At 40.2% G+C, this 144,179-nt stretch overlaps 3 protein-coding genes across 5 annotated transcripts; 2 read left to right on the top strand and 1 right to left on the bottom strand.

Moving 5' to 3' along the window:
• Positions 1–13,076: 13,076 nt before the first annotated feature.
• OXCT1 (3-oxoacid CoA-transferase 1) lies at positions 13,077–98,978 on the bottom strand. The gene is given in 18 exon segments (XM_063179613.1): positions 13,077–16,844; positions 24,221–24,322; positions 26,354–26,434; positions 31,095–31,184; positions 45,735–45,810; positions 46,580–46,652; positions 49,642–49,690; positions 50,358–50,452; positions 50,827–50,938; positions 53,506–53,613; positions 69,203–69,263; positions 75,750–75,856; positions 77,551–77,700; positions 81,790–81,925; positions 93,562–93,652; positions 94,964–95,072; positions 98,533–98,867; positions 98,870–98,978. Coding segments are annotated over 18 exon segments (1,920 nt in total). The 3' UTR covers positions 13,077–16,808.
• A 13,961-nt stretch (positions 98,979–112,939) lies between these two features.
• RIMOC1 (RAB7A interacting MON1-CCZ1 complex subunit 1) lies at positions 112,940–116,421 on the top strand. 2 transcript variants are annotated; one of them, XM_063181526.1, is made up of 6 exons: positions 112,940–113,009; positions 113,321–113,421; positions 113,814–113,957; positions 114,350–114,481; positions 114,675–114,789; positions 115,989–116,421. In XM_063181526.1, exons 1-6 carry the CDS (start codon positions 112,940–112,942, stop codon positions 116,276–116,278), a joined length of 852 nt encoding a protein of 283 aa, XP_063037596.1. In that variant the 3' UTR covers positions 116,279–116,421. The 2 variants fall into 2 exon arrangements, with proteins under 2 accessions (XP_063037596.1, XP_063037597.1); XM_063181527.1 differs by lacking the exon at positions 112,940–113,009 and adding an exon at positions 113,149–113,170.
• On the top strand, positions 116,039–124,435 carry FBXO4 (F-box protein 4). 2 transcript variants are annotated; one of them, XM_063181525.1, is made up of 7 exons: positions 116,039–116,181; positions 116,951–117,186; positions 118,800–119,020; positions 119,921–119,996; positions 120,498–120,676; positions 121,549–121,724; positions 122,746–124,435. In XM_063181525.1, exons 2-7 carry the CDS (start codon positions 116,972–116,974, stop codon positions 122,833–122,835), a joined length of 957 nt encoding a protein of 318 aa, XP_063037595.1. In that variant the 5' UTR covers positions 116,039–116,181; positions 116,951–116,971; the 3' UTR covers positions 122,836–124,435. The 2 variants fall into 2 exon arrangements, with proteins under 2 accessions (XP_063037595.1, XP_063037594.1); XM_063181524.1 differs by lacking the exon at positions 116,039–116,181 and adding an exon at positions 116,673–116,837.
• The last annotated feature ends 19,744 nt before the right edge of the window (positions 124,436–144,179 follow it).

The following is a 144,179-nucleotide window of genomic DNA, read 5'->3' on the forward strand; positions in this document are numbered from 1 at the left end:
GCCCTGGGTTCAAAGCCTTTTGGTGCCCTTGGCAACTGTGGCAAGGGAAGGGTGCTGCAGCTGCCCTCAGAGCTGGCACCGGCTGGAGCCCGATCATCAGGAAAGGAGCATCTCTCCGGAGACCATTCCATTTTCATTCAAACTCAATATGAATGACCTTAAGAAATAGAAAGAATGCAAAAGATTCTAAAAGCTCATGATTTGTAATATTACAGGCTGTGTGACTTGGAAAGGCATCTCTGGAGGTCATCTTGTCTAAACCCCCTGCTCAAGCAGGTCACCCAGGGCAGGTTGCTCAGAGCAGGGTCCACTCGAGTGCTGAACCTCCTCAGGGATGGAGACTGCACATCTTCTCTGGGCTGCCCAAGGCATAAGGAAGGAGCTGACAGGCATGCTATCACCATCACAAGTATTTCAGTTTCAGCTTTTCCAACATGTGGCAATGTAGAAAGTAGTCTCTCTCTCAGCTCATGCTTAGCACAACTATAAAAGTTGGTTTCCACCAACTTCAGATGTGTCCAGTCAAATATATTTCCCACTAAACTAGTGAATCAGAGAAACATCTAGCTTGGAAAAGATCTTTAGGATCATCAAGTACAACCATAAGAGGCATGGATGAAAGACTACAAAGAACTAGAAAGTGCCTGCTGCTGTGAGCAATCCACAATTCCTCTGGTGTGAAGACATTTTCAGCAGCAATTGACACCTGTGCCAGAGCCCAGAGCAAGAAGGGAAGGCTGCCTTTTTCTGTGCAGGCTCTGCAGTGCCTGAGCACCTCATCCCGACCAGCTCAGATTCTGGTTGTAGATTTATTAGCAGAATATACAGACAACACCTTGTCTTTTTGTTCAAGCTTGCTCTTTCCAAATATTAATGCCCCTGTGAGTTATCTTACAATGAGACTTCAATGCCAGCAAACCCTTGCCATGATACCAAGCACAGAGAAGCAGCTAGCAAGCTGACCTGCACTGTAGGGTGCCTTTCCACACCAGGGGCCAGCAGGAGCACAGGCATTGCTCCATTCCATTGCCACTGCTGGCAGTGTCCTTGGTGGCTGCAGCGTCATTGTCCTCCCCAGTGACCCTGTGCCAGCAGTGGAATGAAGCCTGTGAGCTTCCCCACAGCACCCCACTGTCCCTGGTGCCACACAGAGCGCCCCATGGCGAACCACTGGCTGAGATTGCAGAGTTTGCTGCAGCAGCATTCTCCCAGACACTGGGAAAGGCATCTGACACTGCTCCCAGCAGGGGCCTGCCATGGTGCCCCATTCCCCCCAGTGAGCTCAGCCCTTGGGAGCAGCTGCTCGGATGGTGCAGTCCGGGAGGTTTGCAGCCTGGATGTGAGTGCACAGTCTGGGCATGGCCCTGGCAATGTGCGCTGTGCAGTAAAGGCAAACGCCCCAGATGATGAGTTTAGGTTAGTCTTTACTTCACTTTCCTCGGCTTTTTCAACTGCAGAGCAATGTTTGCAGGAAATACAGCAGGGCTTGACCCGTTCATCTCTCACCTCCGCTGGGACCGTTCCAAATCAGCCCTACTGCATCCACTCAGGGTCATCACTCCCCTTCGGGGTTCATTTATTTCACTAATAACACTGTCCAACTGCCTGGGTGCACCTGTGAGCCCCTTTAGGAGAACACCAGGCAGCAGCACCATCTCCTTGCAGTTTCACCACTCCTGGATGTGCAGGAGTATGCAACTCCTGATTTGAATAATAAAGCTGATGAGGTTTAGGTCTAAGTTTAAAGAGGGATCTTTTTTCTGTGTGACACAGAAGACAGCAGATGTCTTCTGCAAGGGACCCCTACAAGACCTGGAAATACCAATTTCCCTGGGGCAGCTCCTGCTGTTTTGGCTTGCCAAGCACTCCCTTACAGGGACTGGGGGATAGAGGCTGGTGGGGAGCAGTGAAATCTAAGGCACTTTGCCTCTCTTCACAGGCCACTGAGGCTGAGGCAAGGCAGCACCTCCATTAGACCACAATTCAGCCTCCAGCTGATGCCTTAAACTTTCCTGTGGTTTTACTTGCTCCCCTGATGTACCAGGATTATTTTCACTCCTTACCAGATGGGATGAAGAGTAAAAGTGGCAGGGGACAACACACAAAGAGACAAGGGACAGAAAGAATTTATGTCTCTTAATCTGAACATACCAGGACAATGCCTGGTACCTGGCCCTCAAGTTACTAGTGTACCTCTCCTGTTTCCCTCAGGGATGTTCTGTGGTATCCCTTTGAAGAAGGCTATTTGGATGTATAAAATATATCTGGATGTATTAAATATTAAAATTAAGGAAGCATTTGCCCAGTCCCTCCTCTCTTACACATCCACTAATTACAGGCTGACATCCAGAGCTGGGCTTGAGATCCTCTAGTATCTAAAACTTATGGTTTCAGTTTCCACATTTGCAAACCTGTTTCCACAAATCTGTGCAGTAACTCACCTTTGTGGATCTTTATGAGCCCATATTTCTGTGAAGAAAAATAAGAAAAAATTCTTTTTCTTATTGCTGCAGATATGTAACACTGCAACGTTTTCTTGGTTCTCTTACAAACACTTCTGAGCACGTGAAGGGAGTGAAATCACAGATAACCCTTCCAACTGCTGGCGTTTATGAACTGAAAACCAAGTAGTCAAAATCACCTATCACCCCAAAGACAAATGAAGACGACTGAGAATGTAAAGAAGAGGGGGTGAGCCTCCCTTAGCAAGTATTCAGAGAGAAGCAGCCAGTTACCTTCACCAGGTGCCTGGGATGTTGTACCCTGGGGTCAGGATCACTGCCCAGCTGTGGAGTCAGTGAGAGAAGAGCAGGTGAAATTCAGCAGTGAGAACTGCAAAGGAGTGAAACCAACACTGCAAAATTAGCCCTGTGCATCAGGAGATCACTTCAAGGTAGAAGGGAGCAGCTAAGAAAGCCATGAATATTCCATAAAACTTTGATTTGCTTCCATGAGTCATTGTTACAGTGGATGCCATCCCTACACGTCACCAGATGATGTTTTTGGTGCTTTGTCTGTAACTTGCATTACTGCAGGACAGTGCCTACCGCTATGAGGTGCTGAACCCCATATCCCTTCTCATGAGTAATCAGGAGAACAGTGTTTCCAGAGTTTTACATCCCGTGGTGCCCACCAGCACCCACATCCCCCCCAAACTCCATGCTTCCCCAAGTCTTAAGTTGGGCTACTTTGATCTTGTGAAAGTGCACTAAGCTTCATGAGGCAATCACAGCCCTGCTCATATTACGTCACTGATCCTGTGATAAAAAGGTTTCCTTTTACTCCAAAAACCACCCACAAATGAGGTATTCACAGGCGTCATTATCTGCCCAGCTGTGGACAGGTCTGCTCTCCATCCTGGTGATGGTTTCCAACAAAACAAGTCACTCTGTTTCTGTAAGCAGAGAGGCTGGCTTGTGAGGCTGGTTAATATGTCAAGAGGTGGAAAAACATGAGTTTGGTGAAGAAACCAACACCTGTGCACTCCAATGGTCTCCTCATGCATTTGGGGTGGCAGTGAATTCCCGAGCTCTATTCCATTAGTGTCAGGTGCTGATGCTGCTCCCAGGAAGGAAAAACTCAAGATGGCATATCAAGTGTGTAGGAAAAAGGCAAAACCTGCCTGTGGGGTGTTGATGCTGACCCTTTGGGTGTCTAAATACTACCCAAGGTGTTTAAACTGTTTCAGAGTGCTCAGCCAAGACCTCAAACCCCTGAACACATCACTTTTGGAAATGTTGCGCTGAGTAGGATGCACCCTTGAAGGAGAGTCCAGGCAAAGCAGGCAGGAGGGCAAGGGGCCAGCAGGGCCCAGGGAGTTTGTCTGTCCTACCGTCTCCTCCACTGTCCATCTGGAAAGCCCCTTTGTCCAAAACTAAGCTGCTCTTTAAGCTTCAAATCCTCAGCTACTGAATCATTACTTTCAAAAGCCAAAAGGCTGGCACTTTGTTAATGTGGAAAGAAACTTTTGAAAAGTGTTTGTTCCCCTAACTTGTAGGAGTTGCTCAAAACCTTGCCAGCACTGGGGATGGACAACTTCAGCATTTTTTCTCAGTTATCTTCATCTTGAAAACTGTTGTCTGGACAGCCTTGAAAACAACTTCCCAGAGAACATGTAAAAGCTGCTTATTTTATTTTGCAAATACATTGAAAACAAATGCTTCTGTTGCACTAAGAAGGAATATTTTTGTCTTTTTCTTTTTTAAGTGAATTTTTATTCTGAACTGTTTTATTTTGCATTTCATGGAAACAAAATGTTCTAAATAGTGGATTTGGAGTTAATATTTATCTCATTCTGTAAAGGAAATTTCGCACTTTGGGCTTCCTTTTCATTTTGCTGTGAAAACAAATAGCAACAATCTGTGGCTTTCCCAGGAAAAGGAGCATTGAATTTCAACCAGATCTGGTTAAAAAATCTCAATTGTTATAGTAGCAAGCATATGAACTGTGGAGTTTTCTCAGTATCTTTACAAACAGTGATTTCTTTTCCCCCCATTTTTCCTGAAATTAACAAAGATTAGTGAGTTAGCACAGGAGGCTAGGGAAGAGTCTAATTTGTTGCTTCTTAATGGTACAGATGTAAAACATTATCTAGATCCCTATTTACAGCTAATAGCAAGATAACATACCCGAGAGACAAATCATAGGCTCTGTAAAGTGCACGATAGCTCTGAAACACAGCACCCCACAGCATTCAGCGAATAACAAAGGCTTGCAAAGGCATTATTAAGTTTATTGTTAGAGAGTAATGATGATGTGAATGGACACAGGACTATAAATAATATAATTTCATGAAAGGCTGCCAAGAGAAAAAATTGAAACCAGCACCATTGTGGCACGAGGGCGGAAGTGAGCAGGGGTGAAGCCCTGCTGAGGGTGATGGAGGAGGGTCCTGGACCAGCTGCTCTGAAAGCTGCTGGGAGGGTGCTCAGCTCCTCCAGTGACCCTTACTTAAAGGGAAAAAACCAGTCTGAAATCCCATTTGTTTGCCTTCAGTTCTTGTTCCCAGGCTTTTGCCAGTGTTGCAGTTTCCCTGAGGGGGAACATTTCTTTTGCTGAAGTGTTGGCTGGAGTGGCGTGAGATGCCAGGGTGGAGGGGCCCCAGGCAAGCTGAGGTGGGTGGGTACCCAAAACCAGGCAGCACAGCTTCAGCAGCAAACCTTTCAGCTTTGATAAAAGGAAAAAATTGTGATTTTTTTTTGCATTTCCTGCTGAGAGCAGTCTCGTTTGCCAGACTAAAGCACTTTCCTCTCATGTTATCTTGTGGCAGAGCAGGAAAGCTGCCTTGCTGATAATTCAGGAACGCGTGCCTCTCCGCGTGTTCCATGCAGCACTTCTCCCTGGTCCTGCAATACTGTACACACAGCATGACAAATCCCAAGAAACAGTCATGTAATACCCTCATCTTTTTCTAGGGTTACTTGAGGACTTCCATTGTGAGCAACCTGGGAAACTGCCTTGAACAGCAGGATCCTGTAAGTCCCTTTAGCCACAAACGTCAGAGGAACAACCCCGTTGCAGGGCGTGGGTGGAGGTTGCACTGTCCCTTGTGCCTGCTCTCTTGGAGCAGGTTCACGCTCATCAAAAGAATGTTTGCATTGGAATACACCATTATTTGCCAGACTTACCACCCTGGGAGAGTCGCTGTATAATTAATTATGAAAAGGGCATTTAATAGGGGGAGGTGCAGATGGCCAAACCTGCTTTTTACTCAGTAACAGCTGACATGAAGGTTAAGGGAAAGGATGAGTTTCTAATGGTGCTGTCAGATGGCAGGAAAAATAGTAACTTTTCTGGTAAGAGGAAAACTATGACTATTGGCCAAAAGTTACTGTTTAAAACAAGTTTTACAAGACTTTTTCCAGCCATGGGCATAGACAAGGAACAAAGTTGCTGTTCTCCTGTGCATGGGAGAACAGCAACTGCTCCTCTCCAAAACTTGTTAATTTTAAAATGAGCTGATTTTTCTAGATAGTCTTATCTTTTCTTTTGTCTTTCATTGCACCAAGATCCTCTGGGGACTATTCCAGGGCCTGATTAAAAGCCAGAGTCCAAATTGAGCACACTCAGAGCACCCTTATCCCAAGCCCTGGCCCCCAGCAGATCCTTCCTTGCCTGGAGCTGCCCCAAGGGCAGCAGTGCTCACATTGGAACCCTGGCTCTGGCATCACACACATTTCCCATTTTGTAATCAGAGATATTTGCTTCCACCTGTCCAAGAGTAATCCATGGAAAGTAATACACATCTCCACTACTGAGGAGATGATCTACTATAGATCTTGCTCTGCCAGCACTTCATGAGCTTTGTCAGTTCTAACACTGTCCAAAATACAAATTGGTAAACCTTATGCTCTTCAGTCATCTAAAATGCTCTCAGACTCTGAAAGCTGAACTTTCACTTACTTGCTGTCTCACTCTTCCCTCATTTTAAGTGGCCACAGGATTTTCAGGCACTACAGCTTTTAATAAGATGCACAGTGGCTTTTCCAGGACAGGCAACAAGATGGTGACTTGGCCGAAGAGGTTTTAAATTATCCTTTAATGATCCTGTGGCATTTCTAGTCCCATGCCACTTAATATCACTGTAACATGTTTGCCTACCATCTTCTCCCCCTTTATCTTACACTCATACTTATGTGCACATGTTGAGGATTCTGTTAGGATCATGTGGAAGAAGAGGTATTTTTAAAAACTCTTGTTATAAGAAAAAATTTAATTTCTTTTCCCCACACAGGGAAAAGGGTGAAAAATACTGTATTTGTACATGACTGGGGGGAAAGAAAAACAGTGGAGGGACAACGTTTGTGGGAGAGACAACCCTGCCTGTGCTTTCTGGAGATGGTTCTTAGCTGCAGGGATTTTTTGTTTACTAGGGTTAGCAAATACCTCTGCAATCTTACTGTGAACACTCAAATAGCAATTCAAAAGAGCTCTCTTTTTGAATAATACCTTAGCCACAGCTCCATGTCATGCTTAAGGACCTCTAATGTTTTGTGATGCCTTAAAAATTAGTAACAGCAACAAAGCTGGCAGAAGGTGCTGGTGGGGGCTGGCTGGCATCCTGCCACCCAAAGCCTCACAGCTGAAGCAGCAATCAAACCCTGGGGCTCACACCACCCCAGCAAATCACACTTTGCAGAGGAATTAATGCTTATGCTAGACCACCAGCTTAACTCACCTAAGAGATCAGAGCAGCTTTCCTTCTCTGCAGTCCTCTGCAGCTTAGTGCCAGAAAACAGTTAAGAATTGACCTTTCCTCCTGTCATTTCAGTGCATTTGGGTGTTATCCCTCTGTGGATGAGGGATATTGTGAGTGCACCATTTCCAGCCGCAGCCCCACCACTCCCCGGGTAATTGCGCAGGACGCCGATCTCCTCCTGCTGTGACACACGTAACCACATTCCCCAGCAGGGGTGGCAGTGCTGATTTATTCAGCAAGCCCAGTTATCTTTTTTCATTTCCCACCTTAAAGATTCTGTGTAACTAGTGGGACTCCAGCTGTATTAATTTTTATTACTGGAGGCTTCACCTGCAGATAGTGGTGGTAATATTAGCACTTGCTTCCTCTTCTCTGGCCCCAGTAATTATGAAGATGAATGTCTGCTGCTGGGTTTGATTTGACAAAGTTCCCTTAAGCTGTTAACCACTGTGTGAATATACAAAATTTGGAGTGATGAGTGGCAAGAAATTCACAGGAAAGCCGTTCTCTTCCTACCCTCTTCATTCATTAGATTTTTACAGAACTTGTTACATTAAATCTAGTTGTATATGTATTGTTATTATTAGATTATTTCAGATTATATTATTATTAAATAATTTCTAGATTTTAGTGCAACCCTTCCTAATCACTTGAAAGCCAAGTACTTTAAATATTTACTGTGTACTCAAAGATGAAAGAATACACTGTGGATCAGTAATCCTGGGATCCTTAGGCCATATTCTCACTAAATTAATACACATTTAATAGTTCATGTTTAAGTAGCTAAAATTGCTCTGGGCAACCTCCACTTCCCCACACTTTCCCCATGCACCTGCCCCAGCTAAAGCATCATGCTGTGCATATTGTCTTGTACTAAAAACTGGGCTCCCTTTGGGGTAAAATTGTCAGGTACTGCCAAAATTTGTTATGTCAAAAGTGCTATTCTGTACACAGAAAGCCTTCAGATGTGTCCCTCTAATCCAGGGCTCAGCATCTCTGGGAGAAGATGTGAAATCTCTGCAAAGCAGGCTGAAGGGTCTGCCCATGTCACACGGCTCTGCACGGCCTCGAGCAGACTCGAAGAAGGGAATGGCAGCGTGGAGAGACCTGCATTGCACTGCACTTCCCAGCCTTCCCCTCCCACCTTCCCTGGGACTGCAGTGTGTCCTGCTTCCCATCTGCTGCTGGGTCCTCCTGGCCACACCCTGCTGCAGCCAAAAAGCCCTCTCAGGCCACGATGCCTGTTCTCTGACTTCCTCTGACCCTCAACTCTAAGCTCATGCTCCTCAAGGTGTTCCTGGAGGCCCACAGGTGCACACTTAAATCTGATTAAATTTGAAGATATATTTAAACAACACATGCACTTGTAGAGATCACCCCAAGGAGGATCCCACCCAAATCAAGAGCCAGGAAGCATGACCTTGGTGGGTGGGTTTGCTGCCCCAGGACCAGCAGTGCCATGATGTGGTGGTGCTGCTCCCTGGTCTCTCTACTCCTTTCAGCTCCACTGTGAAAACAGTCTGTTGCAAAGTTAAAATCCCCATGGAAAAAAGATCTCGCGTTGTTGCTTCCTCAGAGGGATTGTTTTGCAATAAGTCACACAGCTTGTTTTGAAGAGATATACTCAGGAGCAATTTGGATAATTAAGCCATGACCTCTCCGCTTTTGAAGTTATCAGTGATCACAGCCCTTTCCCAGTTTCTCTGTGACAGGTTACCTCCAGGTTTTTGTCATTACATTTGATGATGTTTTTCTCAGACTGGATGAGTTTTGCAACTCCACATCCTAAGTGGTCTGAGGCTTTCTCTGTAACTTTGTCCCACTGGTGTACCAGTGATGACTTTCCTGCACAACGGAGGAAAAGTACTTTGGAAACTATAAATTGGCTTTTGTGAAGCTGTGGTTTATTTTATATTGATCTGCAGCTTCTTCTTCTTGCTGCAGCAGTTAATATGTCCTAAAAACGCTGAACTGCTCTAATGAGAATATGGATATGGTGTTGCAGAATAATTTCACCATCCTTCAGTTTTATAGCTAGCAGATTTATGCAGTTGGCTTTTTTTATTTTTCTCCTTTTCCAGACCAAAGGTTGCCTGAAGAAGACAGGAATCTGAAAATGTTGGTATTAATCAATACAGCAGCAGAAAAATCCGCAATACCAGCCTGTAATCCTGAAGAAGTATTAGCACTACAATGAGAAGCATCCTCTGGTGGAACTGAGAGTTCCCATAGTGGTTCCACCATGCAGGACAGAAACTGAGTTTGTGCCATTTCAGTCCCAGATCTCAGCTCCTGCCTTCAGTTCCGAAGAAGTCCTGAGCCCTTCTCAGCCCCGTCCCCCACCACTGTATATGCACAGCCCATAGGACAAGCATCTATGATCTGAGAAGAGCCATGTCCAAGCCTGATGTCTTCCTTCTTGCCCCAGTGGGCACTGCAGTCAGGAAAATGCCCAGAGCTTTTCCTGGCTCTGTCAGGAAAATGCCCAATTCATCACCTTCATTGGAGTTTATTATTTTAATTTTTCAAACAGAGCAGTCATGTGATCTCCAAGTTGAAATAAAACTAGAGACAGAAAGAAGAACGTACCGTGCATCTGTGGTTTTTTCAGACAGGAGATGTGTGAGAGGCAGTTTAGAAACTGGCCAGAACACCAGAGGTGCTGGTGCTCAGCAGTGGCTCGCTAACACCATTCCCCAGCACCATCTCTGCCCGTGATGTCTGCTCTGCTATTCTGGTCTCAGTTCCCCTGCTGGCATGGCTCAGCAGAACACGGGCACACACACTACTACCTCCTCTCCTCCTCCTAAGAACAAGTCCTGGCAAGCAGGAAAACTGATGAAATTTGAGCAGTCTTCCTTGAGCAGAGGGAGCTACTTGTTTAGGATTAGTAGGGTGCCAGAAAGAGGAAAGCATGGGTGATGGGTTTGATTGCAACAAATGCAAGATGGAACTAAACAAAAATGAGAGGCAAGCCAGAGTGATTGATTAAAGTTTGTATTTTTAGGGATATTATTGGACATGACAGCCTTGCCTGCTATAGCATCACATAGCTTGTCTTGTTTTTTGGACAACTCTGAGCGACAGTGTTAATTGCTCATACAGCCAAATTTTCAAAATGGGTGGGGGAAATGTGATTTTCCAGGATATAGACATCGGATCCAATTCATAGTCTTTATGCACTCATTGCTTAAACAGATGAGATTGAATTTGTATTACATTAATGTATACTTTCTTAAGTGGTATGAATGTGTTGCTTCTGTGGCTTGCCTTTGCTTTTTGGGTGGTAACATGTAAGATTGCTTTTCATGTTGTTTTTTGTTCAGTTTTTGCAAATTAATTCTCCTCCTGGCTGCAGTTTTTGCTCTTCTTGAAACAGGTTTTTTCTGCATTTAGAGAAGTTTTCAGTTCCCTTTTCTACTAGTTTCCAGCTAGAGAACCAAAGGGAATATTAAGGAATTTATTCAAGTAATAAAAGTAATTAGCATGGGCATCTACAAACAAATTTGATTCATTTAGAGAAATCAAAAGGGAAAATCCCTCAGTGTACTGTACTAAGGTGCCATAGCAGTATATTGCTTGACCTGCCTGTTCCTTAAGAGACTTGCCAGTTTTGTTGCTTGCCCCGAATCACCTTGCAGGTAGGTGCCTACACCTACCTGCAGACAGAAAGGAGGGGCAGTGAGTTGCTTACACATTTGAAAGCACATGTTATTAAAAGAAGAGCCATCCTCTGAAGGACAGTTCAAGTCTTGCCACTGATGGGCGAATGCATATTGCATGAACATCTCCTGCTCCTTCTTGACTTCATTCACAGCCTTGTGCCTTTTGCCATCCTTTGTGCTAAAGACATTATTCCCTGGAGCAGCTCCCTCACCCAGCTCCCTGAGCAGCATGGCTGGTTAGGTGTTTTTCTGGGACAAGAAAGATGTACTTCGAATCCTACTTGTCAGGGTTAGGAGTTGAACCTTTGCAAAAACTCTCTCTGCCAAGTCAATACAGGGAAAGAAACATCACCACAATTTTTCAAAAGAGCTGGGGCTGTGCCAATTCTATGTTGAAAACAGCACAAGCCTACATTCAAGGTGAGACCCTTTAGCAGCCAGGTGGGTGGACACCAGCTTGTAGCCCTCACACAGGCACAGGTCTGAGAGAAGCATGATGATCTGCACTGCACCAAGGGCAGCATTTCTCACCAATGTAATAGCCCCAGGGGCAATGCCCAAAAGCACTACAGCAGCTGCAGTCTAATAATCTATCCAAGACTGACACAAATTAAACAGTTTTTCTCTGGATTACATGCTCAGGGGACAGTTTTAAGAACATGGAAATAAAAGTTCTATTTTTAGACTCTACTGCTCCCACAAATAAGTCATGTTCTGCTTGCTTCTGCAAGCCATTACACAGTAAAATACAATCAGTAGAAAGTATCATGGGAGGCAGATGGAGAATCCAATCACCTTGAAGGCAAGGATTTCTCCCCTGCCCTTACTTCTTCCAAATGTGTACAAAAACATGTGAACCAGACACAGCAAGTTTTCATAACACAAACACAATAGCTACTTTTATCTTTGCTGGAGCCTCAAAACCTGATGTTATGTAAATACCTTGAGAAAAGTAATTCCTTCCCCATCCTGTTGTTCTCTGAAATTCTTCTGTTTAAAGCTGCCAAACACACTGTGGAATGGGTATGTTAAGATCCCTAGTCTCCAGAAGCCGATGGCTATGTGCAAAAGGAGGGTTCTGCTCTCAGAAGAATACTGCTGTACAGCAAAGAAATTATGTCCTGGCCAAGTCCCCTCCCAATTCCTGGGATCCCCAGCCTCCTCACTGGTGGGGTGGGATAGGAGCTGAAAAGGCCTTGGCTCTGAGCAAGCACTGCTCAGGATAAGGGAGACATCCCTGAGTTACCAACCCTGTGTTCAGCACAAATGCAAAACCCAGCCCTATACCAGCTACTGTGAACAAAACTAACTCTACCCAAACCCAAACCAGCACAATAGGCAAAATGGAAGACATACAAGGTAGCACAAAACTTCCCAGATACGCCCGTAACTTTCTCCTCTTGTCAGAGGAAAACATAACCTTCCACATTTGTGTGAGTGAATTTCAGAGCTGCAAGATTGCTGTATTATCTCTGGGGGTTTGCCACTTACCTTCTAGCCCCCTTCACAGGGATGCTGGATTTTGACCACGCACATAAATTACTGAAGAGTTTCATTTCAGAGAAAAACATCAGGGTTTTTTTTTATGACTCAAAACATTTTTCTTCACATTTATCAACCTGCTTTCTGATGATACCGAAGAGAAAACGATTCTATGACACATTTATGCATGACCTTATGGCAGGTATGGAAGGATGACCCCACTACACACAGACATTTTCATCCCTTTGCAATCATCTACTTTATCATTCAGTAGGTGGTTAATGGAATTTGTCTTCATGTGTCATCTAGTACAATTTTCAGAGTGCAGCCACACGCTAACATCGATGATTAACATCTCAAATATGATCAGTTCTACAGCAGTTTTAATCAAAAGGTAAAAAATCTCTTCTCTAAGGACTACATATGCAGTCCATTATTTAACTTGATTGAAAAACAAGTCATTTTGAAAATGAATGTGATAATTATGTTTGAGATTGACCCAACAGAGACACCAGTGAGAAGAGAGAACATGCAGAATCCAGCTGTTAACTGATTTTTGAGCTTCATTATTTCTGTTTATCAAACCCATCCACATTCAGACAAGACCTTGAGGTTTTGCCATGGGCTGATGTGCGATATGCTGGTGTGAACACAAGCTAAACTTTTACTTCTCCCAAAAGCAGAACAGAACACCTCAAAAAATGGTAACAGACAAATTAATAAACAAAACCTGCAATTTTAAACCTTTATTATATTGATTGTTTTTGCACATAGGAAGGACTTTGATGTTTAGTTTGCAGAGTTTACAGCACAGCTATGTTTTCTACATTTTTCTTCCGTTTTTCACGGACAAAAAAATCAATAAAATATAAAGTGGAGTCCAATGTGATAACATAGTAGAATCATCATCTTCTTCAGGACAAAGAGTAACAACTGTCCTTGTTTGTGACATGCTGTCAAGCAGGGAATGATTTCAGTCCAAATAAACCTCAATCCCTGCAATGCCAACTATTGCAAATATTGCTCAGAGTATACCTTACCTATGAACCACACTTGTGCCCACAGAGAGGGAAATACTTAGGAGAGCTTTAATTTTTATTTTGCTTAATAAATGAATTTTAAAAGTGGATTCAAAGCTTGTTGCAATTATCTTGTGCGAACTCATGACATTTTCATAACAATACCAATATTTTAATACAATCTTTTGTCCTCAAGATACAAAAAATTCATGTGTGACATACATATCTTGTCTCCTGTTGCTACAGCATCATTGCTGTATATGGAGAGAGCCTGTTCTCCTTTTATCCCCAATTTTCAGCACCATGTGCTTTTGCTCTCTTGCATTAACACTGACACAAATAAGACGCAGAACTCAAATGTACAGCACGTATGACAGTCTTCAAGTACTCTTCCACACGATCAAGTGTGATCCCCAAGTTGAAGAGAAACAAATAACCTCTTGCACAGACCTTAGCTTCTTATTCCTCACAACATCCCTGTGAGGTAGGAAGAAAAACATCCCCTTTTCCAGCAACAGGAGACAAGGCAGAGAACACAGCTGCTCATTCCACAAGGCAGTTAGTGGAGAACCAGAAAAGCTGGAAATCAGGAGTTCTTGGGTCCTAGTTCTTTGATTCAGAAACCAAGGTGCTAAACTCCCAGACATTAACAGGTCATTAGTCTTTTTATAGCCATGTAAAAATGACAACAATAGCTTCTGTGCGTGTACCAGCAAAGCAAAGTTCTATGGCAGAAGCAGTGTACACTTGATCCTGCCCTCAGACACTTCTCCTGCACTTCATAGATGTGTAAATGTTCACTGGAATTAACTAATCAGTCCTACAACTAATGTAGCATAGGTAATTGCAATAGAGCAACATTTTCATTTATAGATTTCTTTAAGACTTGCCCATCTATTTAAATGTTTGTGTTCTTTGGTCTTTTTGGTTTTGTGGGGTTATTTTCCTCTGGATAAGTTAACAGTAAGTGCCCTCCCCTGTACAATAGTTTTTTATAATTCTTACTTACCCTAAAACCATCATCCATTTTGGGTACTCTATACAAGAGCTTCGAGTGAGGATGAACAAAACACCTTCAGGGACTACATCCATTCCCTCAGAGTAGCTCTTCAGAAGGCAAAGACAGGCAGCTTTTGCTGTGCACACCACCACAAGGGTCAGAACTGTCACTGACCCTTCCCACATGGATTAGGGAAGAGGCCTGTGGGCTGCTCTATTCAAAAGTGAAACTGTTTACAGTGAGCTAAAATAGTCAGGTTTTATTATATACAGATTTTTAATCTTCAAAACCTCTATGAGCAGAACTTGAGTCTACCTCCACAGAAGAAAAAATGGTCAAACTTAACTCGTGTGGAATAAGTGAGTAACACAGGCAATACATCTAAATAGCCTAAACAGAGAAAATGTGAAAATTAACATCCTGTGTTAAGATATCTTGGAGCACTATGATAAATGTAGTTTTAAGTCTTTCATGAAAATTACCTATCAACCAAATCACTTGTCTACATTAGTCATGAAATTAGCACAGGTCTTTGTACAACACACTTCTTTCCCACAGGCCCAGCATCAGGTCTTGCCTATAGATTCAGGCTACTCAATGGCCTACTACCCATCAGCAGCCACGAATTCAAGTCACAGTTTAGTATCATGGGAATACTTTTGTACTGGCATAATGGTGTTTACAAAGGCATTTTGTTCATTTCTTTCTGGGATGAAGCGTAGTTTGTTATGGTATTGACAAGAGATTATCAAAGAACTGTTTAGGGTAAGTGCAACTATACAATATAATACCTCCAATTGAAGCAGTTTTACTGCTGTGAAACCCATGTATGGATCAAGACCAATTTTGTAGCTGTTTCCATGAAAGAGAAGCAATTCATATTTTAGAATGGAAAAATGCTGTACGAAGGCTAGTACAAGAGTTAAATATTGCACAATTTAGCTTGCCCAAGATATGTGTTACATTCCTTCCATTACACACATTGACTATGATGAATCCCTTATTCACTTAGTATTAGAATGCTTTTCTATGTCATGTGCTAAACATGCTTATTACATGCATGATAGGCATTATATAAACTTCTTGTGTATCTACATTTTGTTTTTCAGTCACTTAATATGCTGCACTCCGGATGTCACACATTATGTCAGGAATTATTTTAACTGAAGTGTTTTACATGTTCCTATTTATATAAATGACAGAAATGACAGAAACCATTATATTGGAGAGAACATTGTATTTTAGTAAATGTTGATTTCCAGTCAATTCATTCTCTGTGTAACAAAGACATATTGTACTGATTTGGTATGTGAGATCCAAAGCTGTCATATTATCTGTTTGCAAAAGTAACAAAATCTAAAAATGATTTTGTAATTAACAGGGAAAATAAGGCCTTCATCAAAATGACTCTGAGATAATGTCTTTTCATTTTGATTGTCTCAAGACATGATGAAATCGGGTTCCAAACTCTTTAGATTTTTCTGGTGCCTTGAGTGACAAGTGGTGCATATTGCTTTTACCCTTAACCATCTGTATTCCCTTCAGAAGACTCATCGAAGTGTCCAAACCTTCTCTTCCCCTGTTTCTCTATGAGGCACTGGGAAGACAGACCTGACTGCAGAAACTATATTCAGTTGCCTTTGACTGGGAGGTGAGGAGAAGATTATATCTGGAGAACAAGAGCAGTTCATGTGGGATAATTGTGCAGCTACCAGTTGCCTGCATGAGGACAGACACTTTTTCATCTTCCTCCTTGATACTAGCCCCATTCTAGTTTGTATGACTGAAATATGAAGGGTCACAGTTGGACTTTGGGAGGTGTAGACCTCTCAGTACCAACAGACACACACTGTGGAAACAGCAGATATATTTAGGTCCCAATTATTTCCACTGGTTTAAACAATTTTGTTACAGACTGATGAAAAGGTTCAGGAAAAGGAATGTCCATACTCCCAATATCTCTCTACAGATACATATATTTGTTATAGACCACTCCAGAAAAGAAAGACCCACACCCTTAGAGGAGAATGGACGTGGTAAGTGCTATAGTTCCAGAGCAACAGATATCATCAAACGAAGAGGCAATCATAAGTTTTGCATGTTTTTTTTTTCTAATTCTGTGTAAAAACACCCTAGCATTTGGCAGAGAGACTACAAGGCATTTTTTTTTTCTTTTTTACAACAACCATTAACATTTCACTATAATATGAGTCAAAACTTAGAGAATATATTCACCATTCCATTAAAGCCGGTAATGTTATGAAAGCAGAATACAATTAAACATATAGTCAAGCCTGAGTTTAACTATCTGGAAACTACTTAGAGAGCCCTTAAAAAAAAAGAAAAAGAAAAAGAAAAAAAAAGTAACATTGCAAGACGGTCATCGATTTATTCCATTTGGAAACAAGCCTTCTTGCGAATTTAGCCCAGTCTGTAATTCGCAGTTAAATCTGCCTCATTGGTATTAGTTTTGGTGAAACCTAGCAAAAAGAACGGGAAAAAAACCAACAAAAGTTGTCATACAGGTAAGATCTAGCAGTACAACCCACCATTCACTTCCACCTGTATCTACTATTACCACTGAAGACTCAAAGCACTGTACTTATTTAACCTGCCATATTTGCAGTATATTAGAGATAAACACCACCACAACTAAATTTTCTGACGCAAGAATACAAGATATGTGTGGTGCCAGTACCCAGACTCTCCGCTTCATTTATTTTGAGATAGGTTATTGTGTAAGCATGCAAGCATATTAAACCTGGGCAGATGAACCTGTACTTGCCCCCTGCAGAGTCTTCTGTGCAGTAATGTCCATCTTTTGGAAGATGCATGTGAGCAGGGGATATGCAATGAAAGGTACACATACATAATAAACACTCTGCAAATATTGTATATGGATACATTTGATGGGATTGTTTGATGATGATATAATACAACATCAAATTCATATTTCCTATTTTTAAATGTCATTCTTCCATTCACATTCAATTTTATTTGCTCGATGATTATATAGTTAATTAATTCCAATTCTGCTTTTTTAAAAAAAAAACTTTCATTTTCCCATTCACAATAATTTTTGTGTAGGGACACATTTATGTACTCCATTATTTTAATTCATTTACTCACAAAATTCAATTAGAGATATTCTAAGATGTACAGCAGGCCAAAAATAAAACACAGTAAGCCTAAACAGGAAGGTAGATGAGGAAAGAAGGTGTAAATAGTAACAATACTTTCTATAGCAGCAGTGGTTAACATTTGCTTGAACTTTCACTCAGGTCTACACAAAACCTCTGAGGAATAAGTCTCCACAGAAGGTCCAAGCCTCTTTAATTACCTCCTGTTCCCCGCCTGATGCCCCAGGATGAAGATCAGAAATAACTGATGTGATCTTACTTTTTCAGGATGAAAAACAGTTCCGTGGATAATCTGGCCCCTAGTTGATAAATGTGCCCCATGGAAGCATCACCTACAGCATCCTCCTGCCTCCTTAACCCATCTTTTTCAGCTAAAAGTACTCAAGAAACTAACTCATGAAAGAATAATAGATAAGTGCCTTTTCAAGCATTAATGCCTCTTTCTTTTAGAGGTACAGGGATGTATTTTCTGTACCACTTAGATTTCTACGTGATCTTTCCTCCAGCCACCGTGTATCATCATTTATAACCTTATGAGACTAGCCACTGAGGAAAACTTAAGTTCATGAAGAATGTGTTTACTGTATCAAATGCTAATGAAATGTTTTCAGTGGATAGCAACAATTCTTTTTTTTTTTTCAAAGTTGTGTGTGAACTAGGATAATAAATAGATGTAATATGTACAATGCATCAGCATTCCTATATTAGTTCCAGAAATGCTTCAACATTTCAGAGTCCAAGTAACTATGTGCCCGCCTTTATTTGGGCCTACTTGTGCCACAGACAGGGACAGCTCCATTCAAGTAGCGCTAAACACTGGAGGATGAAGATAGAAGCATTAAAATCTGTATTCTGCAAACAACAGCAAAGGCAATTACTGTAGAGATTTCTATTTTTTCTGATGTTGTTGATTTCAGTACCATCAAAACATCAAGTGTTTTACATTTGATGAGCATATTCCATTAAATGTGGTGTCTGCACATCTGACGCTAACAGCTGTCATTTGTGCGCACCACTATCCACTTCAGACGGGTCTGATGTGCCATAATGTCTGCTCAGGATAAGGAAGGTGGCAAGAGCCCAGCACCACTCACAACTGGACCCAAACACAACTTTTGCTCTAACTAAAATGTGATTAAATAAGCAGAAAAATGCCAATGAAACAAAACAGATGGTTTGTGCTTGGAAAACAAGCAATCAAGTCTGAAATGTAGAAAGCATTTCAGGACTCCCTGAGTCCACCAGAGACGTCAATCCAGTATCACTGTGTGCTAGGAAGACAGCATTTAGTAAGGGCTGAAGGGGCTTAATGCAGACCATATTCACAGTGCATAGCTTCAGAATTGCTACTTTCTATGGTACCTCCTAAGCAACACAGTCTTAATATTCTTTCACTTAGAGGAAGAACACCTGATCTTGGAAGTTTCAAATGCTTTGCTAATGTTGGACAGGTAGGTGTTCCAGGAGGAGTCTGCCTGTGCAGTCCAGTATGTGGCCCCTCAACTGGTACGAAGACACATGGGCTCTGGGGCTTGTTGCAGTCCAAGCCTGTTAAATCTCTGATTTCCAATCCCAAAGTACCCTTTTCAGCTACACAAACAGCCCTATGCTTATTTCATTGAATTTCCATGAAGCAAGCACTCCTTCAGGTTCTGATTCTGAATAAGGCTGAATCCTGTTAAGTTCCAAGTTAGTGTTCAAAAATTTAAAACGAGCCCTTAAAAAACAAAAAGCAAAAAAAAAGAAGTGCCTATTTGTTAAATTAATAAAAGTTGCTTATCTCTTATTAACACCTATTTTTCATTTCAGAAAAATGCAAAACACAATTCTAACATCAAATATATATGTGTATATATATGATACAAAAATCTCTTAATGGTTTTCACAGCAGCGGTGATTGATCAGGAAAAAAACCCCCACAGCTTCCATGTAATAATCAACTCAATCTTGCAACAGCCTCAAAAGAAAATGTTACTCAAAGGAAAATGTACTTCCACAATATAAAATCTATATCCTGTATTATTTTTAACTCAGTGGTTGAACTTGGACAGACAATTCCTTTTTAAACATACACTAGACGTGGCAGATGCTTTTTCTATACACCACGTTAGCTTTGAACATTTTGAAAAAACAAGCTTCAAGATTAAGGGAAAAAAAAAAGTTGTGATGGGGATTTGTGATTTATCCTGATTATTTTTATAATTAAATACATCTGCAAAAGTATGTTCTGTCATGGTCTCATCAATGGTAAAAGGTAGTACAAGCCCAAATAGATTGCCTGCCAAGGTGGTCTATATGCTAAGGCTACAGCAGATCTTATTTAAGCATGCAAGATAAGCCAACATTTTGTCTTCACAGCACAGTAAAATTGAGAGCGAATTGTTTATTTTTTACATGATGCCAGTCTATAATGAAGATTGTTGACTCTAAATCATGTTTCCTTTGACATTTTGTTTTGCAAATGTTCTTTAGGAGATATTTTTCCAAGTAAGCAAGCAGGCTGTGAAATGGAACTGTGTAGTCAAATTTGTCTTGAATATGGCCATATAGACTATGAATTTCTCCTCTCCAAACAGGAGTAGTCTACATGGGCTAAGACAGTTACATATAAAGATATACCCATCTCTTAAAATCTCATTTCTAGTGAACTCAGAGAGACATTTGTTTTAGTTCAGATCATACATGGCATCTACTGAAAAAAAAGCTACTAGAAAAAGGGGTCAGTTCCTCATTTTCCCCTGATTAGCTCTGTTTCAAACTAGTAAAATATATGATCCTGCTTTTACTGTGGCAATACAGTATTACTAAAGCTCCTGTTACCGATATAAATAAACCCAAGATGTCTCATTCAGTGAACATAAATAATCACAAGCACAACCATTACTCTTGCAAGAAAGCCTGAGGCAGAGTTTTGAAATGTGAAAAAAAAAAAGGACCAAGGAGGCTGCATTCTGAGTAACTGCCAAACACTATCCTCAAATTCCTATTTTCTGAAATTCAAAACTAAGCAAAGAACCTATAGCTGTTTGCTATATATGTAATTCAGGCCATCAAGGGTCCAGTATTACACAACAGCAATCCAGTCTTGCTGTCAAAGATTTCCAGAGAAGATTTAGTAAGGATTTCAATGACAGCAGGACTGGGACACTGTGACCTGGAAACGTTCTTTACAGGATGTGGGGGCGGGGGAAAGGAAAGAAAGGGCTAGTGCACTTCCATGCCACAGGTTAATAAACAAATAATTGAGGTTCATGTCATGCGTTCAATCTGCAGTGCTGTAGGGACTGTGGGCACTTTTGTAAGGAGCCATAAGTAAATCACACCAACACCTGCACGTGCTCTGGCAGAGGTACATGCTTTGCAAACAAGCATTGCTTTGCAAGCATTTATGCAAGCTACTGCTTTCAAGGTAAGTACATGTAAATGTATAAACCAAGAAGCATCTACATTTTTCATGCCCACAGCTCGTGATTTCATGCATGACTGCAGCAGCCGAACAAAGCAGACTGTGCTGGAGTTTGCTTTCTGGAGAACCAGGAAATGATGCCTGTGAATTGTCCCTTCCTGACCTTAGAGAGACATCCCAGGGAGCCAGACAGTGAATTGTTCCAATACCTCTCATCAACTCCTAACTTCAGGCTACACTAAAGAGTTTAAGTTTTTATCACTTGTTTGAAACATTTCCAGGAAAGCACCAAAGAACGGTGGGTGGTGTTAATCTTTTCTTTGGACCTAATTGCCTTGCCCTGTCATACCTGCTGCAAAGCTTAATCTCATGGCCCAACAGTTTAATCTTATCACTTCTTTCTCTGAATTTTTTGCTTGCTTCTGATTTCACTGCATTGAGCACAGGCAGCTAGCCTTTACTTTGGGAAACACCACTTAATTGAATAGATATCTCTGGGTCATCTCAACCAAAAAAAACCCAAGTCTTTTCAAACAAGCAGGTTTGGAACAAGTAAGGAGTGTTTCCAGTGACTTCTGCAAACAGAAGTCCTTTGCTGTAGTTCACATCTATTTAAATGCTTACTAAAACTTGCACTTTCAAATTCATCATGGAGTTACTCCCCAAATAAAATCCAAAAGAACAAAGCAAAGTGACTGACTGTGATAGATAAAAACATATAAAGATCATTTTTATATTTTACTTCTGGATGCTAGCAGCTTGAGAGATCAGGCCAAGAAAAAGTAGTCCTGGCATTATCAAAGTTTTAAAAAATTGATAATTTTCTACTAGAGCAAAGTCAGAAGCTGATTGAATAATTTCATTTCCACACAGAACTGCTGTATATGTGTCCTGGGGTGACATTATGATGCTTGTATCCCCATCCATATGTTCTGTGCCTTTAAGACTGTCTCTGAAGACTGAAAGTTTTGTTTGGGTTTCTCTTATCAGGGACACAGATACGGGCAGTACATAGGGCTGTTTTCGCTCTTTTTGATTTTGGCTTTCCGCTTTGCTCCCTCTCTCTCTGCTCTCGCTTCTGCTTGCTTTTGCTTCTGCTTATTAGCTAGTTCTAGCTAAACAGTCCAAATACCTTCCTGGACTGTTTCTCCTCTCCTTCAACCATCTCGAACCTGCCCTGGACTGGGACCTGGGAACACCGAGAGTTTGCACCTTGTGGCTGCAGCAGCTGCCCCAGCGCCGGAGGAACTGAGAACAGAGCGACCACCTCCGAGAGAGACTTTTTGAATTTGTCATCTTTTTCAGAGCGGTGTCACCCGGTATTGTTCATGTTGTGTGCTGGAAAGTGCTTTGCCTGTCAAATAAACAGGTTCTTTGCACTTATCTCCGAGGAATCCTTCCCGAACCAGTTGGGGGGAGGGGCCGTGTGGGTTTGCTTTCTGGAGGGGCCCTCCTTTGGAGATTCTCTACCAAATTTGCCCTAAACCAGGACAAAATATTGATGCCCATCCTGGTGGCTCACGAGAGTGGAAAAACCCTGTTTTGACTGCATTTTGGTTGCTATTACTCTGTGTTTGTTTAAAGCAGCTAATAGCCATGTTTTTTGAATTCATAATGTCTACTGGGGTGAAGGTTTGCATGCATTTCTGGTCCCTAGGGGTTTTTGAGATTTTAATACCTCAATGGTCCCTAGGTTTATTTTCTTATCCACAAATAGCTTTGGTGTTGTCCCTAATACGTAGTTTTTATATCAGAGGGGCAGTGACCACAATAGCTATCCTGCTGGGCTTGGTGGCAATGATTTGTAAAAAGTTTATAAACATGCTGGGGTCTGCTCCAGGTATGAATGTTTCATGGCTATGGTTATGCGTCCAGTTTGTTAGAGGAGGAGCAGCAGGGAATGAGGTTTTTCAGCCTCTGCTTTCCTTCTTCTCCTATGAATCGTTTGCATCACTAGTGAAGGATGTTCAGTTTCCCCTCAACATTAAAGAAACCATCTTTCTGGTATTCAATCTGGTAACCTTCCTCTATACAGCCAGGTTGCCTCCACTTTAAATTAAGAAATAATAATGACTTCCCTAAAATATGACATGGAAAGCTAGGAACCTAGCATCGTTATGTTCAACAAAGTGATTCTGTAGCACCTTCCTGCACTCTGCAGTTGCCGGCTACGAGTCTTTAATCCAGCATCTTTTTCTCAGATAATTAAAGGTATTTTCAGCAGCTAACAGACCTTTATTTAAAATACCTAAGGAGAAACACACACAATCATATTTAGTTATCAGAAATACTCTCTTATGAACACAGGAAATAAATGAAATTTCACAGGTTCATTGCTCAGGAAGTTTCCTTACTACCAAGAATATGCTCAAAATCTTAATTAAAAAAAAAAACCCTTGCACATACTAAATGCTCTGCAGTCTATCAATTAGGTGCCATAGCCATGCAATGAAACTCTGCAAAAAGGAGTATTTTGCTTCATTACTAAATATTCCTGAACTGTTTTTACAGCACAATTTTTACACTGTCATACTTGCTGCCCCTGCCAAAGGAGGGTTGAATTTCCCCAAAAGACTTCAAAACACAGAAAAAAAGATGCTGTATTTTGAAAATTTGAAATGCTGATGTAGGGACAGGCCAAGAAGAAACTACATCATCAACCACACATGCATTCAGTTACACTCTGGAGTGCTACAGCTTTCCATGAATTATGTAGTTTTGTGTTTTCATTAAGAAAAACTTAAGAATGAATGTGAATGTCAAAAGGCAAGGGTTTTCTGGATTAATGCAGAGCATAAGTTCAATTTGTACAAGGCAGTCTTAGAGCAGTTCATTGATTGCCACTACTAAAACAGAGGGGAAAACTGTAGTCACTCCTGTCAAGAACACTCACAACTCCACCTAAAGATAGCATGGAAAGTCAGCTACAGAGAGTTAGGTAAACTAGCTTATACAGTGAAAAAATAAATATTTATCCATCTTTTAGAGATGAATCAATTCCCATCTTCAAAGCATAGAAATTTCCTTTCCACTTGTCTTTTTACTCTAATTTAAACTTTATCTAACTTTTTAAACTTTAATTTAACTTTATTTCTCCATCTCTCCTGGTTTTCCTAGCTTCTGATGCTTCCGACATCATCACACTATATTAGCTCCAAATTATCTTTCATTGTAAATCCCACACGTAATCTATTCAGTCCTCACATATAAAGAAGAAACTTACTTCAACTACAAGCCTTCATGTGACAAGTATATTTGTGGAGAATATTTGTTCTGACTCCAAACTGTACCGGTTTGTAAAATTACTTACTGCGAAGTCACAGCCAGTGCTCTTCTTGATATCATCTACTGTCAGTCCTTCCCAGATTTCAATGAGGGTCAATCCCTTCTTCTTGTCCACGTCAAACACTGCCTATTAAGTTTAAAAAGCACATAATTTGTTTATTATTATTATTAAAAGAGAAAATGAGGATGTAAATGGAGTAACACTGAACTAAATGGTGTGCTGAAGTAGACAGCATTCCTTCAGTAACATAAAATGTTACTTTTCACTTTCATAACTGACTAATACAGGTTTCTGCTACATTTATTTGTACTGAGAAAGAGAATCTAGAATGTGTTAGAATATCTAGAATCTAGTATGTATTCTAGATATTCTAGAAAAAGTGGGGGAAAAGTGCAACTGTACATCACTGCAGGAAATGTGGACCATGTCTGCTGCTCCAGTCTGAGAATGGGAGGTTCAAAGGAAAGGGCTGAGATGTTCTTTGCTGTAAGAATATGTCCACCAAGACACCACAAAAGAAACAGGGAAGAGAATGTTTTCCCAGTGTTTTATTTTATTTCATGGCCAGTAGAGAGATCATCTTTGGCTGACTATAAGTTTCTCCAACAGCTACTGCATACCCAATGCAAATGCTAGAATTTTTAGAAGCTAGCAATGAAAGAAAAGATGCCCTGCAGTATTTTTAAAAGAAAGTCTGAGAGGAAGAGGCTGAAGGAGCAAAGGCTGTTCTGTCTGATGTCTTTATAAGATATGCACTCCACCTCTGAGAGTTCCAAGTGCATCAAATAAAAATACCTGTAAAACAATATGCACTTTAATAGTGCCTACCAGAGGGACATGCACAGGTTGCAATCTAGTTGCCAGGGAAACCATAAGGTCTAAAGTAATTTTCCTTAAAAATAAAAGTTTAGTAGCAAATGACCAGCAAAGCTTCAACTTGAAATGAAAGTGAAGTCATACGCTTGTCACAGAAGTGTCTTGAAGCCTAGTGGTCCTTTGGGCACATGAAACTGCTTTTCATGGGACTGGAAAAAGACAGCTTCTTTAAGTCCTAAAAGAAACGCAGGGCATAAGGAACACTCCAGGATGCTAGTGTGGAAATGGAATTCGCAACACTATCCAAATGTTGTTGCACATTTATATTATTTCCTAATAAAGCCACAAGATCTAGTAATTGATAAATATTAGAGACATTTCTACTTGTTAATTTTCTATTAGTCCTTTTTCCCTCTCATTTTCTTTGTACCTTACATTTGTACGTGGCCAGTTGGTAGAAGAATAATTGAAAAAAAAGAAAACTTCCATATTTTAATAAATTTTCCTTTACTTCGTGAGGAAAAATCCTTTAGATGTAGCAATATCCCACCATGAGAAAGCAAATTCTTCATCAGCACCTTAGATGCATTGTACTTGACATGACAGATGGCTCACAGAGGGACTACTCTAAGTCCTTAAAAATGTAAACACCAAAAATAAAAGGAGTATGATTACAGCTAAAACCTTAAGTCACTTATCCTTTGCTGAAAAGATCTACTAATGTACTTTGAGCAGCAGCAGTATGAGATGCTCATATGTACTTCCACTTAGACTTTCCAGAATAAATTGCTTCACAAATGGAACCAAGTAAGGACAAAAGAACTAAAGCTCTGCTACAGCCACAGGTTTCTCTCAAACAGTATGCAGTATACATGAAAGAAGTTGCAAATTGTCCAACCTATGTGTGCTCCGCTGAAAAAAAAAAAAAAAAACAAACAAAACAAAAGGACAAAAACAAACTAAACAAAAACCTAACAAAAGCAAACAACAATGCACCTTTGCCTCCCAAGCTGTGATTACAGCTGTATTAGAAAACTGGCATGTCACAGCAAATTTTCAGAAATACTTTAGGGGAAAACAAGGAGATGAACACTTTTCATGCCTGTCACATGTGGCATCTTTGTTCTGAAGGCATCTTAGGGTACAGTTCAGTATGCCAGATGTCAAAACTTTAAAAGGAAAAATATGAGCCCCAAGACCTCTGTATCGGAACCCCAAGGCCATCTTTTCACTAAGGTGGCAACAGATACAGAATATATTCTTCAGTTTTGCTAAGCTTTGCTATTGTTACTAGGGATAGAGGAGGAAATTTTAAACAAGGAGTCAAGAAAAGTACTTTACCTTTTCTGTAATGATGCGGTCAACACATTGCTTCCCAGTAAGTGGTAAACTGCATTTTTCCAGGATTTTATGGACATTTCCCTGTGTTTAACAATACACATATACCAGTTTTTTAAAAAACTCAAATATGTTCATGAAAATCACAGCTGTCGCCATTCAGTGCTATTTAAATACTCAATGTGCTCAGAACACTCTTCAAATTCACTTCAATGGCTCACTAGTAAGAATCTTACTGTACCACTGAGTGGACTCCTGAGCTTAGAAGTCCTGCACACTGCTGCTTAATAATCTGCCCTTGCTGCTAAAATGAGATATATGGAACAAGAGATATATGGAACCTCATTGATGTGAGGACAAAAATTGGGGAACAACACTATGGGCAACATATTTCCCTGTCTTATCCTTTATCACAAATGGTATGTGCAGGATCAGCCACACACAGAGGAACTTCAGATCCCCAGAGTTCAAGTGAAGAGTCATGCTCTCAAAACAGTAAATCCAGTCTCTGGGAAAGTCCTTGGGTTTTTTTCCATTCTTCTTCTTCATTAAAAAAAAAAATAGTTAAAAAAATGTCTCTTGATCATACTAAGTTAATGTAGGCTGCAAGAGCCATGAATGGATACAAGGTAGACGGATCATTACTTTTCTGGTCAGTATTTGTAAGTGCTTTTCAGAAGTAGTAGCATTAAGTGCACACTTCTCTTATTACCCCATGCTTTTATCTTTTTCTCTAATTATCAATTTTCAGTTACGCATTTCAAAAGTCTCAGAGAATAACATGTCTCATTTAACCATTTAGAATCATCAGTTTACCTTAAGGTTTAATCAGGGGCCATCTCACAGCCAGTCTGACTCCTGGGTGATAACACAATGAGCAATCCATGTGCTTTTGAATTTATCTTTCTCTGTGAGGAACTGTTTCTTCATTCCAGTTACTTTCAATTGATCTACTTTTATATCCTGTCCATCTTGGGAATGTCCTTGTGGAATGTGCCTAAGAGCCAAGATGAATCTGTGCTATTTGTAATATCTTCATCAATATACCAGATACACTTTTCAGCCATGTGAAATGAAGTGTCTCTTTGTGGTACCTAACTGAGATTGAAAGGCATGGACTTATGGAGGTGACAGCCTGAATGGCTCCTGTGGCCCCGAGAACTGATACATTTGAGCTTCTCAACACTTGAGCTGAACATTGTTTTATCACCAGCTAGCCTTAAAGATGAAATGCATTTCCTGATCTTTTCAAAGGTTAGACTCAATGATCTTGTAGACCTTTTTCAACCTAAATGATTCTGTGACTTTTGGAATACATCCATCAGGGCACTGTAAGAAGAGCAAATTAAATGGAACTGCATAATTTTTACCATCTGAATTTATTCAGATTTATTCAGGATTTGTTCAGATAAAGGAAAAGACTATTGTGTAGATACATAAAACCTTAGGTGTTCCAGTCTGCTTTAAATAAAAAATTCTGTTGTTGAAGAACAAAAATGTCCTTAGTCTTCCACAACACGTTAAAATCAGAACTTTTCACAGAAAGGAATTTTCAATTCAGTGTTCTACATTTCAGTCATGCCCAAATCAAGTGCTTAAAACCAGTCTCCAATCTGTTTTTCTGAACAGAGTAGGCAACTCATTTCACAACATGGAACAATTACCAGCCCCTACATTACTGTGTTTTGCAAAACATGTCAATGATGGTATGGGGGTAAGGACTTGACTTCTAATTCTCTCAGGCAGCATTTAGCAAATTAGACATAAATGCATAGGGACTGTTTTGGCATTAACTAACAAGATTATATTATATTATTCTTTTCTTCATGGCTAGGAAAGAAGAGGTAATTTACAAAAAAAATGCATTAAGAAAAACTAATGAATTTGACAAAAGGCCCATTTGCCAAGTGTCTCTCACTGGCCTAAGCATATAGAGCAAAAATTGAAATATGCTTCTGCAAATATGCCCTCTTGGTTCCTGATAATGCTGTAATGCACAGATTTTCTGAGGCAGAGACTATTTCCAGGCAGTGGTATTTAATTGCCATTGATGAACTCAACCTCATAAAATAGTTTAATCCTTTCTATATAGACTTAATTCCTTGAGATTTTTGCATCATTCTGCTATCATCCACAACTTTATTAGCTGGCTGTGGAAAGTGGCAATTCTGCATCCACCTACTCCATTCCTTCATCATTTTGTGTACTTGTCTGTTACCCTTCCTCAACAGCACTTCTTAAGCTGATGATTCTTCCACAATGCTTACTTCATGTCGTCTCATCTATCTTCTGTACATTTTGGTTTTCATCACATGTAATTTAAAATGTAATTAACTTGGGACTGAGCATATTTGTTTTTATTTGTAACATACTTCATATCAGAGTTTTAAAAGAGCAAAATTCCTTGAGTATTTATTTGAGTGGTTAAACAGTTACTAGTTCCACCATCATCATTTAATGTAAATTATATTCTGCCTGTGCCGCAAGGACTCAGCCTATTTCTATGTTTAAAAACTGCAACAGGTCTACTGAAAGGAAAAGAGCTATTAAACTCTTCAAAAACTTACTTTAATGTTTAACAAGTCATCACTACTATCTAAAGAAAACAAACAACTAAACTTGGAAAGGATTAGAAGGTCCTTGACAAGATCATAAATCAGACAAAACTAGCACAAGAACTACCTCTTGCAGCACCTCTTGCACATGTCCAGTGAAGGCACTGCCCATAACCCATATCTTCCACCATATTTCCATTCATCAAATCTTGACTGCTGTTGATTTACAGGAAATTTTAATGTCTGATGGTAGAGTTCTTATTTATTTGGAGAAAAAAATTACAGAAACGTCCCTTTACTAAAGAGCTATCAGACACAAGAGACTGTCTCAGTACTTGCAAACTGTTCTTTCACTCAGTAGCACACTGGGCTTTGAGCAGGATGAAGGATTGTTCCTCTGATGCAGACATTCACATGTAGTAAGTCTGATAAAATATTGGGTGTAAAAAATTGAAAAGCCATGTGTAGAAAATCAGCTCTGGAAGATGGAGTCACCCCCAACAAAAGGTTTCTGACTTTCAGAACTGGCTTCATGGGTGCTATATTTATTTGACTATTAAAAAAAAAAGGGGGGGAAAAAAAGGGAAGAACACCTGAAAACTCTTAACAGCAGTTTTGATCTCTAAACACTAGATTTCTATAGGACACAATCCTCACACTTGAGCAAGCAAGAAGCATCAATATGAAGACCCCAGAAAGAGGCTAGGTAATAGGAAAAAGTGCCATTTTAAAATAACAATAAAATAAAAATATTGCATGTTGTTAATTTGGCAGTGCCTTTGCACAAAAGGCGAAGAAATGATTTATGAAAATCTGTAACTGCAGAAGTGCACACCAGGCACACCATGCACAAAAGTGGACAAAGTAGGTATACATACACCAAAACAAATAATTCTATGCCTGACCTGCTCATAACAGTGAACCTATCTCTGTTTTCTGTCTTTTCCTGTTTCAGTACTCCTACAGACAAAACAAAAACAACCCAGCAAATAATTTCTAAACACTGTTTTGGAAAAATATTTTAGCAATAGTACTTTTAGGAGAAAAACAGGTTTGATTATACTGAGTGTGGATTCTAAGCCTTAACTAAATTCCACAGTAAGTAGACATTTAGCATAAATATTTATTCAGATCACATGAATACCTAAAGTGTGTGTCTGAGCAAATGGATAACTCTCTATGTCACTACAGTTTTTGGGAGGCTGTGTGATAGTGATGCAAGCCATGAAGATGAATTCGTTTAATATTTTCATTTACTCATATATGCATATGAACATGACAACTATCAGGTTAAACTCAGCCCTGTTACTCAAAATGTGCTCCTTGAGATTACAGTTTAGTATAAATTGTGAAATTACAATATTTTTCAATATATATTTGTGTTTATTTTTAAGTGAAAATTATTTTTTAAAATCTCATTTAAAAAATACAAAACAGTTCATACATTTACTCTCATATTTACATATTTACTACAGTTTACCATGCAAATTCTGACAAGAGATATTACTTTGGAAAATACAAAATTAATTCTTGTTGCAGACATATAATAACTTTGGAATAATAGAAACACAATAATTTTTAAAAAAAATAAAGATTTTTCTCTTTCAGTATATTTTTCTCCTGTGTTAGAAGTTTCAAATGCAAAGTTTCCTATGATATTTTGGGGGGACTTCCATCTATTGCATATACCTATATCAATGCCCTCACAAAGAAGTCTCTAGATTAACCTCTTACAAATGATGTAAGGTAGCCTGCATCTCATCATGCCAAAAAAATATATTCTATTAAGCTGTCAGCACCAATTTGACTGGCAACTTCAAAGGTAAATATCTTTCCATCATAACCATGGGAAATCTCATTTTTCAAACTATTCTGAGGTAAAGAGTAGAGTAGCAGCTACTATAGTTTTGGCAATGGCTATCCCCTTTAAATTTGCATGAAGTAGCTAAAAAAAATGTGTGCAGCTTTTAAACTTGAAGTTAATATTTCATTTTTTCTCCCATGGTGAATGATTCACTTACTAGAGGAAAGGACCCATATTAACCTAGCCTCCAGTTGCATCACCATAATAACAGCAAAACTGTCAAATCCTCCCAAAGTAGCAGAATGGATATGTCCTTTTTTTCCTGTTTATTTTTTTGTCTTTTGTGCAGCACAAAACACTAATTTAGAAAGTGCCAGAGCCTTACCTTGGCTGAGTGCTCCATGGTGACAACCACTTTGGTCTGCGCACTGGATACCAGGTCCATTGCACCCCCCATTCCTTTCACCATCTTACCCTAAAATGAAATTTTTAATGGAAATGTAATATTATTTGTTGGTTTTGGCTTTTTTTTAAAGATAATATTGTGCCTGCAAGTGACAGCACAAGACAGTCAACATTTCCTGCATTGAAAGCCCACCTATTTCACAACCACAGTATTCAAACACCAACAGAGGGAAATGAGCTGTCTCATTCTTGGCTCTGTTTGATGCAAATAGAAGAGTGATGAGCAGAATAAGGAGAGCTACTGCCATGGCTCTTTCCATGGGGTGTAACCAAAATCTGAGTAGTATCATTGGCTTAGTGAAAGCACTGACACTGAGGAGCAATAAATTTAGTTCCAATGGTTTTGTCCCATGAAAGCAAAGAGTTCATCTATCTGTTGATGGAAATGCTACTGCTTCCTCAAAAGAAATCTCTACTTATGAAATGCAGCAACAAGAACAGCTGCACACTGCATATCCACCTCACAGTTTAGAAAGTCTCTTGCCACTTCAGAAACCCATGCTTTGTATCACTATATCAGCAGAAACCAATTGGGTTTGGTCTATTCCAGATGTCTGTAGAGGTCATTTCAGAGTATGGGTAAATACATAAATGTGGGTCAGTATTCACTTCTGTTTGTCCCTCAAAACATGGAATGCTTTCAGCCTCTGGACTCATTCTTCTCTTAAAGTGGGATACAACTGCACATGCTATCCCAGCAGGTGTTTTGTGGTGTGGTGTTCAGCTATCTCTATTTTTACTTCCTGTAATGCTATTGCATTCAATCCTGCCTACTTCCATTACCTTAAACTGGATGCATCTGATCTTGGAAGGTAAAGAGGTCCAGACCTGACACACTACTGACAGGAGATGATCAGAAGTACAAAGCTCTGTGAGTATGAGCAGAGCAATCACTTTTGAACAAGCTCTAGACCCCAATAACTAAAGATGGCAACAACCTCACATGCCAACCCAGAGCTGCCAAGGAGGAAAGAAAGGGGACTGCAAGAGGGGCTAGTAGGAAACATGACGTAAGGAGGGCAACAAGGATGGTGAAGGGCCTTGAGGGGAAGCCATATGAGGAATGGCTGAGATCAGGTCAGTCTGGAGAACAGGAGGGGACACCACATTGCACTTACAACTGTCTTTATAGAGGAAGAGGAGGAGCAGGCACTGATCTCTTCTCTGTGGTGACCTGTGACAGCATGCGAGGGAATGGCCTGAAGCTGTGTCAGGGGAGGATTAGGTTGGAGATCAGAAAAGGGCTTTCCACCTAGAGGGCAGTTTTCACCCAGGGCACTGGAGCAGACTCCCAAGGAAGTGGTCACAGCACCAAGCCTGGCAGGATTGAAGAAGTGTTTGGGCAATGCTCTCAGGCACATGGTGTGACTCCTGGGGAGGGTGCTGTGCAGGGCCAGGAGTTGGACTTTGATGATCCTCATGGATCCCTTCGAACTCATAATACTCTTATTCTGTGATTCTGTCAATTTTACAGATGAAAATTAATTAATTTCTGCCTCAAATGGTTTGCATTTTCTTTTGAGTGGTTAGATGGACAGTAATGTAACATTTATTGTTACAGATATAAAACCTAAAAGTTTATGATTAAATGCCTGGAAAACTTCCTAGTGCAAAGCTCTTCTCTTGTGCTTCCTTTTATCAGCTATGTGATCCAACACCTTACAAGTATCAGCACATAAGGTCCATGATAAAAAACATATGGAAGAGACTTGTCTCAATAAACTCCCAGGCCAGCTACTTGTTAGTCTCTAGATCATTATGGTCTCTTATGTAATGAAGGCAGTTGTATTGGTTTGGCACGGCCTGGTTTTTGGTAGCAGGGAGTCCACAAAGACAGTTCCTTGTGAGAAGCTGCTGCAAGTTTCCACCATGTCCAGCAGAGCCAAGCCCTGATGGCTCTGAAGCTGGCCAAAACTGGGCCAATGGGAGAGGTTGGTAACACCTCTATGATTACATATTTAAGAAGAAAATCAAAACAAAGTCATAAGGTTTCAGCTTCTAGTCAGAGAAGAGAAGGAGGTAAGAACACATGAGGGAAACAACTTCGAAAAGACCAAGGTCTTTGAAGAAGGAGGAGGTGCCAAGATTCCTCTGCAGGCCGTGATGAGACCATGGCAAAGCAGCTGTGCCTCTGCAGCCTGTGGGGATCCACAAGGGACACAGAGATCCACCTCCAGCCCATGGGGATCCATAAGGGATGCAGAGATCCACCCCCAGCCCATGGAGATCCATAAGGGATGCAGAAATCCACCCCCAGCCCATGGGGATCCGTAAGGGACACAGAGATCCACCCTCGGCCCATGGAGATCCATAAGGGATGCAGAGATCCACCCTCAGCCCATGGAGATCCATAAGGGATGCAGAGATCCACCCCCAGCCCATGGAGATCCGTAAGGGATGCAGAGATCCACCCCCAGCCCATGGAGATCCGTAAGGGATGCAGAGACCCAGCTGCGGCCTGTGGGGATCCATGGGGGATGCAGAGATCCACCCACAGCCTGTGGGGATCCATGGGGGATGCAGAGATCCACCCACAGCCTGTGGGGATCCATGGGGGATGCAGAGATCCACCCACAGCCTGTGGGGATCCATAAGGGACGCAGAGATCCAGCTGCAGCCCGTGGGGATCCATAAGGCATGCAGAGATCCACCCACAGCCCGTGGGGATCTATGGGGGATGCAGAGATCCACCCCTAGCCCTTGGGGGAGGTGCCCATGCAGGAGCAGGTGGATGCCTGGAGGAGGCTGTGATCCAACGGGAGATCCAGCAGAGAGAAAGGCTCCAGCTTCCAGGCCTTGGAGGACAGCACCCCCTGGAAGAGTGACCCATGCCACAGCAGTTTTGGGAGGAGTTTCTGCCCATGGGAGGGACTCACAGTGCAGCAGGTGTGGTTTGGCTGCTGTTTGTGGGAGTGAGCCCACGCTGGAGAAGTTCACAGAGAACTGCTCCCATGGGAGGGACTCCATGGCCTCACAGCAGAAGGATTCCTCTCCTGGAGCAGAGGAAGGAAGTCTTGGTGATGAACTGACCAAAATTCCCCTGCCCTGTATCCCTGCCAGTGGGAGGGAGGAAGGGGCTAGGGGAAAAGGTGTTTTAAGGGTTTATTTTGCTTCTCGTTATCCTCCCCTGATTCTGTTAGTAATAAATTTCACTTTGCAACTAAAGTTGAGCCTGTTTTGTCCTTGAAATATTTCTCCCAGTCCTTGTTTCACTCATGAAGCCTGTGATCATTTTTTTCCCTTTTCCCTCCTTTGCCTAGCTGTAGCAGGGGAAGGTGAACAAGCAGCTCTTGTGGGTGCCTGGTGCTGGGCCAGTGTCAAACCACAACAGCAGTATTTACACATACACACACAAATATTCCCATTTCCCTGCTGTTGGCATAGTGAAGAACAAATCACATCTCCCTAAATCTATAAACAAGCCCTTTGGCACTGTTCAGTCAGACTAATATATTTATCACATAAATTATCATTGCTACTAAATAGTTCTTTGCAAATAGAAATCTGGAAAGGATTTATCTCTGTCCTTAACTTCCTGACACTGTTCAGATCATTTTCCATCCTGCCTGGAAAAACACAGCTCTCACAGAGACTGGAGTGACCTCCAACCTGCCTGCCAGAAACTCCATGACAAGATAATGCAGGATATTTGAAGATTACATATTATCTCCACAGTAACTCAGAATATGCTTGCATTGAGGATCAGGCTATCAATACATCTATCCTGACAATGCCATTAGCTTATTTTCCAGGTCTTTTCGTTCTATTAACTACAAAAGACCTACAGTGACAAGTAAATACCTGAGGAACTAAGTGCTGATGAAGGTCAACAACAAATGTACTGCTGAAGAAACCGTCATACAGAACTGAGAGAAGAGACATTATCCCTTTGTGTGTGAAGAAAGAGGAAAATGCAAGCTGAAGAAAAGGACTTCAGGATTTTAAATTGCTTCATCTGCTCCTCCTCTTTAGGAAAACAAATTCACCACTACAGGGTGGTGCCTAGCAAAGCAAATCGATTCAGCATTCAGCATTAAATGCAACTAACCAAGTAATTACATGCTTTTATTCTGAGGAAGATCCAAAGCAGAAGAGACTTAGATTGCTCTCAGTGCACCTACCAAACCATCTGTCCTACATTACAGTCTGTCTTCAAGAACTGCTGAAACCAGGATGGGCATTGTATTTTTCCTTATCTCCTGTTAATGGGCCTATCAATGCCTTTCTGCATGACTCAGAGATAACTCCCTCTGGGAGCCATTTCTGTTTAGTGGACCCACCACATGACTCACAGAATGATACCAGCCCATTGTGAGATGCTCTGCCCAGGGGGGAGGAGCGAAGCATCCCCACCTGGATATAATCTGGGGTTTGGGACACAACAAGCAGTCTTTCCACTGGATTTTCAGAGGAAGACTACATCCTTCTACAGGATCACTGCTCCAGCAGAACCACATTTGCCACTCCAGGAGGACTGCAGCCACCAATCCAACTGGACTGGTGGCTGGTACAACACCCTGACCAAGAGAGTGTCAGGTTGTATTCTGACTCTATCAGTAGTTTTGCTTTTGTATTATTGCATGTATTTTGGTTTTGATTTCTTTTCCTTTTCCTAATAAATTGTATTTCTGACTTTCACTGCCTCTCACTGGTTTTGCTTTCAAACCAGAACACTACCATAATTTGCATTTTCCCCCATTTCTCCCCCACCACACTGGAAAAGGGGATACCCACACGCTAAATTTGAATTAAAATATTCAAGGCTAAAAAGTGGTTCCAAAAAGACACTTCACTCATTTTTGCCCTATCCTTCTCCCTCAATTAATTTATTTAAGATGATTTTTGTTAGTTTTTAATTACAATGGTGTTGCTAGCTTAAGAAACCATTCAGAAGGAAAGAATGCTGTCATACAGCACTGGTAATGTGAAGCACTTTTATAAAACCCATTTCATCACATAGAGCTTGAAGTAACAATAAAAGATTTTTGCATTAGCCATGCACTTCTGAGAGGTCCAGTGTTGGCAGTTATTTATACAGAGAGCTGGGTAGAGAACAGACACAAGCTGACAATTTCCTTGCAACTTCTCTGTTACAATACAAGTTGGGAATTCTCCTTTTCCCATTGTGCTTTCATCAGCAGTTTCCTCTAAGTCTCAGTCCAAATAACACTAGAGTGCAAGACATGGAAATTTTGGACCTGATACTTTGGGTTTTAATTGACATCATCGGTTGTCCTGCCTTCTTTGTGTAGACCTACATACATGTACACAGTATTAGTGAAATTTCTTATAATGACTACTTATTGCAAAATGAACTGTTTTGTTATTGTGGTAATGGGGCATGTTTAAGAAAAAGAGAGAAAGGTATGTACTTTCTCACCTATTGCATTTACATCCGAACATTATTTGAGTGGTCAAAATACAACATGAAAGAGTCTGAGGAATTAATTTAGCCTAATAGTAATTCCTAAACAGGAACCTTTGTGTTTGTTTCGTCACCTATGCCACCCAAGACAACCTGGCATTCCAGTGGAAACTTGTGAGTACTCCAATGTGGGCCAGACAATGAAGATATTTTTCAAGAGAATGTGAAATTTTGCCTGAATGGTATTTCAATCAAGTTAGAAAGGTGCTACAACAAGCAGGAAACAATTAATAAGAAAATTCAAGCAGATAAACAGCTGAAGAAGAGCTAGATGAGAAAAAAAGAGAAAAATTCAGGAGCCTTCTAATAGTCTTAAGGTCTTGAATCCACACTGGTGCCTTAAAACCTTCCTCTGCATTCCTGGGGGAAGGACTTTTCTTCTGTAACTGAATTTTATAACTGCTCCCAGCATTATATGAAAATATACACTTGAACTATTTGCTTAAGTTAAAATAATGTGATCTTTTGAGATAAACAGGTATTCCATCAACAGTACAGCAGAGCAGATGCTAATGATGAGTTCAAGAAACAATGAAAACTTGTTAAATGCCTCTTGAATAATTCCATTCAAAACTGAACATCAAAGCACAGGCAAGGTAAAAATGTACCCTTGCTTGGAAAGGAATCAAGCCACTTCCCTCCTAAGAGTCCTTGCCCATGTTTCCAACTGACCTAATACTGTATTAACAAATAACATTCAGTCTGAAATTTCTCTTTCCTTCCGTTAGATAAAAGAGTACACATACCTCACACTATGCTCAAAGTTAATGAAACTGCTGTTTCAAGAAGTCTTACAGAAGATAACAAGTGCTTCTAGTTTAAACTGCAAGCTTTCCACTTAAGCTCAATTTTCAGGCATCCCCCTGAAGACTGAACAAGATGCATAGGAGGAGAGAGCAAAGATGTCAGCATTGTCTCTCCTGGCCACAGACACAGACGAGGTGTCAGATATTAAAGGAAAAAAGCTATGGAAGGTGTCCTTATCAAAGGAAATTATTGTATCATGCCAGGGACAGACACTAAAATTCAGAGCAACTGGAACAGTACAAGATTCACAGAGAAAAGCAAAAGCTAAGGTAATGTAGTGGCTACATGGTACTGCCATCACAACCATCAACTGTGGTAATGATGCAGTCAAAAGGACAAACTGAAGGCCCCTTCAAAGATCTCTGCTCTGCCCCTCTCTGCAGTACTGCTAACACACATCAGTCACACAGGTCTCCCTGTCTGCACCGACACTGTCTGCCAGCACTGATGTGTCAGCATCAAACAGCACAGCAAAGGAGGTCATCAGATCCATACCTAACGATCTCATCAGTTGTGGGGTTACACACCTGGTTGGTTTGGGAAAGCACATATTAGCTCAAAATTTTGTTTTAGGAAAAAAATCCACAAAACAATCAGAAGGTAATATTAAAAAAATACAGACGCATAAATCTAATCTAGCTTCATAAAAATGTAGATGTCTCCTTTGCCCCTTGGTAACAGTCCTGTCCTGTATTTAACGGACAAGTATATTTGGAGTTGATTCTAAAATGAAAGTCACAACTCTTCCAGATCTCACTTTCCATTTTTCCAGTGAAAAAGACTGGATGAAGATTGTATGAAAAAAAGATGGATAAAGCTCAAGCATTCTGAACTATATTTCCTTGTTCTATTTTACACTGATTTTATGTCCTTACATATGTCCCTCTTACAGAATTATTGTAATTATACTGTCAACTAGGACAGCTAGATTAGATCTTACTCTGAGGAAAAAAAAACAACAGTGGGAAGTCACTAACAGGATTTTTCATTCAGAAGAGTGGGTAATGCAACAACACTGCAATAAGTTGATACTGGCAGAATACAACAAAACAAAGCACACTCTACATGCACAACAGGGTAAATGTATTTTTTAAAAGATACTAAAAAAAACCTAGTTGTATGGTTTCACCATACAAGAAATAGACTGGTTTTGAAGAATGTTAATCAGGTATCTCCTGGCACACACACAAACACATAGTGAAAATTAAAATCAAAAAGTAAGTCCAATTTCTGAAAGAATGGAGTATAAGTTCTTGAATGACTTCTTTTTCTTGGCAAAATGTAATAATAACTCTACCCTAAAATTTAACATACACAAATACGTGCACTAATTATATTTTTATTTTCCATTATCAGAAAATTAGGGCTGCATGAAACACATGCAAAGAAAGTTGGGCAAATTTAATTCCTTTATTCTCCCCTAAACCCAAATTGGGTTTAGGGGAGAATAAAGGAATTCTTATTTCAACCATTGGTAACAGATTTGAATGACAGAGTAAAATTCAAATGAATACACTGAGAAGCTGCATCTCAGGAGCAATGCAAAACAGTCTGTGACACGCTTCATTGAAATGGATTTGCTTTACAGTGATGAATGTTATTTCAGAGTAATGGGACAATTAAGCTGTCCCTAGCACACATAGCATAGCATGCAATAATTAAATTTTACTGCCAACATAATACTAGTCTCACTTGAAAGTGATGGCTCCATATCATAGTAACAGTTCTCACCACTAACCCACAGATCAGAAGTCCTTTGACATATGCTTGTATTTTTGAGACAGGCAGAATTTCTTCAGCTGCTCTCATTATCCAGAAGGCAGAGCTGCCACTTCCCACACTGAAAATTTAGGAGTATGAATAAAATACCAATAGGGAGCTCCTACATTCCTTCTATGCAGTCTGAAGAGAAATAAGCATGAAGAAAATTGATAGAAAAAGCCATCAAAAATGTGGAAGAAGTAGAGCCAACATAATACACTCTGTTTCTCCTCTTTGGCTGCAAGCTTTTGCAATAGTGATAATTTTGTGTTGCAAAGGCTCTGCAGGGCTTTCAGGCACATGTTTGTTGGGAGATAAGCAGTAAACTGGTACATTACTGTAGGTGTAATTTCAAGATGTGTGTCTGTAAAAACCTAATACATCTTGATACTAAACCCATTTCAATGTCCTATTGAAAAGCAGATTTCCAAGAAGTCTCTGGCTAACTTAAAGTCCCATCCTTCTCCTCTGTTGAAATACTGATGTAGCCCTACTCATGTCCTAGACATCAGACAACTTAATAGTATTACTGAGAAAAACTTGGTATTAATACTAAAAGAAAACAGTCATTAAGCATATTTAATCTGCATATTTTCTATTCATACAGATTTTAGCCCATTTTTAGTACTTCACACATTTCATGGTTAATAGGTAAAATACTTGCAATGCTGTACATCTTGAAACAAAACACTGAGTTTAATGCATTCAATGCCACAGATATACCAGGACAACTAGGAGAGTAACTAGACAATGTGTTAGGATTCAAAATGAAAATATGCCCTATGCAAGGCATTCCTACCCAAGCCAAGTGATGAACAGGCTGCAGTATAGCTCCTCAGAGAAGACCTACAGTGCTCTCAGGCAGTCAGGGACGCAATCAGGGATAGGTGTTCTTTCTTCCAGCATTAAAAATGATAATTTTGTATAAGAAAAACTCTTGGTGTGGAGACCTGCATTTCCAGTTTTGCCACTACAAATAGCTAAAGGGAAAAACAAAACCAAAAAACCCTCATGCAGACACAGAGTTGCCCCTTTACCTTTACATTAAAAAACGTCTTTGCTAATGAGGTCTGAGTGTCCAAAACTGTGCAAAATATGTACTTTGAAGTTCCGTAGAAAAGCTACCAATAACATATAAAATCATATTCCTAATGTCTTAGGTTATACTAACCTCTACAGACTGTACATTAAAGGATTTATTATTGAATTTGAATGGGTTTCCTCATTTCTTCTTTTCAGATAATCTTCGAGAAAGCTTAGAATTTTTTCTAATTTTATTTAATTCTTAATGTTTTAATCCTTTAGGCTTGGTTACTCCAAATTAGAGCATTAAAATCTCAGGCTGATGAATCTAAAATTTAAGGATTTTTTTCTTAAAGAATGGTACAGATTTATGTATCCAAACTTCACCCCCTGCACAAATTACATCACTCTCTTCTTCTCTTAGTGTTAGCAAACTGCACTACCTTAGCAATCTAAAAATTAATTTTGAATTTTCCAGTTGAAGACTATATAAAGCTAAAGTTTATTTTCCTGATTTGTATTGTTTATAGACAATAGGGATGCTAAATAGTGTCAGGTCCTGTATCATCTCTGAGGCTGCCTGTTAATTTCTGGACACTAGGCTTTGAGCCTGCTGTCTTAGGAAAAGGCCAGCTTCTTCTGCACCTTTGGACGTATTCTGTCTGCCCTTGTGAATTTACACAAGTCCAGTCTATTAACCATTCCTCATTCCTCTTTGATGGTGGGTACTAAGTGCTATATCTACACATCTTCCAAATACCTCCAGGGATGCTGACTCCACCACTTCCCTGGACAATCTGGTCCAATGCTTGACAACCTTTTTGGTGAGGAAAGCATTCCTAATATTCACTCTAAACCTGCCCCGAAAAACCTTGAGGCTGTTTTGTCTTGTACTATCAGTTGCTGGGAGAAGGGGCTGACCCTACCTAGCTATATCCTCCTTTCAGGGAATTGTAGAGAGCAGTCAGATGTTCCCTGAGCCTCTTTTTCTCCAGGCTAAACACTCCCAGCTCCTTCAGCTACCCATCACAAGCCTTGTGCTCCAAACCTTTTACCAGCTTTGTTGCCCTTTTGTGGACATGCTCCAGCAAAGTCCTTCCAGAACTGGACAGCTTTCCAGCCACTCTGTCCCAGCCTGTGGCACTGCCTGGGGTTGTTGTGACCCAAGGGCAGGACCCAGCACTTGGCCTTGTTGAACCCCACACCATTGGCTTCAGTCCATCAACGCAGCCTGTCCAGATCCCTCTGCAGAGCCTTCCTGGCCTCTAGCAGATCAACACTCTCACTCTACTTGGTGTCACCTGCAAACTGACTAAGGGTGCACTCAATGCCCTCATCCAGATCATCAATAAAGATATTAATCAGGGCTGGCCCCTACACTGAGCCTTGAGGAACTCTAGCAGTGACCAGCCCCAGATGGACATAACTCCTTTCAGCACCACACTCTTGGCCCAGCCACCCACAGTTCTTTACCCAGCCAAGTGTCCCTCCATCCAAGCCCTGAGCAGCCAGTTTGTCCAGAATTATGTTGCCAGGTATTATGACAAAAGCTTTACTGAAGTCCAGGTAGACAACATACACAGCCTTTCCACCATTCACTAAGCTGGACACCCTGTCATGAAAGAAGATCAGGTTCTCAAGCAGGAACTGCCTTTCCCAAACCCATCTGCCTGATGCCCTGGTTGTCCTGTATGCCCTGCATGATGGCAGTCAGGATGATCTATTCCATAACCTTCCCTAACACTGACAGGGAAGGCCAGTGTTGCTAACCTTTGCTGACAGACCTGCAATTCCCTGGATCCTCCTTCTGGCCCTTCTGTAGACAGACATCACACCTACAAACCTCCAGTCACCTGGCACCTCCCAGGTTAACCAGGACTGCTGGAAAATGATGGAAAGTCTCAGCGAGCACATTCACCAGTTCCCTAACTACCTTGGGATGGCTCCCATCTGGTCCCATAGAATTGTGTGTATCCAAGTAGTGTGGCAGGTCGGTGACCAGCTCCCCCAAAGTGTGGAGGTTTTATACTGCTCCATGTCCTTTGTTTTCCAGCTCAGAGTGCTCAGTACCTGGGTAACAACTGCTCTGACCATAAAAGACTAAGGCAAAGAAGATATTAGGTACTTCAGCCTTTTCCGTGTCTTTTGTCACTATGTTTCCCCCTGCCTCCAAAGAAGGATGGACAACTTCCTTAGCCCACCTTTTGTTATCAATGTATTTATAGAAGCACTGTTTACTGTCTTCTATGGCAGTAGCCAAATTAAGTTGGACTTTGGCTCTTCTGATACTCTCCCTACATAACCTCATGAGATCCTTGTAGTCCTGCTGAGTGTGCTACGTTCTCATTAATGATTTACTGCATAGTTAGCTTTTTCCCCTGCAAGAAGTTTCTGCCTAGTGAAATATGATGTCATGGACATTTAATCCATTTTGTGCTTTCAGATTCAACAACTTCCAGCTGCAGGAACCCTCCACTATTGCTTCAATACTTTTTCTGCTGCTACAGTGCGTCAGCTGTATCAGTAGTCATATTAGGGTTGTTTAATGTTATGGGTTGTTCAGAAATGCATATTAAAAAGACAGAAGCCTTGGTGTCACAAGGGAACACGGCAGAAGTTCTGGTGTTTTGTTTTGACCTATTCTTAGCCTCTGATAACATGTCACAACAATAATCATAGTTACTTGTGTTCTCTTAGGAAGGATGGGGAAACAAAGCACTACTCTGTGCAAGCTGCCGCTGTAGTACTTTGTAGTAAACTTGGCCCTTGCAGAAGGGCAGCAGAAACTGTTTCATGAATGCTTCTGTTCTTAGGGTTTCAAGAAGACACTAGTTGAATGGAACAGAAATGAAGCAAGTACATGTAGGGATATGTGCAGTCAATCCCACAGCTTTTAAAACCACATGTGAGATGTGTGGCGGCACAATGCTGCTGCTCTGTAAATGCTGGGAAGCAGCCCTGCTGGCAGCAATTTCCAATATTAACTGAGACACACAGATAGGATACCAGTGTCCTGCACTTGTGTAATGAAAGGTGGCTCCATCCAGTAACAACCAGCAGCCATGGGTTATCTGCTGTGGCCTGACATACTCCACGATCACGACCTCCGTGTTTCTCTTCAAACTCTCTTGGCCAACTTCTCACAGACTCATTCTGCTCCCAGGGGATTAACAGAAATTTGCCTCCTTCTCCTTTCCCTCCTCAGAAACCCTCTTGTAAGTTGGAGAAATACCAAAGTGAGGAAGACGAAAAGCCATTAACTAGTAGTGCTTAATGGAATAAAATTACCAATAAATGCCAGTATTTAGGAAGTAACTTCTGCCTAAGCAAACAGCATTGCTTACTGCATGTGCTTAAAATATTCACACCCTCTTCTTCCTTTACTCAGGGGATTTTTCTCTCCATTAAAAGTCAGCAGATAAGAGCAAAAAAAAAAGCTATAATTACTGCAATGACACTTCCTCAGCTCAGTTCCTAATAGTAAGTGCATGTACACACACATGCACACACTAGGCCTCAAGTGTTATCAAGCTCTTATGGGACAGAAAGGTCTGCTTCATAATGGTACTTGTTCAAAACATACAGAGCTATTACTTGCCTCTGAAAAAATGGCAAATATCATCAATACAAGAATCCAAAACTATAGTGTATAAGAAGTATTTAACCAAAACAAAATGAAAAATGAAAAATGTTAGAACAAAATACAGCTTGAAGTTTCCTTACACTATGAGTTTTCAGCAAAGTCAATCTTTGTATCATCCCCACACAAATCTTGTGACTAAAAAAGGAACACATCTTGCCCATAATTAAATGTAATTGACTATAATATATCATCTTATTTACAGGAAAAGCAGGGAGACCTGTTTATCGATGGGCTGGTTAATCCCATTTTTAAAATCTGTACTGTAGAATAGCAGTAACACATCAATAAGTAGATTAAGAATCATCCATCCAACAGATCTCCATAAAAGTAACTGCTGCTTGGAAAGGCTCCTGGTTGGGTTTATGAAGTGTCATTGGCATATTTACTCTCAAGTAAATACAGCTCACTGCAGAGTAAATTTCCAAACAGCCAAAGATCAGCAAGAGTGGAAAATGACAACAGCAAAAGTCACGAGGATTCATCTGATGTATGCTGTAGTATGTAATAACAATGTACATCTCAAAGGTAACAAAAAGTCAAACAGTCTTGAAAGTTGCACTTTATACTTTCCCATTTTGAAAACATACCTGTTATTCATAAATTTGAGGTTGCACAGAACTGAGAGGCAATTTCATAGGTAAGATAAGCAATACCAGATATAAAAAATAATCTTTTTGATATATATGAATGCAAAACTAAAATCACTATCTTTTAGATAGTGATTTTAGGGACGAACATGTAAATCTGCACCATTTTGAGAAGGGTCACAATCAATCTTAGCTTCAATGTTTCAAGAAATGCATGTGTAAATGAATCTTGTTATCAGTACAAAATGCTGTCTTCATCTTTTGATAGTTCAGATTTTGAAGGGCCCATTTCAGCCTAGCCATAACCCTTCTCATTCCCCACAATTACTCACACAGATACCTGGATTTCTCCCACATCTGCTTGTATGGCTCCCATGTCAGACACCATCCCCTCTCAATAAAAGCACTTTGTGCCCCAGCCACTGCTCCATGACTTCCATGCTCAAAGGTCTGCTCACAGACTTCTGGGTTCAACTAATGCTTCTCCAAGAGACAAGGACATTCATTTGGGTTTTTGTCCACCTTTAATCATCTTTCAGTTTCCCAAGGCCCTTAACACTGCTCAGGCAGATAGAAATATGTTTCATTACTTTAAACAAGGCTAATAAGGAAGTTTGCCTCTAGACATCTCTGATACATACCGTATCTGAAAGTACCATATTGAAAGCTATTGAAAATATCAAACTTGTCAACAGTATGAAAGTCACTAATGTTTAATGCTAGAACATAAAGTTCAAAGAATGGCTTAATGTTATCCACTGCTTAAATAATGCTGGAATTAGCTTATATTTCTATCATTGAAACCTGAAGGTCTGTTTGGCTAAATACAGTATTATTGCTTTTTCCTTAATGTATTTGAAAGGGCAATGCTACAATCTTTTGACAGAAATACAGAAAAATAATGCAGGCTCTTTTTATAATTTTATAACGAACTACATCCTGGTTTACATTTTCCTCCGACTTACTGCTCCAGGAACAACCATACAAGAGTCATCACTCTCAAGAGAAGGCATCAGTCCTCAGCCAAAAAAAAGAGACATTTGAAAGGCATGGACATAAAAGGCAGAAAAAAGACTTGCATAAATAATGTTTTGCTTTTCACAATGCTCAAGCATAATTTTAGAAGGCTTACTTCTGATAATGGATTGCTTGGTGCCAGCAGTATGCAGGAAAAATACACATATCCTCTATTTTACTACTTTTAGCTTAACAACTCCCATTCTATTTCTGCCCTTTTCTCCTTTGCCTGGTTCTCAGCTACATTTTTGTTATACTAAACAGAGTACACTGCCAGTAGTTCAAAAACCTACTTACAGGAATCATCCAGTTGGCCAGGTCACCGTACTTAGACACCTGCATAGCTCCAAGCATCGTCAAATCAACATGGCCTCTGTCAACAGAAAGTGTGTAATTAGCATATCATGTTCAAGTAACAGCCCACAAATCTTAACAAGCTTTTGTTCATGCTCATTACATCGATTTTAAAATGGTGGCATATGACAAATGTAGCAACTGTTTGTCACACACGTAGCTGGGGTTTTTTTCCCCCCCTAGATGTATCACTGATGCAAATGTCTCTCTTTATGCTTACTGAGCCTCAGAAATGTTCCTACTTTTGTCTGGTTTGGTTAATTGCATGTGCAGTCAATCATCTCTGAACTCATACTTTTTAGTGCACTCCTTAACGTATTTACATGCATCCATTATCTTTTCAGAGCCATTAGGATTTAGTGTTTGTTTGCATCCAAACTCCTTTCCAAAAAACAAACAAAAAACAGGTGCAGACGTTGAATTTCCATTAAGGAGGTGGAATGAGGATCACAATTGCAAGCTGAGCAAAGAAAATATACTGAGTGCAAGTACAGATTAGATACTTGGAAATGACCAAAAAATAGTTGTTAAAATGTCACTACAAATGTGTTTATAGATGGCCAGGTGGTAGTAGGCACAAGCATCACCATGGTATCTATTAGTGCAGTGGTTTTTTATTTCCAATAGCTAGATTTAACCCTCTGTAAACCATAACTGATTAAGTCCATGATAATTTTACAGGTTGTTAAATGCTAACCACATTTGGAAGAAATACTTCTGAGTTCTGCCATTGATGCAGTTTATTCTTTTCCTGTTTCAAAAAGATCAGAGTTTGTGTTGTTACATACCCTCTTATCATTGCAAATGATTCATCACTAGAGAAATAGGAAGAACCTGGAAGAACAGTGACTGTCTCCTTACCTGTAAAAGAAACAAGATACAGTATGCATTTTGTTTCTTTGACAAATGAAGTCACAGCTACTTACCAAGAAATAAGAGTTTTTTACAAAATTCCTTTGGATTCAGTACAGCTACAGCCTGACTACACTTACAACATCCCATGTAAACCTAATCAATCCTACTGAATTGTGAAGCAATTTGTTAGAGTTTCTAATGATAGGCTTGCCTGCTGTTTGACCACCAGCAGGTCCAGGCAAGCATCAGGAACATCAGAATGTAGGAAATATCTATGGGTTTTAGCTTTCTGCTCCATTTACAGGAAAAGTAAGAAGTAACTGTCTTTTGAAACAGAGGAAGATAAAGCCTTCAGGACCCAGAGAGGCTGCAAAGAAAAGCAAGCAGATCAGATTGAACAGTTGCTAATGATGAAAAATACAAAAAAATAAATGACAGGTCTAGTCTATTCTTGCTTTCTTAAAGGGCACAAGAAAACGTGCTTCTGTGTTCTGTACTGTGCTCTGAACAATGCTTGATGCAAGCAATGGAGCACACCTGGAAGAGTCTTTATTTTGACTCTGTTCAGGGCCCTTTTCTTCCTCTTCTGCCTGCTCTTTGAATCAGTCTAAGCAACAAACATTTACAGAGGGTGCCTCTGATAAGGCAGAAGAAACACAGATGAAGATGAAATTATAAAAGAAGCACGGTAAACTTGAGAGAGGAAAAAAATATACAAACCAAAATATTTTAGCAAGATGTGACATACTGTAACAACAAAGGGGAAGGAGAATGATGCATCATTAAACAGTTTCCAGAAAACAGAAGAAAAAAGAAAATGAGATTAACTAAGAGAATGGGAAAAGGGAAAAAAACTGTGCATAGAACTTAAATAAGAGATCTAAGATACGTGCTTTACCTATTGAACTCATCTGAGGCATATTTTATGCCATTTGTATGGAAGTTAAATAGAATAGTATAGAATTAAGGTCATACAAGTGGTCTTTCACACTTCTCAAGAATTCACCATGCTAACACTCAGACCTGGTCAGACAGCTTGAATTATCTTTCCCTACAGGACACGCACCCAAAGCAGTGACAGAGAAAAAATGGTTTCCAAGCAGCAACATGGAGAGAGAAGCCCAGGATAAAGTGACAAGGTAATGATGAGAAGAACGACACACAGGCTTAGGACCACAGAATAATGTAAAAAGAGCACCACATTACCCACTTCTTAAAATGCTCTCAGGAGGTCAATACTTTAAAATATTTCTGCTATAATACAGTAGTATACCTTTCAGTTGCAGTCAAGATATCCTTCATGTGAGACATTAAAAAAATGAAACAAACAGAAAAACCCACAGTTTTTTCATCCAGTTAGTGAATGAGAACAAGATTAATTTCTATTTCTCTGCCATTCAGCTTCTGTTTTCTTCACATGGTAGATTGGTGGTAGGTCTGATGCTTGTCTATCCCATGTCCTGTTTACTGCAGCTTCAGAGGGACATATAAAGCTGCTTAACATCGAATTAACAATAGTACAATAATCTAATTTTCTTGTTGCATTCTGACCTGTTATGTTAGCTTCATGTCTTCCAGATTGACTCTTAAAAAATATTTATCAACTATAAATAACAATTCAAGACCATCTCAATTTCCATGTTAAAGCACAATTTTTTTCAGATAATTTATTAAGTTCTTGGATATTTTTTTCACTGTCACTCTGTTAATATGTTCATTTTTCATACACACCCATATTAAAACTTAAGTTCTAAAATGCATGCGTATAATTTCACTCATAGTATTTTTTTCTTATACATATTTTTATTCTTCCAGTGAATCCTCTGACATATTCCTTCCTGTAGTTCTTGAAACAATTACATATGTACTGGTGAAATGCTGGACTCAATTTCTTAAATGATTTTTTATTTCAAACCAGACAATGGCCTCAAATAACTCCACATTTAAAATATAGTAACAGAGGCAATTACCTAGTGCTATGATAAGCATCATTTAGCTGAGCCAAGCAGCAAATGTTTCACGTCAGTGAACAATTGCTGGATTGATATTAAATTAAAACCATTTTATGTCAGTGCTTTATCTCCTTTTGACTTTTCAGAGTTTAATTGTACTTGCTAACAGCCACTTAGAAAAGTACTCTCTGTATAAATACATATGTAGACACCCATACATGTATTTGTATGTATGCATGTGTATATTTGAATAAAAAAATGAAATGTGTATCTTTTCCACATGAAAAAACAAGTCTAAAATGTTAGGTCTATAATCAATACCATTAATATCAATGACAAAGTCACAAGGCCTATTTCTATTTGTCACAATGCAATATTTAAGTGTATTTTTACATGAAGACAGAAAATGTACATAAGCACAACTTTTCCATGAAAAAAACAGAAATCAGACGGGTGCACTAAATCATAAGAAACTTACATTTTTATATTGAATAGCATCTTCTGAGGTGAAATGCCCTAAAGCAGCTGGGCAACAACAGTATGTGAGAACTGCCATTCTCGGCTAAAAGTGGCAAAAGCAGCTGCCCACAGCAGTGCCCTTGGTGTGCCAGATGCCAGCTGCGCAGCTCTTTCCCACTGCCTTGGCTACCACTCCCTCTCTGAATGCAAATGGGTTATATTCCTGGCTGGGAATAAACCAAGCCATTATACACAGGATGTTTTAATACATGTCCCAAACATAAATCATTGAAAACCATTTTCTAGAAGACTCAAGGAAAAGCAGCAGGAAAACAAACCCATATTCATTTACAGGCTGCTCAAAACAATCTCACTTCTGAAAAGGATGATTTAACCATTTACTGATGGGCCTGGAAGACAGTTTCTCCTCAAAGAAGAAGATTATCGCTTAAAAAAAGACAAATGCATTAATATTTATTATCAAATAAAACAGGTCTCTAGGTTCAAATACTGTATCAAAAGAAAAAAATTAAATTAACATGGTTATTCTTTTTCCATTAATTAAATTTAATTAAAGTATTTACCTGCATTAATCAGATCTGGATCTACTTCATTTTCAAGTGGATAAGGACCCTGACAACAATACAGATGTATGTCAAGCATTATAATAAAATATCTCTAAAATACAATTAATAATTGCCATATTATTTCCAATGCTTATTACCAAAACCAGATCATGGCAGACATGCATTTTTTAATCTTATTAAATCAGAATTCTATTTTTTACCTGGAAAACATCCTGACATTACAAGCCACAGTTTATATCAAGTAACATATCAGGTCTTTAGGACTTATTGTTCAAGGATGTTAGAATTACAAAACAATCATGAAGTGAGAGGTTTGTTTGATTTGAGTTTCTTTTTGTTCTTAATCTAAGTGACACACATTTTTCAATAAAAGGTCATAACTGCAACTTCATAAAGTCATATGACAGTAAAAATAATATACACTTTAAGCTTTATTTAAAAATATGTTTGCTAAGGTTTACAATGCTTAGTCTTGCAAATTCCTGATGGTTTGAGTCCAGAAACTTAAGTACATCCTTAGCAAAGTAGCACCATAAGCATAAAATGAGCATTTCCTAGAAAACTTCTCTGCAGCAGAGTGAGAATTATATAATGATATAATATAGCATATATATTTTTAGCAATATCATAATCAAGTTGGAGGCGCACAGGAAATAAAACCCAGCCACAGCAAAATAAAAACACTATAATAACTGACCAAGATAAATCCTTACCAAACCCAGGACTCCATTTTCACTCTGTAAGTGAACAGTTATGTCTGGACTGATGAAGTTACTGGCCAACAGTGGGATACCAATACCCAGATTAGCTGAAAAAAGGCGGTTAAGGCAGAAACACTTATTGCAAACTAGTAAATTTTAAAAAATTACTTCTATACTATGAGTAGATTAGAACTGTTCCATTCACAAGCACTTTTGTTTTTACTTAAATACCTCATATTTGTGATTAATTATTTTGCCATTTGAACTGCCTAATTGCATTCTGTCAAATCCTCTATATGATAAAAATATCAATGTGCAACTTCTACATCAATTCGGTATTAATAAAATGAGAGCACCTCAGAGTCCGGTAAAGACAATGAGCACATTAATCAACCTGTTCTAAACAAACCAGATGGGTTTTTTATTCTAGTCAGCAATCACTTCAACCTATAGCACATCTATAGTGTGTGGATGAGGATACCATACATGCCATCCTCAAACTCCAATGCAGCCCGTTTGATGATCCTCTCCCTCACATTGTCTCCTTTTTTTTGCTTGGCTGTTGAGTCTTCAGGCTTTCGGATTGATAAGCGCTGCAAAGTAAGAAGTAATCATAAGTAAAGATTAGAATCCAGATTGTTGCTTCTCAAGACACAAAAGCTTGATTTGTGATTGCACTGAGATACTTGGTCTAAGAATAAAGTTATTTACTCATCTTCTACAAAAAAACCTGACCTTTTATTTTATGCATTCAAGCTTAGCTAAGCCAATGGAGTCATCAAAAATTGCCAGCGACAGCCTTAGAGCAAAATATTATTTCTTTCTCTGTATTGCCAAGCCTGATACATAGAGAAGGGGTGAAGAAGGCACCAAGCACTAGTGCAAATACTAGCAAGTCTCAGATTCATTACCCCAGAGATACCTAAATAGATTCGTAAAAAGTCAGCCAAAAATACAAATACTGCTCTCTTTCTGCATTCATTCAATTCAATGAGCTGTTCTAGATTTATAAGGATGAAACAGACAAATGCCATTCATCTGAAGATTCTGGGGAGCTAAGAATCAAAATTTTCAAACATAACTCTCTATAATCTTGCACACCCCATGAACTTGTTTCCTGGTATTTTCTCATCTTAAGTTAATGTTTTGTAAATCACATGCAGGTGAAAATGCCATGACATTTAAGAAGTTTGTAACATCTTTCTTTTAAATTATTGTCTACATAGATTATGTTCTTTGCACATCTCTCCTATGCATGTAAAATTCATCTGGGAAACATCATGTCCTGCACCCCCATATGTCTTTCTATCTTCTCCTACTTCAGGCTACAATTAACACATCAGAAAAAAATTATCCTGTTACCTTTCATCACCACAAAAGAATTTTTGCAGAGTCACTTTCTCCTTAGGCAGTCAGAAACAGTCTATATAAATCCTTTTGAATTTCCCATCACCTTCCTTTTTATGCCTTGGCTATTTTCCCTAGAATTGCTTAGCTTGTGGATTGATAAAGTAGGAACAATTACAGAGGGTTTCTATACAGCAAAGAGAAGGCTGGATAGAAATTATAGCTGGTGCTAGAGAAACCACTTCTAAGCTATATTAGGCAGGAACTGCTATTTAAAGCCAGTAAGAATTATGACAGACTAGCTTCTCTTTATTTCTTACATTCTTACATTCTTCATCTTCTCTCACCACTTACCATACCCACTGCTTTTCTGCGTACAGCCAGCCGATTTATTTACTCTTCTGTTAAATTTTATAAACCTGCCATTTCCTTCCTATAAAAGCAAGAGCTGCCACTGCCAGAATTACAAAATTGCATAATCAAAATTAATCTCTGTTACAATTTTGCTTGGCAGTTTATAGTAGCCTTCTCCCTCACCCCTGCCCCCTTTTTTTCCTGAAGCATATAGGGAAGGGGGCCAGATGATGAGGTAGGTATTCACCAGGTATTCAGTAGGTATTGACTAAATAGATATTCACTTACGCAGCCAAGATGTAGCAGAAGCAAAGTTTAATAAATGAAAAATTATTTCTGTCATAAAAGGTAAAAAGCTTTTCTGGGCGATAATGCAGCCATTCAGAAGAAGAAAACAAGCCATTAATTGCAATCTGACCCAACACAACCAGAAGGAAAAAAAAGGTTTGACACATCTGTTTGCAGTCAATTACTCAACAACATGCAAGATGCTTTTGCAGAATGAACAGACGAAATTAAAAAAAGAGCTTCTTAACCTTAGTATTCACAAAAGAGAATGCTCAGAGAAAAGGCCTTGTACAACTTCCTGGGACTTGTACTTTGATTTTAATAACAGAAGTTTAATTATTAAAATCCATTTCTGCACTTTTTTCCCACAGATTTTTTCTCCTTGTGTCATATATCTTCCCTTCTACCAGCTTATCTGATGAACAATTCCCACCTCCAGACTACAGAGACACAGAAGAAATACAGAATTTTCAGCTGCACATAAAAAGCATTGTCACATCACCAAAATGAATATAGGGACATAGCCTGAGTGTGACAAAGTCATAGAAACAACAAAGAACAATTACATAATCATAATTTTATTGGGTGTTTTCAGTGGTGGAGTATTATTGCAGCAATTTTAATAGCTATTGACATCTTTTATTCAGACCAGAAAGGTCACCAGTTAGAAAAGTCACTGATAAAAGAAAAGGGAACAAAGGTTTGCAAGACCTTTGCAACATAACATAATTCAATGTACAGCACAAAAGGGACTGAGGCTGGCCCTACATGCCCACATCAAAAGCTGTCCAGTGGAAAAGAAAGTCAGATCCTTGTCTAGGTGTTCCCCTTGTCATATCTACAGCAGGTGAACTGAGAGGGAAGGAGAATTTAGTAGCATTTTCCACTAGATTTTCAACTGCAGTAAAGTCATCCAGGGCTACAGGCAGCTGCCCTAAATTATTCGGGAACTGAACCAGAGAGTATGTAGTGAAAGAAAAAAGGCTCAATCCTCAGGCCCCCACCTAACTACTTAAGTACCTATCTAAGCTCCAGTTTTTAGCAAAACTTTATGGGTCTTTCTCACACTATTTTCTCAGTGTTAAGACTTGGTGGCTAGACTAAACACCACATACATTTTAAATACACTCCAAGCTGAAATATGTTGTGACTGAGAAGCTGAGCTACTTACTTCAATTCTCTTCTCAAACTTCTCTCCTTGTAACAGACGATCAACATAGATTTTGGGAACATGAATGTCTTCTGGGGCAAATGCTCCTATATCAACAATTTCTTCTACCTACAGAGTAAAAAAGAAAAGGGAAAAGATTTAGAAAAAATTATTCAATGAGAGGTTTTAATACCAATGAAGTTTTGAAATGAAACATTAAATTTACAGCAAATGATGTCAAGAAAACTAATGAATGGGACAAAATATATAGTCTTTAAAACAGATTAACTTATCTGCTTATCTGCTCTCTTCTTTCAAAGTATATTTCTTTACAAAAAATTGAAAGTAATTTATAATTTTACCAGCCCATTTGTATGGCCAACTTGAAGAAATAATACTGTGTATATCAGTTACATCAGAGTTGTTTGTAACTACAAAAAATTTCTGCCCAAACAGAGAAGACCAATATGCTACTAATAAAATACATAAATATAAGGCCGAAGTATTAATTTAGAGGATATAAACACAGAAGATGAAACAAAAGTTTTCCATAGTGTACTCAAAACTAAAATAGAAAACATTTGAACTGTAATAATGGGTTGCAAGAAAGAAGACAAAAGATGAAGATCTAGAAGTCTTTATATTAGTGAAACAGAGATTCAGTACAAAATGACACTCATCACCTGTAGTGTCACCTATCAGGAGCAGCCCAGATAATAGGGGTTTTCCTTCCTTCTAGGCCTGAATTGGGGGTGATCTAGTTAGAGACGCTGCTATGGACAGATACCTGCAGCTAAGACTCTCAGCCATGGCTGGTGCTTTCCCTAACAAGTCTGAGGTACACAGAGCACATTTCACTCTGCCACACAACAGACTCTAATGCTAGTGTTGTTTGCAGTTGCATCCAGCCACAGAGAAAACACGTCATGTTAAAGCAACAGTCAAAGATAACATACAACAATCTACTACAAAGGACATAACAACGTACTCAAAGATCAAAAGACAATTTCCAAACTGCTGTATCACCAGAGATTCATTAAACTCTTAGGAATGCCCAAAGCTTAATAACTCCAAAACAAGACCTGGGATATGGTAAGGGTAAATCTCTGAACAGCTGTCACCAGTGAAGCAACATTAAAGAGTTTAAAACTCAGTTTGACAACCTACTGGACAATATGATCAATACTAAAATCTATAGTACATCTGATAGAAAATTACCTTCCTACTGTGCCTTTAAATGTGACAATAAACAAACAAAGAAACCAAACAACCCACCCTAAAAGCAGGAGAGGGAAAAGAAAAATTAAAAACTAATGATCACAAAATCAGGTTCAGATGATCCCCAAAAAAAACCCTGGTTAAAGAGACAGAAAGGATGTGCTGTGAAATCTGCAAGGCAAACATTCTAAGCAAAAGGCAACAACAGCTACAGCAACACAAGCCTCAGTGCTCAAGGGGAATAGACCCACATCCAGAAAGCCATTACCCACAAGATAAGGAGAGCCAATCAAATCAGTATCTTGAAAATTCTGATTTAGGTATTCATGAAAAAATGCTAAAGTTTCATCCATCTCACTTGACGCTTCTAATTTTATACACTCATTTTAAGATTAATATGGAGACCATGTCAAACACAGGGTAAAATTAAAAAATCCTGAAGCACACAGCTGAAGCACATTGCACTTTTAGTGTAGTGACTACTGTCAGATCATCCTCAGAAGACAGGAGAGGCAGGAAACAAGACTTTCCAATGAAGCAATAGGCAAGCAGATGATCTGCTACCAGCAGAATTCCCAAATTCACCGTTTCTAATTATATTTATCTTCACTTATCAGATGGAAAACTAGGCCTAGGGAATACTAATCGCTCTGATTTTAACTTTCTCACAGAATAACTGCATTTATTTGCTGCAGCAGCTGAGATTAAAAAAACAAAATCTTGGCACAATTCAACTAACTCAAACAGAATTATACTGTCAGAAAACTTGACACACTGAATTTCTCCCCCCATAGAATACACCGAATAAATTATTCATCCAACAATAAATTATTGGATTTTGTTATCAGTCACGCCATTCTGCTAATTGGTTTGTATTTCATCTCTTGGGACACAGCAGTCAGCCTGATAGCTTTTCCTCTATTATTTCCAAACATTACCCTAAATGAACACAACACTGCAAACTGTATTTTGTCCTAGGGATTTCAGGTAAGCCTAAGGATCCCTGACAACTGGAACACCTTTCCATGTTCTACCACTATGTGGAATAAGCATCAAATGTAACTAAAATTAAATATGTTCAAATACCCCCACAGCAGTAAAGAGGAATTTTGAAAAGGGATTAAGAATTTGTATGTGATATATGAAAAATTAACTATCTTCCAGTTCTGCAAGTGAAATAATCAGCACGTTACACGGAAAAGGGAGAATTCAAGCAGAGGAAGTACAAACGCCATCTGAGTGCTCCAGCTCTCTCTCCCAGGGAACCGAATGATGAGGCACCATACATGGGCTGCCTGCCATCAGCACAGCCAGAGATGAAGCTGAGCCAGCTGAAGTGACACCAGGATATCTGATGGCTATGGGAATCAGCACCCTAGTGCCTCTGGCCACTGCAAGGCATTGCCCCAGTAACTTCCTAGAGAAGAATGATACTGCAAATTCAATAGGAAGGACCATCACTGGGCGTATTCACTTCTCTTTCAGGTTTCGTGTTCCTTTATGAGTCGGCTCTGTAACACCTCTGTAGATGAAGCCTCAAAGAGAAAGGCACGAGCACATCCATATTAATAATTCAAAGGATGCGTGTGAGTTTTTCTCCTGCTCTGCTCTCATCATACATATGCTTCTGTTCTTTCTTCTCTGTACTCACCCTGCCTCAGGCTTTATTTTGTAACATATAGAAGAATCTTTGTAAACATCAAAAATCATTATGTGTCCTCCCACCCAAGAGACACCAACTCTGGCAAAGCACAGAGAGGGAACTAATCAGGGCAGACCACCTCCTGTACTCTTTGTAATTAGAAAATCAAAATCCTCTGGTACTTTTTACATGGCCTTGATCACATGTGTTCATCTTAAATCTTCATCAATGAACAAAAAGACAAAAAATGTTTACATCTTTGTAAACATTTTGTAAAAAGGAACTACGAGAGACCATGAGGTCTGACTTCCCTCTTCTGGGAAGGCTCTGATGCCTGATCCAAAAATCATTTCATTGCTTCAAGAGTTTCACAGTACTGGAGATTTCTTCCTGGGGATAGTGTTCTTGCAAATCTTCTCTGATTGCTGACAGTGGAAGAAGGATGAATGAATTCAGTCCTTCCTAAACATTGGTTTATCTGTAAGTACACCCAGAACATAAAAGCTGTTTTCCACTATGATTCACAAGAGCCTTCTGCCGTCCTTTTTGTATCAGCATTCAGAGGCAGTGATCCTTTGCTTCACAATATCACTTCTTTCTGTAATTTACATCTACTTTTCTCTTGTAAAGCAATTTTAATTCCTTTTCCTTACAGAAATTCAGCTATTCTTCTAGCTTTATTCCAGAATTTCTGAAGGCTCACAGAAAGAAAAAGGGAACCTTGATAGATATGGAAGTAAGAAAAGTAAATAAAGTAAGAAAAATAAAAACTATGGTTCCTTACCGAAAGTTGATAAGGAAATAACAATGACAAACTATTATGCCAAAACACTCAAAAATAAAAAGAGCCTTTGTTTCTGGTATGTTCCTTTTATCTATTTCTGCAGTCCAATTATGTACTTTATGATATGTTAAATATTTTCAGCTGGCTTATTTTTAAATCTGTTTTCCTAAAACTAAGCTATAACCAAAAACTGCAATTTAATTCCTTATTACAGAAAAAAAATCAAAAACGTGTGCATGAAAGAAAAGAAGAGATGGGGAGAGAATCACAGCCTAACAAACCTATGCATTTTTAAGTAGCTTATTTTTATACTAACTTTATTAAATCTCTCTATCACTACCCTAATTATCCTAGTTCATTTCAGTTCTTCAAACTGAAATAATAATCATTCCTAGCAGAACATTAGTAAAACAAAACATTACAGTTGGTTAAATGTCCAAAATAACAAGAGGAATGAAATAAAATTTAGCCACTTAGATGCTCAAGACAAACTCATCAGTACACATCATCAGTTCACTACTGGAAGAGTCAAGATGTCAAAAATTCTTTGTAACATTTATAAAACCTTAAAATTAAAAAAAAAAAACATAATAAGAGCTATAAGAATAAATTTTATGTGTCTGCATTCAAGATCACAGAAACTGTGATCAACCAACCATTCATGATGGTTAATGACAAACAATAGGGGAAAAAGTTAATATTAATTGTTTAGACTGAATTTCACAAATAGCTTTGATATTTTAAAACTGTGAAATATACTCTGAAGACAGCCCACTCAAAATTAAGAACACACTATACAAACTTTCTTAACTACAGAAAAAAGCAAAGCAGATTACTACTAAGTTCTGCAAGTAGGCAGATGAAACAGATGATCTTCTGAGTCAAATTCTTTCCTTTTGCAAGATCAGACACACCGTGAAATTTCTACTGTCAAAATCCTATAGTAATGGAATGCTAGCCAGTCAATATCCATACTGAAAAAGAGACTTTTATAACTTTAAAATCAAGCAACTACCAAATAGTTGATCAACATTTTGATCAACAATTACCACATTATGGTCATATTAGACTTCAAACAGACGTTTTCATAAGCTTACTGAAGGGCAGGGAACAGTAAAAACCTGTAAAGTTCATATTTGTCAGAGAATCTTTCACACAATGAGCCTGGTCTGGGTCTCACTGAAGATGCACACTGAAGATCCGCTTAGCCAAATAGCCCTTCTTCTTAGCAACGAGATCTTAAAAGACTTGTGGTTATATTCTCCCAGCTGCCACCAATGTGTCAACCGCAGGATGTCCTCAGCCAGAGGCTGGACATAAATCACCTTCTTCATAGCTTCTGATGAGCCAGGAACTAATTGTTTTCATTAAACCCAAGAGACTCTATTGATGCATTTCTTAAATTTAACTATTATGTAAAACATTTCTTATTACCTATTGTAATTTCACTGTGTGCTCCCTTCTCTGTGCCATACAGAAATAGCACACAGCAGTTGTTTATTTGTCCGTTTCATGTTGTTGAAGATCTTATGTACCTTTATGTTTTCCTTCTTTCTAGTAGACTGTTATCCTCTGTAAACATCACAGAGAAAAACAGTGAGATCTGTAGCCAGTATGTTGTTATCTGATGATTAGGAAAGCAAAACCGACACAAATCTCCTACATTTGTCTTCTGGTTTTTCGTCATGTGGCTACAGATCCTCCTAAATCAGGAGCCCCTGCTAGAATATACTCAATTCGCATTTGTTTTCTCTGCTCTAAATCTCCTCAGTTACCACCTATACTTGTAGTTGCCTCAGGCTTAAGCTCCTCTCACACTTCTCTGCACCTGCTCCCTGTTTTCTTCAACGGCCCCTTCCCATTGCACGCATTTGACATCTTCCTCCATGCTGTACTGCTGACAGCAGAGAAGAAAACAGACAGCAGTAAATAACCAGCTCTAGATCCTCACACACAGCAACTCCAGGATATATACCACAAAGAAAAGAGGAAGCATACTTGATTATCTGCAAAGGCTATGTATTTGTAAAGCTGTGTGCATGCATGGAAGAATATGAAAATTTAGCCACAAGTCTCTGAAGAGGGTCTCCCACACACATAGCACTACACTTCGGAAATTTCTGAGCTAGTCACATATTAGCACAAAAAGGATACACAATAGTCTTAACTTTCAAGAACATGTTCAAAGTCTGAAGAAACTGACATTTCTCAAAAAAATTCTTCCATTAAATTGATGGGCTTGTTTGTTTGATGACTTGCACTAATATGTCTATATAATTCTGTATCCACTAAAAAGTCAAAATGAAGATAGCTGTTTTCTTACCTCCTTAAATTCACTCATTTGCATTTTAGTCTATTATTTTATGGTAAAATTACCTGAATTGAAAGCATGAGAGATTACTTTAAGATCCAGCAGTCCAGCAGGCCCAGCATTACCAATCAAACCAGGCTCCTACAGCAGGTACACCTAGGGAATGATTCTTTCCAAAACCCTGTGGTTGCTCTGATATAAGTCATCAGTAACCTCCTGCTGGCTGTGATCACATTTTGTGACTTTTCCTTTCTTGATGAAATGAGGTGATAAAGCACCCAATTTGTATTCAATACCTAGGTTCTTAACACAAAATAAAACATAACCATCCATGTGGAATATATACAAAATCGTCTCACATCTGGAGATAGAAATTTTGGAAAACTGTTTTTTTAGATTATGTATTATGTAATTATTTTTCAATCATAGAATTAAATAACGGGAGAAGAGCCAGAAGACAACAAACAAAACTCTCACGATCTGTGAATATGGTCTTCATTTGCTAAGGGCCAATCAATAGCAGAAGAACCTATTTAAGCCATACTCAGCTGAATAAGGGGACTGACCTCATCCCAAATACTTCCACTCCAGAACACAAAAGCTGCTAACAACAGTAACTGTACTGGAATATAATTTGCTATTTTTGCAAACAAAACATATGTTGCTTTAAATACATTATTGCTGTACTTTGTTACTTATTTTCAAATTGCTTTAGATTGACAGCCTTTGAACTTATTAAAAGGCAAAAATAAATAAATTACTTTTTTATTAAAATTAATCACATTTTACCTGTAATAATTGAACTCCCAAAAAATCCCAACCATAATCACAACAAAAGATTTTCTTACTCACATCTGAGAATTGCAAATGAAAAGAGACAAGAAGAGCTCTCATATCCTACACATTCCAAGAAATGTAACTTAAAGGTCAGGAGATAGATTTCAGCTTTACTTTCAAAAGTAAACTAAGTGGAATTTAAATACTGAAGTGAGAAGTAGAAAAGCATAATAAAATTAAGAAAAACCCCAGAGATTTCATTGCACTATCAAAGGTGGGTTTTGTACTTTAAAATCTATTTAAGCGCAATCAAACCCCACTCAGATTCAAGGAATATCTCTAACTAAGGATCAGACCAGAGCATGCTCAGCAGGAGATACACAGCAACGTAATACCAACATAAAACAATGCATTAGCAGCCGATTTGTAGCTAATTCTGTTGCTGCTTCTCTCTGGTAAGAAAAAGAAGCCCTGCAGGTATTTCAGTAAAGGTAACAAAAAGGTATCTTCATCCAAAAAAGGCATGTTCTATGCATGCATCTATAAGTTGTTCTTCTTTCAGATGTTCATTAGAGACAGTGGTGATTTTCAAAGAGTTCTGGAAGCTACTTGACATGCTACTGCTTTGTTTCTCAACAAGCAATTAGTGTGGTCAATTCCACCTTCAGAATGACAGCAGATATCCCAACCTCCCAAAATATTGAAGATAAACTTCTCCATAGTTTTGAGGAAGAAGTTAGTCAGGTACCTTTCAAGGGAAAAGTTTGAAAGAAAGAAAACAATTGATGTGGCTTAGACACTTTCAACAGACCACAGAAATATGGATATAAAGAGCATGTCAGTAACATATTCTAAGAAGAATTAAAGTTTTCTTGCACTTAATTGTTATCCTTCCTAAAAGGTGCCTGGAAAAGAGAGCAATAGACACATATGGAAATTTAAAAAGCCCTAAGAATAAAGTATTTATAAAAGCACTTTTTTATTATTTGAAGCTGGCAGAAACATTTAAATCAGTCCTTTAAACTATAAAAATGGAATTTTTTGCTTATCATAGCCTTACAAGAAAATTCAAATTTCACTAGAAATGGTGAAAAATTGTCTTGAGCACAAGTGCCCCTTATCCCACTGCTTATAGAGCCAATTGGATACATACCTTCCCCATTCTAATTGGGATTATTTCACAGAATCACCTGAGTCAGAAGGGACCCACAGGAATCATGGAATGAAACTCTTAAGTGAATGGCCCATATGGGGATCAAATCCACAACTCTTTGCCTTTCTCCACTTCTTTCAGCAACAAGAAGACTGATAAAGTACACTTGACTTATTCCAAAGGTTAACAAAAAGGAGGAGTGTGCTTGTTTCTCTGTAATGAAATCCAGGAACACACCTGTTCAAACATGGAGTTGCTTTAAGATTTGTTTAGTTATTGCTCACTCCAGATGAATCAGAAGTTGCAAACAAAGGATCTTAGTTTATATTCATGGGAATATAAATGGGACTGCATTTCTACACACCAGACACCTTGAATGCAAGTTCTCTATAACAGAACTTAATAATATTTTGGGCAGGAAACTAAAAAGATAAAACAGGAAGACTAGGAAACTGTTTAGGACACAGAAAAGGAAAACTACTCTGTTGTCCTTGTTCATTCGTTTACCATCGCCTGCAGTCATTATTTTACCATTGGCATGCAGAAAAATCAGTATGATTTAAGTCAAGCCAGTCTTCATATCGCAACCCATTACTTCTCTTTAAATATTCACTTTTTCACTGAGTAATTCCATAGCATTTGCAGGGGATGGATTCTTCAAGAGCTAAAAGGATGCTGCTAACATCTGATCTACTGATTCAATTACTCAAAAATTTTCACTCCAGCAATAGTTATGAGGCTGTAGCTTTTCAAATCTCCTATGTTGATCACCTGAAAAGATACATTTGCTTCATGTCAGAATGCAATTTTTTGGAAGATTTTCAGTTTGGATGTTAAATCTTTCTCATTCTACGCTAGAAATCTTCATCAGAGATATTAATAGCACAGAAAATAAATTAATGCTGTAAGACACCAGGATAGATGCCTGTAAATTCCTTGAATCATGCGTAGAACTCTCCCGCATTTTCAGTCCTATAATAACACATGATTTTAAATGCAATGACAGTTAAGTCATTGATTGATTCACACATCTTATACACAAAGCAGAGCTGAAAATTTAGAGCATTTTAAATTTAATTTTCAAATTCTCATGATAGAAGACGCGAGTACTGTTAGTGAAATATACTTCAAATGCACAGTCTATGAGGCTTTCTATAAAATGTTATGAAAAACCCTCTAAATTTAGCTTTAGAAGCAAACAGGCTTTCCATCAGTTTCTTCAGCACACTTACTTCTTGGCAATCTGCAGTATCTACTGATCAACTGCAAGCTTCCTTTTTCTTGTTCTTATTGAATGTCATATTTGTTCTTAACATATGTGACAAGGATAAAAGGATTTTTTTTCATTGAAGAATACATTCACATCTGCAATGAACTTATGAAGCTGAATGCTGAGAAAACTCATGATACACATTCAAAGAAGTATAATTTAGAAAGGAATAAAATATAAGAGACAGATAAAAGAAAAAAAACAAATTCAAATCTTCCAGCAATGTATTATAAGGAGGTAAAATTACCTGAACAGCAGTCAGCAACAATTTGATCTGCTATGAATTTTAACTACTTAATATTCACTACCTGAGCAACAAAGTGCCAAATCTGAAGCCATTTAATTAGATGTTTTATATATAAAAGAAAAGCAATTGTAGGGAAAAAAAAAAAAAACCCAACAACCAGGAAATAAAAGAATAACAGCTAAAAAACCAACATAAAACTCCATCCAAATAAAAAACATCCACAAACCCCACATTGCAAAATTAAATATCAAAGGAGTTTATTCCCATGAAATCATAGAACAGTCACAGAATACAATATGCTGCGTTGGAAAGCACCCATTAGGATCATCAAGTCAAACTCCTGGCCTGGCAGAAGACACTCCAATAATCACATCATGAATCAGAAACATGTTAGCTAAATGCGACAAGAACTACCATATGAACTACCTTCTAGCCCAGTACTACTTATATTCCAGTATTTTTCTAATAATTCAAAAAGGGTCTGTGCCACAGCTGTACAAGTGTTTTGTTGCTCTGTTCTGTTTTTAATAAGCACATGCACACACAGAAGCAAGGAACAAAATACATTGAAGAGAAATAAAAGCAACAGAAGAGTACTCAAGTCTGGGAGCAGGATTCTTTTTGGGAAACTGAAATTGTTGGGGCAATGGTGTGTAAATGTTTCTAGGAGCTGATTTTCCAAAACAATACTGGTGGTCCCTGAATTTCAACTCCAATCCTTTTCTGATTTGCTCTTTAACTTTCCATGACTGGCATCATTATGGCTGCCAAACTGGTTGTTAACATTGCTCAGAACTGTAGGAGAAACGGCATTAAGCTCTTCAGCCTTCATTGTAACCTGCACAGATAATTTTAGTCCCTTCATTGAATGGTGAATGAAATATTCTTGGTCTCCCAGTCAACTATGTATGTATTCTTAAAAAGATTTCTTGCTACTTTCAAGTATTCTTTATTTTGTATTGGGCTGGATATTTCTTAGAAGCTTAAGCTTTTTGGTTTGCTTTGGCTTTGTAATGCTTAGTCTCAGACATCTGAGCTTGGATCTCACTTTCTATATGTTTCTTTTCTGTGTTTGAGATTACAATGATTGTGATCAAGGTCAAACTCCTACTGCTCTTCCAATTCTTCCTCCACACTGGAAAATTTTATTCTCAAACTCATTAACACAGTCTTTCCCTAACTTCATTTCTTCTTTGCTATACCTCCCAGAAGGTTTCATCAATCCAAGTCTATGAAATCAGTCTTCCCAAGAGACATTCCTGATATCTTGCTATTTTCCCTTCTACACTTTAGAAGAATCATGAGCTTGTATTTCAAAGTTGCTCTCCCACAAATGTTCACTCAAATCTTTCAACTAAGATTCCTCTGGGAAAGGTTATTGTAATGTCTATACATTATATTTGGGTTATCTAAATTTAGACCCACAGGCATCCCTGACTCAGGATTTAGCCAAGGCCTAGTCATGTAAATACACTTATGCAGTCAAAAGCCCCGACTACCTACCTACATATTCAAGATAAAAAGCTTTATATATTTATTTTATATACACACACACACATATATATGCATGCACACACATATATATAATGTATTATAGGAGCATATTATGGCAACTAGAATTCTACGGTCACTAAAAGCAGTTGGTAATGTGGCAGGACTAAGAAGTTCAGCGTCCATCCTGTGACAAATGGGATTCTCAAAAAAAGCCTCTCTCCCACTGCACATCCATGGGACCCTCCCTCACAACCATTGCCTAAACACACACAGACTCATCATTGAGCAGTTAAATAATATCAACAAAAGCTCTAGCAACACAAAAGCTCAGTGGCTACAGCATTTGAACAGAACTTTAATTCTACATCTGTGTCTATTTATTTCTATTTAATTCTATTCTATGTCTATTCTGAACTGTGGTTTCACAGAAACACACACTAGTGTGTGAGGGCACCCTGTGCCCGTCCCAAAGCCGTCCTCTACCAGGCTTCACTTTTGAGTTCTATGGCTAGAGCATCCAGGTAACAAAAAGTTTCTATTAGATTACTGTTCCACTTTAAAGTGGTACTTACAGGTTTTTCATAGTAAACTGTCACTGCGCAAAAATCTTGAAGAGTTTTTCAGAAAAGAGCTGTGCATGTGAGGAAAATTTTGCCATTGTTACAAGCATTTTGAGGTATAGACATACACATAAAAAAAGGTTCATTTCAAGTTTCCTCAATAAAACCAAATGCCATGATTTAGCACAGATAACATGATACAAATAGCTTATTTCAGTCCGATTCTGTCCCTTAGTGCCATGCAGTTCATTGTACCTGAGAAAATGGTGCTCACTGATGTGGCTGTGTGGTTACTAGGCAACGAGAGATAAAATGCAGGGCCTAATGATTTTTATTTAATGCATTTTTATGAGAAAGTACACTCTCTTTTTTTCTCTCCCTTGATATTATTTGAGGTGTAAATGTTATTTACCCAAGGAGATATATTTAGCCATCTTCTGTGATCTGAACAAGAAAATTATCCAAACTGGATATTCAAACAGTCAGTCAATAAATATTTCTAAACATATTGACCATTACCACTACCAAACACTTTCATGGTGGCAGTGGCTGAGCTCTCAAACCACTTCACCAGTGAAAAATATTCACAGCAGAGAATAAAAAGAAAACAGATAGAGCTTGGGGTCATTTGGGACAGTTACAGACATTTATGTACTCTTTTCTGTGGCAGAAAGCAGGAGCCCAAGCCTATATCACCCTTTCCCATGTTATCATGACACCACATCTGGCAAGGTCACACTGTGCTTTCTACTGTGACTTGGGTAGCCCCAATTCCCTAAAAAAAGAGGTGTCATTACCAAAGTCCCAGTGGGGTTCTGGTCAGAGGCATCTCTACAGGGAGATACACATGTTAAGAAGCACTCTGTTATCACAGCCCTAACCCTAGGAGTCTAGGCACACATTCAAGAGGCCTTCCTGCAACTCCAAGCTGCCTCACAGTTCATTTCCCATCACAAAATTCTATGGCTCTGTTGAGGGTCCTGACAGCAGTGACACCTCCTCAATTCAGTTTCACCTTCATTCAACAGGGTTGGAAGTGCTACCACATCTTAAACATCACACAAGCTCTCAAGTTTTTTCACAGGCCATGCTCTTCATTTCAGTCTTTACAAGGGCTGGTGGCTTGTATGTAACTTCTGACCATTGAGTTTCTTTTGTATTGGCCAATTTCTCAACCCTCCCATCTTTGTTACAGGCACAGGAAAGTGTTTATAGCTCTGAAAAAAACAACCTGAATGCCTCAGGTTGAGCATGTGTGTGAGAGCTCAGGTTCAAACAAAGCTACAGGTCTAGCTGCATGCTTAACTTCTGCAAGTTCTGCAAGCTGAAGTGAGAAGCAATGAACTCCCTGCATCATTTCACTTTTATATATAAAGCCAAAATAACTGATGCTACCAACATTATTTAGCATTTGTCTCTGCAAAGGTTAACTTCCAAGTAACAGGAATCATGCAATACAGTGGAATTTTTTTTGACCTTTAATAATGGGTCACCTTCAAATTAAAGTAGAAATTCCACTGGACTTGGCACAGTTAGATTTTTACAGACAGTTATCTGTTCCTCATATAACCCATCCTTATTTTCTTGACAGCAGATTCTACTCCCTCTCACTTAGATAAACAAAAGAGATGCATGCAACAGTTAAAAAATTTTGTGCAGATCAGTAAGCACTTGTTGCATTTAATTAGAAGCTTACAATCAATGTACTTCTGATCCCAAAATGAGTACTGATTGGCTACTTCTGACCATTTCCCTATTCAAAATAAACAAGGCTGAAAGTTTAATCTGCCATTTTAAAAATCAGTAATTCTTCACTGCATGTCCCAAATATAACAGGTAACAGTCTGACTTCCTCCTTCTTCAGACACCATTATGTGCAGCCAATCTTGCTTCTCACAATACAGGAGAATTTTTAAGCAAACAATAGCTATCAGTCTGTGAGTCGGAGAAGTGGGGGGTTTTTATTTCTTATCTCCTTTTCTTTTATCCTTCACATCGACAGAATTTGTCTGCCTCTGAATTGTTACAATTATTAAGTGTCTGTCTGTACTTCAGATAAGAGTGTATAAAACACCACACAGACTAAAACTAGAGAAAAACAGCATTAAGAAAAAAAAGTCCTTCACTGTGTATGCATGTCAGATTTCACATCTCCCCAGGTTAACTTTGCAGGACATGTTAACAAATGTTATTTCCAGTTAACTTTCTGTTTTCAACAAGTTCATAGATACACTGAGATTGGATTTCCAGCAGTTTGTATTTCATTAGTATCTTACTATGCCAAATGCCATTCCATATTTGTATCAATGATCAGAAACTAAAGTAAATCTCAGCAAGTGGGAAACAATCCTGAAAACCCCAGTTAATCACTTTATCTTTGAAGACAAGCCTGACCTGCAGCTATTTTGATGAAAAGGAGCAGAGTTGGCTTCAAGTCTCTACTCCTAGGTACTAGAACTGTCTGCTTAAATTCAGTTAAATGTTCAATCAGTTACAGAAACAGAGCTGGGAACAAGCACCACAATCTGGAAATCCCTCCTGCCAAGACAGTATCTGAATTACTACTCCACACAAACCTTTTTCTTCTCCCTGTAAATGGGTTTGAGAATTTCAATCTTCAGCCTTGACCAACTTTAACTAAAATTTTTAGTTGCCTCAGTTCCCTATTGATGAGCTAAGACAACTTAAACTGCTCAATGCTGAGGATGTACTAGACACCATACAGAGATATTTCCTTTTCATTCCTTGGGTTTTAACTCTTACACCCAAACACAACATTCTGAATTCCACTTTGAAAGGGTGACATTTAGAAGTTAAGTCAAGGATGGTTCAAAATATTTGTCCTAAATCTGTGGTTTTGTATCTTCATCTAATTTGTCCACAAAAAGCAGAATTGCAAAGTAAAATTAATAATGCATCTTGCAAAAAGATTGACAGTTTTTTAAATGGTATTGAAAATGCAATAAGACTCACAGTGGACACAGTTCACAGCAGATCTACTAACAACTAATAAATGGAATTACAGCAAGAACGATGTCACATCAGCTGCTCACTGACAAGAAAATTCTACCCTATCATACATGGATAGAAGAGCAGAAAGAGAGAAAGAGATGGAATGTAGGTGGAAGGCTTTGATCCACTTAAATTCTTTAAATGCCAGACTGAGCAAGGTATAAAGGACAAGTGTCTAGAAGAAAAGATTCTTTATTTAATTTTTAGATAGAAAAATACTTGAAACCTTTCTTAAAAACAAAATATGAGAATGTTTTGCTGTATTGGCACTGTAAGTCGTGGCAAATATCATGGTATTTTTTGTGATACTTCTGTAAGGCACAAAGAAATAACTAAAGTTCCCAAATGTATTATCCAGAGATGCTTATATAACAAATATATTTTTCCAAATAACATCTTACAAACAAACAAACAACAAACAGACAAAACCCCGAGCCAACTCCCAAACAAAACAAACAAAAAACCCTGAAGAAATAACAGCTTCTTCCATAAACCATTTTCTAGAAACAGTCCAGAAGAGTTTGTCTTGATCTTACTGCCAAACTGCATTTAGCTTTTATTAGGCATATAAAAAAAACTTAACAGAGAGTGAAGAAAAAGCTAAGCGAGCAGTCTATCTTTTACATACTGCTATGCCTTAGCAACTCTCCAGGCACCAATATTTTTTCAGAATAGGCTGCTACATGTTTTTAAATATTCTCATTTCAGACAAAGAAAAAGGGCAAAAAGAATGGAAGAAACTTCTAAATCAGCTAGTTCATCCTCATTCTCAAGACACAGCCAAATCTCTGTATCTCATTATGGACTGATATTTATGCAATTTATTACATTTTAGAGACCACAACTGTGATAGCTCTGTGGTTTGCCTAATCTATGTTGTTATGTACTTGATTTTATTTTCAAGAAGTTTTGCATAAAGTCTTACATGAATCTTCTCAAACAGAGCCTAAGCCTACTCTTTTCCTCTTTCATCCATGAATTACTTTATTTAACAAATTTGAAGGCTCTTCTTTGTTTCCCTTTCAATGGCTGATCACAGCAAACACAAAGTCCTGCTCAGCATCAGTTGTACAGCAACAAAGAATTACTCACCAAAGCAGAGCACAGTGTCAGGAGAAGGCAATCCAAGGAGAGAGGTTAGACCAATGACCCTGATTTGAAATCCCCCAGCCTGTCTCCAGAATACCATATTAGGTAAAGGGGTATGTTGACTATACCAGTATAGGGCTTACTATGTTTCAATTCCCTACCTCCACTACAGTGGTTTTTGCAGCTTTGCACATAGGTTGGTTGAAGTTTCTTGCAGTTTTCCTGAAAAACAAAACAAAAGAAAAAAAGAAAATTAATAAATATTTAAGGCCATAATAGCACAATGAAAGACTTTTCAGAGATAAGCTACTAGAGGAATGTCTGTATTTTAAGCATCACAAAGCTTTTTGCCAAATAGATGAAAAACTAATAAAAAAAAGTGTAAGGGAGAAAAAAGTATTGAGGAATTTTGTAAGATGCATCTGAAATGAAATCATATTTTTCTACATTAGGAAGTATTTATTACAGCTCTTTTGACTTTTAATCAGCACACTGTTTAATTGAAATTGGGTATGTCAACTGATATCTTTATTTATTGGATCCAAAAGCAGCAGCAAGCTGGACTTTGTACAATGCCATTTTTTCACTGCACAAGGAATGAAATTAATCTCCACAGGGGACCAGTACCAGGCCTAACAATCTCTCAAGCAAGCTTTCCTAACTCAGACTAGGATTTCAGATAGCACTTTACCCAGTAGTAAATGTAATCCAATTTTCTTAATTAAAAACCAACAAACAAATAAAAAAAACACCCAAAACCCACAAAAAAAACCAATCAAACAAAGAAAAACACCAAAAAACCCAACAAGATAAAAAAACCCAAATCTCTGTCAGTTTTGGCACTCACTCTAAGACTCTGGCATTCACCCTAAGTACTCCCACAGAGCATTTCTGTATAAAGGAAAAAGAACCTCTAGAGAATAAAAGCAATACTTAACATGTATACCTGTGCAACTGTACCAAGATCCTAGGAGCACAGGGGAAACAAGTGATCTGTGTAAGCCGCTCCATGTGTTTTCAGAAAACAAACAAAGCAGCATGGCACATTTAATAATTAAGAAATACTATAAAGGCTTTAATGGTGTTCCACTGATAGCTTCACAGCATTTTTCTCTGTTAAAAAGCAGAATTTCTGAAAATTTTTCCTCAAAATCCATGAAACCAGGTTTCAAAACAAGACAAAACCTCCTTTCCCACATCGTTTTTCCACAGAAACATTTTTTCCCCCCTGACCATTCCTGTTTCACAGACTCACAGAATCATTTAAGCTGGGTAAAAGCCCTTAAGACGAAGGAGTCCAGCCTGCAGGAGCTCTCCCCCTGCCTCCCCCGGGGCCAGCGCCGTGCCCAGCGCCGCAGCCGCTCCGAGCCTCGGGGCGCTGCTGCCACCGCCTGGCTCGGGGGCAGCGCCGAGAGACGCGGCCAAGGCCCGGCACCGCCGGCATCCCAGCGCACATACCGACACCATCACAGCTATACCCGAAGACACCTATCTTGGGGAAAACCCCGTTTTATTGGCAATATATAGCAGCTGTGAAGCCTCTAACAAAGGGTCAACCCTGTCCTGGGGGCATCAGGCACAGCATCGCCAGCTGGGCAAGGGAGGGGATTGGCTCGCTCTGTGCTGCGGCAGCCTCAGCCTGAGTGATGGGGGCAGTTTTGGGTGCCGCAGTAAAAAAGATACTAAACTATTAGAGATTGTGCAAAGGGGGGTCACAAGGATGATGAAGGGCCTTGGTCTGCTCAGCCTGGGGGAGACTGAGGGGGCACCTCACTGCAGCTACATCTTCCTTGTGAGGGGACAAGGAGGGGCAGGCACTGATCTCTGCTCTGTGGTGACAGTGACAGGACCGAGGGAATGGCCTGAAGCTGAGTTAGGGAAGGTTTAAATTGGACATCTGAAAAAAGTTTTTCATCCAGAGAGCAGTGGTCACAGCACCAGCCTGACAGAGCTCAACAAGTGTTTGGACACCACTCCCAGGCACAGGATGTGACTCCTGGGGATGGTGCTGTGGAGGGCCAGGGGCTGGACTTTGATGATCCTTGTGGGTCCCTTCCAACTCAAGATTCTGTGATTCTATGAATATCTTCTGCCTATGGGTCTTTTTGGTGGCTATACACACCCAAAAGAAGTATGCAACAATAAGAAACAAAAGGAAAAAATCCCACAATGTGAATTTATACTCTTCTCTGAGAGACAAAAACAATACTAGTTAGTAGTGATTCAGGAAAAACTCCCCTAAACTAGGCAGAGTAGCAAATGAGAAGAAAAACAGAGATAGAAAACCTGAATTAAAATAGCTAAGAAATGGATACAGATGGGGGAAAGGAAGATGACAAAACAATTCAATATTTCATCCCAGGTAACTACTTTTCTGAGCCAAAGACTTTCTCTAGATTGTAGGGGCTACTCTTGCCAGTAAAAGAAACTGATACAAAATTATTTTTACATAGGGAGAAAACTACAAGAAAACATTTCATAACGTTAATTTGACATTAAGAAGAGCTAATGGTCTCTAATCTGATGTAATTTATAAAAGCTTCTGCCATTTAAACTGTTCTTGAGTTAGGTAAAGTTGTTTCAGAAGCAGCAATCTTTTACAGGATCAAGGGCTTTATTTCGAAAGAACATACCATCCAGAAGTTTTATGGGATCAAAGGCTCTTATATAAAGAGCACAGCATCCAGAAGAAAAAAAAACAAAACAGAAGCACTACACTACACTACACTTATTTTCCAACACAGAATAATGTTAACGAGTTAGCAGTAGGAAATTCAAAAACTAGCTAGACAAATTTGCATTTTTATTTTAAGAAAATTTTCTGGACATCTAGATTCAGCAACGTCTACAAAGTTCCATTGTTCCACTGGATTTCTAAGCTCGCCCAAAAGCATGACATCTTTTCTCCCAGAGGCAAAAGATAGCAAACTAGCTCATAGCAGACTAAACCAACTACATCCACTACATACCCGGCGATATGAAGATGCAGAGACACCTCAGGTATGAGCTGAATTTAGGTATTGCAGAACCAGTTGAAGCATGAAGAGATGACCTGACATGACTCTCACAGAAGAGGCTCTGACTCAGGTGATCCCTTCAACATTTCCACTTCTTTGTCAATAGTCTATTTTCATCACCAATAAGCCACATATTAGCTTGTAAAGCCGAGGTACATGGGGCCAGAACAACTAGCAGAATGGGACCAGGTGAAAAGGGAGGGGAGCCAAAGGAGTCAGACAAATCACTCTCCATGATATTTGAAAAGTCATGGCAGTTAGGTGAAGTACCAGGTAACTGGAAAGAGGGAAAGATGATTCCCATCTTTAAAAATTATATAAAAGAGGGCCCCAGGAACTACTGACCTTTCAGCCTCACCTCTGTGCCCAGGAAGATCATGGTGGATACTCCTAGAAGGGGTGCTAAGTGGCAGGGAGGACAGGGAGATGATTTAGGAGAGCCAGCAAAACTTCACTTCTGTTAGCCAAGTCCTGCCTAACCAATATAGTGGTCTTGTATGATGGAGTGACTACATCAGTGAATGGGAAGTGGTTATAGATGTAATTTATCTACACTTCTGTAAAGCCTTTGACATGGCTTTAGAGCCCCACAACATCATTGTATCTAATCTGGAGAAAGATGGATTCGACTGCATAGACTGTTTGGTAGATGAGGAATGGGTTTAACAGTCACACCCAGAGGTTAATGATCAATGGCTCAGAGACCCAGTGGACATCTGTGACAAGTGGTGTCCCTCAGGGGTCTCTACTGGGACCAGTGTTATTTGATACCTTCAATAATGACACACACAAAGCAATCTAGTGCATCCTCAGCAAATTAGCAGAAGACACCAAGCTGAGTGGTGCTGGTGACACTTCTGAAGAATGAGATACCATCTAGAGGCACCTGGACAAGCTGGAGAAGTGGCCCTTGGGAATCTGATGAGGTTTAACAAGGCCAAGTGCTGGTGCTGGGTAGTGCTGCACCTGGGTAGGAACAACCTCACTATCAGCCCAGGCTGGGCATGAGCAGCCCCAGAGCAGCCGTGCCCAGAAGGGCTTGGGGGTGCTGTGGGTGAGAGGCTGCACATGGCCCAGCCATGGCACTCCCAGCCCAGAGAGCCAAACGTGTCCTGGGCTGCACCCAGAGCCCCGTGGGCAGCAGGGCAGGGAGGGGATTCTGCCCCTCTGCTCTGCTCTGCTGAGACCCACCTGGAGCACTGCATCCAGAGCTGGGGTCCCAGCACAGGAGGGACAGGGACCGGCTGGAGCCAGTCCAGAGGCTACCAAGATGACCATAGGTCTCACACAAGGAAAGGCTGAGAGAATTTGAATTGTTAAGCCTGGAAAAGAGAAGGCTTCAGAGTGACCAAATTACAGCCTTCCAGTACCTGAAGGGAGTATTCAATATAGATGGACTTTTCACAAGGGCATGTAGTGACAAAACAAGGAAAATGGCTTCAAGGTGAACGAGTGGAGCTTTAGTTTTGATATGAGAGAGAAATTCTTTACTGAGGGTGGTGAGAAAATGAAACAGGTTGCCCAGAGAAGTTGCGGATGCCCCATCCCTAGAAGTGTTCAAAGCCAGGCTGGATGGACCTCTAAGCAACCCAACTCAGTGAACTGTCTTCCTGCCCACACTGGAGGCTGGAACTGGATGCTATTTAAGATCCCTTCCAAACCAGGCCATTCTGGGATTCTCTGACTATCCACAGAAGTACTCCCTGATGCTGTCCCAAATGAGCAAAGCCTCAAGAGAGGTTAAGACCTTTCTTAGACAAAAGCTAACCATTGTTCAGTGGTGCAGAATAGTTCACTCAGCATGAAGATGCCTGAAATGAAATCCACCACAACAAGCTGTATGGGACAAAAGATCTACGACGCATGAAGTAGAACTTTGAAAAAAACCAAACAGTTTTAAAAGCAGCTTTCTAAAAAGTTGGTGCCATTCTGAATTCCAGGAAAACAGCATAGCTTAATGTATGAGAATAGGAAAAAAATTAATGCCAGTCTGTGGTCCAAGTAAGTGTACCTTAAGTACACTTACACTTACATCCTCTAAATTTATAAAAGCTCTTAGCTTGACAGCGATTAACAGTTTGGCAGACACACCATGCTACTGGCTTCACACTGTCACAGGAAACAACTATGAATAGTACCACACTGCTGTGAAAGTGGTAGCAAACAGCAAGTTATAAGATGACCCTATGTTTCTCTGTTCTGTTATCAGATAATCTTGTCTTATCCAGAAACAGAATAGGTCACTGCTTATCATAAACACATTCCTTTGAGCTAACAATATTCTGTATGGAATAGGACACCAGATGATGATCAGTTTCCATCTTCAGTTTGTTACAGTGGAAGGGAGGAGTCAAGATTTTTAGGTCTTCACTCCAGATGGAAGGAGTATCTGTTATCAGCTGTATTGTGTGAATGTGGGAGACAACGAAGACTTCTGAAAGGAAAAGCAAGAAGGAAAGGGAGAGAGAACAAGAGAACATAAAGAAGAGGGGGAAAGGAGAACACAACCAGTCTTTCCATGGAAAATGAATGAACTTTTGAGAGGTATCTACTATGCATCAGTATGCATCAGTAGAAAGATACAGGATAAAAGCACACAGAGTAGTGGCTCATGATCAAAGACAAGGCCAAGGGGGGAGAGAGTTTCCTGTATTCAATGTACCAGGCCCTACAGAGAGCAGTTTAGCAGCCATCAAATTAATCTGTATACATACAAGAAAGTTCAGCTTTCAATCAGAAACCGTATTATCTTGCCAATGGGCAAGTCAAGATGCCAAGTGTTGGGCAAAATAAAAACTTAATTATAAGTTTTCAAGTATTTTAATTTAGTATTAATTATGTGGCTATATAAATATATATGTATAGATATACACATAAAGAAAAGCATTACTTTATGGGTGTTATTTTGTTCACATATTTTTCAGTTGTTTTTCCAACTCCTTGTTTGTTCCATACAGACTCTCAATCAGCATGTGCTTGTAATAATCTGCACACGGTAACTACAACACTCACCTTTTCATCTGATAGCCATAAGACAAACAAATAAAAACCAGGCATTAAACATAAGCAAACCTCTCCCCTGCTTTAGTCCAGGCCAAACCAGAACACAAACAGAGCAACCCATATAAAAGATTTTCCCAGTAGTGCAACATCAAACTTTTCATTGCAAAGATGTTTAAATTCATATGATGCCTTTCCCTACACCACTGGTGATGATGAAATAAACTTTAAACACAGCTTTCTTTAGACAGAAACAGGTTTCCCATCACTGACTGGCCAGTAAATTGACTCAGTTTCCTTCTCTTCTGTTGTGCATGAACCTGTACTTCTTGGGTAAGCCTTTAATTGCTCAAGAAAAAGGACCCAAACTAGCATGAATATTGAAAGAAAGAGAATGCCACTAAGTTTCTCAAAAATCAAACAATCATCATAATGACTTTGGTCTGCTGTGCCTCATTTTTAACTATGAATGCTTTACTTCACAGCTATGTTTGAATTCTCAAAAGTCATTAGAAAAAGCAATTACATTTTGGTGTTTTATAGCAGTGTAATTTGACAGTAGGGAAAGACAATATCAAAGAATATGAAATCAGTAAAACATTATTTTCCCATAACACAGGAGACAGGATTCTCCTTCTCATTCATACCTAAACTGTAAAATAATCTTTTCCCACCAGTAAACAAGTCATACCTGAAAATTATGTTTCCTGCACGATCAGCCTTCCATGCCTTCACAAGAGCAAAATCTCCTGTAATAGATTTCTCTAGAATAAAGTGACGGCCATCAAACTCCCTCACCTATAAAGAAAAGTCCAAAATTGAGATGTAGGTTTCTTCCAACAGATACCACATGTAATACTTATTTTAGGGGTTAATTTTGCAGACTATTATATTTCAGCTTCTTTTTGTACTCTGTACAGTTTTTACTGAAAAGCTGTATGATAACAGAGAAGCATGGAAACCCCAATTTTATCACAGGTATAAACCCCAGTTTTATCATAGTGTCTCTAGGGAAACATCATGAGAATCCATATTCCTCCTGCTCCATCTACTGGAATTAGACATGCTTTGTCCTGCACATCTACCAGCTAATCAAAAACTGAAATGCTAAAGCAGAATTATTGAAAAAGGCCAAAAGCACTGCCCACCACCAAATCCAAAATTAAGTCAATTCAAGAAAGACCTCTCAAATCATGTCATTTAACAGGCTGAGTTTCATTTGGTTTTCCCTGTATTAATGATCAATATTTGGAACAAATGACACTATGCCTGAAGCCAAAATATGGAAGAGGGACAGAGCTAGTCTTTCAGTCCTATATAGAGAGGTGAACAACCACCTCTCTTAACAATGTAGAAGGTAAGAATATACACAAATATTACTTGAGAGCTTTTTAAAGTTGCTGAAAGGGGAAGTATGAGGAAAGTGTATCAGATGTCAGTTTGCCAATACCATACTAGGCAAACTGAGCCTTTATAAAATGATACTTCTGTGCAAAATGGATGTGGAGAATGGAATCAACAAATCACACTAGTCATGTTTTTAGCACTCCATCATTATTAGACTGAGTAAGGGAGATTTTCCCACAAATGTCAAAAGCAAAACAAAATAAGAAAAATGTTATTAAAATTATAAGCTGTTTATTGAACAAAACATTCTTTCAAGTGGTGAAACATCATAATGATGTATGCAGTAAAAAAGTTAAGGGAATATAAAATATTAAGACAACGTATAGATACTGCAAATAGTCATGTATAAAATACATGAAAGCCACAGGTTAGAGTGGAATTACCTTTACCCCAGAAAAGCTCTTGAGGTGAAATTTAATGTTGTATGCAGCCTAATTGGAACACACAATATTAGCCCCACCCATTTCTTCAAGAAACATTATAGCACTGAGACATCCCTTCTCCAAATTCTACATCCAACTTCAAAATGAAACCCTTGCTTCTACCTTGAAAGCCACAGTCTTTTTACTTCTTTGCAATTTTAAAAACTGAGACTAAATTGAATTTCAAATGTTGGGAAATGAATTTCCTGAAATTTGTGTCAACTGAGCTCTTGCCATTTAACATGAGAATGCCCTATTTCTTCTAAGGCTGAAGCTCCATGTGCAGCTGCAGGGCTGCTTACTGCATAGTGCAGTATTTAAGGAGCACCTGCCCCATGAACAGGTTTTACTTTGAACTTACTTTGAATACACAGCAAACCTGGTAAAAGAACAGTCACATGAAGAGTAACTCAGCAAGGCAGACTTCCACTTGGACCAGGTCTTGATGCTAAATCACTCTAGAACTGTAAAAACGTCTTTAACACATCACAGAGGAGAGCAGTAAGCAATGGAAGCAAAGCTGATGTCTCCAGTACCACAGACATGCAGTTAAATGAATACAGTAAAGTTAAACTTCTTCTTAAACACCTGTTTATCTTGTAAATATGTTAGAAATTATTTTTTCAATGGTGAAGGCTTCCTAATGGTGATCAGACCTCTTACCTCTCTTGGCTGGCTGGCAATGGCAATGGTCCCGTCTGTGTTGTACTTGATGGGTGCACCCCCTTCCTGCACCAGCGTCCCATAACCAGTACTGGTGTAAAATGCTGGGATTCCTGCTCCTCCTGCTCTAATACGTTCAGCAAGTGTACCCTATGGGAAAACACATTTAAGAAATCATCATTTGGGAACAACAAATAAAACTTTGATGAATGGCTTGCATTAACTTTATTTTATATCCTGTTCATTCCTTCTGCACACAGTAGACAGGTGTGATCATCTATTTCTTCCTCACATTTTAGCTTTCCCATGTGGGACTAGTACTGGATATGGAAAGAAATACTTGACACACAGTCATGAACTGCTCAAGATGACACTGTCATAAAACCACCTCCCAAATGCCAGGGCCCAGCACTTGGCTATGTCTCCTCTCCTTCAGTTTGTTTACCAACCAGTTATTATTTGTTTCCAGACCAATTATTCTTGAGAATAGTACAGAGTTATTTTTCTCTTTCTCACACAGCTACATATCCTAGAAGGTTTTTCTTCTCTAACAGATGTACATTTTTCAACATTCTAAGAAAAACTTCAGAGCCCACTCCTAGTCAAAACAGCCAAGCATGGCAGATTGAGAAAGAAAGAGGGAGTCCAGTAATTTGGGTTGCCCGTGCCAAGAATACCAAAAAGCTAACAGAGCAGTTTTTATACTCTCTTTAACCACCCTGCCTGCACTCTTCTCTATGTCCAGCTATAGTACAGAATGCTAACAGCAAAAACTCCTCATTTGCCTTAATTATGAACTTATGGCCAAAGATGTGTATTTGCAGTTCATTAATGTCACTTCCCAGATTTTTTTTTATATTCTCTTGGATTCAAAGCAAGACAAAAACATCATGATCAATTACCCAGTTTAACAGCCTCTACAGGCTGTTAATAAATAATAGTAAATAAATAGAAATAAATAGATTTTATTTTCCCCAGTAATCCTGCAAGAAGCACAGTGGCCTCTGGTTAGCTTTCAAAATGGTGGCAAGAGGCATATGCAAACCATGCAATGATACAGTCCTGTGTTCTAAGAAGCCTTATCATTTCATGATCTCACCATGATGTCTTCCTTACTGTGCAAGAATAATACAAAAATCTCCCATTTTGCCTAAGCCTATACCATACTATTTTAAGAAAGACTATTTTTCTTGACACAATTGACACAAATATTTCAAATCCCCACATCTCCTAGCAAGCAATTAATTCACCTTACTCTTTCCCCTTATATACTGTAGACCCATTAATTCCATGCTGGATCTACATAACTTATCTGTAGTCACAGAGCCAGCTGCATGTCTAAGGAGTTCATGGTCACCTAGGTAAAAGTGCTGAACATTAAACAGGAAGGAAAAAATGCACTGTGAGATTTGTGACGTTTGAAACATCAGACATGACAAGTGTCTATTTTCAGGTCTGCTGACTGGGTATAAAAGGAACTGTTCCACTCATGTCTGTAATTCTAAGAAACATTCTCTCACAACATCCTCATAAGCAAGCTCAGGTAGAGCAGACTAGATGAGAGGACAGTGAGGTGAATTGAGAACTGGCTGAATGGCAATCCCAGAACATTACAATCAGAGGCACAGGATATAGTTGGAGGCCTGTTACTGGTGGTGCCCCCGGGGGTCAATACAGGGCCCAGTATCGTTTAACATTTCATCAATGGCTTGGAGGAAGGGCAGATGCCTCCTCAGCACGTTTGCTGATGACACAAAGCTGGGAGGGGTGGCCAATACCCCAGAGAGCTCTGCAGCCCTTCAGAGGGACCTTGGCAGGCTGGAGAGATGGGCAGAGAAAAACGATCTGAAATTCAGTAGAGGAATATCCAGGGTCCTGCACCTGAGCGGGAATGATCCCATGCACTGTACAGGCCAGGGGCTGGCCTGCTGGGAAGCATCTCAGAGAAGGAGGACCTGGGAGTCCTGGTGTCCATGAGCCAGCAGTGTGTCCTTGGGGCCAAGGCTAGTGGTGTACTGAGGTGCATCAGGAAAAGCATCTTCAACAGGAGATGGGAGCTTCATTGTGGGAGCTGACTCTGCCCCTCTACTGAGCCCTGGTGAGGCCGTGTCTGAACTGCTGTGTCCAGTTCTGGGCTCCTCAGGACAAGAGAGAAATGAACTCCTGGAGATGATCCTGGAGTGAAGAGTAACAAAGATGCTTAAGGGAATGGAGCATCCCTCTTATGAGAAAAGGCTGAGGGAGTTGGGTCTGTTCAGCCTTGGGCAGAGGTGACTGAGAAGGGACCTTATCTATGCCTGTAAGTGTCTGAAGAAGGGAGGAGGGACCAGGCTCTGTTCAGGGGTCCTGAGCAACAGGACAAGAGACAAAGGACAGATGCTGGTGCATGGGAAGTTCCATCTGAACATGAGGAAGAAATTCTTTACTGTGACATTGGCCACACACTGGAACAGGTTGCCCAGAGAGGTCATGTAGTCTCCTTCACTGGAGATATTCAAGCAGCACCATCTGAACACAATCTTGTGCCATGTGCTCTGAGATGACCCTACTTGGGCAAGGAGGTTGGACCAGATGATCTGCTGTGGGTCCTTCCAACCTGACCCATTCTGTGATTCACAAGAGAGGGAGCTCAAGATACCAATCTTAATGAAAATTTAACACAGTTGTTTTCCTCATACATATATATAAACAGATGTTTAAAGCCCAAATTTTATGTGTCACCTCTGAAAATGCCACACAGTAACATGCTGTAGTCTTTGAAGTTAGAACACCAACTTCACAGAAGTTGATCTCAATAGAACATAACTGATATCAATGATTTTAGGACCTCATTGCATTCATGCTATTTGGGTAGCTTGGCAGTGTTAAAATAATTAAAAATACGGTGCTAAAATGTAAAGTTTTAAATTTGCTTATAACAGTACACAAAGAATAATTTCACTAAGAGTTAATGAACAAGCCAAAAAGGGTTTTATCTCACAATCAATGAAATCTCCGAATTTGATTCTTGCCCACTAGATGGCAGGCATTGCACAGGCAACATCCCCAAAACCTGCCACCAAGATGGGAACAGAGCAGCTTCTTAACTTCCTTCCTTTATACGGGGCCACAGTACTGAGCATAGTTTATGCCTTTTTCTACCATCTCCATGTGTGTGTGTATATATTTATACATATTTATATATATCTATATTTAAAGCTTCAGATGAATATAATCTAATAATAATTAATTCATTCCATTAAAGGAATCCACACAAATAACACACAGTCAGTTCTTAACAGATGCATGACCCTAAGATGGAGTATTGGCTTTGCAAGGTTTTGGTAGCTAGAGGGGTGGTTTCTGTGAGACTATGCCAGAAGTTTCTCCCAGTGTCCAAGAAGCAGTGTCAGCTGATTCCAAGACTAAGCCCTTCAGCAACAGTGGTAGTGCCTCTGGGACAGCATATTGAAGAAGGAGATCCTCTTGCACTGATGTAAGTGCATCCAGAGCACAGAGGAGTGTGAATATGTGAGAGGAACATATTCTGCAGGCATCAAGGTGAGTGAAGGAAGAAGGTCAGGAGCTGCTCCAGGTGCCAGAAAAGAGATTCCCCTGCAGCCTGTGGCAAGACCATGGTGAGGCAGCTGTGCCCCTGCAGCCCATGGTGGGCGACAAAATCCACCTGCAGCTCCTGAAGGATCCCACACCCGAGCAGGTAAATGCTTGAAAAAAGGCTGTGACCCCTGGGAAGCCCATACTGGAGCAGGCTCCTGGCAGGACCTGTGGCCCCTAGGAAAGAGGAGCTCACGCTGGAGCAGGTATGTTGGTAAGACTTGTGACTCCACAGGGAATCCACAGTGGAGCAGGAAGAAGGTAGGTGTAAAGTGTATGTAGGGGAAGGGGGTGTTAAGATTTGGTTTCACTTCTCTTAGCCCACTCTGATTTGACTGATATTAAGCTGAGTTCCCAAAGACGAGTCTATGGTGCCCTAGATCCTAACTGGTGAGTGATCTCTCTCTTATTTCAACCCATGAGTCTGTTGTTATATTTTCTCCTCTCTGTCCAGCTGAGAGGAGTTAAGAGTGAGGCTTTGGTGAGCACCTGGAATCCAGTCAGGGTCAGCCCGCCACAGATGGCAGGTGTCTTCTGCATACAAGGAAAGCATTTCGATTGAAAAAGAATTTTTAAAGAACACTTAAGCATTATTCTACTCAATATTTTAGATGAAAAGAAACCACACTTAGAGACACTCCTTACCTGTGGTGTAAGCTCAACTTCAAGCTCACCAGATAAATACTGGCGTTCAAACTCAGCGTTCTCTCCAACATACGATGACACCATGCGTTTTATCTGCTTTGTCTGAAGCAGAAGACCAAGTCCAAAATTGTCAACACTGTGTAGAAAATGCAAAAAAACAGACAAAACAGTTTTATTGTAAAAAAACACTTGATAAGCTGTAATGACTTAACAAAAAAGGACAGAGTTATCTCCCCCACACATAACGAATTGAAGACAAAAAACAAATTCCAGCCTTTAGAGGGTAAAGCATCAAAGCTACAATTAAAATTTAGTATTTCAGTTTTCAGACCTCATCTCTTCCAAGGCACAGAATACATCCAAAAAGTTCCAGTTAAATTCATTTCACATGTTAGCAGCTAAAAATACCCGCTTGACAAGTGGTGTTGTTTTACATATCTGATCCTTCAAAAAGCCTTACCAAATTAATAAAAAGTCAGACATGGCTTTGAGTGAACAAAGACATATTTTTGTTTACACTCCTGCTCACTGTGAAAAAGACAAGTGATTGCTTAGCAGCCCAAGGAGAAAGGCATATTGATATTTATAATGCTAGTTTCTATATGAGGTAAGAGAATTTTTGTATTTAAATTTTCTTATAATAGTAAATAATTAAATCTCTTACTAAATAACCACCTACTCCAACAAAGGATTTTGTCACTACAAACAAGATCTTCTTGTCTATGTCAACTGAAACTGAACGCCAGAGATGCTATATAACATTTTTCTTGTGCCAGTGCTTCTAAAATTCTGATATCATTATGTTTGTATGCTATAGTGTGTACTTCTGGATTAGAAACATTTTTCAGGAGTTCCTGCAACCAAGGTTTCTCTGTAAAAAATGCTACTTCAATTCAAGGAAATACGAGGAAAACATATAAATATGGAAATAAACATAGATGATATTATAAAGACATGTTTCTTTCACTTTTCCAGTCCATTATGCAGGATGCCAGCAGACTGGTACATGTGTGTGAAGCTCCTCCACATTTATATTGGTCTCTGAGTGATACAAGCAGAGAACTCAGACTTTCCAGTCCCTCTACAAAAAAGATGCCATGATGCAGAATTACCTCACAAAAAATGTGTATCTGCCATGAGTTGGCTCAATTCAATATGACTTAATTATCCACACAATGGCTTGACATTTCAGGATAAGAAATACAGAAAAATATTAAAATAATCTTTTAAGTTATCAATCATTAGCACTTTGTAATTAACACATATGTGCTTACAATATATGAATCCCATTGAAAACACCCTTCCTAAAGAAGAGCTGTAAACTAAGACCAGATTAAAAAACTTTACTATTATGCAGTATTCTTTTCAAATATAAACATGGAAATGCTTGCCAGCCCCAGCACAGACTGCAGTGCTGCAGGTGAAGGGAGAGGGGCTGAGTGAGCAGGACCAGCACCAGCTCTTCCTCTCCCTCCACAATACTCTGAGGGCTGCATGGACAGACACGCAGCCCCAGTGCCTTTGCAACTGCATGCATCATGAGCACTATTTTAAGGTTAGGACTATTTTAGGAGGTGGCCCACTTCAGTGCATACTCAAGCACTTTGGAAACTGGATGAGAGGAAGTGAAACAAGCTTCTGTGACCTGGTTCTCTGAATTTATTCCATGTTCCCTAGATACAAAAGAATGGGATTTATTATAAAAGCTTGCTCCACTCTCCAACTCTGACCGATTAAAAAAAATTTTAAAATCTAACCATGATGCAACTTCCAAAATGTTCTGGTGCCAAAGCCCTGGGACTAAAATGTGCGTTGCTTAGAAACAACCCGTGTTTCTAACCCACCACAAGAAAAAAATCCTCCAGCTTGAAACTAGAAGAGCTAAGAATAGAGAAGAAAGAGGAGTCTTGTGGGCAAAAGAGATTACAAAAAAAAAAAAAAAAAATTAAAAGCCAGAATTTCCTGTGTAGATTAATTCAAAGCAGGATAATTCCTCTCACATGAAAACTATCTAACCCTGACATCTCATTGTAAAAGGTAGTAAACAAATGTAAAAGACCAGTCAACATCTGTGTGAAGCTCCTCACATTTATTTTGGTCTCTGAATTATATAAGCAGAGAACTCAGTTGAACAGGTTGGTGTAATTATGGCACTGTGTGGCAAAAGTGCAGAAATGAAACAAAACTGTACAGTGCTTTTAGTGCAAGAACAACAGGAAGCTTCCTGAACAGCTTGCAAGCCAGAGTTTGCGATCTCTGTGTATCACTCAGGTGGTTAACACTGCTCTTATCATTACAAAACTTGTAAGTTACCAAATAGAAAAAACAAATTCTGCATTAGACAATGAAATACTGTGTGCATTGGTGTAAGAAAGGATGGCAAGAGAGGGCCAGATTTGTAATGGTTAAAGAAATTTCTCCTTCATTTCACTAAGATCCATAATCCTTGCTCCTACATTCTCAGAAGCAGCTACTGAAACCATATTGTCCTTAATAGGATTTTGCATATCATCCTGCAGGACTCCATGTGGATACACTTGATTTCCTGATCTACTACTGCGAGGTATCTTCTATCAAATGAAACTGTAGTTATGAAGAAATTAAGCAGAAAGTCGCACAAAGGTTATCCTGTCACACTCATGACAAGTTGTTCTTCACTTCTTAAGTCACTCTTTCTTCTCCTCAAATGTAGCAAATTTGTTCAAAAACAAAATTGCTGTGAGGATCCGTTATTAAGCATACAACAAGGTCATATTTCCCTAGCACAATGAGAACAGGAATTTCACCTTTCAAAAGTCATGCACCAGGAGGTTCTGCCTGCCTGGTAACACAAAATTACTTCAACTCCCACATGCATTTAATTTTCAGAGCAACAGCACAAAATCCTGTTGCCATTACTCATATAGGGCTTTTTTAGATGTACATTTCTTGAAAGAAAATACACTGCCATCCATCTCCTTTGAGGATGCAATCTGCATTTAGGTTTCCAGCTAAAATAACCCTCTTGCTTTCATGTGCATCAGTTTCCATGTCCCTTCAAAAACCCATCTTGAACACTTCAGCGTATTTCATATTTCCTGTTTTTCTCTTACATGTCAATGTCCCAAGAAACACACATTTCACACAGAAACACTGTTCTCACTCTTATTTTCCCTACCCTTTGATTTTCATGTGACATCTCTATCCAAGATTACAACTTTCAAAAACTCTGGTTTATGGATACTTCTTTCAATGTAACAGTTCTATGGCAATTTTAAGTTATTAGTTCTTCCTTGCTGCCTTTTGCTGCTTTCTTGATCATGTTGTTTTAAGAAAAGAACTTTTTGAACTTTTCAGCTTTGATTATGTTTACCCTCAAAATGTTACCTATAAAGATGTGCCTTGCAGGCTACACTCCACGTATCAAACAGCAACCATAGAAAGAAAAAAAAAAAGAATCTTTACTGAGTGCGTGAAAACAATATATCCCACACACCTATTTCAAAAGCTGGATTCAGTCCTTTACAAATTAAAACAAAGGTAAATGCAATAAAAATATGCTGCCCTAGATAGGAAGGAAGAAGGTGTGGTAGAAGTTGACATAGTTGTTATGAGTGCAGTCAGAAAAGGGAAAGTACACATTAGTGCTAGACACTGAATGCATTTTTACCTTCAGATATGTTTGAAATTCTAGAAGTTTGCCCATTTTGTATTAAGATGAAAAGTGAATCAATAAAATACATGAAGTGCATATAGGAAAAGAAAACTAGGCATTAATTAAGGATACCAGTGACCCAAGTTACCCCAAACTATTGATATAGACAAGAAAAATTAAGGATCTCTGATTGTCTAGCAACACGTTCATTCTAGTTGTTTTGTCCCTGTCAGACCTACAAAAACTTCCTGACAAAAACGATGTCTGCCTTTTCTAATCTAAAAAATTCACCAAATATGACTCCCAGACAGATCTAGCCCACACATCTCCAGTGTACTGGAAGTAGTCAAAGACAACATGTCGGTAGTTTACTGCAGATAAACAATAATCTGCTGCTCTCAGCCCTTCTTCTTTGGTGCCTCAAGTGTAACACATTTTACAGCATCACAGGAAGAACAGATTACCTAACTTTCCAAACTGATAAAAAGCCTCACACACCAACAAGCCCTACACAGCCTGATGAAGCAGGAAATAAAAATTTGCATTCTTAAGCAGAAAAAAAATGGCTACTTGGAATGTCACACACTCCGGCACAAAACACACAATGGTTTATTGTTGGGGGGGCTGTGTAAAAGGAAACATCACAAGACAATTACAACTCTCCCCTCTCTCTGCCTTTCTAAAACATGTGGGTGTGGTCAGAACAGGCCAGCTGCCTTTACTGGAGGAAAGCAGCAGCAATTAGAATGAGGGTCTCCTTCTAGACTTCTTAAAAGAGATAGCTTCCTCTACTAATTGTTCAAAGATTCTCCAGAAGCTGATATTCCTGGGAGATTACACATGACCAGAAATTGTTAGTTATGAAATATTAAAATGAATACATTGAGTTTTGGAGAATTAAAATATGTTGATCAAGGAGCTAACATGATGCACCCTCTGATCTTCCTTCTCTCATAATCTGGGAACTGGAAGGATAGGAGGGTAAAACTACAGCACCCCTGAAGACTACAGATTGAGAAGGAAAAGCATGCAATGAGAATCCTGTGGCAAGGCTCCACCTCAGACAGAAACTAAAGTTTCTGCAGCTAGCTGTTGCTGCCAAAAAATGCACATAAATGGTTGGTTCTACTCCAGGAAAACATTTTATATAAAGATACCAGTCAGCTTCTGGAGATAGACAGGCAGACTTTTTAGGTATTCATCAGCTCCAAGTGTTACATAATGAAGCATGAAACTTGATAACAGACGGACCTGTTCCAGAGCTAGAAATTTTCTTGGCAATAGGCTAGGGGTGAGGAAAGGAACCAATTTCCTCTGACATTCTCCATGTAGAAGATGAGAGGCTGATTTTATTTGCAACTTCAGCTTTTCAGTCTTCAAAAGGATTTGCTCCGAGTTACATGCAATTGTACCTTCTGATAGGTCCACATTCCATTCTTAAGGAAGACCAGATATGCTTCCCAAGTAAAAGGAATGCATCAATCACTGCCTGCGTGGCATTTCTTAGCAGCAGTCTTAAGCTTTCAGGCTTACAGGGGTGCCTGACTATAGTATGAAACTTTACCAACATGAAAGTTATGTGGTCGAAGGGACCACCTGAGTTCTCAGGGACACAGATTCTTAGGTCCACAAAAATAAAGTATAATCCCGGCTGCACCAGAAAGATCCTTAACGGCCTTTGTGCAGAAAATTAATAAATGCCTACTAGATCGTGTTTCTTGGAAGACACTGAACAAAAGTGCAGGCACACCCAGGGCAAAATTAATGCAGATAATCATATAATAGTTCATTATACCTTATCTTCCCCAATCATATAGCTGGCTCATAACAATGACACTATGTCCCACCATAATTTCCCCATCTGTACGGCTACTAAAGAGCCAGCTCAGATGACACTGTGTTTCTCCTTCTCTGTCCCTCACTTCCCAAAGGGTATCAAAAATGATAACAAGATGAGGAATAGGAGTTAACAGACACAGAAAAACAGATTCAGCTCACAGACAGGTAAATTATTCAGAGATATAATGCCTATTTGCCTTGTTGTTTCTTGACTTTAGCCAAATGCCTTGACACTGTCTTCAGGCACCTTCTTTTCCTAGGACATTTTCCCATGTGTCTGATTGCAAATTGCTAAATGGAAAGCAAAAAAAGAGAGGATGAAGCTCTTTGAAGAAAAAAGAAGCTTTCTGTAGACTGAAAAGAGAGGTGGAAGAGGGAATTATGGCTTCTGCCATATGCTACGGTGGTCCTGCTCAGGAGACAATGACAAGGAGGGGAAGGGAGGGGGAGGGGGAGGGGGAGGGGGAGGGGGAAGGGGAGGGGAGGGGAGGGGAAGGGAAGGGAAGGGAAGGGAAGGGAAGGGAAGGGAAGGGAAGGGAAGGGAAGGGAAGGGAAGGGAAGGGAAGGGAAGGGAAGGGAAGGGAAGGGAAGGGAAGGGAAGGGAAGGGAAGGGAAGGGAAGGGAAGGGAAGGGAAGGGAAGGGAAGGGAAGGGAAGGGAAGGGAAGGGAAGGGAAGGGAAGGGAAGGGAAGGGAAGGGAAGGGAAGGGAAGGGAAGGGAAGGGAAGGGAAGGGAAGGGAAGGGAAGGGAAGGGAAGGGAAGGGAAGGGAAGGGAAGGGAAGGGAAGGGAAGGGAAGGGAAGGGAAGGGAAGGGAAGGGAAGGGAAGGGAAGGGAAGGCTGTGGAAGATCACAAAGCCTTGTGTACAAACTGGCATTCCTGAGCCTTACTCTCCCTCTACTCCTTCTCTGCAGTGTCTGCATTGGACCCTTGTCTTTCTGCTACTGAAGTATTCTCATGGGAACTCTGTCCTCTCTGCTCTCATAACTTCTTTTTGAGTCTCACAGCAAAATGGCAGTATTGTTCCTCCACCATCCTCCTCCAAAAATGATGCTCTTCTGCTGTCACAGTAATGGGTGCAGGCATATAGGCCAAGTCCATACAAGGCAAATAATTTCTCAAGAGGAGAAATACCACAGATTGTGTGGTTACATCAGCAGCAGTCTCCCCTCTCCGCCTTCCTTTCTGGTATGAAATGGTGTACTGTGTTTTTATAATAGCAAGTCAAACAACTCTATTCAGAATGTCTAAAATGTACCATATTTTTCCTTCACAGAGAAGGTATATCGTATAGAACTAATCTGATAAATATTTAAATTTCATCATGAATGCATCGCACTTAAAAAGTCACCAAGCCGAAAGGTAGATTTAACTTTGTCATTTCTACAACCAATCTGCCAACCATTGTTGAGTTCATTTGTCATCACAACCAGAAAGTTATCTCCACAGCTGATTTCGCAATAGTTCCACGTAGTACAAAGTTAGAACAACCTGCCCTGCCAAAATCCTAAATCACCTCCACACTAAAATTAGCTAGATGACCTAGGCAGATTTTCAGGGATTTGCAGTTCAAACAGTGTCAGCAATTTAACAGCTCTTAATAAAGCACCTGATTAGATTTTTTTAAAGAATGCAGACAATTTAGAAAAAAAATCAAATTCAAATAATCAAATTCACTGAAAATATATAGTCTCCTGATTTTGGCAATTTGCTATGTGCAGGATTTTACATAATTCCACTCTTCTCTCTCTACCAAGAGAGGTAAGAATCACAGGTGGCCTTCTTTTTAATTTCTGAAAATATATCGAATTTGGGACATTTGAAGAATTTCTTATAAATATACAAAAATGACGCACACAATGTAAGACACTCTGAGCATCACCTTGATCCCATCTCTGTGTACGTACAAGCCTCTTTGCCTGTTCCATAGACATTTTCAGTTACATTTTAACTTTCTGAACCAAGAGATTATCTAATTTGTACCACTAAAACGACTCAATACTTAATACAATATGGAAAAAAATTCACAACCTTCTGTGAATTTAAAATGCAATTTCCACGTGATGGTCTTTTTTTACATACGCATTTACATTTGAATATGTTTTTAGTAAGCATAAGTAATATTAAGACAGACAGACATATAGATATATAGATATTTTAGTAACAGTAACAGTGCAATTAAGCCATATGAGTTACATTCAAGAAAAACCAGGTAATCCACAGCAAAGATGGCAGACACATTCTGGTTTTAACAGAAATGTACCATTCAAAGCAACAACTGAAAAATGAGATAACCTTAAACTTTACCTTACAGAACATTTATCAAACCTGTCTTAAATCCAAATTATTTAATTGTGAAGAATATAAAGATACATTTTGTGCTTTAGAATATGGGGTGCAGTAAGTTTACCACTGCATCTGATCCCACAGATACTGTCTTTTGGGGATCTGGGAACCACAAACAGCCCAACCCATTAGGAAAACAAGAGTATTTTTCTTAACAGAGCTAAGTAATGGCATTCAGGCATCATGCTCAAAAGTGCAAATGCTTATCTCAAAGTCATCTTTTCCTTCCTAATGCATAATATTGTTACATTAAAAGACCTCCAAAAAGAATACAGAGATCAAAGGTTCAAAAAGCTGATAATGCCTTATAAGAACACAGTCTGAACCAGTGATAATGACAGATGCTGTCAGTCTTCTTTTAAATGATCACCCAGGTGATAAGCAATTATGATCTTAACCGTGACTTCTCTACTTTTCGTGTAAGTGAAAACCTTTTATTCAAAACTACTGCATTCAAAAAGGATGCATTTTTAAATCTCAAAACGAGACAAAACCAAAATTTGATAAACAATCAGACCACACATACAGTTATCACAAATAATGGGCTTCATTTCCAGTCTGCAAAATTCAGATGGTAGATACAATGCTAATTTCAGTATGTGATTATAGCCAAAATTATTTATCTGTTTTATTAAGCACAATTAATTAAAAAAAAAATTCATGCACTTTTTTTTAACTTTCATTTAAAATATTTGGCTATGTTTATAGTTTTTGTTGCAACACAGGCCCTGAAACAACAGGTAGCCTGCATTAGAACGTCTTAGTTGAGCCAAAGCTGAGCCTAATTTTAGCTGAGCCAAAACATCCAAGTCCCAAGTTCCAAGCAACCTCCAACCAGAATGCAACAAGATACCATGAAGTTACATGGAGATGAGAAAACAACCAAAAAGGTATGGTATACTAATCACAGCTATTTTGGGAATTTACTGAACCAATGTTTAAAATGAGATTTTAAAATTTTATTTATTCATCAATTCATTTACTGTCATTTATTTACTATTTTGAAATATTTTTATTAATTTTAATACTGGGAAATCTGGAATGAATCAAATTGAAACAAGAATGAAGAAAATCCATAATAAAATGGATTTTGATAGCCCACTGAGACGGAATACTCTCTATTTAAAGGGCTTACAAAAACACAGTGTAAATAAAGCATTTACAGTATGAACAACATAAGCAAAACAAGTTATAGGAGAAGGTGTGAGAGGATGTATTTTGAAGCATACCTATCTGTCGCAATTATCTTGCACTATTGCCCTGGTTCACAAGCTTCAGTTTCCCCTGCAGCAAGTTGTGTAAATACCAGAGGTACTGGATATTTGAACTGCTTCACTTTCAAACACTTTGCCTTGTTTGGCTTGGCAAAAGAGTAACTGCTCTTAAAGGTGCTGTTTTGCTGGCCAGCACACAGCATGAGCACGGGCATAATGCGCAGCAGCAGACAGTAAGCTGAGCACCCCATCACACTGCTGTACAACTTGTCATTGAAAAGCCTTAAAGAGGCCAAAATCAAGACTTCACTTGCCAGCAATTACATGATTTGAAAAAGTTTTTGCAGGAGGAATCTCCTCCCAATTACACTGCAGTACAGAACAGTAAGTAGAATGTGAACTTGTGAACATCCTACTCCTTTGAAGTTGTTTCCAGACATTGCCAAGCATTTCTAGGCTCTGCTGAACCTTGTTTCCAGCTAGAAAAGTTGGCAAGAACACTTCAGGACTTCCTAATTACTGCTCTCCCTTAGATGTAAGTGAATCACTGTCTCCACTGCTGCTATTTTAGTTATAAACAGACAGCCCTGTAACATTCCATGGTTCTCACATATTGAAAGGCATGTGACTTAATCCATGCAGCTGCACTGCTCTCCAGAATAGGCTGTCTGTCCATGCACTTGGCTCCTTCCCTGCTCCAATTACAAGCTGCCTGCTAACCCCTGCAGGACAAGAAAACCTGACCACAACCAATTACCTCCTATTTGCTGGAAGAGCTGGGGAGAAGAAAACAGCTGCAGTCAAGAAACTGAAACACAGCCAGGCATCAACTGCAACACAAGGTCACCAAAGAATAGCACACTAAACCATATGGCAATTTGAAAGTGGCAAATTACTCATTCCACAAAGTGCCTGACACCTCAACATTACAGGAACAATTGACCCTTGGAATACAACTGCTGTAGGGTATATGATTGCTGTCCTCCTTCATTTGTAAAAGCATTTATTGGTGTTCCAATATTTGATAATACCACTAAACTTTTGGACATGGTATTAGAAGATGCTAAGAAGACACATGGTATTAGAAAAGCATGCTTTTTTATAGGCTAATTAGCAGATTAGAAATTGTAGCAATTGCTGTTATGTGAATTCTGACTTTATTTCTGACAACAGTTGTGTTTTAACCTGGTTCCCAAACACTACCATACTATAACAGGCTAAATTCCACATAGTAGTAACACATAGTAGTAAATACAAAGATAGATTAAACAGTTATTTTATTATTATTTAAATTTCAAAATAAATTATACTGTCCAACAGAAGAGTAAAACTTAAATTTTTACAAACTAGACTTTTAGAAATAATTCTAGATGCCCTTGAGCATTTTCAAATTGTTACACTGTTCTGTGAGGAACTCTCCAGGCTTTCATGAATGTTATGCAAAGCTAGTTTCAAGAAACAGGAATTAAATTTTGCTTTCCTGCCAGCAGCCAGTGGAAATTTTTACAGAAATCACTTCCACCTCAAAATCCAAAGAATTTTCAGGAAAGTTAACATTATTCCAACATAAATTAATTCTAACCTATAACACCAGAAACTATATTCAGAATACAATACAAAATGTCTTCCTTTTCATCCTATTCCACAGTGCTCCTCTTTCTGCCTTTACTCATATTCAGACTTTCACCTCCCCTTCAGGAACATCTGTTCAACCTCTCTATCTGCAAATATATGTGTGTTATTCAAAAATAAGACTATGAGGGAAGTTAATGATCTCTATTCTAGTGCTTGACCTTTCCATGCAAAATTATTTCTTACTTTCTTTCTTTCTTCTTTTTATCATCCACCAGAAATTGTTTCCCACAAGATTCTAAGGAGCTTAAGTTTGACTGTGTATGTACCAAATACAAAAAAAAAAAACCTGTTATCCAATAAATGTGCAATTAATATTTTACATATTAATATTTTTATTTAATTTAATTTATATTTTCATCAATGCACTTCAACAGAAGTGGCTGTAGTTATGTATATGGGGATCATGAGATATTGTGGAGCTTATATATATCTATATTGTGGAGGTATAAGGTATTAGGTATTGTGGAGCTTATTATGTAACTATAATGAACAGTTTGTGTAAAAATTAGCCTGAATGAGAAGATGAGAAATTAAATATGAAAGAAGTATTCTCAATTGCAACCCCACATGAATTTAAGGGGCAAACATTTAAAAACATAAATCAAAAATCTGAAGACTCATTAAAGAGACTCTCCATTCATTCATCATAGGTATTCTCTGCTGGTCTTGTGTTGCTTGGAATTTTTTTTAAAGTAACAAATACAGCAAGAGGGTCAGAAAGCACCAAACTGAGTTTAAAAATATATACCCATTTGGAACTTCACAAAAAACCATACACACAAAATCACTGATACTAGATTTAAAGCCTCTCAGTTAGACTTTCCAGTTATAGTCAACCAGTTAAATACACAAAAATTTAAATAAAAATATTATAGTAATATAACTGCAACTCTACACCATGACAATTGGTCCTTGACGAAGTCGAGTATACACATAGTACTGAGCTTCCTGGGCTCCTTCCAAAAATAACACTTTCAAACCAAGCTGTCTGGTTAATATAAAATTATTATGTTGAAAAGAAAGATATTTTTAATATATATCAGCCTTTTCACATAATTGGAATTTTTAGTCTGTACTTATTAAACCACAGACATATGAATACCTACCCTGCATTGTTACTGACTGCTGTTATTCCCTTTACCCCAGTCTTCAGTAAACCCCCAATGAGGTTTTCAGGAATCCCACACAATCCAAAACCTACACAAAATAAAAAAAAAAAAAAAATATTTTGTGACAAGTGTTTGAAATAACATAGAATGTTTAGAAGTATGGGAATTAAAAATATGTTCTGAGAAACTCCTTAGTCAATTAAATAAATCAACATTTCCAGAAAGACTTGCTCTGGGAGTACTGGAATCTCCCACTCACCCGACACTTCCCAGTTTGGAGAAGGCTCTTCACCCATCAGAGTGGGCTTTTAGGGAAGTGCTCCCAGGCCATGGCTCTCCACATGTATATCCTCAACCCTGTAACCATTATTCCACCTTCTCTTTCTACCCATTCAACCTTCCTATCTCTGCTGCACATCCCATTGCTTAGCCTGTGTAATTAGGTGATAAAAGTCTGGGAGTCTGAACGACCTTGGGAGGATATCTGCCTGGAATCACAAAAATCTGGACCTCCACCAAGGCACAAGAGCCTCACACTGCCAATTGAGAGACTCCAGCACCTCTAAAATGAAATGCCATGTCACACTACAAGGACTACCTTTTCACAGAATCACGGAAACAATTAGGTTCTAAAAGACCCCTCAGATTTTCAAGGCCAACCTATCTTGGCCTCAAATCTTCTTTTCTTCATGAATTAGCAACAACAACAAAAACAAACATAATTCCTGCAGAAGGAATTTTGCCTCATTATATATCTCCATTGAAGTGTTTTGCAATCTTACGTTCATTCCTTCTGCAATATCAAAACAACTTAAGAAATAGTTAAATCACTTTTTTTTAAATGCAGATGGAACAGCGTGAAATTGTGGAAAGCATCTACAATATCTAAAAGCTCAAGTCACAGTGAAAGTTAGTATGATGCAACTTCTTGACTCTACTGGAAATGCCACACATAAGCATTAAGTGCAACATAGATAAGTATTATCTTCACTTCCTAACACAGAAACAGGTTAGGCAGTTTGTTGAAGGTCACAGAGACCCAGAGACTGTGCAGGATACAGAGAATGTAAACATAAAATAATCAAACCATGTGAAATGACAATGCCATCCTGAAAACTCCCAAGGTCATTTTCTGGATTCAGCCAAATGGAGTCCAGTTTTTGGTTTTTGCTAGTCAGGAAAAAAACCTGTTTTTCTGAGGTTTTTTCCCTTCCCTATGACACAACCTGGATTTTCTCACTGAAAGAGTATGCCCTTCATGAACAGAAGGGCATTTTTAAAAAATCATGCAATTCCATGGATTCTCAAATTAGTTAATAGTAAAAGAAACAAGGTAAATGAGTAAAAAGTATCTCATTAACATAACATGCTTGCAACCCTAAAGAATTTCAGTATTTACCACCAACAAGTACAGTTGCCCCATTGGGTATATCTTTTACAGCTTCAACAGGATCAGTGTAAAATTTGGTGTTGCGATGACAGCTGGTGGAAAAATAGCACCCACAGATCTGCAACAACAATAAAAGAAACAAGTGAGTGAACAAAAGGCATTGGCTTTATAATGAAGACTGTGCCTCTGTCTAGATAAGGGGGAAATAGATACAAAAAGATATTGCTGCTGTAAATACTAGACCGGGGTGGGGAGGGGAAGGGAGAGCAGGGGTGAGAAGGAAGGAAAGTAAAGCGCAGGCGCCAAAAACAAGAGAATTCCATCCTGAATTACTGACAAATTGTGCCTTTCTGAGAACAGATTTACAAATGCAATTCCTCGGCCCAAGTTGGAGCCATCCACAGACTCCTTAAACCTATATATTGCTACATTAGCTTCAAAAGCATCCAGGCACTAAACATAATCAGAAACTGCTGAAAGAAAGACAAAACCACCACAAAATTTGAGTGGAAGCCACACAACGATAGGAAGGACAACATTGTACCAGCAGTATGGTAAGCAGGGACACCCTTCCACAGAGTGAACCTTCCCCCAGTTTCCTTGTGCAGTCTTAGAACTTTCTAACGTGGTCTTAGAGATCCTCATGTTGTTGAATAACAGTCCATAATCAAGGAGACTCCAAGAAGTGCATGAAATATGGAGAGCAAGAGGGAAATCAACATAAATCCCACCCCCAAACCTGGACCTCACAGGGCAAAGCCATTACACAGCAGTCATCATAACTTATGTATGTACTGTTATGTACTAAGACCACACTTACCTTTTTTTTTCTTTAATATTTACCACTAATACCATGCATTAATACTACTCAAGTATTTGTTCAGGCACCAGAAGGAAAACTGACACCTAAGTCACTATGTTGAAACAGTCTCAATAAATTCAGAAAATCTGGAAGCTAAAGTACTACCTACTGGTGTTTCAAATTCTAGCTTGATAGCAGGAGTGAAAAAAATTATATTGTGAGAGAAAAATTAATAAATAAACAAGGTAATTTACACACTTTGAAGACAATAGTCCAGTTCTTCCCTGAAGAGCTCTTACTTTAAGAGTTACCTATAGTTATAACGAGGGCAACAAATTTTGGCTCAGTTTCAATATTACACAAGCTGTTCTCTTTTTATAATTAAAGCTGCAAGAATTTATACTGAATATTAAGAAAACCCATCTGAATGGGTTACCTCCTTCCCAGTGGATACCCTGATGTTCCTCTGCTTTGATGGGCTCAATAAAAAAAATCAGTATGTGGGTCATAAGAAACAATGTCATGTGAGAAAAACTGCAAGAGCCTTCTGCATGCCAAATTAAACCATGAATGTTTCTCCACTGATCCATGGTACTGGGAAAGTCACAGAGTCAGGTGCAGTCCCTTGAGACTTCCCTGAGGGAAACATTGTGGCCACCTTTAAAAAGGGTAAAAAAAGGAGGACACCAGGAACTACCAACCTGTCAACTTCACCTCGGTGCCTGGGAGGGCCATGGCACAGATCCTCGTGGAAGCTGTGCTAAGGCACAGGAGGACAGGGACATGATTCAGCACAGCAAGCATAACTCCACTGAGGGCAAGTCCTGCCTGATCATACTAGCTACCTTCTGTGATGGAGTGACCACATCAGTGGACAAGGGAAGGACTATGGATTCATCCGCACTTCTGTAAAGCCTTTGACACAGTCCCACACAACATCCTTGTCTCTAATTTAGAGCGAGATGGATTTGATTGCATGGGCTTGGGGGATGAGGAATTGGGTGACAGCAACATCCAGAGGGGAGTGGCAAAAGGCTTAGATGGATACTGGTGGTCCTCAGGGGTTCATGCTGGGACCAAGACTGCTTAATATCTTCATCAATGACAAAGAGAGATCAACTACACATTCCGCCAGTTTTGTAAACCAAGTTAACCAGCACAGCTGATAACCCTGAGGGATATGATGCCATCCAGAGAGACCTGGACAAGCCAGATGCTGGTGCTGCACCTGCATCAGAGAAACCCCAGGCCTGAGTACAGACTGGGAGAGGAACTCATTGACTAACTGGTGCTGCTGGTGGGTGAGAGGCTGCACATGGCCCAGCCATGGCACTCCCTGCCCAGAGAGCCAAACGTGTCCTGGGCTGCACCCAGAGCCCCGTGGGCAGCAGGGCAGGGAGGGGATTCTGCCCCTCTGCTCTGCTCTGCTGAGACCCACCTGGAGCACTGCATCCAGGTCTAGGGTCCTCTGAACAGGAAGGATAGAGACCTGTCAGAGCAGGTCCAAAGGAGTATTAAGTGCTGGCAGCTTTAGGAATCACAGTACAACAGGACTGCAAGAGGGCTTGAGTGCCAGGGCTGGAGGGAAGCTAGGCCTCTGCTGTGTCCCTGTACCCATGCATAGGAAAGTATTTCAGAGGCCACGTGGTACCTTTTCTTTAATCTTCCCGACTGTGTGCAACAGTGGTGAACAGAGAAGCATGCATTACACAAGTGTGCATTCGCAGGCTGGACGTCACCAATGAGTGTATCTGCTCTTCTATCCTAAATATGTTCCTCTCCTCGTCCCTTTCCTACCCACCCGGTGTCTGAGAGCAATGGGCTTTCAGGGACTTGAGGCACCAGCAATCACCTATGCTTCCCTGAACACCGAGGCAGCAGGCTAAAACCTCAGGAACTGGCAACAATTCTGGCAGGTTTAAGGAATTAACATAGGGACTGATGAGCTCCTTCCTAGAATAATCAGATTTTAATTATCTGGAAAAGCAAAAATATGACATAGTAAAACAAAACCTGAAAGTGCTAAGATTTGTCCATTAGGATATCAGAAGTAGTAAACAAAGGCATGAGAAGGTGAGCTTTTTAAAATAAAATAAATTAAGAAAGGCCACAGAGACAGTCCTGGCTGAAGAAACAAAAAAAAATAACTTTGCTATGGTTACATGTGGGTTGGAAACCATTAAATCTGCGAGATTTGGCAGAAGCTTCCCATAGGAAGGGAGCTGCAGGGCTGCACAGCACACATTTCTGGATAGCAGTAGATGGCGGGGCTGCCAGCGAGCTGTGCACACCTGCTGCCCACCTCCGGGAGAGGAGGCGGTGAGAGCAACACGGCAATACACAGCAGCACACTGTAACTGTGCTGCCTTTTAAAATTATGGGGATCTAAATTAATAAATATAAATTAAATGCAAAAACGAGACCAAAAAAACCTTAAGCCAACTCTCCTTGCCAGCGTCTCAAGGTCACCGCATCCCCGCCCGCCGCCGGGCCCGGGCCTGCGGCGGGGCCGCGCTCTGCCCTCCCGCCTGTTCCCGCCGCCCGCGGGGCGGCCGCGGGACAAGCCCCTCACGAACAAAGCCATCGCTGCCCCGCGGGGCGGGAAGCGCCTCCCCCGGCCCGTAGGGCGGCCGCCCACCCGCGGCTCGGCTACCCTTGCCACACACGCTGGCCCCAGCGCGGGCAGCTGCGAGCGCGGTGTCGGCCAAGGTCACCCGGCAGGCTGGGCGAGGCGGAGGGGCTCGGACCCGCCTTCCCCGCCGCCCCCCGCCCTTACCTCAGCCCTCCGTGCGGCGGGGAGGAGGATGCGGCGGCCGAGGGGCGGCAGGACGAATTTGAACGCCGCCATCTTCGCGCTGCGCGGCTGTCGGGGAGCGGAACGGGGTCGGGAGCCTGGCCGAGCTGGGGCGGCGGCTGCGGGAGCCCAAGGCGGGACGCGGGGAGCAGGAGCGGCGGGACAGCGGAACCCGAGGCGGAGGGAGGGCGAGGGGCTCGGCCCTGACGTGCGCTGACGTCGGTGCGCCCGAGGCGGGGCCGCCGAGCGAGGAGGGCAGGAGGGTGGGTTGGATGCCTGCGGTGTCCCCTCAGCCGCCGGCTCCGGCGGGGCCCGGAGAGCTGTCCAGCCGCCCCGCGCCTGCCGAGCACAGGCAGCCCCACCCGGGCGCTGTCCCACGGGAGGGAGCAGCCCCCACTCGTGTAGCTCCACTGATACCTCCGATCCATCGTCAGCGGGTTTGTTCATCAAAACCATCAGAACCCGCGCAAAACACAAGTGGGCAAACTCTATCAACCAGCGGCACACCAGTGTTACAATGCTATAATCACTTCAGCAAACAAGAGCTTTTCCTGGTTTTCTTTTCCTTTTCCTGTTTTCCTTTCCACAATTACCACAGATGGATAACTCAGATGTGCCATCTCAGCCCTTTCCCCCATAAAGTTAAGGTGGCTTAAATTTCTGTGTTGTCATTTGTGACCAAGGACTAGAAGCACAAGAATTAAGCAAAGGGCAGAGCCTAAATGGTTAAGTTTCCTGAGCACAGTGTCAGGGTGACCCAGACTCCAAAAAGCACATGGTCTCACAGAGACCAGGACGCTATGTTTGGGTGGGAAAATGTTACTAGAATAGATGTATACTTGTTTAAGCGACAGCCACGTGATGGGTCCTGATGGCCCTTTTGCTGCTGCGAGAGAGTTCAAAATATGCCTCTGCTATTATTTACACTTCCTAAAAATACCCCTAATCATCAGTGCATGCCCTAAAGATGCCCAATGCAACAGAAGGATTCACAGAAAAAAATATGAGAATTGGTTTATAGGCAGGAAAAGAGAAATTCTCCTCATGCACATGACGGGAGGTCACACTTCTGGCAGGTCATGCTGACCCTTGTCTTGTTTCCAGGCAGTTTCCAATGCAGCTGCCAGCCTCACTGTAATTTGCCATTGTGGCAATCAGCATGCGGAAGGGTAAGCGACAAGGAAAACAAGGCCTTCAGAGTGTGCTGCTGGTCTACAAAATGTTCCTGCAGAACCTGCTCATTTTATTCAGAACACAGGTCCCCCCTTGCTGCTGGTGGCCTGTGGCCTGCCACTCTCTTATATAAGCATTTTGAAAATTGCTGGTTCCTGTACTTACAGTTCACATAACAGGCAAACCTTGCAGATACCACTGAAATGTGGTGGGGACACCTTCACTATTGTGAAGGTTTTTAGCAGTTTTCTAGTTATTCACCATATTTAGCTAGTCAGTTAAGTTTGGGATGGTGCCATGTGAAAAAAGCTACAAATTACAGGGACATAATAAACTAAAACCAAAATAACAGCGCAGCTTGTATTCTTATGGGACAAAGCATTAGTATAACACTTTCACTGGATTTCTGAACCTTGGTTCTACCTAAATCTTGTATAAACAAGTAAATTCCTTAAGTCATGTTTCCTTTCATGACAAAACTTCCCTAAGCATGGAAAAACTTGTCTAAGGAAACTTTATTCTTTTCAGTTCAGTAAACTATCTTCCTTTAAATCAACAGAGTGCATTCTAGAATTTATCAAAGTGTTCAGCACTGAGTATTTGTTAAATACCCAACCAGCATTTATTTTGCATGGAGTTTGCACTGTTTGGGATTACAACTGTGCTTCTCCTTGCAGATTGAAGGAAAGAGGCTAACAGCATGCAGTAGGTATCGTGATGAGTATTAATAACTCCTTGGAACACTATTATGCAAAACTTCTTGCTCTACTTACATAAATTAGTTTATTAACTAAATTTTCCTTATCAGATGACACAGATTATGTTAACCCACTTTTTTAAAAAATTGCAAAGTTCACATGCTTTGGACTGCAAGCATTTTATTTTGGCTTAGAAAAAGTCCAAACATTAGTGTAAGAGTAGATAAAATATTTTTCTTTTCTGGAGTAGCTTAGAAAGGACAGTAGATCAACCTTTACTTCAGATGTCCTGAAAGCTGTCCATACAATGAGAACTACAACTAAGCAGACAGTGTGAAATCAGTCTCTAAAAGGATCAAGAATTTTTCAATATATTATTTTTGTTTAGTGAAGTAAATCACATGACAGCAGTAAATGAGAGTCAAAACACTTCCCAAATTCAACAGCATTTACAAATGAGGAGAGTTTTGAACCCTTGGTGCCCAAAACAAGTTAGCAGGTAGACATTCTGGAGCTACCACAGGTTAATCATTATATACACTGTATAACACCAGCTTACTTATACTACTACCAAGCATAAGATGTCAAAGTCAGCACACCAATACAGTGAGATAATATTGTCCAAAGAAGCCATCAAAGAGTGAACAGGTAGTTCAGAGGTTTGATTTACCCGCACAGGGGGAAGAACTGGAATTCTGAGGTAAGAACTTTGTTTCTCAATGATTTTTTTTCCTTTAATTAATTTATACTTGACCCAGGCTTTAGCTAATTAAAATTTAGCAATTTACCTTTCTTTCAGACCGACTGGAACTTGACAGAAAAATTCAGTTAGTGAGGCATGTAAGCCATATATGAAGCCAAAGAGAAGGGAAAGCTCATTTAACTATGCAGCAACTAGATCACAGGCAACACCTAAACTTATCTTCAACATGTTAATAGGTCCCAGTTCTGAAACAAGACTTTGGTTTTTCAGTACTTTTGATTGTTACTCAAAATACTAAAGTATTATTTATATTATTCATTTAAGAGCACTTGGAACTCATCTTTGAGTCATTTGATTCCCTTGACTTGGGATGGCAGGTCAAAAAAAGTTGAAACATTACTTCATGGCATCCTCACATTCCTATGAGAATGGAGTGCTACAGGGAAAACAAACAGAAGATAAAAAACTCATTATATTGACCTAAAAGCATTAAATAATAACAAATATGATGAGAACAGGAAAATACTTATGAGCTCTGTGTAATATGTTCAACAGTTTTAAGATCAACTCATAGCACTTACAGAATATATGACTAGGGGAAGACAAACGGGCTGCTACCTGCATGACTAATGATCACGCTAGGAAGCCATGAGAACTTAAATATTCAACTTATTAACAAGATTTCAGTGAAAGGAAGATCATTACAAAAAAAAAAATTACTAGTCTAATTAAAACTATATATGTTAAAAGTCAGCAGGGATTAAACAAATGTAACTTCAAACAGAATTAAATATAAATACAAAAGACAAAATTAAACTGGGAAACAAAATAATAACAAAACCTTCCAAACCCTAAAAGCCATTTTCTAGAGGGTTGTGGAAATGTAAAGCAAATGAGAGAAGCAGAGAGCCAAGGATTTTGTAAGGAACTTGAACCTCTGAGGAATCTCTTTGCTAACTTTCCTTTTATAGTCCTAAACTTAAGGTAGAGAGGGATACCAAATAATGAAAGGATAGTGAAGCTACATAATAAGGAAGAAACAACACCCCTTTGGCAAGAGCAGTTCTTTATCCATTAAGGATTTCTTGAGCAGATAATAGTAAGTCCTCAAATATTTTTGTTCCAGTGAATATTGCAGTAGAATACTAGAGCTCATTTCATTAATATTATTTTTTAATTTAAAAAATCTAAACTAAAGCTAAAAAAAAATCCAAACCAAACAAACAGAAAATCCCACTAATTGTATGAGGAGTTCTATACAATGAAAAACAATATTAGGGGTTTTGGTTTTTTTTTGTTGTTGGTTTCATATTTGTCCAGATTTTCTTATACCAGACTCATATTTTGGGTAGAAATTTGCCCTACTTTCATCTAAATGATACAGAAGCTTCTATGTTTTGTCAGACTATCATATCGTTATTGCAAGCTAAGATAAGCAATTATGCAGAACTTTTTAGAAGTCACTGAATACTTTATACTCAGCAAAATTTGAGAATTAAGCTACCACAGCAAATTATTTACCTTGACAGCACTTGAGAAGTAGCCACTAAAATATCAGCAGTTAAATCAACAATTAAGTAGTTACCGCAATTTGGTAGTCTTTAAAAAATGGCAGAACTTCAAACTTTCTCCCCACTGCAAATGCTGCATCTCAATTCAAAACCACAGAACTTAACAAGGTCTAATTATACAGCACTTAAAATTAAGGTATCATTTTTCTTTAAACAGAACTACAGAGTCTATTACTCAGCATGATCCTTGGCACTTCTATTCACAATTATATATTGCTCATTTAGTAACTGGTGTTAATATTGTCGAAATAAGTTAAGTGCAATAACCTTTGACAGTGACAGTCAGTATGTCTAACAGTTCTGGAGAAAGGATAAGTGACTTATCATTCCTTTACAGTAGGAGTGATGAAACCTCAAAATGTCTATTCAGCAGACACTTGCAAACGTCAGCTGCACAAGTTCTGTATGTTTGTGTATTTGATATTTATGGAGGAAGGTATAAATGCCTATTCAGAAAATGCTACTACCCTCTGACTCTTCACATTTGCCAGGAATTTTCTGGTGCAACAGAATCAGAAAGTCTTGTCCTCCACACCCTCTGATCAAACTGAAACAATGGGGTTTTTTACACTCCATACCAATGGTGCTGTAAGGGTAAACACAGCAAAAGTAGCTGCAGAAACAACAGACTGTAAACAGGAATCCTGAGCAGCTCTCACACGACAAGTCAGTTCATGTTTGTTAGCACTACTGTAACAGGCTTTTCTGGATTTTGCAATGCAACGTTACATTAATAAGCTGCAAAGCATTCTTTCAAATAAACCTCAAGAGCAACGGAATGTACCATAAAAACAGAACTGAGACAGACTTTGTAAAACTGCTAGTAAACCAATTTATTCCTTCCATTTGATACACAACATACAAAATGAATACAGAGCCTTAATAATATTATGCAGGTATTCTTTTGCAGAGGTTATACACAGTAAACAGATCACATGCACACACCCAATCCCACACCTCACTCGTGCTATACAATAAGACCACAAGACCAAGCTGCCAGGGCTGTAAATTAAGAAAGGCAACACCTGCCTGTTTTGCCGGTTTTGCCTGCAACGGTGGTTTCCTCTTTGAAACTTGGACTTTGACATCTATTTCATGGATGTGGAGCTAAATTAGAAAGCACCATTTCTTGTCTACAAGAATCTAGCATGCAAACTCATGCATGTAGTCTAAGCCCTTGTAATTACTTTATCATCTATTGACAAGGGAGACAATTCAATGCATGCACTGAAAAAACCAAGTGCCAATCCATCTTCCAACTGGTATGGATGCTAATTGTTTTTCCTAATTCTTCTAGTCCATCTAAGTGCAGAAGAGCAGCTGTCTGGGGGTCAGAACAGCTTCCTCCTTAGAGTGGGCAGCTTATCAATGGCTTGGTTCATATTCTCAACAGTCCAAAACTTGCATGTCTAAAAACAGAGAGCCCTTTACAGTGACATCCCATTTCTCAGTCACAAGCAAATTAACAGAATTAGTAAGGAAAATAATAACTTGCACACAAGATAAATGGAAAAATATGAAACTTTTTACTGGTAATTTTTTTGGTAGGTGAATTAAAATGAACTCCTACAATTCACTTCTCTATCTTTTTAGAAGGCCTCTTAGACTCCTTGAGTCTTAGAGAACCATGTTTTCCTTCAGCCACCCCTTGTTTTTGGTAAAGTAAATCTGTCTGATTTTAAAACTAGTTCTACAAGTACACACTCAGAAGGAACTCTGAAGGCTGCTAAGCCTAAGCAGAAGATTCCCTGCATTTAAAAGCACACAGTTGCTTGTTGCGAAGCTCTTGGGCTTCTTGTTCTCAATTTCAGCATATCCGACCATCTCATCAGAGATACTTTCTTTCTGGGGCCAGTTTGTTTCTTTGATGAAGACTTCCATGCTCTGGGTTTTGAGTTTTGTAGTTTCAGTAAACACAATCATTTCACATTGCCATCAATTCCATGAGATGTCCTGGTTAAAAGCTGGACTGTACTGAGCGCGTTGGTGACACCCCGTGGCATCCTGCTGAACTCTCTGACACAAATGGCTTCGAGGTCTTTGACATTTGTTTCTCAGTACCAATGCCCGTTCTCGCTTAAGACTAGCAGTAGCAGGCACCAATGAAACGCTACTTCTGTAGCAAATTTGGCATAGAGAACATTAAGTAGCAATGGTAACCAGTAAGATTGGATTGAAACTAATTGCAATGGGAATGGCAAAAATGTCTCAAGACTCACACGTAATTTTAGAATGCATAAGCACATGACTAGATTATTTATCCAAGTGATAAACATGGGAGTTTAGTAAATTTATATTGTAGCACAATTATAGCATATTTGTATTGTTAATAAGTTCAAGCAATCACTTGAAGAATTTCATTTAGCTTGCCAGTTATACACAACAGGAATCAGAAAATTTGTCAACAATCTTGAATTTTTTGTTTACTTCACAGCATAAAACCTTGACTATCATTATCATAGTTTGCCACTTCAACAGTTGCACACTGTAACAGAGGAATTACCTTTGACAAGATTAGGTCATCAAATTCAGTATGTTTGTATTTATTTTCTTATGACTTTGGAAGATGAGGTATTTAGTTGAGCTTAGGCTCAAGAGGGTACTCACTGCACTCACAGGTAGCAGATTTCCAGCAAACCAACCAGGATGCCACAGACCCCTCATGTCCTCCTCTGCAACACACGTACAACAAACACAGACTTCTGGCTCAAGCAAGGGCAGTGCATCGATTTGCATAGCTGAACATACAACTGTTGTACTGGAAGAGGGGTCAGGAGGCTTTTAACATGGATGAGCCTTCCAACCACATTAATCTGAAAGATGCAATCATATAAGCACAATTTAAAAGTCAGTGTCATAGAGAGTGGGAAGACATGTCAAAAGACCCAAGTAGCTGATGAAACTAATTTTCTTCCAAGAGTAATGCTTGCCAGACTAAGGCATGACACCTGTCTCATGTACATTTATTCGTATCCACTGCATGATCCTTTCAGGAATGTTGATTGGTTGGTTTGGGCTTTTGCCCTCAAGACAAACCCCAGAAGAAAAGGAAAGCTTTAAGGGCTAAGTGTTACGTAGATTAATAAAACACCCCAATTAGTGGATTTAATTTTGCTATGATCCAAGGGAATTAACTGTATAAAACCTCTTACAAAAGCAAAAAAAAACTTCAGTAAATGCCAAATAGGTTCTCTCTGTGGATGCTACATATAACAGTTTCAGAATGAAGCTACAGTCTCATTTGCAAGACATTCAGATCAGCTTGATGATTCAGCTGCACACTAGGTCTGTGCAAGAAATGGGCAGCATTCAGTCAAACAAGAGAGTTGAGGCTCTGAACCAAACCATCACACTAGAATTAATACAATTAAAGATGAGAACATGTAGTAACTGACAAGAGTCTGTTTGACCAAAGAACATTACTTCTGTGTTTGCTGTAAGTCGACTGTGAAATAATACCATAAATTACAAACATAGTGATCTGTAACATTTGAGACTGGGACAAAGACTGATGTAAGCAACTTCTCCCAGACCAGCACTGACAGACAGAAGGTAATAAACGAGATGTGGCAGGCACACCATTCCTCTGGATGAAGGCCTACAGTGTACATACCATTCTTTGTTCATTAACCATGTAATAGACAAACCCAGGTTTCCCTGACTGTTGAAAATAAACCATTTCATTACTTATAGATCTTATTGTACTGAAGATTTATGATTCCTTTTTAAAAAGAAATTTCTTCAGATCTCATTCAAACAACAAGAAGTTCCTATATGTCAGTCTTTAATGCTCCCCTCTTCTAGGAAGGTCACTTTAAAAGATAACAGTTCAAACATCAAAGTTCAGTGCATGCCACTCTAACAACCAGATATCAAACTGATAAATTACCTTCTATGTTCAGAACCTATTTCACGTCCAGTACCACATTGTTCAAGTAACAGGCTGTAAGAAAGCAGCTGGTTCATATTTTGTCAGGGCACCACCTGAACTATAAATAAAATAGAAAGCAGGTAGGACAAAGAACAGCCATATAAGATCAGGTAAACAGAAATATGACACACCCGCAATTTCTAATCATTGGCATTCATATGCCTGTCCAAAATAAATATATTTCTTATCTATTGACACAAAGGTAAAATTCCATTATAGATCACACTTATTCTCTGATTTTATGTTTGGCATGGACAATATGAATATCAAATGCTCTCACCTGGATATATTTCAGACTACACAGCCTAATTTTAAGAGGGATGAATGAATTTGATACTGCCCTTTATAATGTCATGAATAATGACATTATGAATAATCTCATGGTATTATTCAATATGACTCTAGATTCTGGAAATCATTTCATAATCCTTAATCCCACAAACATAAAGGAAATATTTTGTAATGATTTTCCACTTCCTTAGGATTATTCTGAATAAATTCCAGTTTTATTCCCTTTCCCTGGTAATTTCAAAGCCATGGAGAAAAAGTTCCTTTTTTGAAAAGGAAAAAAGGTCCTTTTTTGAACTTGAAGAGTGTCTGAAAGGCGATTACCATACTATTGACCTTCAGATATTATTAGAGATATTATTATTTACAACAAACACATGAAGCTAACATACAGTAATAAAGACCTCTGTTTCGTATTTTCAGGGCATAAGTACAAATATTTATTTTTCTTATATTCAGTAAGAGAAATATTTACTTCAAATAATACAGTGAAGAAAGACAAGTGGAGGACAAAATATTCTGCAACACATTTTAAAAAATTTAGCTTTACTCAAGTATTTTTCTAACCAAATCTTCTTGTACTCCTCAACTAATTATTCATGCTTGCAAAATAAGGGCAAATATTTATTTTTGAAATCACAGTAATTCTGTGCCATTCTAAGATGCTGTACCCTCTTATAGCTTCTGCCATTTCTACAGGACTTGAAGCATGCTATGCTGCTTTATTTGCTACAAACTCAAACTAACCAAATACATCTGTATTAACATCCATGATACTGTCCTTGTAGTTTAAAACACAAATTTTGACCACAGACTCTAAAACTGTTAGGCATCTGGTAGTTAAGGAATAAATCTAACAACTTTTGAGTCTTGTACAATCAGGTCTGATCTAATCTTTTTATCTTTCTAATTCCACTAATTTTTTTCCATGACTTATTACTTCCACCTCCACACAATCTTTTTTTTCCCTTCTTTTTTTTTTTTTTCCCTTAACATTAGGAGTCTGTGGTGGTACCAGTTATTGGTTTCTCTGGGTCTGGATTGAAGGCACTTGAGACAGTAATTCGTGTTCAGACTCAAGTGTTTATTATTTCTTATCAGTAAAACAGTCTCACTACTGTGGTTTCGGCAGCTTTTCATTAGGAGGCACAAAATGGCCAAAAATCTCTTGTTACAAGGTCTTTTAAGACTAAACTATCCAATTAAGAATTGACACCTAGATTGTTTCCCCTTTTCTGCCCAATTACAAAATGCCACCCAAACCCAAGAAGAAGAAGAAGGAAGAAGCATGAAGAAGAAACCCTGGATGACACCCTGTACCCTCCATCTTGCTTCCATCCACAACATACTAAAAATCCCAAAACCAAGTGATACACCTACACTACTCTCTATAATCTACTTCACGCTTTTGTGGATTCTAATCTATCTTGAAGTCTAGGAAACTTTCTCCATGAATGAGGGTCAAAGTCAGTGCTCCCCTGGGGTCAGGGCACCCCAGAGCAGACAGAGAAATATTCCTGGTGCCCTGGGTTTCCACAGGTCAATTCATAACCATAGCAAACAGTAAGGAATCCAGTGATCCTCAGGCTTTGTATCCTCTGGTCAGAGGACTAGCTTGCTGGAAACAAGTTAGCTTTTTTTCCAGAGAGCAAAACAGTCAGCAGTCAGAAGGGGACTCACAGGAATCTGCTCCCTCCTAACCAGGGAGGGGAAGGTGCTGAGGATCTCCTCTCTCTGGTGACCTGCATCAGGGCATGAGGAAATGGAATGAAGCTGCACCAGGGGAAGTTCAGGTTGGACATTAGGGAGTTGGACTTGCTGATTGTTATGGGTTCCTTTCAGGCTTAGGTTATTATAAATATTACCTATTTTAAGGGTCACAGTTTAAGAAAATTTGCACAATTCAAAAGATCTTTAAACTGCTAATAATGATAAAAATTTATCAATTACTGCTTTACTTATTAAAGCTAAAGACATTTCCCTAGTTTAAATAACATTAAATACACAAAGGAACAACTCTGTTGTGTTTAAGCACTGTTTCTTTAACTTGCAATATAAATAATATATGTCCTAGAGCTACTGAAGCAGAGCAACTATGTATATCCAATACATGACTTATCCTAGTATGTTCCAAGTTTTCAGGTATTTGGAGATGTCAGGCTAGCCCAGTTTACATCAGGGCAGTTAGCAATTGTTGATGGAATGCCACGGGACAAAAATAATTCCCAAGCGTATCATTACAACCAGCCTGTTCTCTAGCACCATACACATTTACGCACACACACCAGAAGGACAAGAGCATGTGGTTTGGAAGGAAAGAAGCTACAGAATCCTATGTAGCAATCTACAGAATCTACTTTAATTTGCACCATGTATACATATATGCACATATACATAAAGATTAATTTATATACAAACCCAAAATATCAGAACTATAGCGGCAATTGCCCCTGAAGGACAAAATCATGCCAGCTTTCCCTCTTCCATCAACCACACTGTTGACACACAAGAACAGTGTGTCTTCCTGTTGTTCTTCCATCAATTTAGGAACATTTGCTAAACAGCAAACACTTTACCCCATCCATATTGATAACAGTACCCTTAAAAACAAGTAGTGCTAGGCACTGAAAGAGCACAAATCCCACCTGAAATCCCTCACCAGAGATCATTTTATCTTAACTATTCCCTAGAGTATGAAGTGAACAATTTTTCTGCTTCAACGTAATTTATGGTGTCATTCAGAGTTTCTTTTTAAACATAGAAATATTCAGAAAAATATTTGATGCCCCTTCATGTGAGGCTCTAGAAATTTGAATGCTACATTTCCCAGGCTCTGAGAAAAATGGTGAGAGGTAGCAAATCCTGAACCAGTCCACTCTCCTTGAAATAGCTGACAGAAAGGGATTTCATTCAAACAGGTTCTAAGCAAAAGTAAAAAATAAGGCAAATGAGATCACCATTCCCTCAAATAATCAGACACCTTGTCTTTCACCTTCAGAAAGGTGCACTTTGCATGGTGTGAGGAAAAGGCTGGCACAGCAGCTCCATAAACTACAAAGCAGAGCCTGGGGGTTTAGTGCCCAAGGGAATACAGCTTGGGGAAGGGATTGGCACAAGGCTGTTTCAGAGCCCAGTCCAGGCAGGAGAGAGGCAGAGGCTGCCTGGAGCGAGGGCTTGCCAGCTGCAGTGAGGAGGCAGCACCCCATGCTGGTTCAGCCCCCTGACCCTTTTCCAGGCTCTGTAGTCTCTCAGTTACTTGCCCAGAAGTCCTGTCCTCTCTGTTCCTCACAAACCAGCTCCCAGTGGGAGTGTGTGGGGTATGAGAGAAACAAATGTTAAGAAAATTGCCTCTAGAGATGTCTTCCACATATCATGATAAAAATCAGGTTGGGGGAAATAAAAAACCAAACACTACAAATATCCCAAGAGAAATGTGTGTCACCATCTTTTTTAATCTTTGCAGCAGCTTTTATTTTACCAGCTTAGTATTAACAGAAACACACCTCTTTCATCTCAGCAAATGATAAGGTCAAAACCAATTTCACTGGATATTTACACAAAGAGTGGATAACAATTTCTGGGAAAAAACAGTCACTGCACATACACACAGCTTTTAAAACGGATACAACAAAATTAAGCTGCAGCACTGTGTGAAGCAGGAAGAAAAAATGCCACTTCCTTTTTCAGATGAGTCAACATACAACCATTTAGTGTTTTGTTCTGGCTTAGGTTGTTTGGGGCTCTTTATTCTTTTTTTTTTACAGGAGACATCTTGAAGGCTGGGTGACATCTCCTTCATTATTAAGGATGGATGCACCTTTCCACTTGACTAGGTATGAAAAAAAGAAACACTTAAATCATAGCTGGGGATTGAAGAGGAGAGGTAAGGACCAAGCAAGCAAAGGATCTGAAGATGAGGATGTCTCAATCTCACAAGCCTTTTTAAGTCCCAAAGCTGACAACATGGAAAGTGCTGTATTTCGCTTAAGCCATGAAGCACCATCTCCTCCACTCACAGGTTAGCTACCAGAATACTTTTGGTATTCATAACATGGCTGTTCCTTTGGTGAAAAATTGCATCTGAGTATCAGCTATGCAGGAATGAACTATACATATCCAATCAAAACACTGATTTCTTCTATAAATCAAACCATTTTGGGAAGAAAACACAATTTTCTTTCTAGGTTCTACTTTTTTGTTATATTTAATCTGTTTGGAAACTCTTTCATAAGACATAAGACAGATAACAGCAAAAATAACTCTGCCTGTAAGTAGACAGCTTTTCACTTCCAAAGTACTCTAGAAAGTGACACTTTCTTTTTGGAGGATGCAGGAAGAGGAAGGCTTAGTAAGTTTCTGCTTGCTTGCTTGCTTGCTTGCTTGGCTGGCTGGCTGGCTGGTTGGGTTTTTTTAGGTACTTTGGGGGAACATAGGCAATGACAGAATGAACAGCATATGACCTCAAAATGGGAAAATGTCCTTGGTCAATTATTCTTTTAAAATATTCAAGTTGACAAAATTCTCAATATTGTGTGAATTTGTTTTACATTACTAGAATAGACAGCATTAGCTTTTTCCAGGCAGGTTAAGATATGGAGAAGGCTAGGGAAACAATATCATAAAATGTAGCACTTTTATAATTAGACAATACCAAGTATCTGATGATTGACCGTCAGATAGTAGGAAGATGTTGATAAAAATAAAAGGAAAGCTTTTAGTTTTCCCCTCATATATGCAAACTCTATTATTTGTGAAGTTCATTAAGAGTTTTATTAAAAGCTGAACAAAATGTTGGAGCAAGTGCTTCATTTATCTAATCAAAGATATTTAGTTTCAGGATTATTTAATGTATTTTCATGGCTGTACTTCTGCATTTTAAGTAAATAAGTGCTAAAATGTAGTTTAAAAGAAAAAACAAAACCGTTTATTGAAAAGTAAGTGTGGGCTTGATCTTTGCTGCCTTTGTTTCAGTTTGTTTTATGGACAACACCTGTTTTGCAGTGAGGCTGGAAAGCATTCATTGCTAGGGGCAAAACTCCAGTCAAATTTTTGCGGTGGAAAAGGACCTGGGGGTGCTGGTGACAGCAGCTGAACATGAGCCAGGCTGTGCCCAGGGGGCCAAGAAGGCCAATGGCATCCTGGCCTGGATCAGCAATGGTGTGGCCAGCAGGGCCAGGCAGGGACTGTCCCCCTGTGCTGGGCCCTGGTGAGGCCACACCTCAAATCCTGCTCTAGGCCCTGCAATTCAAGGAAAGATATCGAGGTGCTGGAACAAGTCCAGAGAAGGACAACAGAGCTGGGGCAGGGTCTGGAGCACAAGTCCTGTGAGGAGCAGCTGAGGGAGCTGGGGGTTTTTATCCTGGAGAAAAGGAGGCTCAGGGTGACCTTATCCCTCTCTGCAGCTGCCTGACAGGAGGCTGTGGCCAGGCGAGGGTCAGCTCCTTCTCCAGGCAACCAGCGACAGGAAGAGAGGAAATCGTTTCAATTTGTGCCATGGGGGGTCTATGTTGGACATAGTACTGTTTCACGAAGTATTTCACAAAACACATCACAAAACGTTGTTCCAAATTGCTTCACGGAAAGGGTGATTAGAGCTTCGAATGGGCTGTCAGGGAGGTGGTGGAGTCATCGTCCCTGGAACTGGTCGACATGGTGATATTCGGTCACCGGTTGGAACCAGAGGTCTTTTCTGAGCTGTAAATTGGTTCCATAAATTCTGTAAACACAGGGTCTCTCCCCGGGGGACGGACAGGGCACTGCAGACGCCACACCCGTCTGTTATGAAAGACCTTTCACATCCACACAAGCCCAGAACTGCAATCCCAGCCAACAATGCGCGAACGGCGGGCGGGCCGGCGGTGTCCCAGCGGGATCGGGGCCGGGTGTCCCGGGCCGGGTGTCCCGGCGCGGTCGGGCGGCAGCGACAGCTCCAAGCCCCGCGCTCCCGGAGCCGCGGCCGGAGCCGCTCCCCCGCCCGGGGCCCGCGCTGCTGCGCCTGCGCGGAGGGGCCGCGCGCGGGCCCGCCATGGCGGCGGCGGCGCTGCGGCCGCGAGTGGCGGCGCTGGGCCGGCGGCTCGGCCCGTCCGGGGCCCGCGGTGAGCGGGGAGCGGGGACAGGGACGGGGACGGGGAAGGGGAAGGGGGCGGCGCGGGCGGCCCCGAGGGCACGGGCGGCCCCGAGGGCGTCTTCGCAAACGGTGTGTGCGCTTGGGAGCATCAGAGCCTGGCCGCGGATGGCCTTAATTTGATCATGAAAGGTGCGGTCTGACAGGATGACTGGTCTGCTGAAGTGCTGTATTATTATTATTCAGCCGCTCTTGAAGATGCCCCAAGGATGGATAGGAAAGCCATGTGGAAAAGGAGAGTGAGTGCTAAGGTGCTAAGGGAGCTTTGTGTTCTTCCCTCAGATACCTTCTTAGCGAAAGGCTCTGCTAATCTGGACAAGCTGAAGAACCTATGCAACGAAGGGAAAGAAAGTCCTTCCGCGCTTTTTCAGCTCTATACCCAGGTACATTGTTACGGACATCAAACTGCCTTTCGAGAAAATGCGTGTAGGATGTGGGAGACGGTTTGGTGTAAAAAAGGAGGGTGGGGCAGAAAGGCGGCTCAGTTACTTGGGGATGTGTGGTGAGCGTCTCTGAAGCACTGAACCGCTTCTGACTTGGATAACTTGGAGTCCTTCGTGCTGTTACTTTAGGGACAGAAGGGGGTTTGGCTTGACAGTCACCATCACCAGTCCTTCAATACTTCCAACTTGCACCTTTTGTAAACTGAATGTTAAAAAATACCTTGGAATTATAGTATTTTATAAACTAACAGGTTTTCTGTTAGTTTAACACACATCCGCTTGATTATTTTGACAGTAGCATTTCTGCCTTGTATATGTTCTTGTTTTCATAGGCTGTCTTAGACATCACATATTTTGAGGAAAACCAGCTTGTGGATGAAGATTTTCCAGAAGAATCTGCTTTGCCAAAACTTAAAGAACTTATTTCTGTTCTTTCAGAACCAGAAGACCTAGTGAGGGAATGCAGCATAAAAGAAGTGAGTAGCCAGAAGGCAAATTATTTCATTGTTTAAAAACAAAAAATCTGAAATGGGACATAGTATTTGTATTTTTGATGGGCAGAATTTAAAGTATTTTGAAGCATTTTGAAGTCTTTTTGGTATTTAAATAGGGATTCCTGAAAATATTGTTTCAAATGCCTTGTTGTGTGCTCAGAATTTCTCTTGCTATCATTTCATGATTCCACAGACAGTTAACTCCTATTTGACCTACAGTGATAGGTTAGGCTGGCCTTGTCTCTCTGAGTGCTGCTGTCAAACACAGCCCCTGAAATAAGAGATTTACACAGCGTTTGCATGGGTGCCACTGCATATAAGTAGTTCAAGTGGTTTATTTTTGTGTTGGACCAGTTTGTTGGATTTTATTTCAGCCCCTCAACATTCTTGGTGCAGAGTTGTTAGAATGTCTTTACTGGAGAAAAGGAGCCCTGCTTTACATGTATTGCCACACAGCAAAAGAAAGGAGTGAATGGGTACAAGAAAACATTGCCACGTTTAAAAAGGTACAGGAAATGAAAATGTTCTGTGGGCTTTAAAGTTTGACTCTTCACTTTTAAAATGTGGCTGGGTTTTTTGTTCTGTTTTATTTTTTTTTTCTTCTTTAATTAGGATTTTGGGGCTTCATAGGAAGAAGTATTTCTGCGTATCATTAATTTAACGAGAACTTTTCTTTTCCTCATTTTTAACTGTACTCAGTGTCTTCATGATGGAGTTCAGTACTTGATGAAGATGCTTAGCTTTAGATGCCCTCTTCAGCTAGATGAAGATATCTCACTTCAGGATAAAGACACAGCTAGATTACTCAGTGAAGGTAAAAAAAACCCCAAAAAATAACTCTACGAAACCTTTTAACCCACTCCTCTTAATAACTGCTTCACTTCATGAAATGCTTTTTTGCATGTGTTTATTGTTTGACCTAATTTATGTTCAAGACTTGACACTTTTTAGAACAAGAAGATAATAAATGAGGCAAATAAGCAGGCAAGAGTGTCCCCCCCATTTCTTTTTAAACTCATGGATTTTAGGAGGTGTCAGTTCTCGTTTTCCTGGTGTTTTATGAGTGCACTGGAGAGAGATGAACTGAGGCAATGAGGGTTTGATGCACAGTAGTGTTTTATGCTGGCAGTGTTTATGCACAGTATTTTATTGTGAACCATCCAGTTCACCCTTGTCAGATGTTTAGGGCACAAATATGACTGCAGAGGGTGGCAGAGGTTCACATATTGATCTTCCCTTTTAGCTCTAGGAGAGTAGGGGTACAAACACAATTACAGAATTCATACAGGTGTAAAAACTGGATGCAGAATTGGTTAAATTTGGCAAATGTTCTTTGTCACCACTTTCTGTAGCTTTATGTAAGTTTCATTCCTGTTGAGCTTTTCTAGGAGGATCTGAGGCTGCATTAGTGTGATGCAGGTGGGGCGGTTCCAGCTCTACTCTGACTGTAGCAGGATATGCAGCACCTTCTTGTTTAATTTCATCTGAAAGTGGCATTGCTGCTATATAGCTCCATAATGTAAAGTCAAGTTGTGGATTTATTTAGCAGGATTTTTTTTTTTTGGTGAAAGACACACGTGTGCCTTTGAATTCAAATACTAATAAAGCTGCTCTGGTTAACCTGAGTTAAGACGACCTCAGACAGTATCTCTTAGGCTTAAACTGTGGGAGGCACAGAAATACTCCAGTGTAAATAGATACAGTCATGCCTGTGCCAAAGGGGCTGTAAAGAAATACTGAAATTCTATGAGATAATTAGGCAAACAAAACTATAGAAATAATATTTATATGGCAGTCTTAAAAGATTTTAACATTATGGAGGGCCAAACTGGACAGAGAAATGAGCACGGTCTTGATCCATGATTTTCTTCTGGGCATTATATATTTATATAATTATATACTTATGCTGTCTTTTTGGAGTTTTCTTCCCCATTTTTACTGAAAAAGAATTAACAAGCTGTGTACTTTCCTGTAGCAGAACAATAAAGTACTTGATCTAAATTATTTTTGCAGGTATATTTAGTGACACGCACTTACTGGCAATGATGTACAGTGGAGAAATGTGCTACTGGGGACTGAAACACTGTGGAGAAGGGGAGCAGGAAAGCCTTGAGTCAATAGATCCTGTGTCTAACAGTGACCCGGGCAGCAGATCACAGAGCATATCGCTGGATTTCCAAGAAACGGGGAGAAACATGTTAACAAAGTATGTGGCCGTATGTGAGGGACCCTTAAAAGGTCAAGGGTGGAACACAACAACTGCAAAACAAATGCTGCATTACTTTGTGAAATCTCACAACTAAGATCCACTGCGTCGTCTGTGCTAGAAGAAAACTCGTGACATAAGAGCAGTCTTCGTCACTGACTTATTTTCTTTTTTCTTTTTTTTTTTTTTTCCCAACCGAAATGTATACTTCCGTTGCATTAAAAACTCGCATTCCAAGGACTCCCGGACCGCGGTCCAAAGTGCAGTGCGGTGCTGGGGCGTGGGTGCGGCAGCCGCCGCGGGCAGCGCCGGGACGCGGTGCCGGCGGTGCCGGAGCGGGGCGCGGTGCCGGAGCGGGGCGCGGTGCCGGAGCGGGGCGCGGTGCCGGCGGTGCCGGAGCGGGGCGCGGTGCCGGAGCGGGGCGCGGTGCCGGAGCGGGGCGCGGTGCCGGCGGTGCCGGAGCGTGCGCGGCGCTGCGCGGGGGCGGTGCCATGGCGGCGGCGGCGGCGGCGGAGCCGCGCGGTGCCGGCCTGGAGGCCGCGGTGCGGGGCGGGCTGCGCCTCCTCCGGGAGCGCTGGATGCGGGGCACCGCGCCCGCCCCGCCGCCGGCGGCCCCGGACGGCGCGGGGGGAGAGAGCGCCCTGCAGAAGCTGCCGGTGAGGGGGGCCCGGTGCGGCGGGGAAGGGGGGGCAGAGTGCTGCATCCCACCCCGTCCTTCTGCACTGCTCAATTCGGGAGTTCTTAAACCGCTGCTCTCAATGGTTTTCAGATCGACTTGCAGCTGAACATCATGTCCTTCCTCTCGCCCCAAGATTTGTGCCGTTTGGGAAGCACGAGTTGTTACTGGAGGGCAGCTGTGCAAGACCCGTTGTTATGGAGGTATTTTGTCCTGCGGGATCTTCCCACTTGGACATCTATTGATTGGAAATCACTTCCAGATGAGGAGATTTTTAATAAAGCCTTTTCAGAGGTCAGCGACAATGAACTGTATGATTACATGGCAGTGTAAGTATCTCCATTTCTCTTACATTACTTCCAAGTGTGCCTACAGCAGTAATATTCAGCCCACAGGCATGTTTCATATTTACAGAAATAAAGCTCTGCTGTAAGCTGCTGTTTAAATGCTGATGTGTCTCAAATCCATTGTTTATTTTGGAAATACAATTTCCTGTTGCTCTCTGGTCTGGTCAGCTCTTTCTGTTTGGAACTCAACAAGAATGTAAAACATTGTAAAAAAGACAATGGTAATGCTATAAAAAATTACAGCTTTTTGTAAACTGTCTGTCTGCTGTGGCACAGAAATACTGCTTACTGTTGATCTTGATAAAGAAGTGTTCTTTGCTCTCAGTGCCACATCAGTTATTTTCATAAAAGTACCAAGAAGTCTTCAAACTACAGTGAGTGAAATGAATCTTCATTGTTTTTCATGTTATTTGGAAGACCTAATAATAAAAAAGTGCACAGAATGTCCGCAGAATAACAAGTTGTATTGTTTTAGGTCTGATTGTCAAAGGCTGTAAGACGAAGACTGATTTCAGATAGTATAGGTGAAAAGCATAGCAACACAATAAATAGAACTCTTAAAACAAGTTAGTTTGTGGTGATTTCTTTTCTAAACTTCATTTAGTTCCCTTGATTTGCAGTAGTGGTCTGTAGATTTGTTTGGGACTTCTGATTTATTTGCAGTTATATTTTCCAAAGGTGGTCCTTAACACGTTGCTTTGTGGTAAGTGCACTACATTCTGCAATCTCTGTGCCCTTCATCCTCTTTTAACAGGTGGGAGCAGTACCCACAGAATTTGACATGCAAAATATGGACTGATTTTGAAATTGGGTTTAAATCTGTTTAGGTGTGAATCACTAATTTGAAACCATTTGTCACTGATTTCCATTGTGTCTACACACACTTAGCTGTTTTGCTGATCTCAACTGAAACGTTTCAGTGTGGGTATAAAGGAGCCCACATTTGATGCTTCCTTTAAGGGGTTTGTTCAGCAGCAGCCTACCATGGCTCCAGAAGCAAACTGAAACTGCTGCTCTAGGATGTCTTGTTTTTTCTTCATCTCAATTACCAGTCTTTCCATGCCTTCTAGCATCCACACCAAATGAGCATCTAAGTTTGCAGACAACGCTTGTCTCCTTCCACAGCTTGCATGCTTTCTGACTACAGGGAAAATGTTTATTTTCAATAAAATATTGAAAATATGTGTTATTATAAACACAAAAGAATTTCATTAAGGTTTAAAATGCAATCAGCCGGCTCATTTTTAAAATTACATTTTTAATGTGACTCTTCTGCTTTGAGGTTATTTAACCTATGTTGTGTTTTCAGTGAGGTTCGAAAGTCGTGATTTTTATTTTTAAATAAACTGAAAGATTTGTAGATAGAAGTGTACTGAGGTCCAAAAAGTCAGTATTTGGACTTTGAAAGAACTGATGCTTTTGCCTGCTTTGTACTGCTGCTTGAAACCATCAGTTTGGAACTTTTTAATTTTTGACATATGCTTTGAGTTGTACCAGTTGCAAAGCATAAGAAATGTGGGACCTAAATTAATTTGGTTGAGTAATACCTCTTTTGTATTTTGTGTTTAATTTCTAGTTGCATCTATTTTAAACAGATATAAAAGGAGCTGTCCTGAGGGTAGAAGAAGTTTGAAATCGATCCGTCCCCGTTATGGGACTGTGACTTCCTTTTTGCAATCACTGGTCACTCAGGCAGAACCTCGCTTTGCTATGTTTGGGCCAGGTTTGGAAGAGCTGGACAACTCTTTAGTACAAAAGATGATGACATGCCCAGAAATTCTGCTGGTTGCTGGCCTACCTCAGAGACAAATTCACGGTAATGATGGTTTTGGCTTTTGGCCTTCTTGTTTTCTAAAAAGATATAACACAAAAAACTTTGAGGAAGAAATGAAGAAAAGGAACAATTTTTTTGTATCCTTAAAATTCAGTAGAATCATGGTAAAAACAAACCAGTTTCTGATGTGTTCAGATGGATAAATGCAGCAAACATTTGGGACAAACTAATAGCTTCAGTGAATTTATTATTAAATTTGGACATGGTCTGAAGAATCATTTTGCTCCTTGTACTTCTATTTTCATCCAAAATTCCATGTTACTGCTGCTGTTGTGATCAATAAATGCAGACAAGCCTTTCTATCAGTACTGCTTTCAGTAAATGGCTAAAAAAGACCTTTGTGACTTTACACAGGAACTCAAGGCTGATCCTTATACGATTCTGTATTCTGATATCAAATTATGTAAATTTTACTTAGAAGAGTTAGAGGAGCAGGTGGGGGATTTTCTATGTTTTAAACAGTAGCTTTGAAAGCCTAGTTTGACTTCAGTCCAAGCCAGAGACAAAAATGTGTTACTCTTTCACTAACAGTTATTTCATCACACCAGAAGTCAAATAATTAAATTGTATTTATAGGGCCAGTTTCAGCTAATAAATACAAGTCTGTTTCCTTTCTGTTGTAGATTTCTAGCTCCAATTCTAATAATCAGAAATATGGAAATGGTTTTAATACCTTTGACTAGATTCTCATGAAATTAAAAGTCTCATCAATTGGAGCATGTATAAAGTTTAATTGTAAAATAGTAAATCGTCTACCCCTAAGAGCAATATCTAAGTTTGAATATATTCATTTTGTAGCACCACTGGAATGTTTGAACTACCACTTAGTTGTATTCAGTAGCCAAATAGCTGTAATCTCATAGATTCATTTCTTCCCTGTAGGAATTGGATCAGGAGTCAGTTTTCAGTTTAACAACAATCAAAAATTCAATATTGTGACATTGTATTCCACCACGAGGTAAGATAAGACCTGTTCTCCAGTAAATGTAAAGTACAGTTTCTAATTTATGTTAGAGTTTTCATATTTTTGTCCTGTGACTTCTCATGTGCACTTTCTCATGCATGGATATCCCTTATAAATTGAAGTTTCAATGCATGCCTTTGCTTTTCCTTTCTTTTTTTAACCACTAAGTTTTCTCATTGAAGTAAAAAGCTTTTCCAAACAGTCTATGTACTAAAGGTGTTCAACATGCACATTACAGGTGTATCTATCCCTCTTAATACCTTGGTTGAGTCCCTTTGGAAACACTCTTATGCACTCATCCTGGAGTGTATTTTCATAAGCATCTTGCAGTTTGCCAACCATCTCTCAGAAAGAAAGGAGAGCAGGAGGGGGCAGGGAGAAATGAAACCGTTTTTCTGGCTCAGCCCATTTTCCTGTCCCTTTCCTGCACTGCGTAGACTTTGGAGATTCTCCTTTGGCGTTCCCAGCTAACCTGACCACTGAAATATCTTTCAGTGTGGAAAGGAGGAGGGCAAGGGAGGAGCAAGCTGTTGCTGTGAATAAGATGTTTTACCAAGAGAACAGCACAGCAGGGAACCAGCAAGCCATGCACTACAGTGTAATAGCTCAAGTGAGGAAGGTGTGCGAAGTAGTTGATGGATTCATTTATGTTGCTAATGCAGAAGCTCATAGAGGTAAGGAGTTTCTCTTTATATTTTGTGAATAACTGGTGTGTTAGGTTACAAAGAATATGCAATACATCAAAATCCATGTTCTGATCCTTTAAAAATCTGCTGTTTCTTCATGTTGAAGAGGTCTCCTATTCTAGACACTCTCATCAACATGTTAGGGATTGTGGCCCCTTGTTTTGTTTATGGCACATACTGATATGGTTGCTATCTAAATTACATGTGGGAAATCACATGGACTAAATACAAAAAAACCCCATGGGTATGTGTAGGAGAAACTTGAAAATACATTGTGTGTGCTGTGGAAACAACCTTCTCCAGGAAAACAGTAAAAATGCAATTAGTCTGAATCAGTTTAGTCCTGTGAGATGATAATCCAAATAACAATTCCAGTAGTTGTCTTTACGTTCATCAGCTTTGAATGGAGGAAAAGGGCTGTCTCCGAAAAGAGACAGGCTAAAAACTTTGAAGGGATACACTAAGAGAAAAGTGCATTCAGTAGGGAAAGGCTGCTGACTGTGCAGTGTGTGGGTACTTCTGAATGGCTTGTTGTAATTTTGATCTCTGTGAGGTACTCAGAAAACACTCTGATGTTAGGATTGAAATAGGCTGCCGTAGAATCTATGGAGATCTTTAACATCCAAATGTCATAAATATTTGTGTAACACAAGAGCAGATGAGTAAGTCTTGTGATAAGCAGAACAAGCTCATTTGGCCCTTCCAGCCCTCTGTCTAAGTGCCTCTGAAATAAAAAGCAAAAAAAACAAAAAAACAAAAAACAAAAAAAAAAAAAAAAAAAAAAAAAACAAAAAAAAAGGAAACAACACCTTGTTTTTTTGCATATACTTAAGACTCATATATTAAAAATTGTTTCTTAGCACATGATCGTCAGGAGGAGCTGGCTCGCATTTCGGCAATGATCGATCCAGCCCTCGGGCCTCCGAACAGACCTCTGCTGGTTTTGTCCTGTGTGTCTGACATCAGTGTGGAAAGAATTCCCTGTGTTTACGTGGCACATCAGTTGCAACTTAATCTGCTGCATCAGCCCTGGATGGTACTTGCTCTTAAACCTTTATTTTCTGTTCAACTGCAGTTTAAATTTAATTTAGGCTCTCAAGTTCCTTAACTATACCTACCTAAGCAAGAGTGCAGCTTTCAGCACTAGTACATAAGCTTTGCATTCAAGTGAAAGATTTTGTTTCTCTGGTGCTCCAAAATGAATTATTAGCTTGTCTGTAAACAAGAAGCTTAAGTGACTTGCCCAAAAGCACACAACAGACTTAAGATGGAGCTAGAATGTAAGGAAGGACAAATTATGATCTTGAAGGGAGTAAGGAAACTTCAGTTCATTTAAATCTAAATTTCCTGAGTCACAGCTTTGGACACAAGATAGATTTTTGGGACATTTTTAAAAGACTGTTTACTGTCACTCAGTTATGTGATGACTTAAGTTTTTGACAGATACGTTTTCTACCTAGGATGTGAGGTCTTGAACCTGGTTTTTTATGTTTGTAAAGGACAGTATCTATCAGCATGGTTCAGCCACACAAAATACATTTTTGTTGATGTTGTGTAGCTGAGGAATAACTTAACCAGAAAAAAATCCTGATTGAGGTAATTCCTTTGTTTTCATAAGGAAAATGTTTATAGGCTTTTTACAAAACATACCATTTATAATAGCCACTGGATGGGATATTACAAAATCTGAGTGTTAATGATGCATAGAAGTCTAAAGCTCTAAAATGGCAGTTTTACTTTAAGAGTAACAAGATTTTTCAAGTGGATTGCCAACTGTAAAGTAAATGTTATCTTCCAAAACAGCCGATGAAACAATTGAAAAAAAATTCACCTCTGATACTAAGAGTGAAAGCTTTCTTAACATGATGGGGATTTTTTCTTACTTTTATAAAACCTTTTTTTGTCTAAGGGACCTTTACACTAGTGATAAAAAATCAGATTTGATATGAGTGTTTCTGACTTTACAGATAGACACAGAGTGATATTAAAATTCTGTTAGATCCTGTTAGCTGTTACCTCTAATACAATAACTTTTAATTTTAATTTTATTTTCACAGATGCAGGACACTGTAGCTGCAACTTTAGATGGACTGCTAAATGGAATTGAGTGGCTCTTGGAAGAAGCAAATTGTAAAAGTGCCCAGTAGTAAGATTAGGCATTGTTGCCCTGTATAAACCTTTTGGTGTTTTCCCTTTCAGTTAAAGTAAGATTGTCCTTCCTGCCAGAGTACTGTCAGAAGGGAAAACTAATAAGGCAGACCCGTATATATTTCACTGCACATACTTAAATCCTTAACATTTTTCCAAAATTAGAAGTACAAGTAGGATTGCCTCGATTCTAGATGCAACGAAGAAGTGATTTGAAGGGACAATCTTGAGTGTTTTGTTGTTTTTCCTCTCCTTTCAACCAGAAGCCTTTAGAGTACAATCTTTTCCAATATATCCGATGGTCTAATATCTTCTATAAATAAATATGTAACACTACATTACTTTATCAGCACAACCCTGTCACACATTTAGTAAATATATTCAATGGAGATCTTTACAGTGATACTTCCTGACCGAAGAAAACATACTGCAGGTTGTACAGTAGGAGGTTGACAGAAAGACAGTAACTCTTGAATTTAGAAAAGTGAGTTCCCCTGAATTTTTCTAGAAAAAATGCCTAGACAAAAAATAGTGTGGGGAATTTTCAACCCAGACCAAATTTCTTAGAAACAAACAAACACTGTTGCATATGAATTGTTGTTTCTTTGTTGTGATCTTACTTAAACCAACCACAATAGACTTCAGCATCTTTTTCTTTCTGTTGCACTGAAAACATTACCTTGAACTGGATATTCCTCTGATTCCATGAACAAATGTTAAACAGGATCATTTGGGACTTTTTTGCATACACAGACTATCATGTTTCCCAAATAGTTGTGGCCATTTGCAGATATGAATTATACCTTGAAATTTTGTATGCATTTGCAAATAGTTTTATGAAAAGCAAAGCAACATTTTAAAGCTGGAAATTGTGTTTTCCATATAGATGTCTTTCAGGATAGTCATCATCTTCCACCTTTTCATGTTTTTACTATTGGGTGAATGTTCAGAAACTTCACTTGGATTTCTTGCTAGGGCATTTATTTGCTTTATTCTGGGCTTTTTGTTTTATTTTCTCCTATCATCATGGAAATTCAGGTGTCTCGTAGCTTTTTCTTGGAACCCTAGATAAATGATTGCATATCACACATACAGCTGTAACTGCCCTCAGTCTGGGATACTTGAGTGATGATCAACACAGCCATGTCAGAAACATTTCATTTGAGAAGATGTTTGGGATTTTTTAATGAAAGTAGAAAGTATCTCCATCTCCTTTTTTTTCATCTTTATACACAATTAATCCATTTTCCCAGTTTTTTTGATGTCTCCTAATCAGGGACAAGTGTGAGGTTAAGGAGAAAATCCAAAGGAACATTACAATGAAAATTCTGTGGTTTATACTTTTTTTTTTTTTAATAGTGTATGTGTTTTGCCCTTTAAAACAGAGCAGACCCAACAGATTTAAGTGTTTGGAGTAAAATTCCATGCTTTGTGACTGGGTGTATTTTCCTCCTAATCACATTAATTTCATAGTGGTCTGTTTGTATGGGATTGAATGCAGCAACCTGATGCTGTGTTTGCAACTACAAATATGCAGGGTTTATCGAAGATCCTCTTTCTACTTTCTTCATCAGGAATAAATACTTTTTTAAAGAATGATTTAGAGTCTTCCTATGTGTGTTAAGCCCCTTACAGGTGTGTCATCTATAGTTATTAATGAACAAGGTTATTGTATGTTACCAGTTCAATTAGGATAACTGTCATTTCAAAGGGTTAGGATAATGTAGAGTATGTAGTTTTTCTGAAAGAACATCTGTTAGATTAACTTAAAGCTAGAATACCTATCAGAATTACAGGTTTTAAGGGTGCAGTCTAGAAAACACACAGTGGGCACGGGAAGTCCGTGCAGTCACAGAGCTCCATGATTAAATGCTGTGGTGGATCAGCACAGGCAAGGAAGATAAGCATGGACACTGTCCAGAGGAGCAGCTGAGGTGCACAGAGATATGCTGTGGAAGAGGCAACCAGCTTGTTGAGCATACACAGCAAACAGTTGAAGCGATGCACTGCCTTTTACATTTGACAATTCCTCCTATTTCAGTTCCTGAGTCTGCAGAATTTAGAAGCATAGAAATCATTTAAGCTTGGGACTGTCATTTTTAGAAAGTCAAAAATAGTTGGATATGGAATATTAGAACATGACTTAAGTGTATCTTAAAACTTTGTAATGTAAAAAGAAAATACTTCAAAAAAAATCTGATTGGTTTTGTATTTATCAGAGTAGATGCAACTGTGATGGGTTTGTGAAAAATCAAACCAGGATCTGGATCCCAGGAATCTTGCTTTCCCTAGGGATGAAGGATTTGTACCCACTGAGGCAGGATGTTTATCTAAGCAGTGGTCACAAAATAAGAGATTAAAATGACAATATATATGATTTATAAGAAAACTCAGTTATTGAGACTTCACCTGAGCTGCATTCAAAAAAAGAAAGTGGCCATGGGGATGCTAATTTTCAAATCTTTGAAAATTTAAATAACAAAAATGCCTGCTGCCAGCCCCAGAGCAGTGCCTGGTGGCACCTGTCAGGCTCTCAGACAGAGGCAGCACGCTGTCACTGGTGAGATGTCTTGCACATTATGATGATGATGGACCAGCCCTGGATCTAAGCACGAGTGTCAGGACCCTTCCAGCTGCAGCTTCAGAAGGAGCTGTGGCTCTCTGTGTGTCCTGCAGGATGGCATTGCTGATCTGCATCAGCACTGATGCTGTTCAGGCACATCCCTACACCCTTTGCCAAAATTGCTCCAAGTAATCAATTGCACTCGCTGCTCAGAAATGGAGGAAGCGGGTGCAGTTATAGAAAAACCTTTGGGAAAATCGAAATGCTTTTCAAAGACTCGTAGACGGGGAATATGCTGCCTTTTAAGCTGGTGGGTATTGTCAATATCACTTTGTATGGCAGCATGACTATCACAGCTGAAAAGAGCAGATGTAGTTGCTGTCAGAAGACGTATGGAAATAATCATTGGCATTATTGCAAAGTGATTGGTGTCTGTGATTTATTGTGTTTTTCACACCACTCTAGCACTAGTGGTTCTGGATAAATTCCTTGTCTCAAATGCAGGAGTAGAGAAATAACATTCTTTGTTCAGTTACAGAATGTGATATAGCTAGAGCCTATACTTAAACCTCAGAGGATGTCTGAACAAAGGCTGCCCTCAGTTGTCTTAGGAGGATGAAACTGCAATCAAGAATGTAGGTAGTAGGCATAGAGCAGAGACCTGGCAAACAACAAAACATGATGGGTCTGGATAAGGGGAATGTAGTGAAACCCTCAGCTTTAGCCAGGACCCCGTGGAGAATCTAAATAGTAGAAATGCTGACACAGCAGCAAAGAAGCTTCCTGACTCCAGGGACATCCGCCCTGTAACCTATCCCTATAGCCATGTAAGGCAATATCTTGTTAACCCTACTATTGGTCACTTATGGTCCTTCTAACCTTTTGCCATTGGTCAGGATTGGAACCGGGCCAAGGATATAAAAGCAGCATACTGTACCCCTACTAACTCGGAAGAAGAAGTGCTGAGACCCTTCACAGACCCTCCAATAAAGCCATACTCATGGAACAGCCAGCGTCTTCTGCTTCTCCTCTCTCTACCGTCTGCTGGAGCCTCAAGCCAAGGGAAAAAGCTACCTAACAAGCAAAGCTGAAATCATAAGAGCTGGCTAATCACTAAGAGCTGAATATCCCCCTGCTTGCTAGGGCTGTCCCGCAGCCTTGGTCTGAGTGAGCTGGCCTCTGGCACTCAGTCCCCTTGGGGGCTGAGCTCTGGAGCTGTAATAGCTTGCCTAGGATAAGACCAATTAAGGCTCATTTAGGGGAATATCTATGAACAAGTGAGATTAGATATCTCCTTCTCCAGCATTACCGCATCTCTGCTGAACAACTGTTGGCAGGTAACAGTCTGGGCATTACTGGCCAAGGTTCCTGAGCAGCCACTCTCTTAGGATTCTGTCAGGACCCAGGACATCCCTCTGGCTGTCCTGAGCAGCCACGACCCCTGCCAGGGGTCTCAGAGACCCTGGCACAGAGCCCAAAAATGCCTGTGGTTTTCATTATGACCCGTTTGCAAGTTACCAACCTTAGATGATCTGCAGGCCGTGACAAATTAAGTAGAATGATAGTGAATTTATCACTGGGTGGAAAAGTAGATTTTGGGGTTTCTAGAATGGAGGTTCAGGGGCCAAGATGGAGGGATCTGGGCATGTCCTGCCTTTATACTTCTTCTTCTTGGTCTCCATCTTCCACTGTGATGTTGGCACTTTTAGATTGGTTTAGTGTAGAAGCTCACTGTGTAACATAGGTGATAGATATTGGAAAGTAATTGTAAACATTGTATACATAGTTTTTAGTATAAAGACATAACACCGCCCTGGGGGCAGGCAGAGTGCCTCTGACTGTCATGGTGAGCGGACCTTGGCAAGACAGGAGAAAGAATTTTATAGATAAGGAGCAATAAGCAACCTTGAGACCAAGAAATGAAGAGCCCTGAGTCCTCCTTCAAGCACCAGGCTGGGAAAAGAGACTTTCCAACTTTTCTCGGGTCACTCTGACCAGCAAGAGATCTCGACAGGGTTCCTTCCTCCAGCCTCTTAAATGTCTTAGCGACCCTTTGCTGGATTCTCTGCAGAGAGAATCCAGCAAATTGCAGGCTTAAAACTGGACACCCTCCAGATTCAGAGCTACAAGTCCTGGGCAGAGGGGAATTGAGCACTTGTCCTCAGCGTAGCCTTCATCACTGTGTGGGCACACTACTGAATCCAGGTTCCCTGGTCTCCCAGGGCCTCAGGTCCCCTTTTTGGAGCTGCTCCCAAACCAGTCACCTGTCCCGCACATGTGCAGAGTGCTCTCTGCTGGGGGCAGGACTTTGCATCAGGAAGTCTCTGAATCACCTCTTAGCCCACAGGATGGGCTAACAGTATTCTCGCTTGCAGTATTTCTGGCTGTCCTTGCCCAAGGAGCCTACTGTCTCTGGGAGCACCAGCCTGCATGTGACAGCTCACAGAATCAGTCACCTCATGGGAGAAAATAGGCATTCAGTCTTTTTCTGAAGGCTGAAATCCATCAAGCCATTTGCTCCATCAAAAGAAAGTTGAACAATACTAGTCTTAGAGTCTCAAAATTAATTCCTCCATAGTATGCAAACTACTGGTAGACAAGAGCTGTAAGTATATGAAGCTCTGATATAGAAATAGATTTCAGCCAGTTCTGTGAAGTGTTTCACTGTGAAGTAATCCTGATGACAACCCATAAAGACCTACTGTACTCATGAAATTATTTAATACTACTCTTTACAAAGTGATAACAAAAATTCACCGCTTTCTCACATAAGAATAAAGGAACTGCTGTCATTACACAGCAACTGAGGACTGAGGGTTGTATTTCCTAATCTCTTAATCTGTGGTGCTTTGTTGATAAAGGAATATAATTTTGGTGTGGCATCTCTCATGTCTTCCCCACAAACTTAAATTATGAACACATTTCATGCCTGATACCACACATTCCATAACTGTGAACATAAAAGGGCTACTCATCAAGAACAAAAGCAAGCCTTTTTCTCTATTTGAACGAAATAACCTTTTGTAGAAGGTTTTCACAAGTTTCCTAAATGTAACTAGAAATACCAGCTGCTCAGAACTTTCTCTCATAAGAGCAATGGTGTTAACAGCCAATTCCCTTAGAAATTCAACTGGCTTAAGCTTAAATTTTGTGAAGATTTAAAACAGTGCCCATACCTTTTGTTCATATGAAAGAAATAGGTTAAATCTGATCTGCATATGTGCTGTACATTAAATTGGTGGGATAAATTAAATTTTTTCTTGACCCTGAATAATGAGGATTTAAGTAATGAATTACCTGAGAATCCTCTTTTGTGACTATAACACTTACACATCACACATCCAGACCTTGGGCAGTATAGCATAAGGATGCACTGACACAGCTATACATTAAGCTTATTTGTAAAACTACAAGCTATTTGCAAGAAAATAAATGCAAATTACACGTTTAACTTAAAATATTAAAGGAATCCTATGGGGTTTTATTTTCAAAATTAGAGAGTCAAAATTTGTCAAAATATATATTATTGAAAGGAAAGAACTCAGTTATCTAATTACTGCTACATTTCTCTAAAACAAGAGAGGAAACTGAGTATAATCAATACATGGTTGAATTATGTAGTTGAATTCAAGCATTTTTCAGTCTTTTGTCAAAAAGAATTGCTGCTGAGCCAATATCAATATCCTTCTTTTCATCTGAGACTTGAACTGCTTTTAGGCCCACTATAAGAAAAAATTTTCTACCAAAGATTTATGTTTTCCAGCTTTATTTTTGCCACAGCTATGGAGTTAATATAAATAAGCTGGTGTGCATACACACATTTTGATCCCCCACTATTCTCTGATCGCTTGTTCCAGCCACAAGTAGCTAATAACATAGATGTAAACCGAAAAATAAATGGCTGAAAGGACGTATTGCTGTGAAGAATTTTTGGGGTGTCTTGGTATGCCTGAAGGGTTAAATAGTTTGAGGGTCCCAACTGAAAAGGAGGCATTGGAAACTGCTGCCACAGTACCCAGGATTCACGGCAGGCAATTAAAATCAACAACCACAGAAAATTCTGGCTAACGTATAACCTGATACTGATGTTTCCACAGTGCCTGTTATCTATGGGTGTCCCTGCTGCCCCCTGAGTGACATCCTCAAGCTAGCATGCTCAGCCAGCTCCTGTCTTACTTCTCCCACAGTGGTACCTTCCATGCATCTCTGGTCCTTAAGCATTCCAGCACAGCAGTTTCCTTCCTGATCTCTAGTCTGTGCATCAGAATAAATTCATTGCCCTGATCTGTGATTTGTTGAGCAGATAATTGTGAAGTCAGGGGTGGGAGAGAATGCAGAGCTGTGCTGCAGCTGAACCATGTGAGATCCTGCACTCAGAGGTGCAGCTATATGCCAGGAATCCTATCCTAATTCTAATCACTTTCTGGGCATATAAATTTACCCCATATTTGAGCACACGGAGTTGCATACACCAGGAGAAATTAAGGTCTTGGAATGTTTGAAAAACATCCGTAGAATTTCAATGGTTATGGCACAATATGCAGTGAAATCCATGAAGTCTGATCTTGTATTCTTAGTGAAAATGCTGCTTGGATATTTCTGTGTATTTATATGCTGCTAATTTGGTTTTGTTTTAAGCATATCAAAGTGGAATGAAGGTAACTGGATATTGGAATATCAGTGTTGTCACAGTATTGCCTGAAATGGCGAGAAACCTCAGGTTGCTCCTGAGTAGGACTTGCAACTTACTCAGGGGCTGTCAAGCTTCAAATTATCTGCATGCAGGTAGAAGCTGGCACAGCAATTAGGGCATCACTCCTCAGAACAGATATCATTTTCCTGACACCTCTGAAATACCTAACTAGACTGCCTAAAAATTGTCTCCAATTAGATACTGTATTCAGAAAAAATTAGCGGTTCTTGAAAAACTGTAAGAAGGTCCAATCTTATTCCAAAATAAGAGTACTTTCTTCATTTGAAGTGGGTCAAACTATGCCAGAAGGACATACCCCTTTTCTGGGAAAAGAGCATCAGCACACTGGATTTATACTCTGGGATAAGGTATTGTAAAACAGTCTCAGAGTAAATTCTCAGAAGGTAAGCCTTAAATGACAATGTCCTGTAGGATAAACAAATACTGTATTTCCAAAATAGAGATACAATTAGCTAATCTTTGAATTATTGAATTAAGTCTTTTTATTTCTTCCTGGATCATTGTTCAATGCAGTGTGACAACAAGACCTCTGTGAAACACACATCCTGGCCTCAGCAAGCTGTGGGCCATGCTTGCACAGGACTTTAATTGCAGCACATCCCAAAGAGATGCACGAGGGCAGTGATTGTACCTTGGCAGCACTGTATGGTTACAGGTCACACTGTCCATCCCAGCTGGCAGCAATCCATACCAAGGAGTGCATAACAATGCAGCCTCATCTCTTCTGAGGTTCCAGAGCACTGGACCCACCCAAATCCTGAAATTTACTCCCAGTCACATTGATAAAGAGCCAGAACCGGTTCCTAAATAGAGCATCGATGTAGCCTGAACCCACTAAAATATATTCCTGCTGTCTCAAGTCAAGAGAGGGTTGCGATCCTCTGACTCACTTACGTAGATCAAAGAATTACTAAAAATTCTCCCCGGTATTTGTTCCCAAGGTTTCTGAAGACAGGTTTTCATTGCACAACTAGTCAAGGATACCTAACTAGGATGTTGTTGAGAGTATCTAGAGATCCAAAGTCCCCATGCAGAGTCAAAGAGAGAGATCACCAGAGAGCCTTTTGGAGATTTTGTGCTACTTTAGCATGTTGCAGCACCACTGCTCCTAAGATTTTGGTTTATTTCATTCTTTTGTTTGTTTTAGATCTTTGAGACAGACTGAAAGTCTTGTGTAAAAAAAGTGCTCAGTTTATACTCCTAGCTTATACTCTGCCTTTGTCTGGATACTTGCAATATTCTGTTCTGCTTGTTGCTATCAATCACACGCAGAAGTCACAGTGCTGTTTCCTTGGCAAATTGCCCCACAGTTTGGAGAATAATAAGAGGTTCCTGTACAGACTGTTTATTTTAAAGTTTACAAAATCAAAGTGCATTTCTGCAAAAAATGCAACAAAGGCAGTGTTATTAGTCCTTTAATATGCCTAATGTGGTGTAGAATCAGACTACTAATTCAGACTCTTCAAGTACCACATGTGTGAGAACGATCATCTAACTCAGTAGTACTCACATACCTGAAATTTAGCATGTGAGCCTTTGCAAAATGAATCTTACTTTTCCTTTAGAAAGCATGAAAGATATATATGTATATATATAGATAGATATAAAAGTTCTTTTTTTTTTTTTCTTATTCAGTTGAAGTATTCTAGTCAGGCTGATGCTAAAACTCTAGATTTATTTGATTGTATGGGTAACTGATTGCATGGCTAATTCCAATGTCAGAAACTGAGCACTGCAATTCATCTAATACTGTGCTCACCACTTCCTCTCTGGGCATAAAAAGAAACATCCTTTTCTTACTTTGGGGTTGGTGCAGTGATTTTCCCTCTAGGGAATTTCTACAAGCCTGTGGTTCTGCTATTGGCATAACTGAATCTACAGCATAATGAAGAATATCCATAACCAGGGCAAGCTAGAATAACTTTATTTCATAATTAAACAAAAATTAATTAGCAGCATAATTTTCAGTCAGAAAAACAGACACCAATCAATACCAGTGACTGGGGGAAATGCTGCTATTTACTTTGATTATTAACTCTATTTACTTTGATTCAAAAACCAAATACATTTTTATTGATCTGCACCTGGACACCTCTTCCAGTAACTGTCATTCTCCTCTTCCTTGCTTCCAACCCTGCTTGCAAGGGGTTTGACCAGAATGAAGAGGGGTGTATCTCATATGCTTCATATCCTGGTTGTTTTCCAGTCCCAACAGCTGCATTTTACTCACTTTCTTTCACTACCTGTACTTCTCAAAGTTGCACCTTCCATGGGTTTTCCAGACTTTTCAGTCTCCTTTCAATTTTCTGACTGCTTTTCACATCCTTGTTTCTTCAGTATCAGTCATTTATATAAGGTCTTTGCACTGGTTATGGTTGGTTAGTCTACCATCTCTAGCTGACAGATGTAACATGTACAGTGACTGGACATGAAATATATTTTCCTGGCCCATAACACATTTGTTTTTCAGATATTCTGAAGCAGTCATGATATCTTAGCATTTATTAACACTAATAGTTTCTCCTCCTTGTCCTTTTTTGTGTGGCTGTCTCTTTTCTTTTTGCACATTTTAAAAGCCCAGCTCATCTATCATCTCTTTATGTAGGTGAATCTTGGTTTCTCTTTATCAAATTCTCTGTATTCTCTCAGATTTTTTTTTTATTTCTGCAGCACCTACTGTTTTCAGCCAGAGGCATGGGAGTAACTTGAGCAAGGTGCTGTTCAAACAAAAAGCAGGAGGACAGATCTTACTTCAGTGCAGTTATTTAAGGTAAGAAACACAGGCGGATAAAAGTAAGTGGGAGTGCTTGGATTGGATGAGTGGGTAACTCAGTACAGTAATACAGGCCACACAGTAAAACAAAACTTATAAGAATTTTTCTGTATTGATGCACTTCTTTTCTGATGTTGGTTTAGTTAAACAGTGATCTTCCAAGTGTCTCAGGATTGTCCACTCCTTCCTACCCTCACAGCAGCTTCTTTAATTTCTCTAACAAAAACTGATTGTGTAAACTCTCACTGCTCATTCTTTCATTTCATTATGAAGAATCAAAGACTCTTTTTCCTATTATATCAGTAACTCAAGGGAAGTGAGAAGAAGCTGCAAAATCTATCATGTGAAAATACAATTTACTTAAGTCTGGTAGCTGAAAAATATATTTAGAAATGCTCTACCTGAATAGTTCTTTTATGATTTCTAGATCCCACTCTTGATGATCATCAGTTTCATACACTTTGAATAGTGTACTACCCTTGAAAAGGGTTTCTGAGTTTCTGGGCCATGCAACAATTCTGTTGGCTAACAGGAAATAATAAAAATTGAAGCTGAAACCTAAAGTGAAAACATGACCTGGGGACTGAGGAAGATTGCAGTCACTTAGCCAAGGAGTATTGAGCAGCTGTTGTGTGAAACAATGTATAGAAACATAAATATGACAAGCTTGCTAAATAAAAGTGGAAGGACATGTAGCCATATTGGCGTGATTGTTGTTACTCAGCTGACTCTCTGCGGGACCCTCTTCAGAGGAACAGCAAACAACAGCATGGAGATGGCACCAAAGACCCCTACAGCAAAGATTAAACTGTCCCGTCACCAGATCACAGACCAGACCAAGTGCCGCACCATGCCCTAGATAACAAGGCTGCTACTTCAACAGCAAATACTAAGCAGAACTCTGAATGCTCCCTTTCTTTTACCTTTCTCCTTTCTCTGCCCCAAAAGCCCCATCTCCCCCACCTGTACACCCTGGGCTGTTCCTCTCTCCCTGGTCACGGAGGACATTTAGGTAAGTAATGCAAAGCTTCCAGCCACTAGAAAGCTGGACATGCCTCTGCAAAAAAACACATCTTAAAGAAAAGAGAAACCTGGAAACATCCTCATTTTCCTTCCAGTCTCGGAATGAGCAACAAGGCCGGCCCGGCCCCTGTCCTGGCTGGGGCGGGCCAGGCAGGCTGTGCCGCAGGGCAGGGCCCCTCTCTGGGGAGCCCATCAGGGCCAGGCCCTGGTCTGTTGTGGTGTGCTTTTCCTTAATGGTTTGATCCTGTTCCCTCAATGTTGTTGGTTTTACCTAAGTTGCGCCCTCCTACCCAGTTATCTATCATATCCTACGAACTGCCCCTGTTCTCTTGTTCCCTTTCTTTCCTCCTACCACTCGTTAATCCTCCCTTGTCCCAACCCCTTGCCTGGAAGTCCCCTTTGGAAATCCCTAAACTTTGACGCCCCATTGTCCATGTGACCTGTTCTCATCCCTTTGTTTTCCTCATTGGTCTGTGATTTGTAAACTCCACCTTGTGTTCCTCTCCAGCTCTCTTGTTCTTGGTCCCCAACCCTAAACTCCACCCTCATTCTGTCCCTTAAAACCCATTACCCAGCCTGTGTTCTAGGTCCTCGCCTCTGGTCAGCATTTGAGTTAATAAATCCTCAGATTTCCAAGCAAAGCCTGTCCTGTCTGTCATCCACAGTGATCTGCAGTCACTAGTTGGGGATTGCAGGGCCCCGGGAGAGTGTCACCCCTTGTTAATGTGTGTATCAGAGTGTGCCACGTGACACTGGCTGAAGCAGGGCCGGTCCATGGCTGTTAACATCTTGCTGCCAAGTCCCCTCCCCACAGCGTGGCATTGTGCAAGGCTGCATGTGGCTGCGGCCAGACGCAGCCCTGCAGCCCACACGGAGTGGCCCTGCAGCTGGAACTGAACGCAGAGAAAACCAAAGAGCAGCCACGCAGCCAATCCTGACACAGCCCCGGTCCCAGTTCCCACTGCAAGCACCAAGTGACCATCTGCAGGCCCCGGGCAAGATGTTAACTCTTTCAGTGCTTCAGTGGAAGAAACGAATAAGATGCAAGCATGTAAAGGACCAACATGAAAACAGTGAAGTCAGTGAAGAAGAAGTCAGGTCCCAGATGGGAGCAATGAGGAGATGCCTTGATCTTGGGGCTGAAACCCTCTTGCAGAGTTGTGGAGAAAAGACTGTTTCCCTGTAACACATGAAAGTCATTGGGAGATAAAGGGTTCAATTTGATATGAAGCAAAGGCCTCCATGCCAAAGTAAGCAGATGTTAAAATAGCTGTGATCCTATGAGAAGTTTGAAGAGAGAAAGAAAGTAGTTCTTGTGTCCCCAGCAGGAGGAGGAGGAGGAGGGGAAGGAGGAGCAGGAGGAGAAGGAGGAGCAGGAGCAGGAGGAGAAGGAGAAGGAGAATGAGAACGAGAACGAGAACGAGAATGAGAAGAAGAACAAGAACAAGAACAAGAACAAGAATAAGAAGAAAAAGAAGAAGAACAAGAAGAACAAGAAAAAGAAGAAGAACAAGAAGAACAAGAAGAAGAACAAGAAGAACAAGAACAAGAACAAGAACAACAAGAAGAACAACAAGAAGAACAACAAGAACAAGAAGAAGAACAAGACCAAGAAGAACAAGAAGAAGAACAAGAAGAACAAGATGAACAAGAAGAACAAGAAGAACAAGAAGAAAAAGAAGAACAAGAACAGGAACAAGAACAAGAACAGGAACAAGAATAAGAAGAAGACTTCTGTTGCCAAAGATAAAGATGATTTTAGAGCTAGATAACGAGAACATTTGCCTTTGAACAACTCGCCTTTCAAACAGTTCCCCATAGGTTGACATGGCCCGTAAACACAACTGTGGGAAAAGCTTGTGGAAAATAGGAAGGAAATCATGGTTGCAGATGTGTCCGGGTGGCCGCTATTTCTGAGGGGCATTAGAGAACTGGTTCTTTCTTGTGTAGAAATCTCCATGACATTAATGAGAGGGACTTCTCTCCCTAAATGAACTGAAGAAAGGCTACTGTAGAGGTGGTATGTTGTGTTGTGCATTGGTTGTATAAGTTGGCCGTTGGACAGCTCTGTTTCCCCCCTCTGTTGTAATGGTTCTGCCCTGGTTTTCTCTTCCCTCCCCTGCATTGTCAATCACCCTGGCTCCTCCCCACTGGTTACCATGGAAACCAATGTATCCTTTCCCTGATCCCTCCCTGGTGCCCTTCCATCACTCGGGGACCCAGCCCTTCTCTCTAGAAGCTTCCAGCCAGAACATTGAGGGATTGGTTCAGGGGCCAGATCCCCTCCCTAAAGTTATTCCTGTTGGTGTATTCCAAAAGTCAATCTTCTGTACCCCACTCCCCCCTGCAATACTATTCGCTTGGAGACCAACCCCACCCCCATTTCCTCCCTTCTTTATAAACCCTTGCCCCCCCCCCCCCCTCCCCCCCCCCCCCCCCCCCAGTCTTCTGCTTCTTGTTGCTGGGAGCTACATCCCTGAACAAGGCGAGAACCTTAGACTCTCTCCTGACCTAATAGAATTGGGATAGTGTCCCACAGCTGCTAACGGTGCTGGTTGGCTAGCCAGGACATCCCAAAAGGACAAGCCTTCACAGCTGCCGTTTCAGTGGTAAACTGACTGAAAGTTTAGGTATTGTTTCCTTACACTGTCAGTAGGAAAGAAAATGTTATGGGCGGAGGGGAAGTATTCTCAAGATTTTGTTCTGATTCTCATTACTCTTTCTTTTAGTTACTGTTGATAAATTTTTCTTTACACCCTTTTAAAGTTTTGAGCCTGCTTTGACTTTCTCCTAATCCTATCTCACAGCAGGGAGTGCATTGGTGATTAGCCAACACTGATCCCCCAACAGTCTTTGGTGTGTTGGTCCGAAAAATCTCAAAATTGGTGAACAAAAACATATTCTTAACAACTTAACATCTGCTCTGCTAAGTGATCTCCTGTTGGACGAGGAGACTATCAGGCATGCCACACTTCAAAACTGAGCTGCCATTGACTTTCTACTGCTTGCCCGTGGACAAGCTGTGAAGAGTTTGAAGCACTGTGCTTCTTCAACCTAAGCACCCACAGCAAAGACATCCACACCCATATCCAGAGGATCCAAAACTTAGTCCAAGAACCAAAAACTGAAAAGGAACCCAAGTGGTTTGAAGATCTTAGACCTTTTTGGACACTGGGGACTTAAAGGATAGGTTGTCTCCCTCTGAAAAATACTCTTTAGATCCTTCTAGTTGGTTGGGTTTGGTTGTTTTTTTTTTTTTTTTGTTTTTTTTGGGTTTTTTTTGGTGCATGTTTAGTTGTTTTAAGACTTTACTCATAAGGTCTGTGGGGGAAGCCTTTTTGTTAAATAAAGAAGGGGGAGTTGTGAGGACTGGAAAACCAGCCAGGGAAAGGCTTGCCACAATCCCCTGGAGAGCCGACCCCTAAGCCAAAACCCTTTTGGTAGTGGCATGTAGAAAGATCACCCCCAGAATCCTTTACAATATCATGTTAATCCCTTGTACCCCATTGGCCTGTCTCCTTTGCTCTATCCCTGCACCCTTACCCCACTGGCCCTGGTGTTTTGTCCTACCCCTCACTTTCCTGATATAAACCCATTTTCCCTGGATCCTCAGGGTTCTTTTCCCTGGTCTCCTTCTCAGAGTGCCCTGCTCTTAATAAAGACTAGTTCTCTGTGGAATGCCATACAATCTCCCGTCTCTCCTTTCTCCACATCACCCAGAATAAGCCAAAGCAGAGCATCACTCGCTGGGCTGAGAGAAGGATGTGCTGTGCCCCTGAGCCATCCCTCTTAGAACACTTCCTCAGGAAGGCTGCAGCACCTTTACCATCCGTCCACTGTGGCAGGCAACACCTACCCTGGCAAGGTCTTTTTCTTGCCCCTATCTTCTGGATACCAGTGAGAACACTGGCACTGGATGCGTGGTTAGTAGCACAGCCCAGTGAGAACATCTAGATCACCCTTGCAAAAACTCTTCATCAACACAACATGTGCCTGTCCATGGGCTGTGCCAGCAACCTGCTGGCCTCATGCCTGGTAGGAGTTCTGTTCGAAGCCCAACGAATCCCCCTTCACAGGGAAGGAACCTGACCTGGTAGACACCTGGAATGAGTGGACAAAGATTTTGCGCCATGTACCAGAGGAACCCAAGAACTGGAGCTTTTGGGATCCCCCAAAGCCACATATTGTGTTAGATTCTACTACAGGCCTTCAGGCAAACCATGTCCTGTGTCTGAATATAAAAATCGAACTACCACAAAGACGTTTCGCCTAACGACAAAATTTATAATTCAGTTAATTGGTGTAATTACACAAGCAACACAGTATCAGTGTCCTCCTATTACCCCAGAGTGCTTCCCTGGGGAGTGTTTCCAATCTGTGGGGACGTTGTGGGCAGGAATTCCCTCCCATCTGCAGGGAGATCCTTGTGCCTTTGGCCAGCTTACCATCCTTTTCCCAAACTCAACATTAATCCACAACTGGCAAAAGAGAAATTAATTGTCCTGCCAAAAACAAGAGCTCACTCAATTCTATGAAAAATTGTAATAGTGAAATTGTTGATTGGCCTCATAAGAAGAGGGTGGTGATGTCCCTTTTTCTACCCTGGGTTGCTGCTGCTAAAGCCCTCAGTGAGCTTTCTGATCTGGAGTGTTGGCTTAGTAAGCAGGCTAACCTAACATCTGCAGTGCTAAGTGATCTTCTGTCAGACAAGGAGACTACCAGGCAGGCCCTCTCCAAAACTGAGCGGCCTGTTAGAGAGAACCAAATTGATTTCCTGCTGCTGGACGTAGCTGCAAGGAGTTCAAAGGCTGTGCTGCTTCAACCTCACTTCCCACAGCAAAAGCATCCACATCCATATCCAGAAGATCCAGAACCTTGTAAAAGAACTCAAAGAAGAACAGGACCCAAAGTAGTTCAAAGACCTTTTTAGACTCTTGGGTTGCCTCCCTTTTGAAGAAAATACTTTGGATCCTTTTAGTTGTTTTTATTTTTTGTGTATGTTTAATCAGTGTAAAACTGTGCTTGGAAGGTCTCTGGGGGAAGCCCTTTTATTAAATAAAGAAGGGGGAGTTGTGGGGGCCAAAGAACCGGCCAGGGAATGATTCGCTGCACACCCCTGCAGAACCAACTGAGGGTAATGAGAAAGATTGCCCCCAGAGGCCTTTGCTGCAGTATGTTGATTTCTCCCACCCTATTGGCCCCTCCCCCTTGCTCCACCCTTGCACCCTTACCCCATTGGCCTGTGTGTTTTGTCCCGCCCCCTGCCTTTCCTATAGAAACCCATTTTCCTTGCTTCCCCAGAACATTTGCCCCTGGCACCCTTCCCAGAGGGTCCTGCTCTAATAAAGGCTTGGTCTCTGTGGAACACCATACAAGGCTCTGGTCTCTCATTCCTCTGAGTCACCTTGAAGCTACACCACTGGAGAAAGTGTGGGCGTGCCTGCATACCCAGGATGTCCTTATCAGGATACTTCTTAGGGTAAGGTCAGCACTCCAATCAGCACCTCTGCTGCAGCATTGGGACACTCCCAAGGGTCAACAGCCAGACATTCACAGGCCTAAAGTTCTTCTCTCTAACAGAATTTTACATATAATCCTCACTATTTCTCTCTTTATGACAATAAGGGAGATTGTCACTGCTGCCTCTTTAGTTCTCTGTCTGCTCCAGAAATGATGGTGAATGTATTTGTCACTGAAAAAGAGAAAGCACTGAACTGGAGAGCTGCTGCTGGAGTGACACAAAGCCATAAAATCACAGAAAATGTGGAGTTGGAAGCTAGTTCAACCTGCTTTTGAAAAGGGGATACTAATAAGCCTGAACAGTGCACACAGAAGTCTTAGTATTTCACATTGTACTGCAAAAAACAGTTCCAGCACTTAAGAAGGATCAACGGCAGTATGTTAAGAATTCCATACTATGACTTTAATGCTCGTATCAATTATTGTCACCTGTTTGCCTAAGTGTTTACCTAAAACTAAAATGCAACTTGAAAAGTTTGAAACTGGTATGCCTTCTACTAAATGTAAAAATGGCAGAGTGCAGCAATGCTGGGAACATTTGGCAGTTTTTTATTCAGGTACAGTTGCTCTTACATGACTTGCAGAAGAATTTGCCACAAGAAGACATTTAACTACTTTATGAATACCTAACTATTTCATGTTGATTACTAGTGGTTTAAGCCCTGAGTTGCATGTGTTCCACCCGACTGAGTATTAGAGCTTTAAATTAACTGTGAGTAAACCTTGCTAACATCATTTTAAACAAATAAAGACAAAACAAGTTTTTTACTGCTTTTTCTTCCCACACATAGATACCTTACACAGTATATAAACTCTGAATAGTTTAATACTATTCAGAATTTGATAAGGATATGAATAAGATGAACTGGAAGACAGAAGGGAGAAAATAATTAGTCAATCCTTCTCATGATAGAGGAAGAACTAAAGGAATATCCTACCTACACTAGGATGACTGTTTTGCATTTTGTTATTCTGCTGTTTTGTTATAACATTCACATGGAGGTGCCCTGCGACACTATTACCGGGAAAGAAAATATATGCAGATATCAGACAAGAAGCCAGGTGCCTTTCTGGCCTCTCAAGTAGACCCTCCTTGTTTTATGTCTTTGGATCTGTAAAGAAACTCATTACATGAATGTCAAAAGTCAGTGTACCAGTCATCCAGTTTTGTTTAATATCATAATTGATGATGTGGACAAGGGGATGAAATGCACCCTCAGCCCATGGACGACACCAAGCCGGGTGGGAGCACTGATGGAGGGCAGGAAAGCTCTGCAGAGGGATCTGAACAGGCTGCATCAATGGGCTACAGCCAGTGGTAAGAGAGTCAAAAAGGTGAAGTTCCAGCTCCTTGGGTAACAACAAGCCTGGACAGCACCACAGGCTGGAGGCAGAGTGGTTGGAAAGATGCCCAGAACAAAAGGACCTGGGGGAGCTGGTCGACAGCAGCTGAACATGAGTTAGTGTGTGCCCAGATAACCAAGAAGGGCAATGGTGCCTGGCCTGCAGTAGCAACAGGCTGGCCAGAAGGACCAAGGCAGTGATCATCCATTCCTCTGTGATGTCAGAGTTCAGAAACTTCAAGGCTCCCTTTGCCTTTCTGGAGGCCTTCAGAAATTCTGAAATAAAACTAGAAGAAAAGCTGATTTTCTGTAAGGAAAATAATTTCCATTTAAAAATGAAAAGTAGATGTACATTACAGAAGGAAGTGATATTGTGAAGCAAAGGATCACTGCCTTTGTGAATGCTTGATACTCAAAGGAAAGGCAGAAGGCTCTTGTGAACCATAGTGTAGAACAGGTTTTATGTTCTGGATGTACTTACAGATAAACCAGTGTTTAGGAAGTGCGGTGGTGTGTTTTTTCTTTACAAGTTTGTAATGGTTTCTTCCAGGAGGATGTAACTCAGAGACAAACCTATGCAAATGGTTCCCCTGTCTACCAGGATGACTCTGCCTTTGTTTCCAGAACTTACCCTGTCATTTGTGTATCCCCTGAGATCCCATTGGCTCACTCAAACTGTGCTCCTCCCCTCTTTCTCCCTATTGGTCTATACATTATATTCCCCACCTTGCACTCCTCCCCAGGTTCTTTGCAATTGGCTAAGGTTTGTATCCTCCCCTTTTACCCTCCCCCACATATAACTTGATGTAAGCCTGTGTTCAGTGCCTTTTCATCCCTTGTGGGGTGTGATTTTTCTGTTGCAAGTTCATAATGGTTTGTTCTGGTTACCTCCACGTATATTTGGTTTATCCCACAGTTGTGGCATACCTCCCCATTTCCCAACCCATCTTCTCAGAGACCAACCCCTATCCTGGATTCTTCCCTGCCAGTTAGTGTCACCCTGCCCTCCTCACTTGTCTGTCATTGTAGCCCCACCTTTATTCCTAGAATCTTCTATGTCAAGCCTGTATGCCATGAAATCCCACTGGTGTGTCTATCCCAATGGTTCAAACCATTCTCCTCCTCTGTTGCCCCCCACTGGCTGAAACACTGTATTCCCCCCCTTGTGCTCTACCCCAGGTTTCCTGCAATTGACTGAAGTTTGAGTGCCCTTGTACCCTCCCTTGTATATAAATTGTTGCAAAGCTGTGTTCTTTGTCATTGCCTTCTGGTTCCTCCCAGGATTAAATCTCTTGGGAACCCATGCAAGTGACCCCTCTCATTCCTTCACCTTGAATCCTAGATGTGGTTTGGAAATAACAGCCACAGAGAGCAGCCTTGCTGCTTCTTAGTGCCAAGCAGCCCTGCTCACAGCGCTACCCAGACTGGCATTTGGGCAGATAGGGAGCAGCCACTCTTGTCACGTGCCAGGAGATAGGGCTAACCAGAGGGCATCTCCTAATGGTCAACCATGTCAGTCCCTCACCTTTTCCAGGAATAAACGATACAAAAGGTCCCTGTTCTTAACGCTGATCCTATGCGCGGATACAGTCAGTGCTGTGGAGAGCAGCCTCACTGCTGCGGCATTGAGCAGCCCTGCTCTACCACCACCTCAAGTGATAGAGGTCAGGGTGGCCAATCTCAGTGCAGTCTGGGAAAGGGCTAGCTGGAAGTTCACCCAGCATCAAGGAAGGACTGAATTCATTCATCCTCCTTCCACTGTCAGCAATCAGAGAAGATTTGCAAGAACACTATCCCCCGGAAGAAATCCCCAGTACTGTGAAACTCTTCAAACAATGAAAGGATTTTTGGATCAGGCATCAGAGCCTTCCCAGAAGAGGGAAGTCAGACCTCATGGTCTCTCATAGTTCCTTTTTTAAAAGATGCAAACATTTTCTGTATTTTCGCACATCGATGAAATGAAGATTTAAGATGATCAAGGCAATCTAAAAGGTACCAGAAGATTTTGATTTTCTAATTACAAAGTGCAACGTCTTACAGAGTACAGCTTCTCAGGTCGCTATTTGAAGACCTGGGTGGGGACCAGAAATCTGGCAGAAGGAAAACTTGTTGCCTACCCATGGAGGGCCAACCCCTAAGCTACTGACTTTGTAGTTAGGGTAAGCAAATACCATCCCCGGAGGCCTTTGCATTTCTATGTAAATCTCTTGTTACCCACTGGTCCTTCCCCTTGTCCCCAGCCCGTGAAACCTTACCCCATTGGTTACTAGTTTTATCCTGCCCCTTGCCTTCCCTGTATAAACCCCTGTTTTGCCCAAATTTGCAGAGATTCTGTCCCTGGCTCCCTTTGCAAAGGGCTCTGCTCTTAACAGAGGCAACTACTCTGTGGAATACCATAGAGAGCTACAGTCTCTTTCTCCACATTGCCTGAAGAAGGAGGCCTAAGCTTGACACCACACACCAGGCAGGGAGAAGGACCTCTGAGCTGTCCTTCTTAGGATGCTCTTCAGGAAGGTGGCAGCACTCTTACCACCCCCTTGCCATCGTGACAGATCTGGGCCAGGCAATCCTATCCAGAGCCCAGAGAGAAATAAAAGAGTGTCTGTGTGCCCTCTTTTCCAAGGGACCCAGTACATCACCCCATCCATGAACCCAGGGCAAAACACACAGGTTCCGTTATGTGGGGTTTTGGGTCTTAAAAACACAGTGACACAGACTGCGTGTATTGACATACAGGAAATTTAATAAACATATAAATGTATCTATATAAACCACCTAGGTCACCCAGAACACCTGTGAAAAAGCACCATCAGACAAATGGCACCTGCAAGAGGCAGGCAGAGGTGGGGGGTCTGCATCTGTGATCTTGTGCAGTTGGGCAAACTTTGCCACAGAGATCTCTGGTGACAGGCGGCAACTGTTGTTCAACTTGTTGGCTTGGGATCTCTTGATCCCTCCTCAGAATTCTCCTCATTCTGCTTCACCTTTAATTTTACTATAGTCATTGCTATCCCAAAAAGGGTAACTGTTGGATTCCGTTGATGCTTCTTTGTCTCCCTGAATCCACCTGTAAAAACAGATTTCCGAGAAGACTTGTCAGATATGAGATAAAAGCACAGTTGACTGCATGGTGGAGGTTTCTGCAGAGCACTGCCAGGAGATGCCTTGGCACTCCAGTACAGTGAAAACACTTCATTACCCAAACCAGAAATAAATAACTCAAGGGAAAGGCCAACTCACATGTTTCTCTTCAGCAGCTGATACATGATGATGTACCCAACTACTGCTGCAAGCAGAAGCACAGCCGAGACTACAACAGATGCTAGGAGGTACTTCATGCTGAATTCCCACTGTCCAGGAGTCTCAACTTTTTGCCCAGCAGCTGACCCTGGCAGGAGAAAACACAA

The sequence above is a fragment of the Melospiza melodia genome, chromosome Z (assembly GCF_035770615.1).
Source record: "Melospiza melodia melodia isolate bMelMel2 chromosome Z, bMelMel2.pri, whole genome shotgun sequence".
NCBI lineage: Eukaryota > Metazoa > Chordata > Aves > Passeriformes > Passerellidae > Melospiza > Melospiza melodia.

Excerpts from the sequence above, each read along its gene's own strand:
- FBXO4 (XM_063181524.1), top strand. The coding sequence starts at position 116,673 with ATGGCGGCGGCGGCGGCGGCGGAGCCGCGCGGTGCCGGCCTGGAGGCC. Across the intron at positions 117,187-118,799 it reads CTGTATGATTACATGGCAGT|ATATAAAAGGAGCTGTCCTG; the intron begins GTAAGTATCTCC and ends TATTTTAAACAG. Across the intron at positions 119,021-119,920 it reads ACCTCAGAGACAAATTCACG|GAATTGGATCAGGAGTCAGT; the intron begins GTAATGATGGTT and ends TCTTCCCTGTAG.
- RIMOC1 (XM_063181526.1), top strand. The coding sequence starts at position 112,940 with ATGGCGGCGGCGGCGCTGCGGCCGCGAGTGGCGGCGCTGGGCCGGCGG. Across the intron at positions 113,958-114,349 it reads GGGAATGCAGCATAAAAGAA|CCCCTCAACATTCTTGGTGC; the intron begins GTGAGTAGCCAG and ends ATTTTATTTCAG. Across the intron at positions 114,482-114,674 it reads ACATTGCCACGTTTAAAAAG|TGTCTTCATGATGGAGTTCA; the intron begins GTACAGGAAATG and ends AACTGTACTCAG.